This window comes from Rutidosis leptorrhynchoides, chromosome 2 (assembly GCF_046630445.1).
Source record: "Rutidosis leptorrhynchoides isolate AG116_Rl617_1_P2 chromosome 2, CSIRO_AGI_Rlap_v1, whole genome shotgun sequence".
Classification (NCBI taxonomy): domain Eukaryota; kingdom Viridiplantae; phylum Streptophyta; class Magnoliopsida; order Asterales; family Asteraceae; genus Rutidosis; species Rutidosis leptorrhynchoides.
Genome location: NC_092334.1, coordinates 155805362 through 155949540, shown reverse-complemented (window position 1 = coordinate 155949540; position 144179 = coordinate 155805362). Strand labels below are relative to the sequence as shown.

The 144179-nt window shown below is 33.5% G+C and overlaps 1 protein-coding gene across 1 annotated transcript; it reads left to right on the top strand.

Moving 5' to 3' along the window:
- Nucleotides 1–52132: 52132 nt before the first annotated feature.
- On the top strand, nucleotides 52133–136715 carry LOC139891522 (farnesyl diphosphate synthase 2-like). The gene is made up of 12 exons (XM_071874495.1): nucleotides 52133–52203; nucleotides 53412–53436; nucleotides 133840–133952; nucleotides 134057–134143; nucleotides 134518–134634; nucleotides 134739–134824; nucleotides 134925–134976; nucleotides 135076–135171; nucleotides 135291–135335; nucleotides 135409–135498; nucleotides 136306–136377; nucleotides 136495–136715. Exons 2-12 carry the CDS (start codon nucleotides 53412–53414, stop codon nucleotides 136621–136623), a joined length of 912 nt encoding a protein of 303 aa, XP_071730596.1. The 5' UTR covers nucleotides 52133–52203; the 3' UTR covers nucleotides 136624–136715.
- Nucleotides 136716–144179: the final 7464 nt, after the last annotated feature.

The following is a 144179-nucleotide window of genomic DNA, read 5'->3' as shown; positions in this document are numbered from 1 at the left end:
CTTCAAAATTTTTAGAAATCTAGGGTTTGTGTTCTTGAGCAATTTGGGGCTTTTTGATATAAACGGTTTATGGCCGATTTTTGTCATGGATTATTGCTAAATTGAGTAGTGTAACATGTTTAGGTAGTTAAATGATCCAAACTTTGATCCTAAACATGATTTTTGGAGATTAAAGTGGACTTTTTAGGTGTAAAATTCATGAACTTGATTAATTTGATATAATTGCCATTTGAGACTTGTTTAATTGTTAGTAATGACTATTTTGACATGTTATTTGAGTTAAATGCTTATGAACATTGTATACATTTTCATATGTGCTTATTTGAAAAAGTGTAGAATTGTAAAAAAATGTGAAAATGTGTATAAGTTTAATTTTGATTTAACATGTTATTATGATTGTTTTAAGTTGTTATTTTTCTAACACTAATGCATATTTGGATGCACAAATTTTGTGTTTAATGTGTTTTGCAGAGAGCCGATACTGGAGGTTCATCATCATCATCATCATCTAGATGACCTGCTCCAGCTCCAGAACCAGAACCAGAAATGCAATATGAACCCGAACAAGAACCACAACAGGAACAACAACATCAGCCTGATCAACACGTACCTTATTATGACCCGCTACAGTTACCTAATGAATTCATAGTATTTCAGATGCATCCGCCTGTAGAATACCCAACGATTCCTGAACACACGTTGCATCCTAATCTGAGATTCGATAGACGATGGAGAGATTACCCGGCATATCAAAGTAATAAATTCAAATTAATAACAAAAGATGTAGAGGTGCCTAGGGTAACTGATTGGGATCCTTTGGAAAGGGTCCAACTTGCTGATCGTGTTAGGGAGCATTTGATCCAAAGGTATGGCAGTTCTTCTTTTACTGATTGGGAACGCTTATTCACCATTCGTAGACCTGTATATAAGGAATGGTGTGTTGAGCTGATGAGTACTATAGCATTAAATGTAGATGTAGATAGATTAGTTGATAAAAGTTTTCTTAGGTTTATACTAGGCGGTAGGATGTACAGGATGTCCATGCTGGACATGGCCAGGGCATTACATGAAATGTCCCGTTCTTATTGATTAAAAACGTTCCATATTAATTGATTTCGTTGCGAGGTTTTGACCTCTATATGAGACATTTTTCAAAGACTGCATTCATTTTTAAAACAAACCATAACCTTTATTTCATAGATAAAGGTTTTAAAAAGCTTTACGTAGATTATCAAATAATGATAATCTAAAATATCCTGTTTACACACAACCATTACATAATGGTTTACAATACAAATATGTTACAACAAAATAAGTTTCTTGAATGCAGTTTTTACACAATATCATACAAGCATGGACTCCAAATCTCGTCCTTATTTAAGTATGCGACAGCAGAAGCTCTTAATAATCACCTGAGAATAAACATGCTTAAAACATCAACAAAAATGTTGGTGAGTTATAGGTTTAACCTATATATATCAAATCATAATAATAGACCACAAGATTTCATATTTCAATACACATCCCATACATAGAGATAAAAATCATTCATATGGTGAACACCTGGTAACCGACATTAACAAGATGCATATATAAGAATATCCCCATCATTCCGGGACACCCTTCGGATATGATATAAATTTCGAAGTACTAAAACATCCGGTACTTTGGATGGGGTTTGTTAGGCCCAATAGATCTATCTTTAGGATTCGCGTCAATTAGGGTGTCTGTTCCCTAATTCTTAGATTACCAGACTTAATAAAAAGGGGCATATTCGATTTCGATAATTCAACCATAGAATGTAGTTTCACGTACTTGTGTCTATTTTGTAAATCATTAATAAAACCTGCATGTATTCTCATCCCAAAAATATTAGATTTTAAAAGTGGGACTATAACTCACTTTCACAGATTTTTTTACTTCGTCGGGAAGTAAGACTTGGCCACTGGTTGATTCACGAACCTATAACAATATATACATATATATCAAAGTATGTTCAAAATATATTTACAACACTTTTAATATATTTTGATGTTTTACGTTTATTAAGTCAGCTGTCCTCGTTAGTAACCTACAACTAGTTGTCCACAGTTAGATGTACAGAAATAAATCGATAAATATTATCTTGAATCAATCCACGACCCAGTGTATACGTATCTCAGTATTGATCACAACTCAAACTATATATATTTTGGAATCAACCTCAACCCTGTATAGCTAACTCCAACATTCACATATAGAGTGTCTATGGTTGTTCCGAAATATATATAGATGTGTCGACATGATAGGTCGAAACATTGTATACGTGTCTATGGTATCTCAAGATTACATAATATACAATACAAGTTGATTAAGTTATGGTTGGAATATATTTGTTACCAATTTTCACGTAGCTAAAATGAGAAAAATTATCCAATCTTGTTTTACCCATAACTTCTTCATTTTAAATCCGTTTTGAGTGAATCAAATTGCTATGGATTCATATTGAACTCTATTTTATGAATCTAAACAGAAAAAGTATAGTTTTATAGTCGGAAAAATAAGTTACAAGTCGTTTTTGTAAAGGTAGTCATTTCAGTCGAAAGAACGACGTCTAGATGACCATTTTAGAAAACATACTTCCACTTTGAGTTTAACCATAATTTTTGGATATAGTTTCATGTTCATAATAAAAATCATTTTCTCAGAATAACAACTTTTAAATCAAAGTTTATCATAGTTTTTAATTAACTAACCCAAAACAGCCCGCGGTGTTACTACGGCGGCGTAAATCCGGTTTTACGGTGTTTTTCGTGTTTCCAGGTTTTAAATCATTAAGTTAGCATATCATATAGATATAGAAAATATGTTTAGTTGATTTTAAAAGTCAAGTTAGAAGGATTAACTTTTGTTTGCGAACAAGTTTAGAATTAACTAAACTATGTTCTAGTGATTACAAGTTTAAACCTTCGAATAAGATAGCTTTATATGTATGAATCGAATGATGTTATGAACATAATTACTACCTTAATTTCCTTGGATAAACCTACTGGAAAAGAGAAAAATGGATCTAGCTTCAATGGATCCTTGGATGGCTCGAAGTTCTTGAAGCAGAATCATGACACGAAAACAAGTTCAAGTAAGATCATCACTTGAAATAAGATTGTTATAGTTATAGAAATTGAACCAAAGTTTGAATATGATTATTACCTTGTATTAGAATGATAACCTACTGTAAGAAACAAAGATTTCTTGAGGTTGGATGATCACCTTACAAGATTGGAAGTGAGCTAGCAAACTTGAAAGTATTCTTGATTTTATGAAACTAGAACTTTTGGAATTTATGAAGAACACTTAGAACTTGAAGATAGAACTTGAGAGAGATCAATTAGATGAAGAAAATTGAAGAATGAAAGTGTTTGTAGGTGTTTTTGGTCGTTGGTGTATGGATTAGATATAAAGGATATGTAATTTTGTTTTCATGTAAATAAGTCATGAATGATTACTCATATTTTTGTAATTTTATGAGATATTTCATGCTAGTTGCCAAATGATGGTTCCCACATGTGTTAGGTGACTCACATGGGCTGCTAAGAGCTGATCATTGGAGTGTATATACCAATAGTACATACATCTAAAAGCTGTGTATTGTACGAGTACGAATACGGGTGCATACGAGTAGAATTGTTGATGAAACTGAACGAGGATGTAATTGTAAGCATTTTTGTTAAGTAGAAGTATTTTGATAAGTGTATTGAAGTCTTTCAAAAGTGTATAAATACATATTAAAACAACATGTATATACATTTTAACTGAGTCGTTAAGTCATTGTTAGTCGTTACATGTAAGTGTTGTTTTGAAACCTTTAGGTTAACGATCTTGTTAAATGTTGTTAACCCAATGTTTATAATATCAAATGAGATTTTAAATTATTATATTATCATGATATTATCATGTATGAATATCTCTTAATATGATATATATACATTAAATGTCTTTACAACGATAATCGTTACATATATGTCTCGTTTAAAAATCATTATGTTAGTACTCTTGTTTTTACATATGTAGTTCATTGTTAATATACTTTATGATATGTTTTCTTATCATAGTATCATGTTAACTATATATATATCCATTTATATGTCATCATATAGTTTTTACAAGTTTTAACGTTCGTGAATCACCGATCAACTTGGGTGGTCAATTGTCTATATGAAACATATTTCAATTAATCAAGTCTTAACAAGTTTGATCGCTTAACATGTTGGAAACATTTAATCATGTAAATATCAATCTCAATTAATATATATAAACATGTAAAAGTTCGGGTCACTACAGTACCTACCCGTTAAATAAATTTCGTCCCGAAATTTTAAGCTGTTGAAGGTGTTGACGAATCTTCTGGAAATAGATGCGGGTATTTCTTCTTCATCTGATCTTCACGCTCCCAGGTGAACTCGGGTCCTCTACGAGCATTCCATCGAACCTTAACAATTGGTATCTTGTTTTTCTTAAGTCTTTTAACCTCACGATCCATTATTTCGACGGGTTCTTCGATGAATTGAAGTTTTTCGTTGATTTGAATTTCATCTAACGGAATAGTGAGATCTTCTTTAGCAAAACATTTCTTTAAATTCGAGACGTGGAAAGTGTTATGTACAGCCGCGAGTTGTTGAGGTAACTCTAGTCGGTAAGCTACTGGTCCGACACGATCAATAATCTTGAATGGTCCAATATACCTTGGATTTAATTTTCCTCGTTTACCAAATCGAACAAGCCTTTCCAAGGTGCAACTTTAAGCATGACCATCTCTCCAATTTCAAATTCTATATCTTTTCTTTTAATGTCAGCGTAGCTCTTTTGTCGACTTTGGGCGGTTTTCAACCGTTGTTGAATTTGGATGATCTTCTCGGTAGTTTCTTGTATAATCTCCGGACCCGTAATCTGTCTATCCCCCACTTCACTCCAACAAATCGGAGACCTGCACTTTCTACCATAAAGTGCTTCAAACGGCGCCATCTCAATGCTTGAATGGTAGCTGTTGTTGTAGGAAAATTCTGCTAACGGTAGATGTCGATCCCAACTGTTTCCGAAATCAATAACACATGCTCGTAGCATGTCTTCAAGCATTTGTATCGTCCTTTCGCTCTGCCCATCAGTTTGTGGATGATAGGCAGTACTCATGTCTAGACGAGTTCCTAATGCTTGCTGTAATGTCTGCCAGAATCTTGAAATAAATCTGCCATCCCTATCAGAGATAATAGAGATTGGTATTCCATGTCTGGAGATGACTTCCTTCAAATACAGTCGTGCTAACTTCTCCATCTTGTCATCTTCTCTTATTGGCAAGAAGTGTGCTGATTTGGTGAGACGGTCAACTATTACCCAAATAGTATCAAAACCACTTGCAGTCCTTGGCAATTTAGTGATGAAATCCATGGTAATGTTTTCCCATTTCCATTCCGGGATTTCGGGTTGTTGAACTAGACCTGATGGTTTCTGATGCTCAGCTTTGACCTTAGAACACGTCAAACATTCTCCTACGTATTTAGCAACATCGGCTTTCATACCCAGCCACCAAAAATGTTTCTTGAGATCCTTGTACATCTTCCCCGTTCCAGGATGTATTGAGTATCTGGTTTTATGAGCTTCTCTAAGTACCATTTCTCTCATATCTCCAAATTTTGGTACCCAAATCCTTTCAGCCCTATACCGGGTTCCGTCTTCCCGAATATTAAGATGCTTCTCCGATCCTTTGGGTATTTCATCCTTTAAATTTCTCTCTTTTAAAACTCCTTGTTGCGCCTCCTTTATTTGAGTAGTAATGTTATTATGAATCATTATATTCATAGATTTTACTCGAATGGGTTCTCTGTCCTTCCTGCTCAAGGCATCAGCTACCACATTTGCCTTCCCCGGGTGGTAACGAATCTCAAAGTCGTAATCATTCAATAATTCAATCCACCTACGCTGCCTCATATTCAGTTGTTTCTGATTGAATATGTGTTGAAGACTTTTGTGGTCGGTATATATAATACTTTTGACCCCATATAAGTAGTGCCTCCAAGTCTTTAATGCAAAAACAACCGCGCCTAATTCCAAATCATGCGTCGTATAATTTTGTTCGTGAATCTTCAATTGTCTAGACGCATAAGCAATCACCTTCGTTCGTTGCATTAATACACAACCGAGACCTTGCTTTGATGCATCACAATAAATCACAAAATCATCATTCCCTTTAGGCAATGACAATATAGGTGCCGTAGTTAGCTTTTTCTTCAATAATTGAAACGCTTTCTCTTGTTCATCATTCCATTCAAATTTCTTCCCTTTATGCGCTAATGCAGTCAAGGGTTTTGCTATTCTGGAAAAGTCTTGGATGAACCTTCTGTAGTAACCAGCTAGTCCTAAAAACTGGCGTATGTGTTTCGGAGTTTTCGGGGTTTCCCACTTTTCAACAGTTTCTATCTTTGCCGGATCCACCTTAATACCTTCTTTGTTCACTATGTGACCGAGGAATTGAACTTCTTCCAACCAAAATGCACACTTTGAAAACTTAGCGTACAATTCTTCCTTCCTCAATACTTCTAACACCTTTCTCAAATGTTCACCGTGTTCTTGGTCATTCTTTGAGTAAATAAGTATGTCATCAATGAAAACAATGACAAACTTGTCAAGGTATGGTCCACACACTCGGTTCATAAGGTCCATGAACACAGCTGGTGCATTAGTTAAACCAAACGGCATGACCATAAACTCGTAATGACCGTAACGTGTTCTGAAAGCAGTCTTTGGAATATCATCTTCTTTCACCCGCATTTGATGATACCCGGAACGTAAGTCAATCTTTGAATAAACAGACGAGCCTTGTAGTTGATCAAATAAGTCGTCGATTCTCGGTAGTGGGTAGCGGTTCTTGATGGTAAGTTTGTTCAACTCTCGGTAGTCGATACACAACCTGAATGTACCATCTTTCTTCTTGACAAACAAAACAGGAGCTCCCCACGGTGATGTGCTTGGTCGAATGAAACCACGCTCTAAAAGTTCTTGTAATTGGCTTTGCAGTTCTTTCATCTCGCTGGGTGCGAGTCTGTAAGGAGCACGAGCTATTGGTGCAGCTCCTGGTACAAGATCTATTTGAAATTCAACGGATCGATGTGGGGGTAATCCCGGTAATTCTTTCGGAAATACATCGGGAAATTCTTTTGCAATGGGAACATCATTGATGCTCTTTTCTCGACGTGTGCTAGAACAGCATAGCAACCTTTTCTTATTAGTTTTTGTGCCTTCAAATTACTAATAAGATGTAGCTTCGTGTTGCCCTTTTCTCCGTACACCATTAAGGGTTTTCCTTTTTCTCGTATAATGCGAATTGCATTTTTGTAACAAACGATCTCCGCTTTCACTTCTTTCAACCAGTCCATACCGATTATCACATCAAAACTCCCTAACTCTACTGGTATCAAATCAATCTTAAATGTTTCGCTAACCAGTTTAATTTCTCGATTCTGACATATATTATCTGCTGAAATTAATTTACCATTTGCTAATTCGAGTAAAAATTTACTATCCAAAGGCGTCAATGGACAACTTAATTTAGCACAAAAATCTCTACTCATATAGCTTCTATCCGCACCCGAATCAAATAAAACGTAAGCAGATTTATTGTCAATAAGAAACGTACCCGTAACAAGCTCCGGGTCTTCCTGTGCCTCTACCGCATTAATATTGAAAACTCTTCCACGGCCTTGTCCATTCGTGTTCTCCTGGTTCGGGCAATTTCTAATAATGTGGCCTGGTTTTCCACATTTATAACAAACTACATTGGCATAACTTGCTCCGACACTACTTGCTCCGCCATTACTCGTTCCGACACCATTTGTTCCTTTCGTTCTATTAACCCCTGGTCCGTAGACCTCACACTTCGCCGCGCTATGACCATTTCTTTTACACTTGTTGCAAAATTTGGTGCAGAACCCCGAGTGATTCTTTTCACACCTTTGGCATAGCTGCTTCTGATTGTTGTTGTTGCGGTTATTATTGTTGTTGGGATGATTGTTGTAGTTGCTGTTGTTGTTGTTGTTGTTGTTGGGCCGTTTGTTGTAGTTGCGATTGATGTTGCGATTGTTGGGATAATTGTTGCGATTATTGTTGTAATTGCTGTTGTTGTTGTATTGGTGATTCTTATCACCGTTTTCCTCCCACTTTCTTTTGACTTGCTTCACATTGGCCTCTTCAGCAGTCTGTTCTTTAATTCTTTCTTCAATCTGGTTCACTAGTTTGTGAGCCATTCTACATGCCTGTTGTATGGAGGCGGGCTCGTGTGAACTTATATCTTCTTGGATTCTTTCCGGTAATCCTTTCACAAACGCGTCGATCTTCTCTTCCTCATCTTCGAATGCTCCCGGACACAATAGGCACAATTCTGTGAATCGTCTTTCGTACGTGGTAATATCAAATCCTTGGGTTCGTAACCCTCTAAGTTCTGTCTTGAGCTTATTGACCTCGGTTCTGGGACGGTACTTCTCGTTCATCAAGTGCTTGAATGCTGACCACGGTAGTGCGTACGCATCGTCTTGTCCCACTTGCTCTAGATAGGTATTCCACCATGTTAACGCAGAACCTGTAAAGGTATGCGTAGCGTACTTTACTTTGTCCTCTTCAGTACACTTACTTATGGCAAACACCGATTCGACCTTCTCGGTCCACCGTTTCAATCCGATCGGTCCTTCGGTTCCATCAAATTCCAAAGGTTTGCAGGCAGTGAATTCTTTGTAGGTGCATCCTACACGATTTCCTGTACTGCTAGATCCAAGGTTATTGTTGGTATGTAGCGCAGCCTGTACTGCGGCTATGTTTGAAGCTAGAAAAGTACGAAATTCCTCTTCATTCATATTCACGGTGTGTCGAGTAGTCGGTGCCATTTCCTTCAAAATAGTTAAATGGAACAAGTTAATCATACAGAATATTAAGAGTAGTTAATAGTATTTCGTAGCATAATATGAACTCATTTATAAAAGCTTTTTCTTCATATTAGCGTTTTATAAGTTTAAATTCGGGTAGTACCTACCCGTTAAGTTCATACTTAGTAGCTAATATACAATTCAACTACTACAATTCTATATGAAAAACTGATTATAATAATATTTCGCGTTCAAACTTTTATACAATATTTTACAAACTTACAATACCGCTTATTTTACATAAAGCATGAAATATAGCACACAATAACTTTGATACAAGATAGTTGTGAAGATAATTCTAGCTAGTACACAAGTCGTTCAGCAAAGGCAATAAAGACACGTAATTCATACGTCCAGAAACAAGTCATGCATTCTGGTTTTACTAGGACTACTTCCCATCCTTGGTCTTGTGGAACATAACCGTTATGGCCGTTGATAAGACAGCGTGTTGTAACGTCGTCAAAGGGACGAGGGTTACGTAATGTCCAACAGTCCCGTAATAATCTAAAAACCTCATTTCTTACCCCAATTACCGACTCCGTCACTTGTGGAAACGTTTTGTTTAGTAGTTGTAGCCCGATGTTCTTGTTCTCACTTTGGTGAGAAGCGAACATTACTAATCCGTAAGCATAACATGCTTCTTTATGTTGCATGCTAGCCGCTTTTTCTAAATCACGAAGTCCAATATTCGGATATATTGAGTCAAAATAGTTTCTTAACCCGTTGCGTAAAATAGCATTTGGGTTCCCCGCAATATATGCGTCAAAGTAAACACATCGTAACTTATGGGTTTCCCAATGTGATATCCCCCATCTTTCAAACGAAAGTCTCTTATAAATCAAGACATTCTTGGAACGTTCTTCGAATGTCTTACAAACTGATCTCGCCTTAAATAGTTGTGCCGAGGAATTCTGACCGACTCTAGACAAGATTTCATCAATCATGTCTCCGGGTAGGTCTCTTAAAATATTGGGTTGTCTATCCATTTTGTGTTTTTAAACTGTAAAATAGACAAGAGTTAGATTCATAAAAAAATACTTATTAATACAAGCAATTTTTACATATATCATAGAGCATAAGCACACTATATTACATATATTACACCACACGAATACAACTATCTTATTCCGACTCGCTATTTTCTTCTTCTTCAGTTTTGGTTCGTTTTGCCAAGTTTCTAGGGATATATGATGTTCCCCTAATACTAACTGTCGTTTTCCACAACGGTTTAGAAAAACCTGGTGGTTTAGAGGTTCCCGGGTCATTGTTACAACTTAAGGACTTCGGGGGTTGACGATACATATAAAGTTCATCGGGGTTGGAATTAGATTTCTCTATTTTTATGCCCTTTCCCTTATTATTTTCTTTTGCCTTTTTAAATTCAGTTGGGGTAATTTCTATAACATCATCGGAATTCTCGTCGGAATCCGATTCATCGGAGAATTGGTAATCCTCCCAATATTTTGCTTCCTTGGCGGAAACACCATTGACCATAATTAACTTTGGTCGGTTGGTTGAGGATTTTCTTTTACTTAACCGTTTTATTATTTCCCCCACCGGTTCTATTTCTTCATCCGGTTCCGGTTCTTCTTCCGGTTCCGATTCTTCTTCCGATTCCGACTCTTCTTCCGGTTCCTCTTCGGGAACTTGTGAATCAGTCCACGAATCATTCCAATTTACATTTGACTCTTCATTATTATTAGGTGAGTCAATGGGACTTGTTCTAGAGGTAGACATCTATCACATAATATCAAACGCGTTAAGAGATTAATATATCACATAATATTCACATGTTAAAAATATATAGTTTCCAACAAAATTTGTTAAGCAATCATTTTTCAAGTAAACACGGTCGAAGTCCAGACTCACTAATGCATCCTAACAAACTCGATAAGACACACTAATGCAAAATTCTGGTTCTCTAAGACCAACGCTCGGATACCAACTGAAATGTCCCGTTCTTATTGATTAAAAACGTTCCATATTAATTGATTTCGTTGCGAGGTTTTGACCTCTATATGAGACATTTTTCAAAGACTGCATTCATTTTTAAAACAAACCATAACCTTTATTTCATAGATAAAGGTTTTAAAAAGCTTTACGTAGATTATCAAATAATGATAATCTAAAATATCCTGTTTACACACAACCATTACATAATGGTTTACAATACAAATATGTTACAACAAAATAAGTTTCTTGAATGCAGTTTTTACACAATATCATACAAGCATGGACTCCAAATCTCGTCCTTATTTAAGTATGCGACAGCGGAAGCTCTTAATAATCACCTGAGAATAAACATGCTTAAAACGTCAACAAAAATGTTGGTGAGTTATAGGTTTAACCTATATATATCAAATCATAATAATAGACCACAAGATTTCATATTTCAATACACATCCCATACATAGAGATAAAAATCATTCATATGGTGAACACCTGGTAACCGACATTAACAAGATGCATATATAAGAATATCCCCATCATTCCGGGACACCCTTCGGATATGATATAAATTTCGAAGTACTAAAACATCCGGTACTTTGGATGGGGTTTGTTAGGCCCAATAGATCTATCTTTAGGATTCGCGTCAATTAGGGTGTCTGTTCCCTAATTCTTAGATTACCAGACTTAATAAAAAGGGGCATATTCGATTTCGATAATTCAACCATAGAATGTAGTTTCACGTACTTGTGTCTATTTTGTAAATCATTAATAAAACCTGCATGTATTCTCATCCCAAAAATATTAGATTTTAAAAGTGGGACTATAACTCACTTTCACAGATTTTTTTACTTCGTCGGGAAGTAAGACTTGGCCACTGGTTGATTCACGAACCTATAACAATATATACATATATATCAAAGTATGTTCAAAATATATTTACAACACTTTTAATATATTTTGATGTTTTACGTTTATTAAGTCAGCTGTCCTCGTTAGTAACCTACAACTAGTTGTCCACAGTTAGATGTACAGAAATAAATCGATAAATATTATCTTGAATCAATCCACGACCCAGTGTATACGTATCTCAGTATTGATCACAACTCAAACTATATATATTTTGGAATCAACCTCAACCCTGTATAGCTAACTCCAACATTCACATATAGAGTGTCTATGGTTGTTCCGAAATATATATAGATGTGTCGACATGATAGGTCGAAACATTGTATACGTGTCTATGGTATCTCAAGATTACATAATATACAATACAAGTTGATTAAGTTATGGTTGGAATATATTTGTTACCAATTTTCACGTAGCTAAAATGAGAAAAATTATCCAATCTTGTTTTACCCATAACTTCTTCATTTTAAATCCGTTTTGAGTGAATCAAATTGCTATGGTTTCATATTGAACTCTATTTTATGAATCTAAACAGAAAAAGTATAGTTTTATAGTCGGAAAAATAAGTTACAAGTCGTTTTTGTAAAGGTAGTCATTTCAGTCGAAAGAACGACGTCTAGATGACCATTTTAGAAAACATACTTCCACTTTGAGTTTAACCATAATTTTTGGATATAGTTTCATGTTCATAATAAAAATCATTTTCTCAGAATAACAACTTTTAAATCAAAGTTTATCATAGTTTTTAATTAACTAACCCAAAACAGCCCGCGGTGTTACTACGGCGGCGTAAATCCGATTTTACGGTGTTTTTCGTGTTTCCAGGTTTTAAATCATTAAGTTAGCATATCATATAGATATAGAACATATGTTTAGTTGATTTTAAAAGTCAAGTTAGAAGGATTAACTTTTGTTTGCGAACAAGTTTAGAATTAACTAAACTATGTTCTAGTGATTACAAGTTTAAACCTTCGAATAAGATAGCTTTATATGTATGAATCGAATGATGTTATGAACATCATTACTACCTTAATTTCCTTGGATAAACCTACTGGAAAAGAGAAAAATGGATCTAGCTTCAATGGATCCTTGGATGGCTCGAAGTTCTTGAAGCAGAATCATGACACGAAAACAAGTTCAAGTAAGATCATCACTTGAAATAAGATTGTTATAGTTATAGAAATTGAACCAAAGTTTGAATATGATTATTACCTTGTATTAGAATGATAACCTACTGTAAGAAACAAAGATTTCTTGAGGTTGGATGATCACCTTACAAGATTGGAAGTGAGCTAGCAAACTTGAAAGTATTCTTGATTTTATGAAACTAGAACTTTTGGAATTTATGAAGAACACTTAGAACTTGAAGATAGAACTTGAGAGAGATCAATTAGATGAAGAAAATTGAAGAATGAAAGTGTTTGTAGGTGTTTTTGGTCGTTGGTGTATGGATTAGATATAAAGGATATGTAATTTTGTTTTCATGTAAATAAGTCATGAATGATTACTCATATTTTTGTAATTTTATGAGATATTTCATGCTAGTTGCCAAATGATGGTTCCCACATGTGTTAGGTGACTCACATGGGCTGCTAAGAGCTGATCATTGGAGTGTATATACCAATAGTACATACATCTAAAAGCTGTGTATTGTACGAGTACGAATACGGGTGCATACGAGTAGAATTGTTGATGAAACTGAACGAGGATGTAATTGTAAGCATTTTTGTTAAGTAGAAGTATTTTGATAAGTGTATTGAAGTCTTTCAAAAGTGTATAAATACATATTAAAACAACATGTATATACATTTTAACTGAGTCGTTAAGTCATCGTTAGTCGTTACATGTAAGTGTTGTTTTGAAACCTTTAGGTTAACGATCTTGTTAAATGTTGTTAACCCAATGTTTATAATATCAAATGAGATTTTAAATTACTATATTATCATGATATTATCATGTATGAATATCTCTTAATATGATATATATACATTAAATGTCTTTACAACGATAATCGTTACATATATGTCTCGTTTAAAAATCATTATGTTAGTAGTCTTGTTTTTACATATGTAGTTCATTGTTAATATACTTTATGATATGTTTTCTTATCATAGTATCATGTTAACTATATATATATCCATTTATATGTCATCATATAGTTTTTACAAGTTTTAACGTTCGTGAATCACCGATCAACTTGGGTGGTCAATTGTCTATATGAAACATATTTCAATTAATCAAGTCTTAACAAGTTTGATCGCTTAACATGTTGGAAACATTTAATCATGTAAATATCAATCTCAATTAATATATATAAACATGTAAAAGTTCGGGTCACTACATTACAGATATATACGCCCGCTGAATTACTACTACCCGATTGTATGAATTTGATTTATCGTGGTGAAAGGGTAGATAGGAATTTTGACGCGGACGCCGTTTGGAGGCGTATGTTTGATTATAATGTTTTTGGGCGGGGAGGAACACATACCTACTTACATATTAACAGAGCCGAGCTTCATATAATTCATAGATTTTTGGCTAACTCGATTACACAGAGAGGTCACAACAAGGAAAAATTGACCTTACATGATTTATTTTACCTAAAGTGTATTCGAGACCCAAGAGGCTTTGTTAATATCCCTTACTGTGTTGGTTTTTATTTATCTAAGATCGTTGAAGGAATACATGAAGGGGGGATAATTGGAGGAGGTATTTTTGTTACTCTCATTGGAGAGTATTTAGGTGTAGATAAGAACCAAGGGGGTCCACTTTTGGAATGTAGGGAACAGGTTGAGCTTTTAGGATTGAGGGTTTATGCGGGTGCTAATGTATTGAAGAGTAGACGCAACCAGGCAATACCCTATGTAGGTAGTCATCCGCAGGTAGAAAGAGGATCAGACGAGGAGATGGAGGAAGCGGATGACATTAGGGATGTCATTCGGGAGGCCATGACTGATGTCTACCAGCGTGTAGATGAGGTAGACATGACAAACGCGGAGAGATTTCGTCGGATGGAGCAGTGGCAAGCTCGAAATGATTACGATCATTCCATGAAACGACAGCATGATAGATGGGACTATCATCAGCGTCAGATTATGAGCCGGCTGTCACCTCAGGATCACTACGTTCCGACCCGACCCGCTTACTATCCTCCAGACCAGCCCGAGATGAGACCGCCTTATACTCTCTACGACCCTAACCAGGCATACCAGTACACCTATCACCAACCATGGAACCCGGACGATGACATGAACTGGAACCCTATCCAGATTGATTTAGTTCCGGTTGGTAATTTATATAATTTTTAATTTTTATTATTTCTGTTTATTTATGTTTAAACACATTATATTATGATACTTTTATTGTAATGTTTAATATTTTTATTATACTAATGTTTCATATTTGATTTGAAAGTGGGATTTTAAGTCTCATTTCAAATTACCATGTATGTTTATATTTGTATTGTATGTATATTGTCGATTGTACAAAACAGGGTAAAACAGCGCATTTTCAAAGACTGGCATTAAGTTCAGCAAAAGCTAGTACTTTTGACGACAAAATGAAAAACAAATGTGATGTAACAACAAGACGGAATGAACAAATGATGTGCACCATTTATCATTCAACAAACAAACGCCAATATGTTTGAAAACTTTGGTAAAATTTAATCATTTTTCTACGCTAATCACCCTCAATAATTTAAATTGTTACTGATTTCTTGCAAATGAGGGCATTGCAAGATCTTAAGTGTGGGAAGGGGTTAAATTCTTTCGGATTTTTAAAAATTTTAAACTTATACACTTGGTTACCATTAGTAATACTAGTAACGCAGTAGTTGTATTAGAATCTAGTGCTCTCTGATAATAAAGAACAGCCCTAGTCTTATATACTGACTACCCAATTCTAGTAAAAATTTTCAAAATTTTCAAATAAATGAACTCAAAATCATGTTTATACATATTTATGAACGATAAAACTAGGTGTTAACACCAAAATTATTGTTACCTCGGAAAGGACATAAATTGAGAAACAAACCAAAATGTTAGAATTCATTTAAAATGGAATAGAGGACAATAAAAAGGAAAATAAAATCCAAGTGTGAGAAAATTTACCAAGTTATTTAAAACATATATCACATATTTTTGTACAAATAACTGAAGATACTTTTGCTTTGGACTAATCTAAACAGTTTTACCCAATTTACTGTAATATATTTGAAAGAAAAGATGGATCTACACGATGAATCAATTCCATCATTAAAAGGAAGTAAAGTCTTCCGAAAAAGAAACGCGCTTCTTGATTTAGGTCATGAAGTTGTCGTCCAGACCAGCTGTAGGTTGACGAAAAATCTAGAAAAGTCATCACTAAAATCAGCAGGAAATCCACGGACCTCAGCATCAAACAGGGTCGCCAAGTGGTCAGACTTATCCTAACCATGAGAGGATTTGTCTTGTAAAATGGGGAGGACACCGTGCAAATTAGCTAGATAAGACTAATGAATCAGACCCCCAGAAAGGATAATCTCCTTAAAAGATCAAAAATCAGCTTTTAAGACTGATATTACTCAATCCTAGAGATTGACTTTTAAAGATTGAGAATTACAAATTCATGGAATTCGATGATATCTAAACTCGAGCTTGAACGAAAAAATATTTTGATCAAAATTACAAACCGATTTGTTTTCTGAAAACCCATTTTCAATGCGTTCATTACCATTGAACGTAAAATCCTAGAAATTCACCTGGAATTCATTAAGGTCACCTGAACCAAATCGGGTGTCAACCGGAAGAACGGTGGTTGCATAGCATGGTCAGAGACAGGACCTTGTGCTAGACCGAAAAATTATAAGGGTGAGCTTTACTATTGCTCCTACCAAGGATAGTAATTGCATCCGACACGTTATAGACCATAATTAAAAGCATGTCAGGGGACACAAAACCACAATACAAGGTTAGCAAGTGGGTGACACAAAACCACAAGTTTTGAGCTAAAATTTTCAAATCTGAAACCCACCAAACCCACAAAAACAATTTGCAAACACCGGCGAAGGGTTATTCCGGAAAACTTATCTAGGGTAAAAGCTAGATTTAATTTTTAAAAGATCAAATGTTTTCATAAAGATCCAATTTCCTTAAGGATCTAAATTTTTATAGTCATGTGGGACTGTAAACCACATCGTTACTACCATTGTTCATACCGCCGTATAGAAATCACTGATGTACAAAGTGTGAAGAATAAAGAAGTGATTCTAGTATTTTTATTTCAAGACTATATTGCTTGAGGACAAGCAACGCTCAAGTGTGGGAATATTTGATAAGGCTAAAAACGAACATATATTTCATAGCATTATCCCTCAAGAAAGACAAGCTTTTAGTTGCAATTGTTCTATTTACAAGTGATATTCGTTTAAATAATAAAAGGTGAAGACAAAAGACAGATTCGACAAATTGAAGACGCAAACGACCAAAAAGCTCAAAATTACAAAATACAATCAAAGTGGTTCCAATTATTGATAAGAAACGTCTTAAAATTACAAGAGTACAAGACGCGAAACGCAAAATACAAGATATAAAATTGTACGCAAGGACGTTCGAAAATCCGGAACCGGGACCAAAGTCAACTCTCAACGCTCGATGCAACGGACTAAAAATTACAAGTTAATTATGCACATGAATATAATATAATATATAATTAATTCTTAAAATTAATATATATATATTATATTATATATTAAACGTCGACAAACAAAGAAACAAAAATATGTGAGCTGGTACCTACCCCCATGCGATCGCATGGCCTGGAGGCACAAAAGCCATGCGATCACATGGCTTACTTTTTCAGCTCTGGTCCTATAAAGTTCGCGAGTTTTGGATGAAATTAAACATCATATATCCATCTCTCTATCTATACGTAAATATATTTATATTTATATTATAATTTTAATTTTAATTTTAAATTCTAATAATAAGGGTATGTTAGCGAATGTTGTAAGAGTGTAAGTCGAAATTCTGTCCGTGTAACGCTACGCTATTTTTAATCATTGTAAGTTATGTTCAACCTTTTTAATTTAATGTCTCGTAGCTAAGTTATTATTATGCTTATTTAATACCGAAGTAATCATGATGTTGGGCTAAAAATATTAAAATTGGGTAATTGGGCTTTGTACCATAATTGGGGTTTGGACAAAAGAATGACACTTGTGGAAATTAGACTATGGGCTATTAATGGGCTTTATATTTGTTTAACTAAATGATAGTTTGTTAATTTTAATATAAAGATTTATAATTGGACGCACCTAGAAATAACTATATACACTCAATCGGACACGATGGGCGGGATATTTATATGTACGAATAATCGTTCATTTAACCGGACACGGGAATGGATTAATAGTTAATAGACTTATTAAAACAGGGGTGGAATTATGTACAAGGACACTTGGCATAATTGATAACAAAGTATTAAAACCTTGGGTTACACGCAGTCAATAACCTGGTGTAATTATTAAACAAAGTATTAAAACCTTGTTACAGTTTAAGTCCCCAATTAGTTGGAATATTTGACTTCGGATATAAGGATAATTTGACGAGGACACTCGCACTTTATATTTATGATTGATGGACTGTTATGGACAAAAACCAGACGGACATATTAAATAATCCAGGACAAAGGACAATTAACCCATGGGAATAAACTAAAAACAACACGTCAAACATCATGATTACGGAAGTTTAAATAAGCATAATTCCTTTATTTTCATATTTAATTGCACTTCTAATTATCGCACTTTTATTTATTGTCTTTGTATTTAATTGCACTTTTAATTATCGTACTCTTTAATTATCGCAATTTAATTTTATCGCACTTTTATTTATCGCAATTTCATTATCGTTATTTACTTTATGCTTTAAATTAAGTTATATTTATTTTTAATATTTTACATTAGGTTTTAACTGTGACTAAAGTTTTAAAATCGACAGACCGGTCATTAAACGGTAAAAACCCCATTTTTATAATAATAATATTACTTATATATATATATATTTGTATTTTTATAAGTTAAACTAATATAGCGTTAAGCTTTGTTTAAAAGATTCCCTGTGGAACGAACCGGACTTACTAAAAACTACACTACTGTACGATTAGGTACACTGCCTATAAGTGTTGTAGCAAGGTTTAGGCATATCCATTCTATAAATAAATAAATATCTTGTGTAAAATTGTATCGTATTTAATAGTATTTCGTTGCAAAAATAATACTATTTTATATACACCTCGCATAACATCAAGAGTAATCTTCATGCGATCGGATGGAGGCCTTTTTCAGCCCACAGGCCTATAAATTCGCGTGTTTGGCTCAGTTTAAATATCATATATCCATCTCTCTATCTATACGTAAATATATTTATATTTATATTATAATTTTAAGACTGGCATTACTCAATCCTTGAGATTGACCTTAAAGATTGAGAATTACAAACTCATGGAATTCAATGATATCTAAACTCGAGCTTGAACGAGAAAATATTTTGAACAAAATTACAAACCGATTTGTTTTCTGAAAACCCATTTTCAATGCGTTCATTACCATTGAACGTAAAATTCTAGGAATTCACCTGGAATTCATTAGGTCACCTGAACCAAATCGGGTGTCAACTGTAAGAACGGTGGTTGCATAGCATGGTCAAAGACACGACCTTGTGCCAGACCAGAAAATTATAAGGGTGAGCTTTACTATTGCTCCTACCAAGGATAGTAATTGCATCCGACACGTTATAGACCATAATTAAAAGCATGTCAGGGGACATTGCCTTAACAGTCGCTTGTTCAACGCTTTCCTTTACAACCGAATGGTAGTTTACCGAAAGGTAATATACGGAGCAAGTATACTGGACATGTTGCTTTCCTAATAAAAGGTTAGTAAGTGGGTGACACAAAACCACAAGTTTTGAGCTAAAATTTACAAATATGAAACCCACCAAACCCACAAAAACAATTTGCAAACACCGGTGAAGGGTTATTCCTAAAAACTTATCTAGGGTAAAAGCTAGATTAAATTTTCAAAAGATCAAATGTTTTCATAAAGATCCAATTTCCTTAAGGGATCTAAATTTTATAGTCAAGACTATATTGCTTGAGGACAAGCAACGCTTAAGTGTGGGAATATTTGATAATGCTAAAAATGAACATATATTTCATAGCATTATCCCTCAAGAAAGACAATCTTTTAGTTGCAATTGTTCTATTTACAAGTGATATTCGTTTAAATAATAAAAGGTGAAGACAAAAGACAGATTCGACGAATTGAAGACGCAAACGACCAAAAAGCTCAAAAGTACAAAATACAATCAAAGTGGTTCCAATTATTGATAAGAAACGTCTCAAAATTACAAGAGTACAAGATGCAAAACGCAAATTACAAGATATTAAATTATACGCAAGGACGTTCGAAAATCTGGAACCGGGACCAAAGTCAACTCTCAACCCGCGACGCAACGGAGCTAAAATTACAAGTCAACGGAGTACAAGAATATAATATAATATATATATATATATATATAATTATATTTAATTATATATATTATATTATATAATAAAAAAATAAGTAGCCCACGTTTTAAAGACTTTTGAGCTCTCCCAGCTGGCCATGTGATCGCATGGCCTTGAAGAGTAATCTTCATGCGATCGCATGGAGGCCTTTTTCAGCCTACAGGCCTATAAATTCGCGTGTTTGGCTCAGTTTAAATATCATATATCTATCTCTCTATCTATACGTAAATATATTTATATTTATATTATAATTTTAATTTTAATTTTAAATTCTAATAATAAGGGTATGTTAGCGAATGTTGTTTGGGTGTAAGTCGAAATTCTGTCCGTGTAACGCTACGCTATTTTTAATCACTGTAAGTTATGGTTAATGTTATTTTTAAATTAATGTCTCGTAGCTAAGTTATTATTATGCTTATTTAAGACGAAGTAATCATGATGTTAGGCTAAAAATATTAAAATTGGGTAATTAGGATTTGTACCATAATTGGGGTTTGGATAAAAGAACGACACTTGTGGAAATTAGACTATGGGCTATTAATGGGCTTTATATTAACTAAACGATACCTCGTTAATTTAATATATACACTTATAATTTGACGTATTTATATATAACTACATACGCTTGACTGGGCACGGTGGGCGGGAGATCTATAAATACCAATAATTGTTCATTTTACCGGACACGGAACTGGATTAATAGTTAGTAGACTTGTTAAAATGGGGATGGATTACATTCAAGGGTAATTGGTATAATTGTTAACAAAGTAGTAAAACCTTGGTTTACACGCAGTCGATAACCTGGTGTATTCATTAAATAAAGTATTAAAACCTTGTTACAATTCGAATCCCCAATTAGTTGGAATATTTGACTTCAGGAATAAGAATAATTTGGCGAAGACTTCCGCATTTTATGATTATGACTGATGGACTATTATGGACAAATCCGTATGGACATATCAAATAATTCAAGACAAAGAACAATTAACCCATGGGAATAAACTAAAAATCAACACGTCAAACATCATGATTATGGAAGTTTAAATAAGCATAATTCTTTTATTTTCATATTTAATTGCACTTTTAATTATCGCACTTTTATTTATTGTCATTGTATTTAATTGCACTTTTAATTATCGTACTTTTTAATTATCGCACTTTTATTTATCGCAATTTCATTAATTATCGTACTTTTTAATTATCGCACTTTTATTTATCGCAATTTCATTATCGTTATTTACTTTACGTTTTAAATTAAGTTGTATTTATTTTTAATATTTTACATTAGATTTTTACTGCGACTAAAGTTTTAAAATCGACAAACCGGTCATTAAACGGTAAAAACCCCCCTTTTATAATAACAATATTACTTATATATATATATTTGTATTTTTATAAATTTAAAACTAATATAGCGTTAAGCTTGTTTAAAAGATTCCCTGTGGAACGAACCGGACTTACTAAAAACTACACTACTGTACGATTAGGTACACTGCCTATAAGTGTTGTAGCAAGGTTTAGGTATATCCATTCTATAAATAATTAAATATCTTGTGTAAAATTGTATCATATTTAATAGTATTTCGTTATAAAAATAATACTATTTCCTAGTACACCTCGCACACATCAAGTATTTTTGGCGCCGCTGCCGGGGAACGAATCCGGGTCACCCGCGTGACAGGCGGGAATACTTACCACTATACTTACCATTGACCCCATTTTTCTTCTCTTCATTCATACGTAAATATATATATATATATATATATATATATATATATATATATATATATATATATATATATATATATATATATATATATATATATATATATATATATATATATATATTATTTTAATTTTAATTTTAATTTCTAATAATAAGGGTATGTTAGCGAATGTTGTAAGGGTGTAAGTCAAAATTCTGTCCGTGTAACGCTACGCTATTTTTAATCACTGTAAGTTATGGTTAATGTTATTTTTAATTTAATGTCTCTATTATTATGCTTATTTAATACCGAAGTAATCATGATGTTGGGCTAAAAATATTAAGATTGGGTAATTGGGCTTTGTACCATAATTGGGGTTTGGACAAAAGAACGACACTTGTGGAAATTAGACAATGGGCTATTAATGGGCTTTATATTTGTTTAATTAAATAATAGTTTGTTAATTTAATATGAAGATTTACAATTGGACGTACCTATAAATAACCACATACACTCGATCGGATACGATGGGCGGGATATTTATATGTACGAATAATCGTTCATTTAACCGGACACGGGAATGGATTAATAGTCTATGGAATTATTAAAACAGAGGTGAAATTATGTACAAGGACACTATTTGATAATGCTAAAAACAAACATATATTTCATAGCATTATCTCTCAAGAAAGACAAGCTTTTAGATGCAATTGTTCTATTTACAAGTGATATTCGTTTAAATAATAAAAGGTGAAGACAAAAGACAGATTCAACGAATTGAAGACGCAAACGACCAAAAAACTCAAAAGTATAAAATACAATCAAAGTGGTTCCAATTATTGATAAGAAACGTCTCAAAATTACAAGAGTATAAGAAGCGAAACGCAAAATACAAGATATTAAATTGTACGCAAGGACGTTCGAAAATCCGGAACCGGGACCAAAGTCAACTCTCAACGATCGACGCAACGGACTGAAAATTACAAGTCAACTATGCACATGAATATAATATAATATATAATTAATTCTTAAAATTAATATATATATATATATATATATATATATATATATATATATATATATATATATATATATATATATATTATATTATATTATATAATAAAACCTTCGGCAGAAGAAACAAAGACATGTGAGCTGAATTCCAGGGCCATGCGATCACATGGCCTGGAAGGCAAAAAGCCATGCGATCGTATGGCAGTAGGTAGCAGCTGACATGCCTATAAAATTTGAGTTTTAGCTCATTATATAACACATCTTTTTCTTTCTCTCTATCATACGATATATATATATATATATATATATATATATATATATATATATATATATATATATATATATATTTAATTTTAATTTTAATTTTAATTTTAATTTCTAATAATAAGGGTATGTTAGCGAATGTTGTAAGAGTGTAAGTCGAAATTATGTCCGTGTAACGCTACGCTATTTTTAATCATTGTAAGTTATGTTCAACCTTTTTAATTTAATGTCTCGTAGCTAAGTTATTATTATGCTTATTTAATATCGAAGTAATCATGATGTTGGGCTAAAAATATTAAAATTGGGTAATTGGGCTTTGTACCATAATTGGGGTTTGGACAAAAGAATGACACTTGTGGAAATTAGACTATGGGCTATTAATGGGCTTTATATTTGTTTAACTAAATGATAGTTTGTTAATTTTAATATAAAGATTTATAATTGGACGTACCTAGAAATAACTATATACACTCAATCGGACACGATAGGCAGGATATCTATAAATACCAATAATTGTTCATTTTACCGGACACGGAACTGGATTAATAGTTAGTAGACTTGTTAAAATGGGAGTGGATTACATTCAAGGGTAATTAGTGTAATTGTTAACAAAGTAGTAAAACCTTGGTTTACACGCAGTCGATAACCTGGTGTATTCATTAAACAAAGTATTAAAACTTTGTTACAATTCGAATCCCCAATTAGTTAGAATATTTGACTTCGAGAATAAGAATAATTTGGCGAAGACTTTTCATTTTATGATTATGACTGATGGACTATTATGGACAAATCCGTATGGACATATCAAATAATCCGGGACAAAGAACAATTAACCCATGGGAATAAACTAAAAATCAACACGTCAAACATCATGATTATGGAAGTTTAAATAAGCATAATTCTTTTATTTTCATATTTAATTGCACTTTTAATTATCGCACTTTTATTTATTGTCATTGTATTTAATTGCACTTTTAATTATCGTACTTTTTAATTATCGCACTTTTATTTATCGCAATTTCATTATCGTTATTTACTTTACGTTTTAAATTAAGTTGTATTTATTTTTAATATTTTACATTAGATTTTAACTGCGACTAGAGTTTTAAAATCGACAAACCGGTCATTAAACGGTAAACCCCCCCCCCCTTTTATAATAATAATATTACTCATATATATATTTGTATTTTTATAAATTTAAAACTAATATAGCGTTAAGCTTGTTTAAAAGATTCCCTGTGGAACGAACCGGACTAACTAAAAACTACACTACTGTACGATTAGGTACACTGCCTATAAGTGTTGTAGCAAGGTTTAGGTATATCCATTCTATAAATAAATAAATATCTTGTGTAAAATTGTATCATATTTAATAGTATTTCGTTATAAAAATAATACTATTTCCTAGTACACCTCGCACACATCAAGTATTTTTGGCGCCGCTGCCGGGGAACACTAAAACGCCGGAAGCGCAACGCTATAAAAAAAAGATTTTTATTAATTTTTAGTTTCCTTTTGTAAAAATACGTTTTAGTAAAAATACGTTTTAAATTTTAAAAACCGAAAATATAAAAAGAAAAACTAAAATATAAATATTTTTAAGAGTTTGTTAAATATTTATAAAATTATAAAGTTTCTTTATTTTTATTTTATTTTTTTTTAAATACAAGTTTTTATTTATTTATATATTTATTTATTAAAACATAAAACAGAAAAAAAAATATTAAAAACCAAATGGCCCAGTACTGTAGCAGCCCGTAACCTGGCCCGTAACCTTAGCTCATGCGATCGCATGAGCGCGAAGGCAAATTCTCATGTGATCGCATTAGAGTGTCTGACACGCTACAGTTAACCCTAAAACTGCAATCATTACGGAGTATTATTATTAATTATAATTAATTTAAAACCCTAATTAGGTTTTACTTATTTTATTATTTAAGTTTTAGTTTTATTATTTAATTTGTATTATTTTAAGTTTAATTAGTTTAATTAAATTATAAAATTAATACTTTTATAAAATAAATAATATAAAAATAATATTTTTATAAAAATTGTACTTTTTACAACTTTAAGTATATTTTTATATTTTGTTCCTTTTTATTCGTTTTAGCGTAATATTTGTATTTTTCGCTCGTTTTTAGTTTCAAGTCATAGTTTTTGCCATAGTTATTTTTACTTCTGGATTTTTAGGCTTTGCCGTAAAATCCCTTAAGTGCTTTTTCTTTAGACTAGGATTTAGGTGCTTTAGAATTTTGCGACGCCTTTTTAAGATTTTAGTACCCTTTTTAAGTCATTGCCATTTGGGATATAATATTTCTTTTAAGCTTTAATATTTTTAGACGCAACTTTTAATTCTTAGTTTTTAGTGCCTTTTAAGTTATGACGCGCTACTTTCTTATTTTTATTTTTCGACGCCTATTATTTTTCGACGTTTTTCGACGCACTCTTTTTCTTTCTTATTTCTCAACGCTCTAGTTTTAGGACATATAATTTTCTATTTCTTCTCTAAAATTTCCTAAAATTTAAACGAAAAATTATTTTTCTGTTTATTTATGTTTAAACTTATGATATCGTGATACTTTTATTGTAATATTTAATATTTTTAATTGTTGTACTAATGTTTAATATTTGATTTGAAAGTGGGATTTTAAGTCCCATTTCAAATTACCATGCATGTTGATATTTGTATGTATGTATATTATCAATTGTACAAAACAGGGTAAAACAGCGCATTTTAAAAGACTGGCATTAAGTTCAGCAAAAGCTAGAACTTTTGACGACAAAACGAAAAACAAATGTGATGTAACAACAAGATGGAATGAACAAATGATATGCACCATTTATCATTCAGCAAACAAACGCCAATATGTTTGGAAACTTTGGTAAAATTTAATCATTTTTCTACGCTAATCACCCTCAATAATTTAAATTGTTACTAATTTCTTGCAAATGAGGGCATTGCAAGATCTTAAGTGTGGGAAGAGGTTAAATTCTTTCGGATTTTTAAAATTTTTTTAATTTAAACACTTGGTTACCATTAAAAATACTAGTAAAGCAGTAGTTGTATTAGAATCTAGTGCTCTCTGATAATAAAGAACAGCCCTAGTCTTATATATTGACTACCCAATTCTAGTAAAATTTTTCAAAATTTTCAATTAAATGAACTCAAAATAATGTTTATACATATTTTTGAACGATAAAACTAGGTGTTAACACCGAAATTATTGTTACCTTGGAAAGGACATAAATTGAGAAATAAACTAAAATGTTAAGAATTCATTTAAAATGGAATAGAGGACAATAAAAAGGCAAATAAAAGAAAATAAAAGCCAAGTGGGGGAAAATTTACCAAGTTATTTAAAACATATATCACATATTTTTGTACAAATAATTGAAGATACTTTTGCTTTAGACTAATCTAAACAGTTTTACCCAATTTACTGTAATATATTTGAAAGAAAGATGGATCTACACGATGAATCAATTCCATCATTAAAAGGAAGTAAAGTCCTCCGAAAAAGAAACGCGCTTCTTGATTTAGGACATGAAGTTGTCGTCCAGACCAGCTGTAGGTTGACGAAAAATCTAGAAAAGTCATCTCTAAAATCAGCAGAAAATCCACAGACCTCAGCATCAAACAGGGTCGCCAAGTGGTCAGACTTATCCTAACCATGAGAGGATCTGTCTTGTAAAATGGGGAGGACGCCGTGCAAATTAGCTGGATAAGACTAATGAATCAGATCCCTAGAAAGGATAATCTCCTTAAAGATCAAAAATCAGCTTTTAAGACTGATATTACTCAATCCTTAAGATTGACCTTAAAGATTGAGAATTACAAACTCATGGAATTCAATGATATCAAAACTCGAGCTTGAACGAGAAAATATTTTGATCAAAATTACAAACCGATTTGTTTTCTGAAAATCCATTTTCAATGCGTTCATTACCATTGAACGTAAAATCCTAGGAATTCACCTGGAATTCATTAGGTCACCTGAACCAAATCGGGTGTCAACTGTAAGAACGGTGGTTGCATAGCATGGTCAAAGACAGGACCTTGTGCCAGACCAGAAAATTATAAGGGTGAGCTTTACTATTGCTCCTACCAAGGATAGTAATTGCATCCGACACGTTATAGACCATAATTAAAAGCATGTCAGGGGACATTGCCTTAACAGTCGCTTGTTCAACGCTTTCCTTTACAACCGGACGGTAGTTTACCGAAAGGTAATATATGGAGCAAGTATACTGGACGTGTTGCTTTCCTAATACAAGGTTAGCAAGTGGGTGACACAAAACCACAAGTTTTGAGCTAAAATTTTCAAATATGAAACCCACCAAACCCACAAAAATAATTTGCAAACACCGGTGAAGGGTTATTCTGGAAAACTTATCTAGGGTAAAAGCTAGATTTAATTTTCAAAAGATCAAATGTTTTCATAAAGATCCAATTTCCTTAAGGATCTAAATTTTTATAGTCATGTGGGACTGTAAACCACATCGTTATTACCATTGTTTATACCGCCGTATAGAAATCACTGATGTACAAAGTGTGAAGAATAAAGAAGTGATTCTAGTATTTTTATTTCAAGACTATATTGCTTGAGGACAAGCAACGCTCAAGTGTGGGAATATTTGATAATGCTAAAAATGAACATATATTTCATAGCATTATCCCTCAAGAAAGACAATCTTTTAGTTGCAATTGTTCTATTTACAAGTGATATTCGTTTAAATAATAAAAGGTGAAGACAAAAGACAGATTCGACGAATTGAAGACGCAAATGACCAAAAATCTCAAAAGTACAAAATACAATCAAAGTGGTTCCAATTATTGATAAGAAACGTCTCAAAATTACAAGAGTACAAGAAGCGAAACGCAAAATACAAGATATTAAATTGTACGCAAGGACGTTCTAAAATCCGGAACTGGGACCAAAGTTAACTCTCAACGCTCGACGCAACGGACTAAAAATTACAAATCAACTATGCACATGAATATAATATAATATATAATTAATTCTTAAAATTAATATATATATTATATTATATAATAAAAACCGTCGGCAGAAGAAACAAAGACATGTGAGCTGAATTCCAGGGCCATGCGATCGCATGGCCTGGAAGGCAAAAAGCCATGCGATCGCATGGCAGTAGGTAGCAGCTGACATGCCTATAAAATTCGAGTTTTTGCTCATCATATAACACATCTTTTTCTTTCTCTCTATCATACGATATATATATATATATATATATATATATATATATATATATATATATATATATATATATATATATATATATATATATATATATATATATATATATATATTTATATATATATATATTATATTTTAATTTTAATTTTAATTTCTAATAATAAGGGTATGTTAGCGAATGTTGTAAGAGTGTAAGTCGAAATTCTGTCCGTGTAACGCTACGCTATTTTTAATCATTGTAAGTTATGTTCAACCTTTTTAATTTAATGTCTTGTAGCTAAGTTATTATTATGCTTATTTAATACCGAAGTAATCATGATGTTGGGCTAAAAATATTAAAATTGGGTAATTGGGCTTTGTACCATAATTGGGGTTTGGACAAAAGAACGACACTTGTGGAAATTAGACTATGGGCTATTAATGGGCTTTATATTTGTTTAACTAAATGATAGTTTGTTAATTTTAATATAAAGATTTACAATTGGACGTACCTATAAATAACTATATACACTCAATCGGACACGATGGGCGGGATATCTATAAATACCAATAATTGTTCATTTTACTGGACACGGAACTGGATTAATAGTTAGTAGACTTGTTAAAACGGGGGTGGATTACATTCAAGGGTAATTGGTGTAATTGTTAACAAAGTAGTAAAACCTTGGTTTACACGCAGTCGATAACCTGGTGTATTCATTAAACAAAGTATTAAAACCTTGTTACAATTCGAATCCCCAATTAGTTGGAATATTTGACTTCGGGAATAAGAATAATTTGGCGAAGACTTCCGCATTTTATGATTATGACTGATGGACTATTATGGACAAATCCGTATGGACATATCAAATAATCCAGGACAAAGAACAATTAACCCATGGGAATAAACTAAAAATCAACACGTCAAACTGAAACAACCCAACCCGTATTAAAACCGGCCCATAAAAATTTTTCCTTTTAATACGCGTTAAATAATACTTTAGGTCCCGTTACACATATTCCAAAACGTATTTGTTATCAAAGTAAGTTCATCGAACTTAAAACATACATTAATGATTTAAACTCCTTAATACAATGGTTCATTAATTAAATCGTAAACCGGTTATAGTCATTATGACCCGACTAGTTACGTTTACACAAAACCGAGCATGGTGATTTGGGACTACGCTACCCAAATCCTAATCGAGTCCAAAAGCAAGATCTTCTAAAGCAACCTAGCCGAGATCTCTAATTCCCAAGCTTACCCGAGCCGCCAAGCATGCGAACCTATAAAAAAATCAACAACGAGAGGGTAAGCTAACGCTTAGTGAGTGAGAATATACTACATACATATATATGCATAAAATGGACACGCCACAAAATAGCAAATACCGCATACCGGAGCATCCAAACATAAAGGCAAGCTAGTCTAAGCATACCGTAAGATCACTAAGCAATGAGCTAAAGATACATCAACAAAATATAAGTTCGCCAACAACGATGTGAACAATGCCAATAAGCTACACCCGGAGGGTTAGCTACAACACGACAATACAACATTATATGTATACAATATATATGTATATATATGTATATATCTCTCGAATAACATAATTTGCTTACGCTTACAACACAATAACCATGGTTAACCAATCGTACAAGGGAACGATACATGTAAGTCCGTTGGAGTTCATAACATCCACTAGTGTTACTTATACACCGCGTAATCACTAGTCCCCCGGGTGATGTCTTAAACACCGCGACTAACTCACCCTTACAACAATGTAGCGTCTTAAACACCGCGACGAATCCACACTTCATTCAATACAATGAGTGGTGTCTTGAACACCACGACACTTCCACTCTCACGACATTGTGGTGTCTTAAACACCGCGACAATCCCACAAGTCAATTACACAAGGAGTAGTGTCTTAAGCACCGCGACAATACTACTCGTTACCTAGAATGTGGTGTCTTGAACACCGCGACACTTCCACATTCATACCACACAAATAAATACATTATATACGTTCACGCATAATTATTCCACTCACAATATTAACCCTTCGCCATTGGGGTTATATAATCCACATCACACGCCCATGTGATAGAGTACACGCAAGGTGTGCACCTCGTCAAAGATGGTCAACCAAAACGCACAACCGTGCCAATCGAACCTACACACAAGTCCATCAATCCACCTATATGTGAAGTGAGCTCTATAACCGAGAACCACTTCACCCGACCCGCACCCATCCTACACATACATATGCATATAGGATATTAACACTCACCTTAAGCCTTGATGAATGCAACCAAGTAATCCGCAACTCGTCAATGGAAAGTACCTATTCCATTATCACAAATTCAACAACACACTTAGATTGGATTTACAAACCAACCCAATTTGACACTTAGTGCAAATTCGACCCAAATGTAATTCCAAGTACAAACCGCGTCCAAACTAACCAATAATGACTAACACAAGTGATAATGGTCCTAATATGCCAATTAAACCCGAATACAAGTGTTAAACACTTATCGTTCTCAAAATCGCCCACAAACCCTAATTTTGACCCATAAGGTCAAAATCTCACCATTTACAAGTTTTGACACCAAAACATGTTTAACTCGGTTTTATACTTCAACTTAATCCATTTTAAGTTTATAAACCTTAATAAATCAACAATCGGGTCATAATCCTCAACAAACCCTAATTTTGACTCTAGTCAAAATTAGTCAACCATGAAAACCCTAAAAGTCTTCAAAACACCAATAATCACTAATGCTAATGATTATACACCATTCTCAAGTCTTAAACATGGTTAAATCATTAACCAACCCAAAACCCGCCTTTAACACTTATATACCCGAATCTTGGTGTTAATCTCCAATTAGCAACTAAATGGGTTTCACCTATGAATCATACAATCAAAAGCCCCAAATTTGAATGATGAACACGAAAATGAATTTCGGAGTTAGAGCTTACCACTAGTATCACCGTGTAGCTAAGAACGAGGATAACACACTTGTCAACTACGCCAAAGATCAATTCCCGATTCCTCCTTTCCAAAGATCCGTTTGAATCCAATTGGGTGTTTGAGTTTTTGAGAGGAAAATGAAATGAAAAGGGAAAAGAAATTAGGAAATGAAAGGAGTGGATGAGATTTAAGATCTCAATCTGGTTCAAACGCGAAAAGACCAAAATGCCCTTATTATTCTCTTAAAATTACAAAATCCGGAATCAGTTTGCCAGCATGGTCGCGCCGCGACCCTATTCGTCGCGCCGCGACGATTGCCTCGAACTGGTGGCTTTATTTACAAGCTTTCTGATCCTGATTCTAGTGTAATGCCGCGCCGCGACCTTCTGTGTCGCGCCGCGACCCAAGGCGTGATCTGACATAACCTTTCGCACTCAAAGCTTTAATACTAGAAAATGTCCCGAACCCTTCATACGCCTATCGTACATACCCAATTCACCTATAAATCATGTACGGGGAAAAACGGGGTGTTACAACTCTCCCCCACTTAAATTCGATCACGTCCTCGTGATCCTAGTCACGAACCCAAACGGACCCACACTTCACGGTCCTCAAACTTAAGTCCAAACCGACTTTCCTAAGCAATTTTTCCCACCGAATTGCCTTTAACAACTAAATCGTCACCCGCGATTTATCAAATCCACAATCCGAGCACTAAAACCATGCTCATTCCCTGACATCGGGAAAACTCAATCAATCTCGTACAAAGATATCAATCCCTTAGCGTACCCTTACCGAGTACAATGCTAAAAGCAACCAAGTCTCAACCTAAGGTCAACAACCTGAAACAATGAAGACCGAACCAAACGAATCCTTATGGATAACACTTACCACTTAACATCCCTTGTAGTGCGCAATACGACCAATACTCAACTACCGCACCATCATAAACAAACGGCTAGAACCGATAGCGCCCAAAACGACTATGGCAACGCTAATCCAAAGGTGTACAAAATCGACTATCGTCACACCCGTAACAACACGTGAGCGAAACACGGCTATCGCATCACTAATCATACCACATGGTCCTCGCGACCCCACCATCGGCGTATAAAAACACCCGATCGATCACACAACACGGTCCTTACGACCCCACCATTGGTGTATAAAACAACCAACAGATCAACATCACGGTCCTTACGACCCCACCATCGGTGTATAAAACAACCGACAGATCACACAACACGAAGGCTGGCCGAAAACACACGCGCCTTAGTGAATCCGAACTACACGCGATTCACTACCATGATGAAGTCAGCGAACCCGAATATCATGCTTCACCAATCAATAATCCCATGATGAAGTCAGCGGACCCCGAAGGTCATGCTTCACCAATCTCAACACCGGATGAAGTCAGCGGACTCCGAAAGTCATGCTTCACCGATATAACACCTCGCTCATGATGAAATCAGCAGACCCCGAAGGTCATGCTCCACCAATCGCATACTCCCATGATGAAGTCAGCGGACCCTAAAGGTCATGCTTCATCAATCACCAATACCATGATGAAGTCAGCGGACCCGAAAGTCATGCTTCATCAATCAACGCCCTTTTGGCCTCGAACGACGAGTAGCGTAACATCGCGCTCTGCTACCCCATAGTGAATCCTAACGGATACCACTAACCATTCACATACACGAGCAAGAACCACCTATATCAAACATAGGCACAAAACAATTATTCTCTAGAAGAGAATCCGACACACACCTCCCTTAACCGAAGGATTTCACCTTGCTCGCCAAACACGTCCATTATCTCTCAATCGAGATTTACCCCATTACCACCTCGGTGATAATTCAAATCCAACCCATAAGTACAATTTATCCGAAATTGTAATCTACCACAAATCGACCAAAATCAGGTCTCGACAACATTTTCCGGATCTACCAAAAGCATCATCCGAAATCTCACACTAAAACTTCCTCGTGCGGGAGTGTAACTCCCCCATTTGGAACTACGTCCCATATCCACAACTCGTACAACCGTACAATGCTACCTAAGGTAGACTTTACAAAGATTGGGCTCACACGACCCGTCACCATATCTTGCTCCAGCCTTGAGCACACAAAGGATTTCAATCAATCCTTAAACACTTCGAGCAAAAAGTGTACCACGATTACACAAACCATACCTTCGCAATCATCCAATTGCTTTAGTTTGTCAAATTACACCTAGTCACTCATGTACCTAAGGATTTCACTTCGGTACCCTAAGTACAATGTAACCGCAACATAATCGGAGTCGAATACCACGCTAGTAGGTATAAAAGAGGCACCTAATGTCGCGTCATAAAGACTCCATTACCAACATACATCGAGATTCAAAACACTCGATCTCAAGGGTTTCAGCCCACCCGTCGAACCTCACGGTTCATCGACCTCAACACAAAAGCGAACACGCGCTTAACAACCGAACACCAACCCATTTCCATGGCTTGGTAGCAACATTTTACAAATATCAAGGAATGCTTGGTTACACCAAGTCTTACGCCCTTCGCCCGTCAATCAAAACGTCGTCATAGGGTACTTCCATTAGGAACGTCACCCATATCAATAACATGCACAACACAATGCATTTAATAAACTCAACTTCAAACGGCACTTAATAAATAATCAAAAGACATATTTATTAAAACGAAACGTACCTTAACGTCTCCTTGCCGGCCCCGTCCCCGCTAACTTGGGACATTCCGACTTACGATGTCCTTCTTCTTGGCAATTGAAGCACACCATGCCATCGCCTTTTGGTACCGAACATTCCCACGACTTGTGACCCCTTATGCCACAATTGTAACATCTAGACGCACTAGAATCCAATATACCCGTCTGTGTACCACCCGTGCTCACACTCGGACCCTAAGTCCTCTTACTCGGAGCACCATGCGAAACAACCCTTCTCTCGCTCGAAGGTTCACCCTTCTTTGATCGTGAATACGACTCGAAACCTCTAGCCACGGCGAATAATTCCGCAAACGATTTCGCGTGACCCCGGCTAATCTTATTCTTCAAGTCATCATTCAAGGTTCGATAGAAATCTTGCATCAACAACTTATCATTCCCCAAATACTCCGGGCAAAAACGAGCCTTCGCCATAAAGGTCGTCTTGAGAGTATTCAAATCCATAGAACCCTGTTGCAAATTTCGCAACTCATTACGCATTTTCGATAAATCGGCCGAAGTCCGGAACTCCTCGAAGAATTCCTCCTTAAATTCGTCCCATGGTAACGCCATAAACGTCTCACCACCGACAAGATCAATCTTGCCATCCAACCAATCCTTCGCCCTACCCCGCAACAAACTAGTAGCGAGTCTCGTATTTTTCTCGGGAGGGCATTCCATAGTACGAAAACACCCTTCGACATCCGAGATCCAAGTTGTGCTTACCAAAGGATCCGGTTTCCCATCATACATCGGGGTCTAGTCCTCATGAAGCTCTTAAGACAACGCTCCATTTCACCCCTATTTTGGAATTCGGAATACTTCCTATCCATTTCTTCTCGTAACGCACCCACTTGCTCCGCAACGGAGGCCAAAATTCTAGCGTTAAACTCCGCGTCGTTCGTCTCGATCTCGTTTCGCGTCGTCATTCTAAGGAATGCAAAACGATTAGTCCACGCACGTATAAAATGACACGCACAACACCACCCCATCTTGCTAAACACTCGTCGTACATCACTTGTTAGACACGATTTGCACCCGTAATAAGGTTTGCAAGTTCTTATTACGCACACACGCCGTATCGACTCGTTAGTACAACGACCGCCTCGCTCGATGATAATAACCAACACAACAAAATTCCTTCACGATATAAACACACGCGAGAATTATTATCACATCACAATAGCATATTAATAATATTCGCATTACTAATATAAACGTTAGTCAACCTATAACCAAGGCACTAGCTAGAACCCATTCCGACCCGTACTCCTACAAGTCCCGCAACAAATTAAGCACACACAAAAGTCTAAGTCTAGGCACCTATCTCAAGTCACCTAAATCCCTTAGACCATGCTCTGATACCACTTGAAACAACCCAACCCGTATTAAAACCGGCCCATAAAAATTTTTCCTTTTAATACGCGTTAAATAATACTTTAGGTCCCGTTACACATATTCCAAAACGTATTTGTTATCAAAGTAAGTTCATCGAACTTAAAACATACATTAATGATTTAAACTCCTTAATACAATGGTTCATTAATTAAATCGTAAACCGGTTATAATCATTATGACCCGACTAGTTACGTTTACACAAAACCGAGCATGGTGATTTGGGACTACGCTACCCAAATCCTAATCGAGTCCAAAAGCAAGATCTTCTAAAGCAACCTAGCCGAGATCTCTAATTCCCAAGCTTACCCGAGCCGCCAAGCATGCGAACCTATAAAAATATCAACAACGAGAGGGTAAGCTAACGCTTAGTGAGTGAGAATATACTACATACATATATATGCATAAAATGGACACGCCACAAAATAGCAAATACCGCATACCGGAGCATCCAAACATAAAGGCAAGCTAGTCTAAGCATACCGTAAGATCACTAAGCAATGAGCTAAAGATACATCAACAAAATATAAGTTCGCCAACAACGATGTGAACAATGCCAATAAGCTACACCCGGAGGGTTAGCTACAACACGACAATACAACATTATATGTATACAATATATATGTATATATATGTATATATCTCTCGAATAACATAATTTGCTTACGCTTACAACACAATAACCATGGTTAACCAATCGTACAAGGGAACGATACATGTAAGTCCGTTGGAGTTCATAACATCCACTAGTGTTACTTATACACCGCGTAATCACTAGTCCCCCGGGTGATGTCTTAAACACCGCGACTAACTCACCCTTACAACAATGTAGCGTCTTAAACACCGCGACGAATCCACACTTCATTCAATACAATGAGTGGTGTCTTGAACACCACGACACTTCCACTCTCACGACATTGTGGTGTCTTAAACACCGCGACAATCCCACAAGTCAATTACACAAGGAGTAGTGTCTTAAGCACCGCGATAATACTACTCGTTACCTAGAATGTGGTGTCTTGAACACCGCGACACTTCCACATTCATACCACATAAATAAATACATTATATACGTTCACGCATAATTATTCCACTCACAATATTAACCCTTCGCCATTGGGGTTATATAATCCACATCACACGCCCATGTGATAGAGTACACGCAAGGTGTGCACCTCGTCAAAGATGGTCAACCAAAACGCACAACCGTGCCAATCGGACCTACACACAAGTCCATCAATCCACCTATATGTGAAGTGAGCTCTATAACCGAGAACCACTTCACCCGACCCGCACCCATCCTACACATACATATGCATATAGGATATTAACACTCACCTTAAGCCTTGATGAATGCAACCAAGTAATCCGCAACTCGTCAATGGAAAGTACCTATTCCATTATCATAAATTCAACAACACACTTAGATTGGATTTACAAACCAACCCAATTTGACACTTAGTGCAAATTCGACCCAAATGTAATTCCAAGTACAAACCGCGTCCAAACTAACCAATAATGACTAACACAAGTGATAATGGTCCTAATATGCCAATTAAACCCGAATACAAGTGTTAAACACTTATCGTTCTCAAAATCGCCCACAAACCCTAATTTTGACCCATAAGGTCAAAATCTCACCATTTACAAGTTTTGACACCAAAACATGTTTAACTCGGTTTTATACTTTAACTTAATCCATTTTAAGTTTATAAACCTTAATAAATCAACAATCGGGTCATAATCCTCAACAAACCCTAATTTTGACTCTAGTCAAAATTAGTCAACCATGAAAACCCTAAAAGTCTTCAAAACACCAATAATCACTAATGCTAATGATTATACACCATTCTCAAGTCTTAAACATGGTTAAATCATTAACCAACCCAAAACCCGCCTTTAACACTTATATACCCGAATCTTGGTGTTAATCTCCAATTAGCAACTAAATGGGTTTCACCTATGAATCATACAATCAAAAGCCCCAAATTTGAATGATGAACACGAAAATGAATTTCGGAGTTAGAGCTTACCACTAGTATCACCGTGTAGCTAAGAACGAGGAGAACACACTTGTCAACTACGCCAAAGATCAATTCCCGATTCTTCCTTTCCAAAGATCCGTTTGAATCCAATTGGGTGTTTGAGTTTTTGAGAGGAAAATGAAATGAAAAGGGAAAAGAAATTAGGAAATGAAAGGAGTGGATGAGATTTAAGATCTCAATCTGGTTCAAACGCGAAAAGACCAAAATGCCCTTATTATTCTCTTAAAATTACAAAATCCGGAATCAGTTTGCCAGCATGGTCGCGCCGCGACCCTATTCGTCGCGCCGCGACGATTGCCTCGAACTGGTGGCTTTGTTTACAAGCTTTCTGATCCTGATTCTAGTGTAATGCCGCGCCGCGACCTTCTGTGTCGCGCCGCGACCCAAGGCGTGATCTGACATAACCTTTCGCACTCAAAGCTTTAATACTAGAAAATGTCCCGAACCCTTCATGCGCCTATCGTACATACCCAATTCACCTATAAATCATGTACGGGGAAAAACGGTGTGTTACACAAACATCATGATTATGAAAGTTTAAATAAGCATAATTCTTTTATTTTCATATTTAATTGCACTTTTAATTATCGCACTTTTATTAATTGTCATTGTATTTAATTGCACTTTAAATTATCGTACTTTTTCATTATCGCACTTTTATTTATCGCAATTTCATTATCGTTATTTACTTTACGTTTTAAATTAAGTTGTATTTATTTTTAATATTTTACATTAGATTTTAACTGCGACTAAAGTTTTAAAATCGACAAACTGGTCATTAAACGGTAAAAAATCCCCTTTTATAATAATAATATTACTTATATATATATTTGTATTTTTATAAATTTAAAACTTATATAGCGTTAAGCTTGTTTAAAAGATTCCCTGTGGAACGAACCGGACTTACTAAAAACTACACTACTGTACGATTAGGTACACTGCCTATAAGTGTTGTAGCAAGGTTTAGGTATATCCATTCTATAAATAAATAAATATCTTGTGTAAAATTGTATCATATTTAATAGTATTTCGTTATAAAAATAATACTATTTCCTAGTACACCTCGCACACATCAAGTATTTTTGATGTTATGCGAGGTGTATATGAAATAGATTATATTTTACTAGGAAAAACTATTAAAAATGATACAATTTTACACAAGATATTTATTTATTTATAGAATGGATATACCTAAACCTTGCTACAACACTTATAGGCAGTGTACCTAATCGTACAGTAGTGTAGTTTTTAGTAAGTTCGGTTCGTTCCACAGGGAAAATTTTAAACAAGCTTAACGCTATATTAGTTTTAATTTATAAAAATACAAATATATATATATATATATATATATATATATATATATATATATATATATATATATATATAAGTAATATTATTATTATAAAATGGGGGTTTTTACCATTTAATGACCGGTTTGTCGATTTTAAAACTTTAGTCGCAGTTAAAACCTAATGTAAAATATTAAATAAATAAAAGACTTAATTTAAAGCGTAAAATAAATAACGATAATGAAATTGCAATAAATAAAAGTGCGATGAAATAAAATTACGATAATTAAAAAGTGCGATTAAATACAATGACAATAAATAAAAGTGCGATAATTAAAAGTGCAATTAAATATAAAATAAAGGAAATTAAATATGAAATAAAGGAATTATGCTTATTTAAACTTCCATAATCATGATGTTTGACGTGTTGATTTTTAGTTTATTCCCATGGGTTAATTATCCTTTGTCCTGGATTATTCGATATGTCCATACGGATTTGTCCATAATAGTCCATCAGTCATAAATATAAAGTGCGAAAGTATTCATCAAATTATTCTTATTTCTGAAGTCAAATATTCCAACTAATTGGGGATTCGAATTGTAACAAGGTCTTAATACTTTGTTTAATGAATACACCAGGTTATCGACTGCGTGTAAACCAAGGTTTTATTACTTTGTTAACAATTAGACCAATTACCCTTGAATGTAAGCCACCCCTGTTTCAACAAGTCTATTAACTATTAATCCAGTTTCGTGTCCAGTAAAATGAACAATTATTGGTATTTATAGATATCCCGCCCACCGTACCCAGTCAAGCGTATGTGGTTATATATAAATACGTCAAATTATAAGTCTATATATTAAATTAATGAGGTATAGTTTAGTTAATATAAAAACCCATTAATAGCCCATAGTCTAATTTCCACAAGTGTCGTTCTTTTGTCCAAACTCCAATTATGGTACAAAGCCCAATTACCCAATTTTAATATTTAGTCTAACATCATGATTACTTCGGCATTAAATAAGCATAATAATAACTTAGCTATGAGACATTAAATTAAAAGTAACATTAACCATAACTTACAGTGATTAAAAATAGCGTAGCGTTACACGGACAGAATTTCTACTTTCACCCTTACAACATTCGCTAACATACCCTTATTATTAGAATTTAAAATTAAAATTAAAATTATAATAAAAATATAAATATATTTACGTATAGATAGAGAGATGGATATATATTGAACCAAAACACGCGAATTTATAGCAATGTGGTCTGTCACCTACCACCATGCGATCGCATGGAATTAAAGCTTCCAGGCCATGCGATCGCATGGCCCCTTTTTCCAGCTCACATGAGTTTGTTTCTTTGTATGCCGACGGTTTTTATATAATATAATATATATATTAATTTTAAGAATTAATTATATATTATATTATATTCATGTGCATAGTTGACTTGTAATTTTTAGTCCGTTACGTTGAGCGTTGAGAGTTGACTTTGGTCCCGGTTCCGGATTTTCGAACGTCCTTACGTACAATTTAATATCTTGTATTTTGCGTTTCGCTTCTTGTACTCTTGTAATTTTGAGACGTTTCTCACCAATAATTTGAACCACTTTGATTGTATTTTGTACTTTTGAGCTTTTCGGTCGTTTGCGTCTTCAATTCATCGAATCTGTCTTTTGTCTTCACCTTTTATTATTTAAACGAATATCACTTGTAAATAGAACAATTGCAACTAAAAGCTTGTCTTTCTTGAGGGATAATGCTATGAAATATATGTTCGTTTTTAGCATTATCAAATATTCCCACACTTGAGCGTTGCTTGTCCTCAAGCAATATAGTCTTGAAATAAAAATACTAGAATCACTTCTTTATTCTTCACACTTTGTACATCAGTGATTTCTATACGGCGGTATAAACAATAGTAGTAACGTTGTGGTTTACAGTCATACATGACTATGAAAATTTAGATCCATTAAGAAAATTGGATCTTTATTAAAACATTTGATCTTTTGAAAATTAAATCTAGCTTTTACCCTAGATAAGTTTTTCGGAATAACCCTTCACCGGTGTTTGCAAATTGTTTTTGTGGGTTTGGTGGGTTTCAGATTTGAAAACTTTAGCTTAAAACTTGCGATTTTGTGTCACCCACTTGCTAACCTTGTATTGGGAAAGCAACACGTCCAGTATACTTGCTCCGTATATTACCTTTCGATAAACTACCGTCCGGTTGTAAAGGAAAGTGTTGAACAAGCAACTGTTAAGGCAATGTCCGCTGACATGCTTTTAATTATGGTCTATAACGTGTCGGATGCAATTACTATCCTTGGTAGGAGCAATAGTAAAGCTCACCCTTATAATTTTCTGGTCTGGCACAAGGTCCTGTCTTTGACCATGCTATGCAACCACCGTTCTTACGGTTGAAACCCGATTTGGTTCAGGTGACCTAATGAATTCCAGGTGAATTCCTAGGATTGTACGTTCAATGGTAATGAACGCATTAAAAATAGGTTTTCAGAAAATAAATCGGTTTGTAATTTTGATCAAAATATTTTCTCGTTCAAGCTCGAGTTTAGATATCATTGAATTCCATGGGTTTGTAATTCTCAATCTTTAAGGTCAATCTCTAGGATTGAGTAATGTCAGGCTTAAAAGCTGATTTTTGATCTTTAAGGAGATTATCCTTTCTGGGGATCTGATTCATTAGTCTTATCCAGCTAATTTGCACGGCATCCTCCCCATTTTACGAGACAGATCCTCTCATGGTTAGGATAAGTCTGACCACTTGGCGACCCTGTTTGATGCTGAGGTCCGTGGATTTCCTGCTGATTTTAGAGATGACTTTTCTAGATTTTTCGTCAACCTACAGCTGGTCTGGACGACAACTTCATGACCTAAATCAAGAAGCGCGTGTCTTTTTCGGAAGACTTTACTTCCTTTTAATGATGGAATTCATTCATCGTGTAGATCCATCTTTCTTACAGTAAATCGGGTAAAACTGTTTAGTTTAGTCCAAAGCAAAAGTATCTTCAATTATTTGTTACAGAATTATGTGATATATGTTTAAAATATCTTGGTAAATTTTCCCACACTTGGTTTTTATTTTCCTTTTTATTGTCCTCTATTCCATTTTAAATGAATTCTAACATTTTGGGTTGTTTCTAAATTTATGTCCTTTCCGAGGTAACAATAATTTCGGTGTTAACACCTAGTTTTATCGTTCATAAATATGCATAAACATGATTTTGAGTTCATTTAATTGAAAATTTTGAAAAATTTTACTAAAATTGGGTAGTCAGTATATAAGACTAGGGCTGTTTTTTTTTTATCAGAGAGCACTAGATTCTAATACAACTACTGCGTTACTAGTATTTTTAATGGTAACCAAGTGTTTAAATTAAAAAATTTTAAAATCCGAAAGAATTTAACCCCTTCCCACACTTAAGATCTTGCAATGCCCTCATTTGCAAGAAATCAGTAACAATTTAAATTATTGAGGGTGATTAGCGTAGAAAAATGATTAAATTTTACCAAAGTTTCCAAACATATTGGCGTTTGTTTGCTGAATGATAAATGGTGCATATCATTTGTTCATTCCGTCTTGTTGTTACATCACATTTGTTTTTCGTTTTGTCGTCAAAAGTACTAGCTTTTGCTGAACTTAATGCCAGTCTTTGAAAATGCGCTGTTTTACCCTGTTTTGTACAATTGACAGTATACATACATACAAATATAAACATGCATGGTAATTTGAAATGGGACTTAAAATCCCACTTTCAAATTAAATATGAAATATTAGTACAACATAATAAAAATATTAAACATTACAATAAAAGTATCATAATATAATGTGTTTAAACATAAATAAACAGAAATAATAAAAATTAAAAATCATATAAATTACCAACATGAACTATATCAATCATGGATAGGGGTTCCAGTTCATGTCATCGTCCGGGTTCCATGGTTGGTGATAGGTGTACTGGTATGCCTGGTTAGGGTCGTAGAGAGTATAAGGCGGTCTCATCTCGGGCTGGTGTGGAGGATAGTAAGCTGGTCGGGTCGGAACGTAGTGATCCTGAGGTGATAGCCGGCTCATAATCTGACGCTGATGATAGTCCCATCTATCATGCTGTCGTTGTCTGGAATGCTCGTAATCATTCCGGGCTTGCCACTGCTCCATCCGACGAAATCTCTCCGCGTTTGTCATGTCTACCTCATCTACACGCTGGTAGACATCAGTCATAGCCTCCCGAATGACATCCCTAATGTCATCCGCTTCCTCCATCTCCTCGTCTGATCCTCTTTCTACCTGCGGATGACTACCTACATAGGGTATTGCCTGGTTGCGTCTGCTCTTTAATACCTTAGCACCCGCATAAACCCTCAATCCTAAAAGCTCAACCTGTTCCCTACATTCCAAAAGTAGACCCCCTTGGTCCTTATCTACACCTAAATACTCTCCAATGAGAGTAACAAAAATACCTCCTCCAATTATCCCCCCTTCCTGTATTCCTTCAACCATCTTAGATAAATAAAAACCAACACAGTAGGGGATATTAACAAAGCCTCTTGGGTCTCGAATACACTTTAAGTAAAATAAATCATGTAAGGTCAATTTTTCCTTGTTGTGACCTCTCTGTGTAATCGAGTTAGCCAAAAATCTATGAATTATACGAAGCTCGGCTTTGTTAATATGTAAGTAAGTATGTGTTCCTCCCCGCCCAAAAACATTATAATCTGACATACGCCTCCAAACGGCGTTCGCGTCAAAATTCCTATCTACCCTTTCACCACGATAAATCAAATTCATACAATCGGGTAGTAGTAATTCAGCGGGTGTATATATCTGTAATGCCCTAGCCATGTCCAGCATGGACATCCTGTACATTCTACCGGCAAGTATAAACCTAAGAAAACGTCTATCATCTAATCTATCTACATCTACATTTAACGCTATAGTACTCATCAGATCAACACACCATTCCTTATATACAGGTCTACAAATGGTGAATAAGCGTTCCCAATCAGTAAAAGAAGAACTGCCATACCTTTGGATCAAATGCTCCCTAACACGGTCAGCAAGTTGGACCCTTTCCAAAGGATCCCAATCAATTACCCTAGGCACCTCTACATCTTTCGTTATTAATTTGAATTTATTACTTTGATATGCCGGGTAATCTCTCCATCGTCTATCGAATCTCAGATTAGGATGCAACGTGTGTTCATGAATCGTTGGGTATTCTACAGGTGGATGCATCGGAAATACTATGAATTCATTAACAAACTGTAGCGGATCATAATAAGGAACATGTTGATCAGGCTGATGTTATTGTTCCTGTTGTTGTTCTGGTTCATGTTCATATTGCATTTCTGGTTCTGGTTCTGAAGCTGGAGCAGGTCGTCTAGATGATGATGATGATGAACCTCCAGTATCGGTTCTCTGCAAAACACATTAAATACAAAATTTGTGCATCCAAATATGCATTAGTGTTAGCAAAATAACAACTTAAAACAATCACAATAACATGTTAAATCAAAATTAAACTTATACACATTTTCACAATTTTTTACAATTCTACACTTTTTCAAATAAACACATATGAAAATATATACAAAGTTCATAAGCATTTAACTCAAATAACATGTCAAAATAGTCATTACTAACAATTAAACAAGTCTCAAATGGCAATTATATCAAATTAATCAAGTTCATGAATTTTGCACCTAAAAAGTCCACTTTAATCTCCAAAAATCATGTTTAGGATCAAAGTTTGGATCATTTAACTACCTAAACATGTTACACTACTCAATTTAGCAATAATCCATGACAAAAATCGGCCATAACCTGTTTATATCAAAAAGCCCCAAATTGCTCAAGAACACGAACCCTAGATTTCTAAAAATTTTGAAGTTTTTGGCTTTAAATCATGTTAAATAGCATCAATCTAGGTTATACATGCATAAAATACTAACAATTTAACTCTAATTACACCAGAAATTGACAAAATTTCATTAGGTAAAATATTGGTAATTATCACAAAAACTAGAATTAAAATATAATATATATATATATATATATATATATATATATATATATATATATATATATATATATATATATATATATATATATATATATATATATATATATATATATCGTATGATAGAGAGAAAGAAAAAGATGTGTTATATGATGAGAAAAAACTCGAATTTTATAGGCATGTCAGCTGCTACCTACTGCCATGCGATCGTATGGCTTTTTGCCTTCCAGGCCATGCGATCGCATGGCCCTGGAATTCAGCTCACATGTCTTTGTTTCTTCTGCCGACGGTTTTTATTATATAATATAATATATATATATATTAATTTTAAGAATTAATTATATATTATATTATATTCATGTGCATAGTTGACTTGTAATTTTTAGTCCGTTGCGTCGAGCGTTGAGAGTTGACTTTGGTCCCGGTTCCGGATTTTCGAACGTCCTTGCGTACAATTTAATATCTTGTATTTTGCGTTTAGCTTCTTGTACTCTTGTAATTTTGAGACGTTTCTTATCAATAATTGGAACCACTTTGATTGTATTTTGTACTTTTGAGCTTTTTGGTCGTTTGCGTCTTCAATTCGTCGAATCTGTCTTTTGTCTTCACCTTTTATTATTTAAACGAATATCACTTTTAAATAGAACAATTGCAACTAAAATCTTGTCTTTCTTGAGGGATAATGCTATGAAATATATGTTCGTTTTTAGCATTATCAAGTATTCCCACACTTGAGCGTTGCTTGTCCTCAAGCAATATAGTCTTGAAATAAAAATACTAGAATCACTTCTTTATTCTTCACACTTTATACATCAGTGATTTCTATACGGCGGTATAAACAATGGTAATAACGATGTGGTTTACAGTCCCACATGACTATAAAAATTTAGATCCTTAAGGAAATTGGATCTTTATGAAAACATTTGATCTTTTGAAAATTAAATCTAGCTTTTACCCTAGATAAGTTTTCCGGAATAACCCTTCACCGGAGTACATAATAGTGGTTTTAGGGACGATCATAAGGATGCGAAGTGCTTCCCCACATGTGAATTTTACTAAGAACTTTCTTAGTAGTTTGTGGGTTCGTCGATTCTGACGATGAAGCATGGCCCTCTGGATGGGTGATCGTAGGGAGATGAATTGATCTTCTTCCATGCTTTCTTCAGACCCGGTTGTGCTCCATGCCAGTGTGTTTTCGTCCTCCGTTGCTTCATTAAATACTCTAACTGAATCATAATTGATTGGAGAGGTGGTTAGATCATCAAAGTGTAGTGCTTGAACTTTCAAGTACCTGAAGAGCTTGGTGAGATGAGCTCCGTACAGAAGAGGAAGAGAATCATCATGCACGAGTCCATTCATCCTACTTGCCATGAAGAATGCCATGTTGACTGAAATATGGTACTTGAGACACCATAGGAGAGCAGCTTCACTGGCATGTATTTGAGGGAAGAGACTTTCAGCTTTAAAGTACACATTCTTGCTTATGACTTGTAACCAGAAGTCATATTTGGGGGCAAGATGGTAAGCTTGAAGAACCTCATTGTGAACAGAGATGTGGTTGATGGGAGGTTGGCAAAAGGTTCTTATGATGTCACCTTTTGACACATGGTGGCGTAATTTACGCAAGATCAGGCGTAAATTACGCCAGTGCAATTTTACTACACCCGGATTTTGAGATATTTTTGCTTTGGGAACAAGTTTCTCATCCCCTATATAAAGGGAACCCTAGAATACGAATTGAACACCTTTTCCATCAGTATTAGAGCCCTAAAACACACACCCTAACATAAAAGTTCATCACTCTTCAAATATTTAAGTCAAGATCAAAGGCGCGTTCATCATGATTCATCCTTCTATCATCGTGTTCATCATCATCAATATGCAAGGCTAATCCCCTTACTTTATTCCTTCCAATGAACTTTTAATGTATTGTTGATTCATTCAATTATGTGTGTGGTTTGTGATATTACAATGAAAAACTCTTTTGATTTATGATTTTGTAAACCGTTTAAGAGATTGTTTAATGCAAGTTGGTTGATTTTGATTATTGCAAGACTTATTATTGTGATTTAACAATTGTGCTTGATCCACTTAGTGTTAATTTAGATTAGGGATAAAGAGAAGTGTTTAGGTTACATAATCGTGCCCAAGATAATTACTTTGACTAATTTAAGAGTTCATGTCTATGTGATTTAGATACTAACTTGTGAATGAATGATACTTAGTTGAGATTTAGAAGGAATAAGGGTTTTTAAACCATTGATAACCACTTTGTGTTTTTAATCTTTTGTTTATGTTCTTTGCTTGAAACCATTAAAGCTTAAGTATTGTTTCATTTTAATTAGTAAAAGTACTTAGTTTAATCAACACAAATTCCTGAAAATTGTTTGCTTTTGACCACAATCTCCCGTGAAACGAATCTTACTTACCCTAGCTAGTCTAGAGTATTTAGTTCATTTTTTACGGGTAATTCGACGCCCATCATTTGGCTTAATCGAAGATCCTTTGTTTGGATGTGTTTAGTTAATGATTGCATAATAACTTGGTGAAGATTAGCTTTCAGCTAGTAACTTGAGTTGATCCAGTTGAGTTTAATAGTATATCTATTTGTTAATCTATTTGCATGTTAATTAATCATCATCATAAGATTAAATTGATATGTGCCATGTGATTAAATTGAACACTAAGAATTAAGATATTAGTTTTAAACATCACTTAGTTAATATATATTTTAAGTCCTACCTTATGAAAGATATGTGACACTTAGCTTAGCTTTCTGAGGATAATAGTTGGTGTATGATTATTATCTTGTTTTGTGTTAATATGAGTTATGAAACTTACCTAATATGTTTACCGTATAAGTTAGTTTTTCATGTAATCGCTTCTATTTTATATTGTTTATCTCATTTAAATCTTTATTCTATCTTTCCTTAATAGTTTATTAAAAGTTACTAATAACGCACCTTTTATTATCTCTTTCCTAAGAGATAGTATTTCAAAACTTAAACAACAACCAAAAACACAAAAATATATTTCTAGTTCTTTATTAAGAATTAGACTACATAATAAACCAACTTAAACCGTCTTCACGCTCTCTTGGGACGATAACCTAAAATACTACATCGGATCGGGTCTTGTTGCTCGTTAGGGTGATAAAAGTGAATTAAAAGGTATATAAATTTAAAAGTTTGAAAAGGTAAATTAAGCACTGCACGCTTTTGCACATCAGACCTTCTTCATGTATGACGATTGTCATTAAGAAGAGTGTTATACTTATATGATCTTAGATTTACTAACTATGCATTCAATCTAATGTGCGAATTTCACTAGAACAAGTTGTTGATGGAATAAACCTGACTTTTAGATTCGTATGAATGAAAACCTACTCAAAGATGAATGGATTAGAATGATTTCTAGAGTTGTTATTTGTATTGAGATGATTAGAAACGAAAACCTTAGAGAAACCGACTGCTAGGGTTAAAAGGAATCATGTAAATGAAACCCATAGCCCCTATTTATGTACTGTCACCTCTTCTTCGTGCGAAACGAAGGTCTCACACCTACATGCGAATGACAGTTTACTAATAATATTCCACCGACTTAACTCACTCGGGCGAGGGAGTCTTTCATTCGTGTGAAAGTCTATGACTTTCGTGCGAATGACCAGTCAGTTTAACTTTGAATTTAACTTTAACGAACTCGTTACTTAAACAATCAATATTAATATTAACATGCAAACATACATAATCATTCAAGTAACATACACAAAATGTATGCAAAAGTTCAGTCAGTGGTAGAGCTTGAACCCGACAACAGATGAGACGGGTGTAAAAACTTATTAAATTTTTCATTGACAGTCGGGGCAAACACAAAAAAAAAAAAAAAAAAAAAAAAAACTTATTTTTTTAGTAAATTTATCTTTAGTGTAATTTTTTTTTTTTTTAAATTCAGCTGAGACGGGTGCCCCTCCCTACCCTAGCTATCATCCTCCCCCGAGTCCAGTATCCATTTACGTTAATTGTTCAAAATCAAATGACTAAAATAAACGGTAAAAACGCAATATGAACTATGGAACTTATAAATATACCCTAATAATATGCTTTAAATTGGTTATACTTTGTCCTTTGATACTTTCACGTTGTTTGTTTAACTATGATAGGTGATATTTAGTTTTGAGTTAGTTATAATTGTTTAGGTTAGTATAATTTTTTAGCAATGATAGAATGATTTTCTAAGTTACTCGGGACACGTTTATTAACAATTTATATATATTTAATTACCAAGCATTATCATATGCTTATTTTATAATATTCATCACCATCATCATTACCACCACCATCACCACTATCATCGTCATCATCATCATATGTGGCTATAAATAAGTACACTCTTCACACCTACACACACTTTGACGATCCCTGTCGACGTAGTGTACCTGGCGGCAAATGGCATTGTCTACTAGGTACGAAGTTTCATGTTTTTTTATTGCATTTATTATAAAACTAAAAATTCTCTCTGTTTAGCTAAGACCATCTTTATCTCTAAAGGGGCGTGTTGGCGTGTTGGCGTGTTGCTGGGTAAGGTGAAGTGCTTGATGAGCGTGCTAGTAAACTGATAAATAATGGGATGGAGTGTTAAGTGGCGTATTGGGTGTTGTGTTAAAATCTGATTGAAAGTTGGGTGGTTAAAATCTGATTGAAAGTTGGGTAGAAAAGAGGATAAAAACTAAATAAAAAATGGGGAAAAATGCAGCACGCTTTCATGCTTCTATGTGCTAGTTGCACGCACGCCACAAGAAAAGCCCTCCAACACGCCTTGTTATGGCGTGTTGGGCAAGTGTTGGCCAACATATACCCCCTAACACGCTGCGAAAATGCTTAATTTCATTAACGATTTGACAGTAATTAAAGTTGTTTTTTATCCTACGTTGTTTTATTTGTACACCATAAAACTATGAATAATGGACATCTTATGTTGATTCGTGTAATCTATATGCTCGAACTATATCTTCCTCGACATACTCATTAGATAGTGCTGTATCGTCGAGATATTTCATTAGTATTTCTCTCCTGTAGTATCCATCATCTCTTAGAAAATACTACGTAGTACTTTAAATTCACCTGTATCCATCTTCATCTTTTAGTTACCACCCACTTATTAGTTGACGTCCCCATATCTTTACAAGAGATTAGAGATCTTATATTCAAGAGAAAATTGCGCAGATAGTCCATGTGGTTTGTAGCACCCAACGTGGATAGACAAAGTTGGTGATTTGAGTGTGGATACTCCTTGTGACTTAAAAGTGGAGGAAGGATAGCCCAGTTCATTAACACTGTTAACTTTTTCCGTTAAAATTAGTCATGTGACAAGCATGTGAGGGCATTTCTGTCATTTTCTCTCACATGGAGTGCACATGAGGGCACTAATTAAATTCCCTTCAAGATCAATCACTTCTAATTTCTGCATCCCCCAAATTTCAACAGGTATTTCACCACTTAAATCATTAAATGGAAGTGACAAGATTCTAAGCTCTGAAAGCTTCGATATCGATTTCGATAACTTACCAACTAACTTAACACTAGATTCCAAACAAATTTTCCTAATTCCGAATCCATATAAAGGAAACTGATTATACTTTAAGCAAGTAAAGTCACCTGATGTTAACAGCAACAACCTGAGAATCTAACCTACATGTGACTCCGATCCATGAGCAGTGATCCGAACTACTCATACTCCAGCCCGTTAGTAACCCGGTAGGATCCGAAATGGAAGATTTGAACTCCAAAAGTGTCGATTTATCGGAATCATCGCCGGAAATGGTTAAAATGAAAGATATGATTAAAAATAAAATTAAGGGGAATTGAGGACAACCCATTACTGGAACCCTAATTAGGGTTCGTAAAAATTGAAACTTAGTGCAAAAAGAGTGGTATTTTGCAGATTTGAAGTTGGGTTTAGTTTAAAACCCTAACCCTAGAAATTGAGTTTTGGGGAAAGAGAAGAACATGGAGAGAGATGGTTGTTGAACAGTGAAGATGAGAGTTCATTGAGAAAACGCATTTGTAAATTTGCTTTTTGTTTTTAGCATTTAATTCAACTTTTTCTTTTTTCACTTTTAATGGTAAAACGCGTTTGAAAATCATGCCACGAACACTCGACAACAGTTTTAATCATCTAACAATCACTAAATCATTTCAATTAATTCGTTGACTTTTGTTGACCGGACGAAAAGCTCCAGATATGGGACTATTTTGTTGATGTTTTGATTATGATACACGAATCTGATGTAGAATTTGATTGATCAACATGAATCATGAAGTAAAGTTATTAAAATGATGATGAACTTGAAGGTCACGAACATGGGTGTTTATGAGATTGATCAACATGATATGATTTATGTAAGATGAAGGTATAAATAAAGGGTGGGTGAGTTAATTGACCAGAGGTGGTTGTATAAATTGGGATGATAAAGATTAAAGGGGAGGAGGAAGATGAAAATTTGTAGATTTATTAATTTAAATTATATTCTATATCTATATTTATATTTATTTATTTATTAAATATAAACATAATAAATTGAGTTGATGAAATCCCTGTAAATGACATAAATACCCTCACATGCTATCCTTGCTCCACTTTTAAGTCACAGGGACTATCCACACTCAAATCACCAACTTTGTCTATCCACGTTCGGAGCTACAAACCACATGGACTATCCGCGCAATTTTCTCTATATTCAAACTTTATTAGCAATATATTGAGAATGTACGTGCAGTGACGGATCTAGGATTTTTTTCACCGGAGGCAAAACAAATTTAAAACCGTAGCAATTTTTTGGACAAAAAATTGAAGTTTTTAGGCAAATTATGAATGTTTTTGGGCAAAAGTTGAAGGTTTTTGGGCAAAATACATGTACAAATGATTGTTGTTTCAGGATGATAGTCGGTGCTATTTCATTCAAATGGGATGTTTCTTATCAGTTGTGTTCATCAGTTGGATCGCAATGTGGAAAGTATGGGGCACGTAATCTAGTTCCCAGTGAATCACATTCTAACAATTGTACACTCTCTACGTCAACAAGCAACATTCCAAAATCCAAATTCAAACAAGTTTATGATTCTCTTAAATCAGATATTTTCCATGATCCATCATTTGAGTTTGATGACGTTTCTCGGCAGTGGGTTGACCGGGTAAAGCTATTTTCATTTTTGCTTTGTGTTGGTATATATGCGTCTAATGTTGTGCTTATGCAAGTTCGGTTGTTTGTGTCTTCAAATTTATATTCGGAAGGAGTTTGTTTTTTAAAATAACTTTAATTTTTACATTTCAAAAAAGTTATGAAAAAGAATGTCTCACCTCGGTTTTTCATAACTATGTTTTCTACCTGTTAGACCATTCCTAGTGCAGAGTAATTGCCTCAAAAACATCAACATCACGCCACCATCACCCCACAATGGGGCGTGATGGTCCCCAAAAACCTTTGGCGTGATCATAGCATCACATAGAAGAATTGTGGCGTGAAGGATTTTTAACCAATCGAAAATTAGATTAATACTTTTATAATTTAAAATAAATTAAACTAATAAAATAACCCATCACACAACCATCACTCCATACCACTACAAACTCCATCACATTTGCCAAATCAGCACTATACCTTACAAAAACACCTATCACACCCCCATCATCCCCTCACCATTAAAAATGGTCTTAGGCCGTTACATATATAATTTTTTTTTCTACCAAAACATCATATTATGAATGCATTTTACCAATTTTTTTTACTCAACATTATTTTCTGATTGCATGCATTAGATCACTCTCAACCATAACGTCCGTCCTTTCCAGCACACACCGCAACATCAGCACCACATCAGCTTTCTCTCTCCATTTTCTCCCCATCACATACCTATCACACACCACTACCAACCATAACATACTTCTTTCTCATCACATAACCCACCAAATTAATTAAATAAATTTGTTTACAAGCGTGTTAGCTATGTGTACAAACATATATAGCACAAATAAATTAAGAAAAAGAAAGTGTCCTGTGATGCAAAATGCTTTGTGAGGGAAAAAACCACATCGAAGTTGGAGCACAAGCCAAGAGCAAGGCTGAGCACAAGGCACTGCCGATGGTGCCCTCAAGGACAAAGCGAGGGCAAGCTGAGCACGAGGCGTTACAGTTCCCTCAAGGACAAAGCATTGGGAATGGTCTTATACCAATACATTTATCGTTTAATATCTCAAAGCGCCCCCTTAAAACTAATTGCTTGTCCGAGTTTGATCCAAGTAGTCGCGTTTGTGATTTACTTATATGTATGCTATATTTTAATCATCTTAATTGTCTTCAAGAATCAACTCTAATTTTGAATCTTTTACTTGTTTTATCCAGATGATTGACTACAATGTTCCAGGAGGTATGGTCTAGTCATTTTCAAGAATTTACTTTGCATTCTTTGTTGGTGCATGAATCCCCAGCCGTTATTCATTTTTATGTTTAACACGTTTCGGTTATGTAATATTGTTTACTCGAGACTATTGATTATATTTGTGTTTGTGCGTACTTAATTTATTAAGTGATCAATATGTTAAACTGCACACAGTCGACCGAGTGTGTATAGACACTCGACCGACTGAGTCAGTCAGTCGACCGAGTGTACACAGACACTCGACCGAATGTGTCTGTGTTCACTATATATACGGGTTTAGACTTCTTTGATGAGGTTACTCGTCCCATTTACCCTAAGTCGTAGGTTTTCGTCTCCAGAGAACCCTAACACCATATACCATCGAAATATATCGTCTAGGAGTCGATCTAATCTAGATTTTGCTCTAGGTTTGACCAATTCGATCCCAAAACGACCCATATCTCGGTTTAACCCTTTTCTAGTGTATTCCGCCTCTAGTTTAGAGTCCAAGCGACCTAGATCCTTAGAACAATCGTCTACAAAGTGGTATCAGAGCTGGAGTCTCTGGTTTTGCTTGATCAAATCGTTTGTGGGTCAAAATTGGTGTTTTTGGTATTTTTGGGTTTTTAGTCAATTAATTGGTTTTTCTACGTTATTGTTGGTAGTTTTATTGTCAAAAGGTGTTTCTGGAGTCATCACTATTGTTTTCTACGTGTTGGTTTTGTGTTTTTCATCCATAATCGATTGCAAAATCGATTTTTGTCTAGAAAACCCTAATTGTCGTCCTGCTACTGTCAAGAACACACTCGGCCGTTTGTGTACTGACAACCGACCGAGTGAGTCATTAGATCGACCGGGTGAGTATTTCAACCAACCGTGTGAGTTTTACCAGAGCCGTGTTAGTTTCAAAAGGTCAGTCGGTCGTGTTAGTTTGTCACTCGACCGTGTGAGATAGTGAACCAACCGTGTGAGATAGACAATCGTCCGTGTGAGTTTGTAATACCCAAGGCTCATTTTGTAACGAAGTGCTGAAAAAATTTGGTCAGACAATCGACCGTGTAAGTCATACACTCGACCGTGTGTCTCAATCAATCGACCGTGTGTCAAGGACAATCGACCGTGTGACTTTAAAACAGCTCATAATTAACTTTAAATTTAACACTTAATCAATTGAAATGTCTGACACAAACGAACAAGTGATGAATGAATACAGTGCATTAGTTATCGCACCTGGACTACAAAAACTATTACTGAATGAAAGTGAATCTGGTTCTTCGAATAAAGTACCTAGACTTGACAATCTTAAGAACTTCTTGGACTGGAAAGTTAGGTTTGTTATTTACTTAAATGGTGTCGATTCTAGACTTTGGGAATGTATTGAGAATCCGTATGTATGGCCATGTGGAGCAGATGGTGAACCCAAAGAAACTTCACAGTTCAGTCCTACAGAGCGTGAAGAGTACAATCTTGAGTGTAGATGTTATGCTCAACTAACTCAAGCTTTGTCAAAGGAAATCTTTCAGCAATTTAAGAACCGAAACAAAACCTTGTATACTATCTGGTTAGCTCTTCAATCTGCAACAGAAGGTACTGCTACCTATCGTGCGACTAAGGGTAAGGTTTTGAAAGATGAATGGAGGGTGTTTGCAGCTCTTCCTTCAGAATCTCTAGGACAGACTTTGGAGAGATATCGATTATTGGTTGCAGAGATGGCAGATTATGGGATTGAGGTGCCTGATGAAAAGGCAGTAAGAGTGTTGAAAGATGGTCTTCCAGAAAAGTGGGATCATGAGATTGAAAAGATTCAGAACAGGTACAGCTCATCAATGTAGTGACCCGAACTTTTCCATGTTTATATATATTAATTGAGATTGATATTTACATGACTAAATGTTTCCAACGTGTTAAGCAATCAAACTTGTTAAGACTTGATTAAATGAAATAAGTTTCATATAGACAATTGATCACCCATGTTGACCGGCGATTCACGAATGTTACAAAATTGTAAAAATTACATGTTGTGGTATATATATATATATATATATATATATATATATATATATATATATATATATATATATATATATATATTTGACATAAGATTATGATGAGTAAGTATCGCACTAAGTATATTAAACATGTGTGATATACATAAGAAATGAGATTACTAAGTTAAGAAACTAGAAATGATATATATAACGATTATCGTTATTATAACGTCTACTAAATACATATGTATCATATTAAGATATTGATACACTATATTTAACATGATAAAATGATATTTAAATATATCATTAAGTGTGTTAACAATGAACTACATATGTAAAAACAAGACTACTAACCCAAGAATTACGAAACGAGACTTATATGTAACGATTATCGTTGTAACGATATTTTAATGTATATATCATATTAAGAGATATTCATACATCATAATATCATGATAATATAATAATTTAACATCTCATTTGATATAATAAACATTGGGTTAACAACATTAATTGAGATCGTTAACTTAAAGGTTTCAAAACAACACTTACATGTAACGACTAACGAAGACTTAACGACTCCATTAGAATGTATATACATGTTGTGCTTTGATATGTATTCTTACACTTTTGAAAGACTTCAAGACACATATCAAAATACTTCTACTTAACAAAAATGCTTACAATTACATCCTCGTTCAGTTTCATCAACAATTTTACTCGTATGCACCCGTATTCGTACTCGTACAATACACAGCTTTTAGATGTATGTACTATTGGTATATACACTCCAATGATCAGCTCTTAGCAGCCCATGTGAGTCACCTAACACATGTGGGAACCATCATTTGGTAACTAGCATGAAATATCTCATAAAATTACAAAAATATGAGTAATCATTCATGACTTATTTACATGAAAACAAAATTACACATCCTTTATATCTAATCCATATACCAACGACCAAAAACACCTACAAACACTTTCATTCTTCAATTTTCTTCATCTAAGTGATCTCTCTCAAGTTCTATCTTCAAGTTCTAAGTGTTCTTCATAAATTCCATAAGTATAGTTTCATAAAAATCAAGAATACTTCCAAGTTTGCAAGTCTACTTCCAAGCTTTCTAATCCATTCCAAGTAATCATCTAAGATCAAGGAACCTTTGTCATTTACAGTAGGTTATCTTTCTAATTCAAGGTAATATTCATATTCAAACTTTGATTCAATTTCTACAACTATAACAATCTTATTTCGAGTGAAAATCTTACTTGAACTGTTTTCGTGTCATGATTCTATTTCAAGAACTTTCAAGCCATCCAAGGATCCTTTGAAGCTAGATCCATTTTTCTCATTTCCAGTGGTTTTATCCAGAAAACTTGAGGTAGTAATGATGTTCATAACATCATTCGATTCATACATATAAAGCTATCTTATTCGAAGGTTTAAACTTGTAATCACTAGAACATAGTTTAGTTAATTCTAAACTTGTTCGCAAACAAAAGTTAATCCTTCTAACTTGACTTTTATAATCAACTAAACACATGTTCTATATCTATATGATATGCTAACTTAATGATTTAAAACCTAGAAACACGATGAACACCATAAAATCGGATATACGCCGTCATAGTGAAACCGGGGGCTGTTTTGGTTTGGATAATTAAAAACTATGATAAACTTTGATTTAAAAGTTGGTCTTCTTGGAAATTGATTTTTCTTATGAACATGAAACTATATCCAAAAATCATGGTTAAACTCAAAGTGGAAGTATGTTTTCCAAAATGGTCATCTAGACGTTGTTCTTTCGACTGAAATGACTACCTTTGCAAAAACAACTTGTAACCTATAATTCCGACTATAAACTTATACTTTTTCTGTATAGATTCATAAAGTTAAGTTCAATATGAAACCATAGCAATTTGATTCACTCAAAACGGATTTAAAATGAAGAAGTTATGGGTAAAACAAGATTGGTTATTTTTGCTTGTTGTAGCTACGTGAAAATTGGTAACAAATCTATATTAATCATATCCTAGCTAACTTATATTGTATTATACATGTATTCTAATATATAATGTAATCTTGGGGTTCCATAGACACGTATGCAAATGTTTTGACATATCATATCGACACATCTATATATATTATTTGGAACAACCATAGACACTCTATATGCAGTAATGTTGGAGTTAGCTATACAGGGTTGAGGTTGATTCCAAAAATATATATAGTTTGAGTTGTGATCTAGCCTGAGACGTGTATACACTGGGTCGTGGATTGATTCAAGATAATATATATTTATTTATTTCTGTACATCTAATTATGGACAACTAGTTGTAGGTTACTAACAAGGACAGCTGACTTAATAAACTTAAAACAGTAAAACGTATTAAAAATGTTGTAAATATATTTTGAACATACTTTGATATATATGTACATATTTGTTATAGGTTCGTGAATCGACCAGTGGCCAAGTCTTACTTCCCGACGAAGTAAAAATCTGTGAAAGTGAGTTATAGTCCCACTTTTAAAATCTAATATTTTTGGGATGAGAATACATGCAGGTTTTATAAATGATTTACAAAATAGACACAAGTACGTGAAACTACATTCTATGGTTGAATTATTGAAATCGAATATGCCCCTTTTTATTAAGTATGGTAATCTAAGAATTAGGGAACAAACATCCTAATTGACGCGAATCCTAAAGATAGATCTATTGGGCCTAACAAACCCCATCCAAAGTACCGGATGCTTTAGTACTTCGAAATTTATATCATATCCGAAGGGTGTCCCGGAATGATGGGGATATTCTTATATATGCATCTTGTTAATGTCGGTTACCAGGTGTTCACCATATGAATGATTTTTATCTCTATGTATGGGATGTATATTGAAATATGAAATCTTGTGGTCTATTATTATGATTTGATAATATATAGGTTAAACCTATAACTCACCAACATTTTTGTTGACGTTTTAAGCATGTTTATTCTCAGGTGATTATTAAGAGCTTCCGCTGTTGCATACTAAAATAAAGACAAGATTTGGAGTCCATGCTTGTACGATATTTTGTAAAAACTGCATTCAAGAAACTTATTTTTGATGTAATATATTCTTATTGTAAACCATTATGTAATGGTCGTGTGTAAACGGTATATTTTAGATTATCATTATTTGATAATCTACGTAATGCTTTTAAACCTTTATCGATAAAATAAAGGTTATGGTTGTTTTAAAAATTAATGCAGTCTTTGAAAAACGTCTCATATAGAGGTCAAAACCTCGCGACGAAATCAATTAATATGGAACGTTTATAATCAATATGAACGGGACAATTCAGTTGGTATCCGAGCGTTGGTCTTAGAGAACCAGAAAATTGCATTAGTATGTCTTACCGAGTTTGTTAGGATGCATTAGTGAGTCTGGACTTCGACCGTGTTTTTCTTCAAAAACGATTGCTTAACATTTTTTTTGTTGGAAACTATATATTATTAACATGTAAATATTATGTGATATATTAATCTCTTAACGTGTTTGATATTGTGTGATAGATGTCTACCTCTAGTACAAATCCCATTGATTCACCTAATAATAATGAAGAGTCGAATATATTTTGGGAAGATTCACGAATTCCCGAAGAGGAACCGGAAGAGGAGGAACCGGAAGAGGAGGAACCGGAAGAGGATGAATCGGAAGAGGAGGAACCAGAAGAAGAAGAGGTTCCGGAGGAAGAAATATCGATACCTATAGTAAATCGATTAAATAAAAGAAAATCCTCAACCAACGGACCAAAGTTAATAATGGTCAATGGTGTTTCCGCCGAGGAAGCAAAATATTGGGAAGATTACCAATTTTCCGATGAATCGGATCCCGATGAGGATTCCGATGATGTTATAGAAATTACCTCGACCCAATTTAATAAAGCGAAAGAAAATAATAAGGGAAAATGTATAAAAATAGAGAAACCCGATTCCAACCCCGATGAACTTTATATGTATCGACAACATCCGTATTTCCTAAAATGTAACAATGACCCGAAAACCTCTAAACCACTAGATTTTTCTAAACTATTATGGAAAACGACAGCTCGTATTAGAGGAACACCATATATTACTAGAAAATTAGGAAAACGAACCAAGTCCGAAGAAGAAGAAACCAATGATTCAGATTTGAAGGTTGTAATCATGTTGTGTATTATATGTATTGTAGTGTGCTTGTACTTTTATGTTCTATGTAAAAATTGCTTGTATTATTTGTTAATTATCTTTTACGAATCTAATCGTTGTCTATTTTACAGTATAAAAACAAAATGGACGTTAAGGGTAGACAACCGAATATTTTAGAAGACCTACCAGAGGATATGATTGAGAAAATCTTGTCTAGAGTCGGTCAGAATTCATCAGCACATTTAGTTATGGCGAAATTAACTTGTCAAACATTTGAAAGACTTTTCAGAAATGTCTTAGTTTATAAAAGGTTTTCCTTTGATATGTGGGGTATATCACATTGGGGAGACCGTAAGTTACGCCGTGCTTTCTTTAAAGCGTTAAATGCGGGGAACCCAAATGCAATTTTACGCTACGGGTTAAGAACCTATTTTGACTCAACATATTCCAACATAGGATTTCGTGAATTAGAAAGAGCTTCTAACATGCAACATAAAGAAGCATGTTATGCTTACGGGTTAGTGATGTTCACTTCTTACCAAAGTGAGAAAAAGAACATCGGATTGCAACTTTTAAATAAAACCTTCCCACAAGTGACGGATTCAATAGTTGGGGTGAGAAACAAGGTTTTTAGATTATTACGGGACTGTTGGACATTACGAAACCCTCGTCCTTTTGACGACATTACAACATGCTGCCTAGCTAATGGTCATAATGGTTATTTTCCACAAGACCAAGGATGGGAAGTCGTCTTAGTAAAACCAGAATGCATGACTTGTTTCTGGACTTATGAATTACATGTCTTTATTTCCTTTGCTGAACAACTTGCGTATTAACTAGATTTATCTTCAAAACTGTCCTGCATCATAGTGTACTATATTTCATGTTATATGTGTGACAACCCGGAAATTTCCAACCAAATTTAAACTTTAATCTTTATATGTTTCCGACACGATAAGCAATATTTGTTAAGTTAAATTTCAAGAATTTTAAACTATGTTCATACATTCATTCAACCTCGACCAAGTTCCAACGATTCACGAACCATTAAACGAATATGATTATATATGTATATGTGTATATATATTATAACTTGAAACGTAAACAAAATATTAGATTAAATACTTTATATGATTGTATCTGTTTCAAAATATTTATCAATGGAATTAGAAGATAAGATCAAATGATTGAATTATCGGATATATTGAATTATGATTACAAGTCTCTGTTGAAAGGCCCGCGTTGATTTGAGAAATCTTTCCATTTTAACAATATTCAGAAAATGGTAAAGTGATTTATAAATAAGAACAAATTGTCAATCATTGAGAACTAGACAAAGGATAGTGGAAGATTGAATCTCATAAAGACTCGATTGATCTATTTAGTTTCAAACGTACAAAAACGTTTTCAGTTTAAAAAGAACTTTATTATTAAAACGTATATAACTTTTATAAATATCTAGAATCACTTTTGACAACTCATTACTTAACTAGTATGATAAAGATAACGATATTTATATTTTATTTTATTAAATATATATAACGATTTAAATTAATATTATATATATTTATACGCGTATTATACGTACATAGTTTTATACTTTTAATATACTTAAACTTTACCTTTACTTTATTTTTAATTTACTTTAACTTTAATAATTCATACTTTAATAATTCACTTTAATAATTCATACTTTAATAATTCACTTTAATAATTCATACTTTAATAATTCATACTTTAATAATTCACTTTAATAATTCAAAAATCTATTATAAATAGAATTCAATAGGTTTCATTATTTCATAGAAACTTGAAAATATTTTTCTATAAACTCTCTCAATCGATTTACATATATATATTTACTCCGTATTATTTCAAGATATTATTAGTATACATAAAATATTACGACGGAGTGCTGTCCGAGTGATTTCAAAATTGTTTTTCGAGTAGGATAGGATTAAGGAAATTATGGGTTATAGCTATAGAGGTGATTGAGTATGGTTCATGGGTATGCTCGTGAGGTCAATATAGTGTTTATCATTTCCGTTGCGTCTACGTACCTTTCCTGCAATATTGAATCTCAATATTGATACGTGAGTACTCATAATTTAACTTTTACATACTAATAGTGTATCCCTGACTAGTGCTCGAGTATTTAGGATTATGTATGCTTGTACTTTTGATATTGCCCTTAGACAGGTTAGGTTGAATCTTGAATTAGTTACACTTGCGGTTGAGATAAGGTATAAGATATGCATGTACTTGGAAAGCTAGCGAAAAATTAAGAACTTTTCCTTTAGATATCGAATGGTTTCGATGAACGGATTAGAAGTTATAATCAATTGAATTAAAATATTTTTATTAAAAATGATTATTATTATCGTCGTTTTTTATCGTCGTTCTAGTTTTATCTTATTATTATCATTATTATTATCTTTATCAATAAAATGGATTTATCATTAAAAATTGTTATTTTTTTTTATTATTACTATCGTTATTATCGTTAAAGTTATAATTAGTATTATTATTATTATCCAATTATTATTATTATTATTATTATTATTATTATTATTATTATTGTTATTATTATTATTATTAGTATTATTATTATTATTATTATTATTATCATTATTAATATATATATATATATATATATCATTATTTAAAAATGGTTATTGTTATTGTTATTATTATTATTACTATATTATCATTAAGATAATTATTAGTATTATCGTTAATAATGTTATAGTAACTATCATTATTAATATTAGTGTAATTAAAACAAATATTTGTAACACCTAATTATTTTGATTACTATTATTATCATTATTATGAACACGATATAAAAGACGATTAAAAGCTATTAAACGAAATGATTAGGAAATAATGAGTAAGAGTATCATGATGAAATTAAAATATTATAAGATATTGATTTAGATAAAATTATCGTTCTTATTATTTTTATCATTACTATTATTATTAAAAGTATCGTTAGTATTAAAACTATCATTTTAACAAAAATTATCATTTTAATAGAAATGTCATTGTTACTATAAAATATCATTATTATTATTATTTTAAATAGAATTATTATTTTAAAGATAATATTAAAAATTATCGTAAATATTAAAGTTATCATAATTAGAATTTTCGTTTATCATAATGTCATCTTAGTAATTATAAATATTGATATTTTTATAATAATAATTATTATTACAAAATAATACAACTTTTACTTACTATCATTATAGGTATTATTTTATCAAATAAATATGTGATACAAACATATTTTACTACGTGTAATAACTTACTTTAATAATACCTATCATATTATCTTTATGATATTAAATGAACCCTATAAATTTTATTACTTAATATATATAAAAGTATATTTTATTATATAAATTTAATATAAAATTTTATTTATTAATAAATAAATTATATTATTTACTCTAATAAATCTTTTAAAAATATTTAAAAATATAAAACGATGATATTTAAACTATATATTAATCATGTATAGATTTTTGGAAATTATTTTGAGTCAAATTTACTTTTGTTGACTTTTGCATATTAGTCTCGAGCATTAGGATTGTGGTACACTATGACTTGACCTAATTTGTTAGACAAATATTGACCAACACATAAATATATATATTTAATTTAGGTTCATGAATCCGAGGCCAACCTTGCACTTGTTCAATGATGTTATATGTATTTTTACTATGAAATACAGTATGGTGAGTTTCATTTGCTCCCTTTTACTCATTACATTTTTGGGCTGAGAATACATGCAATGCTTTAATAACTGTTTTACAATATTTATATGCGTGCGTTTCATTTTCCTTTTTACCCTTTATATTTTTTAGGACTGAGAATACATGCGCTTTTATAAATGTTTGACGAAATAGACACAAGTAATTGAAACTACATTCTATGGTTGAATTATCGAAATCGAATATGCCCCTTTTTATTAAAGTCTGGTAATCTAAGAATTAGGGAACAGACACCCTAATTGACGCGAATCCTAAAGATAGATCTATTGGGCCTAACAAACCCCATCCAAAGTACCGGATGCTTTAGTACTTCGAAATTTATATCATGTCTGAAGGAGGATCCCGGAATGATAGGGGATATTCTTATATGTATCTAGTTAATGTCGGTTACCAGGTGTTCACCATATGAATGATTATTTTTGTCTCTATGCATGGGACGTATATTTATGAGAACTGGAAATGAAATTCTTGTGGTCTATTAAAATGATGGAAATAAATGATTATGATAAACTAATGAACTCACCAACCTTTTGGTTGACACTTTAAAGCATGTTTATTCTCAGGTGTTAAAGAAATCTTCCGCTGTGCATTTGCTCATTTTAAAGATATTACTTGGAGTCTTTCATAGCATATTTCGAAGAACGTTGCATTCGAGTCATTGAGTTCATCAAAGATTATTATTAAATCAATTTATAGTTGGATAGTGGATATTATGAAATGGTATGCATGCCTGTCAATTTTCGATGTAAAGAAAGTTTGTCTTTTAAAAACGAATGCAATGTTTGTAAAATGTATCATATAGAGGTCAAATACCTCGCAATGTAATCAACCATTGTGAATCGTTTATAATGTATATGAACGGGTCCTTTCAGTTGGTATCAGAGCGGTGGTCTTAGCGAACCAGGTCTGCATTAGTGTGTCTAACTGATAAGTCGATAGGATGCATTAGTGAGTCTGGACTTCGACCGTGTCTGCATGTCAAAAGTTTTGCTTATCATTTTGTGTCGAAAATTAACTACTTATCATCCTCAGGAAATTACCTGCTTATCATTTTTAGTCTAAGACACGTCTTGCTGCACTGATTGCATGAATAGTGTATAGACAAAAATTCATATCTTAGCATATCTGCTAAATCATATCTTATCGTATCTGTTACTTTAAACTTTGCCTGACATATCCCGCAAAGTCCTCCGTAATCTACGAAATCTTTTGATATATATATATATATATATATATATATATATATATATATATATATATATATATATATATATATATATATATATATATATATATATATATATATATATATTTTCTATGTAATTAGAATACCATCCGTTAGCCAAAATCATTTCATATCGAAAAAAAAAATCCTTTATCCAATCATACGAAATGGAATTCGTCATCAGTTCAAGTCACTCAGATTCCGAAATGGAATCCTATTCAAGCTCCGAAAGCAGTGTGACCGGAATAGATCAACCAATCAGTCATCACCTATTCTAGATGAATTGGGGATGGGTTCGTAGCCTCCTCAATCATTGGAGACAAGAAGAAGGTGATCCCTTCCATCCACCACATTGCCCTCTTGACGAAGAACCTGAAGCACTTACCGACGAACCTGTCCGAAACACCATTTTTTCACTCATTTCCATAGTATCTCGTCACGATTATATATTACATCAAATTTTAGATTTTATTTATCCGCTCGTCCGAACCGACAATCACCCCGGTGTAATAGAAGAAGTCAACGAGCTTCGCGCTCGGGTAGTGGCTTTGGAGAATATGGTGCAGAGATTACAAACACCAGCAGCAGCATCAGCAGCATAACCATTACCACCATCACAATGCCAAGAGTACCATTACCACCTCCAACCACAACCACGTCGTAAACCTCAACTTCACAATTTGTCCCACGAGCATCAACGTCATACGCACCATAGATACCAAGGAGTACCAACAACAATAACTAACGAAGTATTAATTCATAACTTCATTGGAGAAACATTCCGCGGCGATTATGTAATCTCTAAAGTCTTAGAGATTATCTAATCTAGCCCTAACCATAAATCAGTTAAGCGAACCAAAATGATAGAAGGAAGAGTAGAAACCCTGACAAAAATGGTGTGTGATTAACAAGCTAAACTTGCTTTACCAACAGCATCAACAGTACCGTCAGCGTTACCAGCATCGTCAGTACAGTTAACATCCGAATCAATAACACCGATAACATCACAAACTCCGTCAGTTCAAGAATCACTGTGGACATCATTACGAATCAATAACGTGTATATTGTATCAACGAGTTATGAAGAATTAACTCATTCCCTCTGAAGAAATTATATGTATATTATATATATATATATATATATATATATATATATATATATATATATATATATATATATATATATATATATATATATATATATTTTGAAATAAATCTTTCTGTGCTAAGCTATTGTGTGTGAATCTTAACTACTCGGTTAATTCATATTACAAATATGCAATAATGTACGTCCTTCGGCCGCAACTTAACCAGTGTTAACTACAATCTCTGTCGCAATTCAACAAATTCCAATTCATAATAAATCAAGTATATATTTCATTTTACACTTTCATCATCGATGTACCCGAAACTTTTCAGATAACATCATTCGTACTTTGCGAAATTCACAAGAATTCCACGAACCGAACATCATACATCAACAAATAACGAAGTATTGATTCATAATTTCAATGTTATTAAAGAAATACTGCGTAAAAGTTATGTACTTTTTAAAGCCTTTAGGGATTATTCAATTCTAGTTTCAACCGTAAATCAAATGAGTTTAATTTAACATTAACTCATTAAATCTATGTTACATATGAAGAAAATATACATATATATATTTTCATAAAGACTGTAATAAAATTCTTTTGTACAAAATATTAATTGTGAAATTTTTTTTAACGGGTAGGTAATACCCGAGAGATATATAAATTCACAAGTAATATGTTACATTCTTCGAATCTGATTCAGCAAATCATCCATTATACTCCCTACTTTCACAACAATATATATTCTTATATAGAAATCAAAACAACCATACTCATTCAAAATTTAATTACATATTCTGATTTTGAAATCTCAAAATTCAACTTGAGATATGACCAAAATCATCACTCTTAGATCCTTACATCTTTCACAAGCTATATTTTGACTTCAAAACTGTGTTAGAACATCAAATGTATGTTAACGATTACAATCTGTGTTCGAACCCTTCAAAAATTTCTGAAGACACTTCGAATGATGAGCAATCGAGATGATCCAACCACATGTTACCCACAGTTATGTACCCGAAAAACTCTTGAAACCAAAGTAAAAGTTTAAACAACGTATCCGCGTCAGATTCTTTGGCATTTATTAGCAAAAATAACTTTGCGACTCCTATTCAAAGTTGCCAGTTTTGTCACAGCTCCAGCAAGTCAACTTTGACTTTTCAGTCAGACTAACCTTATTATAACCTTGAGATATACACCATCATTACCAGGGAACCTTTTACATTCTACCACATTATTAGCAGATGTACCAACAACTTCATTACCCTTTGACTTTAGCCTCTCCAAAAAGTCATTATAATTATTCATTGAAACCCCATCATTTACTCATTCGCATCTTGTAATGAGAATTGCCATACGAATCATTGAGAATTAGCAATCAATATTTTGAAATCTCACAGCATGTCTACGCCAACAGTTATATGTGTATATATAACGTCTATCTCTGGACTTAATTTGAATATGAAGTTTCTGAAAAACACTCCGAACTACGAATTGGTTCTCCGTAAATGGAAAAAAAAAATGCTGATAAAGTAGCAAAAACTATAAACGACTTTAAACGATAAAAGCTGGATGATAATGATGAAGTGTGCTGGCAAAGCGCAGAAAAAGAGAAGTTTTGGAACTGGAAAACGGATTGAGCAAAGTAGGAAGGAGGCTGTGGACAAATTACAAAGATTGAACCTGACTTCAAAGGATCCAAATGATTCAGTACCTGCTGAAGTCATTAACGAATACCTTGCTCCTGACTCTAAACCCCTGCGGACAATATTCTTCATCATCCTCTGATATTAGAAATTCTAAAATATCATCATATCTTTCATTATAAATATCCTCCATATTTCTGAAGATATTTTTTTAATTTTTCTTATTTGAAATCAGTTACCTCTTCGTGCTATCTGTATTACATCATAAAAGAAACTATTTTAGTTTCTAAATTCTGAAACATTCAAGTTTAAAATAGGAATATTTTGAAGTAGTGTTGGGAACTGAAGCATGAATTAGTATAATATAATGACACTTGATCAATGTGATTATATTACAGTAAGTCATGCTGAGTTTCTAAATGGAACGTGATGATTCACAGATCATAACATCATCATGTGCCATGTTATACGACTCTTGTATTCTATTTAACCTCTAAAATATCAAGAAAATATTTCTTGATGATTCGGCCTTTTCCAAGGTATTCTAGTAATTTGACAAGTTAAGATCGTGTTATCACAATTTCCTTCCTAGAACATTAACAATGTTCATTCCGAAATTCATATCTGTGAATTCTGGACCATTACAAGCGGTGCTTAATCGCAAGAAGAAGAAACGTAAGGACAAAACTCCGAAATAGAAAGTGGGGTATAAATTGCAGTAAATAAAAGAGAGCATTAACTGTGAATGATAATGATTATAGAAGACAGAAGCAGAGACTTTGAAATATAAGGGAACATATAAAGCCCAACGACAAACCAGAAATTATAAACCATATATATCGATGCATATAAAAACACGGGAGAACTAGAAACACTATAAACCCAAGAGTATAGTAGAAGTAAATAGATTCTCCCGGCGGTAGATGAAAAAGAAGAATGAACGATATGAAAGTTAGAAGTATATCGAGAATCAGAACTGGATGGAGCATATTGATGAATACTTTAAAATATGAGTTGAGGGGGAAAGAATAGAAGGTGATGAAACATGACTAGGAACTTAGAAATCAACAGAGTTAACTCACACAATGGCGGAACAATGAATCAAACCCTCTAGTGAGTAGGTTAAGTTTTTTTTTTTTGATTAATTTAGTCAAACCACAACTAAATCAAGTGTGATTAGATCAACACCTAGAGCTATTATTCACCACCTGGGTGATTTGGACTGAGAGAGAATCGGAGGAGCTCACTAGATCTGAGTGTGTGTAACAAATGAGAGGCTTAACCTAAAATGAAGAACATAAGACTTTATATACCGCTGCTGTTGACTCACCCATACGATTCATTCATCACACGTACGAATTGGCTTCATCAGCCGTACGGGTGATCACTCACTCGTGTCTTCTCATTTAGGTTGTAATTGTGACTTAGCTCAGCATCAACCGTGCGTATGAGCCTGTCATCCGTACTAGTGAGGCTTCACTCATACGTCTGACTAAGTCTAACATAGTCAAACATCTAAATCTCGTTCCTGCAGTTCCTGTAACCACATACAAACACGGATAGGATAATAACGAGCAATCATGGTGGCCTGTAAACTGATGTACCTGCAATGGACGTGGGTAGATGTCTAAGGACTTGCATAAAATGCATCAACAGAAGGTGTGAGTTGTAAGGAAATGAATGAGGTGAATTTATAAGAAAATCTCTGACAGAACAATTAAAATGGACGATCGCATTTAAAGCGGATCCTAATTCCCTTGTTTACCGGAGAGTCAAATCTTATTAAGAAGATTTTCTTCAAATCCCTTGAAATCTGGGAATCAATCATATCTACGTCAAATGATAAGATGAATCTACACTTACTCATTTCACTCTTCTATGTTAGCTTCATTCGTACTCTTCATATAAATAGATTGTTTATCCAAATTATTCGCTGATGATAAAACTCTAATTTTCAGCCCGTATGCATCATGAAAACATACTTATTATCATTCACGACCTTTCCACTCAAATTTCGGGACGAAATTTCTTTAACGGGTAGGTACTGTGACAACCCGGAAATTTCCAACCAAATTTAAACTTTAATCTTTATATGTTTCCGACACGATAAGCAATATTTGTTAAGTTAAATTTCAAGAATTTTAAACTATGTTCATACATTCATTCAACCTCGACCAAGTTCCAACGATTCACGAACCATTAAACGAATATGATTATATATGTATATGTGTATATATATTATAACTTGAAACGTAAACAAAATATTAGATTAAATACTTTATATGATTGTATCTGTTTCAAAATATTTATCAATGGAATTAGAAGATAAGATCAAATGATTGAATTATCGGATATATTGAATTATGATTACAAGTCTCTGTTGAAAGGCCCGCGTTGATTTGAGAAATCTTTCCATTTTAACAATATTCAGAAAATGGTAAAGTGATTTATAAATAAGAACAAATTGTCAATCATTGAGAACTAGACAAAGGATAGTGGAAGATTGAATCTCATAAAGACTCGATTGATCTATTTAGTTTCAAACGTACAAAAACGTTTTCAGTTTAAAAAGAACTTTATTATTAAAACGTATATAACTTTTATAAATATCTAGAATCACTTTTGACAACTCATTACTTAACTAGTATGATAAAGATAACGATATTTATATTTTATTTTATTAAATATATATAACGATTTAAATTAATATTATATATATTTATACGCGTATTATACGTACATAGTTTTATACTTTTAATATACTTAAACTTTACCTTTACTTTATTTTTAATTTACTTTAACTTTAATAATTCATACTTTAATAATTCACTTTAATAATTCATACTTTAATAATTCACTTTAATAATTCATACTTTAATAATTCATACTTTAATAATTCACTTTAATAATTCAAAAATCTATTATAAATAGAATTCAATAGGTTTCATTATTTCATAGAAACTTGAAAATATTTTTCTATAAACTCTCTCAATCGATTTACATATATATATTTACTCCGTATTATTTCAAGATATTATTAGTATACATAAAATATTACGACGGAGTGCTGTCCGAGTGATTTCAAAATTGTTTTTCGAGTAGGATAGGATTAAGGAAATTATGGGTTATAGCTATAGAGGTGATTGAGTATGGTTCATGGGTATGCTCGTGAGGTCAATATAGTGTTTATCATTTCCGTTGCGTCTACGTACCTTTCCTGCAATATTGAATCTCAATATTGATACGTGAGTACTCATAATTTAACTTTTACATACTAATAGTGTATCCCTGACTAGTGCTCGAGTATTTAGGATTATGTATGCTTGTACTTTTGATATTGCCCTTAGACAGGTTAGGTTGAATCTTGAATTAGTTACACTTGCGGTTGAGATAAGGTATAAGATATGCATGTACTTGGAAAGCTAGCGAAAAATTAAGAACTTTTCCTTTAGATATCGAATGGTTTCGATGAACGGATTAGAAGTTATAATCAATTGAATTAAAATATTTTTATTAAAAATGATTATTATTATCGTCGTTTTTTATCGTCGTTCTAGTTTTATCTTATTATTATCATTATTATTATCTTTATCAATAAAATGGATTTATCATTAAAAATTGTTATTTTTTTTTATTATTACTATCGTTATTATCGTTAAAGTTATAATTAGTATTATTATTATTATCCAATTATTATTATTATTATTATTATTATTATTATTATTATTATTATTATTATTGTTATTATTATTATTATTAGTATTATTATTATTATTATTATTATTATCATTATTAATATATATATATATATATATCATTATTTAAAAATGGTTATTGTTATTGTTATTATTATTATTACTATATTATCATTAAGATAATTATTAGTATTATCGTTAATAATGTTATAGTAACTATCATTATTAATATTAGTGTAATTAAAACAAATATTTGTAACACCTAATTATTTTGATTACTATTATTATCATTATTATGAACACGATATAAAAGACGATTAAAAGCTATTAAACGAAATGATTAGGAAATAATGAGTAAGAGTATCATGATGAAATTAAAATATTATAAGATATTGATTTAGATAAAATTATCGTTCTTATTATTTTTATCATTACTATTATTATTAAAAGTATCGTTAGTATTAAAACTATCATTTTAACAAAAATTATCATTTTAATAGAAATGTCATTGTTACTATAAAATATCATTATTATTATTATTTTAAATAGAATTATTATTTTAAAGATAATATTAAAAATTATCGTAAATATTAAAGTTATCATAATTAGAATTTTCGTTTATCATAATGTCATCTTAGTAATTATAAATATTGATATTTTTATAATAATAATTATTATTACAAAATAATACAACTTTTACTTACTATCATTATAGGTATTATTTTATCAAATAAATATGTGATACAAACATATTTTACTACGTGTAATAACTTACTTTAATAATACCTATCATATTATCTTTATGATATTAAATGAACCCTATAAATTTTATTACTTAATATATATAAAAGTATATTTTATTATATAAATTTAATATAAAATTTTATTTATTAATAAATAAATTATATTATTTACTCTAATAAATCTTTTAAAAATATTTAAAAATATAAAACGATGATATTTAAACTATATATTAATCATGTATAGATTTTTGGAAATTATTTTGAGTCAAATTTACTTTTGTTGACTTTTGCATATTAGTCTCGAGCATTAGGATTGTGGTACACTATGACTTGACCTAATTTGTTAGACAAATATTGACCAACACATAAATATATATATTTAATTTAGGTTCATGAATCCGAGGCCAACCTTGCACTTGTTCAATGATGTTATATGTATTTTTACTATGAAATACAGTATGGTGAGTTTCATTTGCTCCCTTTTACTCATTACATTTTTGGGCTGAGAATACATGCAATGCTTTAATAACTGTTTTACAATATTTATATGCGTGCGTTTCATTTTCCTTTTTACCCTTTATATTTTTTAGGACTGAGAATACATGCGCTTTTATAAATGTTTGACGAAATAGACACAAGTAATTGAAACTACATTCTATGGTTGAATTATCGAAATCGAATATGTCCCTTTTTATTAAAGTCTGGTAATCTAAGAATTAGGGAACAGACACCCTAATTGACGCGAATCCTAAAGATAGATCTATTGGGCCTAACAAACCCCATCCAAAGTACCGGATGCTTTAGTACTTCGAAATTTATATCATGTCTGAAGGAGGATCCCGGAATGATAGGGGATATTCTTATATGTATCTAGTTAATGTCGGTTACCAGGTGTTCACCATATGAATGATTATTTTTGTCTCTATGCATGGGACGTATATTTATGAGAACTGGAAATGAAATTCTTGTGGTCTATTAAAATGATGGAAATAAATGATTATGATAAACTAATGAACTCACCAACCTTTTGGTTGACACTTTAAAGCATGTTTATTCTCAGGTGTTAAAGAAATCTTCCGCTGTGCATTTGCTCATTTTAAAGATATTACTTGGAGTCTTTCATAGCATATTTCGAAGAACGTTGCATTCGAGTCATTGAGTTCATCAAAGATTATTATTAAATCAATTTATAGTTGGATAGTGGATATTATGAAATGGTATGCATGCCTGTCAATTTTCGATGTAAAGAAAGTTTGTCTTTTAAAAACGAATGCAATGTTTGTAAAATGTATCATATAGAGGTCAAATACCTCGCAATGTAATCAACCATTGTGAATCGTTTATAATGTATATGAACGGGTCCTTTCAATATGTAATATAGCGAAGTTGTAAGTTTGAAGAATATTTGTATGTGATATATTATTATAATCAGTTTTTCATATGGAATTGTAGTAGTTGAATTGTATATTAGCTACTAAGTATGAACTTAACGGGAAATGGAACCGACTACTCGATACACCTTGAATATGAGCGAAGAGGAATTTCGTGCCTTTCTTGCTTCAAACATAGCTGCAGTACAGGCCGCGCTACATACCAACAATAACTCTGAATCTAGCAATGCAGTTAACGGCGCAAGAAATCGTGTAGGATGCTCCTACAAAGAATTCACTGCCTGCAAACCTTTAGAATTTGATGGAACCGAATGACCAATTGGATTGAAACGGTGGACCGAGAAATTCGAATCGGTGTTTGCCATAAGTAAATGTACTGAAGGAGACAAAGTGAAGTATGCTACGCATACCTTCACAGGTATTGCGTTAACATGGTGGAATACCTATCTAGAGCAAGTGGGACAAGATGCTGCTTACGCGCTACCGTGGTCAGCATTCAAGCACTTGATGAACGAGAAGTACCGTCCCAGAACCGAGGTCAATAAGCTCAAGTCAGAACTTAGAGGGTTACGAACACAGGGATTCGATATTACTTAGTACGAAAGACGATTCACAGAATTGTGCCTATTGTGTCCGAGAGCGTTCGAAGATGAGGAAGAGAAGATCGACGCGTTTGTGAAAGGGTTACCTGAGAGAATCCAAGAAGATATAAGTTCACACGAGCCTGCCTCCATACAAAAGGCATGTAGAATGGCTCACAAACTAGTGAACCAGATTGAGGGAAGAATTAAAGAACAGGCGGCTGAAGAGGCCAACGTGAAGTTAGTCAAAAGAAAGTGGGAGGAAAATGGTGATAAGAGTCACCAAAACAACAACAACTATCCCAACAATCGCAACATCAATCGCAACTACAACAAACGGCACAACAACAACAACAACAACAACAACAACAACAACAACAACTACAACAATCATCCCAACAACAATAACAACCGCAACAATAACCGCAACAACAACAACAACAACGATCAGAAGCAGCTATGCCAAAGGTGTGAAAAGTATCACTCGGGGTTTTGCACCAAATTTTGCAACAAGTGTAAAAGAAATGGTCATAGCGCGACGAAGTGTGAGGTCTACGGACCAGGGGTTAACAGAACGACAGGAACAAATGGTGTCAGAACGAGTAATGGCGGAGCAAGTAGTGTCGGAGCAAGTTATGCCAATGTAGTTTGTTATAAATGTGGAAGACCGGGCCACATTATTAGAAATTTCCCGAACCAGGAGAACACGAAAGGTTGTGGAAGAGTTTTCAATATTAATGCGGCAGAGGCACAGGAAGACCCGGAGCTTGTTACGGGTACGTTTCTTATTGACAATAAATCTGCTTACGTTTTATTTGATTCGGGTGCGGATAGAAGCTATATGAGTAGAGATTTTTGTGCTAAATTAAATTATCCATTGACGCCGTTGGATAGTAAATTTTTACTCGAATTAGCAAACGGTAAATTAATTTCAGCAGATTATATATGCCGAAATCGAGAAATTAAACTGGGTAGCGAAATATTTAAGATTGATTTGATACCAGTAGAGTTAGGGAGTTTTGATGTAATTATTGGCATGGGCTGGCTGAAGGAGATGAAAGCAGAGATCGTATGTTACAAAAATGCAATTCGCATTGTACGAGAAGAATGAGAACCCTTAATGGTGTACGGAGAAAAGGGCAACATGAAGCTACATCTTATTAGTAATTTGAAGGCACAAAAACTAATAAGAAAAGGTTGCTATGCTGTTCTAGCACACGTCGAGAAAGTACAAACTGAAGAAAAGAGCATCAGTGATGTTCCCGTCGCAAAAGAATTTCCCGATGTATTTCCGAAAGAATTACCGGGATTACCCCCACATCGATCCGTTGAATTTCAAATAGACCTTGTACCAGAATGAAAGGACCCGTTCATATACATTATAAACGATTCACAATAGTTGATTACATCGCGAGGTATTTGACCTCTATATGATACATTTTACAAACATTGCATTCGTTTTTAAAAGACAAACTTTCTTTACAACGAAAGTTGACGGCATGCACACCATTTCATAATACATCCAACTATAATTGACATAATAATAATCTTGATGAACTCAATGACTCGAATGCAACGTCTTTCAAAATATGCCATGAATGACTCCAAGTAATATCCTTAAAATGAGCTAATGCACAGCGGAAGATTTCTTTAATACCTGAGAATAAACATGCTTTAAAGTGTCAACCAAAAGGTTGGTGAGTTCATAGGTTTATCATAACAATCATTTCAATATATTAATAGACCACAAGATTTCCGTTTATAAATATATGTACACTCGCAAGTGTATAAAAGTATTCTATAAGTTGTAGGCACCCGGTAACAAGCCTTAACGTTCATGTTTTACCCTCTGAAGTACACCAGATCAGGTGTGTTTAAAATAACCTCGAAGTACTAAAGCATCCCATAGTCATGATGGGGTTTGTCAGGCCCAATAGATCTATCTTTAGGATTCGCGCCTACCGTACATAGACAAGTAGTTTAATGTTACCAAGCTAAGGGTATATTTTTGGTTTAAACTCACGTAGAATTAGTTTTAGTACTTGTGCCTATTTCGTAAAACATTAATAAAAACAGCACATGTATTCTCAGTCCCAAAAATATATATAAAAGGGAGCAAATGAAACTCACCATACTGTATTTCGTAGTAAAAATACATATAACGTCATTTAACAAGTGCAAGGTTGGCCTCAGATTCACGAACCTATATTAATTATATATATTTATATGTTGGTCAATATTTGTCTAACAATTTTTGGTCAAGTCATAGTGTACCACAATCCTAATGCTCGAGACTAATATGCAAAAGTCAACAAAAGTCAACTTGACCCAAAATGACTTCTAAAATTTATACGTGTTTATTATATAACTTAACTATAGTCGTTTTATATATTTAAATATATTTATTAGATTTTATAATAATAAAAGTCATTTATTTATAAAAATTTATATTAACGTTTATATATGATAAAATATACTTTTATATATCTTAAGTAGTAAAATTTATAAAGTTCACTTAATATTGTAAAACTATAGTGGTAAGTATTATTAATGTAATTATATTACGCGTGGTGAAAAATATCTTTGTATCCCCTATTTATTTGATAAAATAATATTGATCATAATAATAAGTAAAAGTTGTATTATTTTGTAATAATAATTATTATTATTCTATAAAAAATAACAATATCTATATTTACTAAAAATGGTATTATGATAAAATGATAATACTAACATAATAGTAATAATGATATTTTATAATAACAATGATATTTCTATTAAAATAATAACGACGATAGTAATAATAATCATTTTAACAATAATACTAAAATTCAGTTGACTATAACTTCTAATCCGTTCATCGAAACCATTCGATATCTAAATAAAAAGTTCTTAATTTTTCGCTAGCTTTCCAATGACATGCATATCATATACCCTATCTCAGTAGCATATGTATCTAATTCAGGATTCAACAAACCTATCTAATGACAATATCGAATGTACAAGCATGCATAATCCTATATACTCGAGCACTAGTCAGGGATACACTATTGATATATAAAAGTTAAGTTATGAGTGCTCACGTATCAATATTGAGATTCAATATTGCAGAAAAGTACGTAGACGCAACGGAGATGATAAACACTAGATTGACCTCACGAGCATACCCATGAACCATACCCATCACCTCCATAGCTATAATCCATAATTTCCTTAGCTTCGACTCATTCAAAAAAAACTATTTTGAAATCACTCGGACATCATTCCGTCGTAATATTTTATGTATACTAATAATATCTTGAAATAATACAGAGCAAATATATATATATGTAAATCGATTGAGAGAGTTTAGAGAAATATATTTTTAAGTTTATATGAAATAATGAAACCTATTGAATTCTATTTATAATAGATTTTTGAATTATTAAAGTGAATTATTAAAGTATGAATTATTAAAGTGAATTATTAAAGTATGAATTATTAAAGTGAAATATTAAAGTATGAATTATTAAAGTGAATTATTAAAGTATGAATTATTAAAGTGAATTATTAAAGTATGAATTATTAAAGTGAATTATTAAAGTATGAATTATTAAAGTGAATTATTAAAGTTAAAGTAAAGTAAAAGTAAAGTAAAGGTAAAGTTAAAGTATAGTAAAAGTATAAAAACTATGTATGTATAATACGTGTATAAATATATATAATATTAATTTAAATCGTTATATATATTTAATGAAATAAAATATAAATATCGTTATATTTATTATACTGGTTAAGTAATGAGTTGTCAAAAGTGATTCTAGATATTTATAAAAGTTATATACGTTTTAATAATAAAGTTCTTTTTAAACTGAAAACGTTTTTTGTACGTTTGAAAATAGATTAATAGAATATTATGGAAACCAATTCTCCACTAGCTTTTGTCTAACTTTCGTAAATGACACTTTTTATTTTTATTTATAAATAGCTTTACAAATTATTCCGAATATCGTTAAGAGGAATAGATTTTCTCAAATCATAGTGGACCTCTCAACAGAGACTTGTAATCATAATTCAATGTTTCTGATAATTCAATCATTTAATATATATTTTTTTAATTTCGTCGATAATCATATTGAAACAAATACGTTCATATAAAGCATTATACGTTTAAATACTTTGTTGACATTTTCAATTTATAACATATACACATATACATACATATTCATATATGTTCATTTAATGGTTCGTGAATCATTGGAATTTGGTCGAGGTTTAAATGAATGTATAAACATAGTTTAAAATCCTTAAGATTTAACTTAACAAACATTACTTATCGTGTCAGAATAATATAAAGATAAAGTTTAAATTTAGTCGGAAATTTCCGGGTCGTCACAGTACCTACCCGTTAAAGAAATTTCGTCCCCGAAATTTGATAGAGGTCGTTATGGCTAACAATGAGAATGTTATTATGACGTAACGATTATGAAGTTTTATCATGTCTAAGAAGTATGGATAAAATAATTCGATTACTCGAAGCGTATGAGGGAAGTTATTGTAAATGAAGGAAATAAGATTATAGTGATTCGTCATATCTTTTGACGTCATCACAATTGATCTCCGAATTTAAAGAAAATCTTTGTAATCTATGTTGAATTTGATGCTTCGGTGATTAAGGAGATTATGATTCTCTTCGAATTAATACGATAATTCATCTTGATTTCTCTGTCGGGTATTTCACTATAAATCCACCTCCTTCGTTTCCTTACAACTCACACCTTCTATTCTTTCTCCCTCAACTCATATTTTAAAGTATTTGTCAATATGCTTCATCCAGTACTGATTCTCGATATACTCCTCACTTTCATATCTGTCATTCTTCTTTTTCGTCTGCCTCCGGAAGAATCTATTTACTTCTACTATACCCTCGGTTTTATAGTGTTTTTAGTTCTTCCGTGTCTTTATATTGCTATATGCATCGATATATACGGTTTATAATTTTTGGGTGGTTGTTGGGTTTTATATCTTCCCTTATATTTCAAAGCCCCTGCTTTTGTCTTCTATAATCATTGACATCCATAGTTAATGCTCCCTTCTATTTGTTGCGATTTATACTCCAATTTCTATTTTGGAGTTTTGTCCTTTCGTTTCTTCTTCTTGCGATTAAGCAACGTTTGTAATGGTCCAGTATTCGCAGATATGAATTTCAGAATGAACATAGTTAATGTTCTAAGAAGGAAATGGTAATGGCACGATCTTGATTTGTTAATTTACCAGAATACCCTAAAAAGACCGAATCATCAAGAAAATATATTCTTGATATTTTTAGAGATTAAATAGAATACAAGAGTCGTGTAACATTGAACATGATGACGACATGGTCTGTGAATCGTCATGTCCCATTAGAAACTCAGCATGACTTACTGTAATATAATCACGTTGATCAAGTGTCATTATATTATACTAACTCATGCTTCAGTTCCCAACACTACTTCAAAACATTCATAATTTAACTCGAAAGTTTATAGAATATAGAAACTAATAGTTTCTTATATGATGTAACACTGATAGCGCAAAGAGATAAATGACTTTAGATAAGATTAGTTGTGAAAATATCTTCAGAAATATCGCGGATATTTATAATGAAAGATATGATAATATCTTAGAATTTCTAATATTGATGGATGATGATGAAGATTTGTCTGTAAAGGTTTAGAATAAAGAGTAAGGTATTCGTTAATGACTTTAGCAGGCACTGAATCATTTGGATTCTTTGAAGGCAGATTTAGTCTTTGTGATTTGTCCACAGCCTCCTTCATAGTCTGTTCAATCCGTTTTCCAGTTCCAAACCTTCTCTTTTTCTCAGCTTTACCACCTTACTATTCTTTGTCATCAAACTTTTTACTGTTAAGATCGTTTACAGTTTTTGATGCTTTGTCAGCATTTCAAGAACTAGTTTGCAGTTCAAAATATTTTTTAGAACTTCACATTCAAAGTATGTAAGTCCAGGAGATAGACATTTTACGTACACATATAACTGTTGGCGTAGACATGCTGCGAGATTTCAAATTATTGGTTACTGTTTTCCGACGATTCGTATGACAATTCTCGTTACAAGATGCGAATGAGTAAATGATGTGATTTCAATAAATATAATGATTTTTCGAAAAGTCAAAGATAATTGAAGTTGTTGGTAAGTTTATTGCTAAGGTGGCGAGATATGAAAGGTCCCCAGTAACGATGACGAAAGGGCAACGTATCTATCGAGGTTATAATAAGACTAGTCCGACTGAAAAGTCGAAGTTGACTTGCTGGAGCTGTGACAAAACTGTCTACTTTGAAAAGGAATTGAAAAGTCATTTTAGCTAATAAATACCAAAGGGTCTGACACGGATATGCGTCAAACTATGACTTGGGTTTTTAGAGTTTTTCAGGTGTATAACTGTGGGTAACATGTGGTTGGATCATCATCTCGATTGTTCCTTAGTTGAAGTGTCTTCAGGAATTTCGAAGGGTTTGAGCACATATTATAATCGTTAATACATATAATGTTCTAACACAGTTTTGAAGTCAAAGTATAGCTTTGAAAGATATAGGAATCTAAGAGTGATGATACTGGTTATATTTCGAATTGAATTATGCGATTTCAAAATCAGAATATGTAATTGAATTTAAATGAGTATGATTGTTTTGATTTATATGAAAGAATGGATATTGTTGTGAAAGTAGGGAGTATAGTTGATGATTGCTAAATCAGTTTCGAAAAATGTAATATATTAATTGTGAATTTATATATCTCTCGGGTATTACCTACCCGTTAAAAAAATTTTCACAATTAATATTTTGTACAAAAGAAGTTTATTACAGTCTTTATGAAAATATATGTGTATATTTTCTTTAGATGTAATATAGATTTAATGAGTTAATATTAAATTAAACTCATTTGTTTTATGGTTGGAACTAGAATTGAGTAATCCCTAAAACTTTATAAATTGCATAAGTATTTCTTCAATAATATTGAAATTATGAATCATTACTTTGTTATTTGTTGGTTTTTGTGAAATTCTTGTGAACTTCGCAAGGTACGAATGATGTTATTTGAAAAGTTTCGAGTACATCGATGATGAAAGTGTAAAATCAAACATATATTCGAATAATACACTTGATTTATTATGAATTGGATTTTTATTGAATTGAGACAGAGATTGTAATTAACGATGGTTAAGTTGCGGACGAAGGACGTACATCATTGCATATTTGTAATATGAATTAACTGAGTAGTTAAGATTCACACATAATAGCTTAGTACGGGAAGATTTATTATGGTTTAAAAATTTATACATATAAATCTTTCGATTGGAAATGAGTTAATACTTCATAACTCGTTGATACAATATATTTATTGTTGATTCGTAATGATGTCCACAATGATTCTTGAACTGACAGAGTTTGTGATGTTACAGGTGCTGTTGATTTTGACGATACTGACGGCACTGACTGTGTTGATGATGCTACGGTCCTGTTGATGCTGTTGGTAAAACAATTCTAGCTTGTAAATCGTACACCATTTTCGATCAAAGTTTCTACTCTACCATCTCCGTTCACTCATCCGATTTCCAGTCAGAATTAAATAATCTCTAAGATTTTGGAGATTACATAACACTACCGCAGAGATATCTCTTCAATGAAGTTTATGAATTAATACTTCATCGTTTGTTGTTGTTGATATTCCTGGATATTTACAGGGTGTAAGACGTTGATGTTTGAGATACAGATTGTGATGTTGCGGTGTGGGATGTGGATGTTGTTGTTGGTGGTGGTGATGGTACTGTTGGTGTTGCTGATGGTGGTACTGTTTATGCTGTTGGTGCTGCTGCTGGTGTTTGTAACCTTTGCACCATATTCTCCAAAGCCACTACCCGAGCGCGAAGCTCGTTGACTTCTTCTATTACACCGGGGTGATTGTCGGTTCGGACGAGCGGATAAATAAAATCTAGAATTTGGTGTAGTATGTAATCGTGACGAGATACTCTAGAAATAAGAGAGAAAATGGTGTTTCGAATAGGTTCGCCGGTAAGTGCTTCAGGTTCTTCGCCAAGAGGGCAATGTGGTGGATGGAAATGATCGCCTTCTTCTTGTCTCCAATGATTGAGGAGGCTACGAACCCATCTCCAATTCATCCAAAATAGATGATGACTAATTGGTTGATCCATTCCGGTCACACTGCTTTCGAAACTTGAATGGGATTCCATTTCGGAATCCGAGGGACTTGAACTAATGATGAATTCCATTTCGTACGATTGAATAAAGAATTTTTCGATATGAAATGATTTTCCAGCTATCGGGTGGTATTCTAATTATATAGAGCAAAAGGTTTCGTAGATTACGGAGGAATTTACGTAATATGTCAGACAAAGTTTACAGTAACAGATACGCTAAGATATGAATTAGCAGATACGCTAAGATATGAATTTTGTCTATACACTATTCATGCAATCAATGCAATAAGATGTGTCTAGACTAAAAATGATAAGCAGGTAATTTCTGACAAGAATGATGAGCAAAACTTTTGAAATGCAGACACGGTCGAAGTCCAGACTCACTAATGCATCCTAAGCACTATCAGTTAGACACACTAATGCAAACCTGGTTCGCTAAGACCACCGCTCTGATACCAACTGAAAGGACCCGTTCATATACATTATAAACGATTCACAATAGTTGATTACATCGCGAGGTATTTGACTTCTATATGATACATTTTACAAACATTGCATTCGTTTTTAAAAGACAAACTTTATTTACAATGAAAGTTGACGGCATGCACACCATTTCATAATACATCCAACTATAATTGACATAATAATAATCTTGATGAACTCAATGACTCGAATGCAACGTCTTTCAAAATATGCCATGAATGACTCCAAGTAATATCCTTAAAATGAGCTAATGCACAGCGGAAGATTTCTTTAATACCTGAGAATAAACATGCTTTAAAGTGTCAACCAAAAGGTTGGTGAGTTCATAGGTTTATCATAACAATCATTTCAATATATTAATAGACCACAAGATTTCCGTTTATAAATATATGTACACTCGCAAGTGTATAAAAGTATTCTATAAGTTGTAGGCACCCGGTAACAAGCCTTAACGTTCATGTTTTACCCTCTGAAGTACACCAGATCAGGTGTGTTTAAAATAACCTCGAAGTACTAAAGCATCCCATAGTCAGGATGGGGTTTGTCAGGCCCAATAGATCTATCTTTAGGATTCGCGCCTACCGTACATAGACAAGTAGTTTAATGTTACCAAGCTAAGGGTATATTTCTGGTTTAAACTCACGTAGAATTAGTTTTAGTACTTGTGCCTATTTCGTAAAACATTAATAAAAACAGCACATGTATTCTCAGTCCCAAAAATATATATAAAAGGGAGCAAATGAAACTCACCATACTATATTTCGTAGTAAAAATACATATAACGTCATTTAACAAGTGCAAGGTTGGCCTCGGATTCACGAACCTATATTAATTATATATATTTATATGTTGGTCAATATTTGTCTAACAATTTTTGGTCAAGTCATAGTGTACCACAATCCTAATGCTCGAGACTAATATGCAAAAGTCAACAAAAGTCAACTTGACCCAAAATGACTTCTAAAATTTATACGTGTTTATTATATAACTTAACTATAGTCGTTTTATATATTTAAATATATTTATTAGATTTTATAATAATAAAAGTCATTTATTAATAAAAATTTATATTAACGTTTATATATGATAAAATATACTTTTATATATCTTAAGTAGTAAAATTTATAAAGTTCACTTAATATCGTAAAACTATAGTGGTAAGTATTATTAATGTAATTATATTACGCGTGGTGAAAAATATCTTTGTATCCCCTATTTATTTGATAAAATAATATTGATCATAATAATAAGTAAAAGTTGTATTATTTTGTAATAATAATTATTATTATTCTATAAAAAATAACAATATCTATATTTACTAAAAATGGTATTATGATAAAATGATAATACTAACATAATAGTAATAATGATATTTTATAATAACAATGATATTTCTATTAAAATAATAACGACGATAGTAATAATAATCATTTTAACAATAATACTAAAATTCAGTTGACTATAACTTCTAATCCGTTCATCGAAACCATTCGATATCTAAATAAAAAGTTCTTAATTTTTCGCTAGCTTTCCAATGACATGCATATCATATACCCTATCTCAGTAGTATATGTATCTAATTCAGGATTCAACAAACCTATCTAATGACAATATCGAATGTACAAGCATGCATAATCCTATATACTCGAGCACTAGTCAGGGATACACTATTGATATATAAAAGTTAAGTTATGAGTGCTCACGTATCAATATTGAGATTCAATATTGCAGAAAAGTACGTAGACGCAACGGAGATGATAAACACTAGATTGACCTCACGAGCATACCCATGAACCATACCCATCACCTCCATAGCTATAACTCATAATTTCCTTAGCTTCGACTCATTCAAAAAAAACTATTTTGAAATCACTCGGACATCATTCCGTCGTAATATTTTATGTATACTAATAATATCTTGAAATAATACAGAGCAAATATATATATATATGTAAATCGATTAGAGAGTTTAGAGAAATATATTTTTAAGTTTATATGAAATAATGAAATCTACTGAATTCTATTTATAATAGATTTTTGAATTATTAAAGTAAATTATTAAAGTATGAATTATTAAAGTGAATTATTAAAGTATGAATTATTAAAGTGAATTATTAAAGTATGAATTATTAAAGTGAATTATTAAAGTATGAATTATTAAAGTGAATTATTAAAGTATGAATTATTAAAGTGAATTATTAAAGTATGAATTATTAAAGTGAATTATTAAAGTTAAAGTAAAGTAAAAGTAAAGTAAAGGTAAAGTTAAAGTATAGTAAAAGTATAAAAACTATGTATGTATAATACGTGTATAAATATATATAATATTAATTTAAATCGTTATATATATTTAATGAAATAAAATATAAATATCGTTATATTTATTATACTGGTTAAGTAATGAGTTGTCAAAAGTGATTCTAGATATTTATAAAAGTTATATACGTTTTAATAATAAAGTTCTTTTTAAACTGAAAACGTTTTTTGTACGTTTGAAAATAGATTAATAGAATATTATGGAAACCAATTCTCCACTAGCTTTTGTCTAACTTTCGTAAATGACACTTTTTATTTTTATTTATAAATAGCTTTACAAATTATTCCGAATATCATTAAGAGGAATAGATTTTCTCAAATCATAGTGGACCTCTCAACAGAGACTTGTAATCATAATTCAATGTTTCTGATAATTCAATCATTTAATATATTTTTTTTTAATTTCGTCGATAATCATATTGAAACAAATACGTTCATATAAAGCATTATACGTTTAAATACTTTGTTGACATTTTCAATTTATAACATATACACATATACATACATATTCATATATGTTCATTTAATGGTTCGTGAATCATTGAAATTTGGTCGAGGTTTAAATGAATGTATAAACATAGTTTAAAATCCTTAAGATTTAACTTAACAAACATTTCTTATCGTGTCAGAATAATATAAAGATAAAGTTTAAATTTAGTCGGAAATTTCCGGGTCGTCACACAGAAGCTGCACCAATAGCTCGTGCTCCATACAGACTCGCACCCAGCGAAATGAAAGAATTACAAAGTCAGTTACAGGAACTTTTAGAGCGTGGTTTCATTCGACCAAGTACATCACCATGGGGAGCTCCTGTTCTGTTTGTGAAGAAGAAAGATGGTACATTCAGGTTGTGTATCGACTACCGAGAGTTGAACAAACTTACCATCAAGAACCGCTACCCACTACCAAGAATCGATGACTTATTTGATCAACTACAAGGCTTGTCTGTTTATTCGAAGATCGATTTACGTTCTGGATATCATCAAATGCGAGTAAAGGAGGATGATATTCCAAAAACTGCTTTTAGGACGCGTTATGGTCATTACGAGTTTATGGTTATGCCATTTGGATTGACTAACGCACCAGCTGTGTTCATGGACCTTATGAACTGAGTGTGTGGGCCATATCTTGACAAGTTTGTCATTGTTTTCATCGATGACATACTTATTTACTCAAAGAATGATCAAGAGCACGAAGAACATTTGAGAAAAGTGCTAGAAGTATTGAGGAAATAAAAACTGTACGCTAAGTTTTCAAAGTGTTCATTTTGGTTAGAAGAAGTTCAATTTCTCGGTCACATAGTGAACAAAGAAGGTATCTAGGTGGACCCGGCAAAGATCGAAACCGTTGAAAAGTGGGAAACCCCAAAAACTCCGAAACACATACGCCAGTTTTTAGGACTAGCTGGTTACTACAGAAGGTTCATCCAAGACTTTTCCAGAATAGCAAAACCCTTAACTGCATTAACGCATAAAGGGAAGAAATTTGAATGGAAAGATGAGCAGGAGAAAGCGTTTCAATTGTTAAAGAAAAAGTTAACTACGGCACCTATATTGTCATTACCTGAAGGGAATGATGATTTTGTGATATATTGCGACGCCTCAAAGCAAGGTCTCGGTTGTGTATTAATGCAACGAACGAAAGTAATTGCTTATGCGTCTAGACAATTAAAGATTCACGAACAGAATTATACGATGCATGATTTGGAATTAGGCGCGGTTGTTTTTGCATTAAAGACTTGGAGGCACTACTTATATGGGGTCAAAAGTATTATATATACCGACCACAAAAGTCTTCAACACATATTTAATCAGAAACAACTGAATATGAGGCAGCGTAGGTGGATTGAATTGTTGAATGATTATGACTTTGAGATCCATTACCACCCGGGAAAGGCAAATGTGGTAGCCGACGCCTTGAGCAGAAAGGACAGAGAACCCATTCGAGTAAAAGCTATGAATATAATGATTCACACTAACCTTACTACTCAAATAAAGGAGGCGCAACAAGGAGTTTTAAAAGAGGGAAATTTAAAGGATGAAATACCCAAATGATCGGAGAAGCATCTTAATATTCGGGAAGATGGAACCCGGTATAGGGCTGAAAGAATTTGGGTACCAAAATTTGGAGATATGAGAGAAATGGTACTTAGAGAAGCTCATAAAACCAGATACTCAATACATCCTGGAACGGGGAAGATGTACAAGGATCTCAAGAAACATTTTTGGTGGCCAGGTATGAAAGTCGATGTTGCTAAATACGTAGGAGAATGTTTGATGTGTTCTAAGGTCAAAGCGGAGCATCAGAAACCATCAGGTCTACTTGAACAACTCAAAATCCCGGAATGGAAATGGGAAAACATTACCATAGATTTCATCACTAAATTGCCAAGGACTGCAAGTGGTTTTGATACTATTTGGGTAATAGTTGATCGTCTCACCAAATCAGCACACTTCCTGCCAATAAGAGAAGATGACAAGATGGAGAAGTTAGCATGACTGTATTTGAAGGAAGTCGTCTCCAGACATGGAATACCAATCTCTATTATCTCTGATAGGGATGGCAGATTTATTTCAAGATTCTGGCAGACATTACAGCAAGCATTAGGAACTCGTCTAGACATGAGTACTGCCTATCATCCACAAACTGATGGGCAGAGCGAAAGGACGTTACAAACACTTGAAGACATGCTACGAGCATGTGTTATTGATTTCGGAAATAGTTGGGATCGACACCTACCGTTAGCAGAATTTTCCTACAACAACAGTTATCATTTTAGTATTGAGATGGCGCCGTTTGAGGCACTTTATGGTAGAAAGTGCAGGTCTCCGATTTGTTGGAATGAAGTCTGGGATAGACAGATTACGGGTCCGGAGATAATACAAGAAACTATCGAGAAAATCATCCAAATTCAACAACGATTGAAAACCGCCCAGAGTCGACGAAAGAGCTACGCGAACAGTAAAAGAAAAGATATAGAGTTTGAAATTGGAGAAATGGTCATGCTTAAGGTTTCACCTTGGAAAGGCTTTGTTCGATTTGGTAAACAGGGGAAACTAAATCCAAGGTACATTGGACCATTCAAGATTATAGATCGTGTCGGACCAATAGCTTACCAACTGGAGCTACCTCAACAACTCGCGGCTGTACATAACACTTTCCACGTCTCGAATTTGAAGAAATGTTTTGCTAAAGAAGATCTCACTATTCCGTTGGACGAAATCCAAATCAATGAAAAACTTTAATTCATTGAAGAACCCGTCGAAATAATGGATCGTGAGGTTAAGAGACTTAAGCAAAACAAGATACCGATTGTTAAGATTCGATGGAATGCTCGTAGAGGACCTGAGTTCACATGGGAGCGTGAAGATCAGATGAAGAAGAAATACCCGCATCTATTTCCAGAAGATTCGTCAACACCTTGAACAACTTAAAATTTCGGGACAAAATTTATTTAACGGGTAGATACTGTAGTGACCCGAACTTTTCCATGTTTATATATATTAATTGAGATTGATATTTACATGACTAAATGTTTCCAACGTGTTAAGCAATCAAACTTGTTAAGACTTGATTAAATGAAATAAGTTTCATATAGACAATTGATCACCCATGTTGACCGGCGATTCACGAACGTTACAAAATTGTAAAAATTACATGTTATGGTATATATATAGACATATATATATGGTTGACATAAGATTATGATGAGTAAGTATCGCACTAAGTATATTAAACATGTGTGATATACATAAGAAATGAGATTACTAAGTTAAGAAACTAGAAATGATATATATAACGATTATCGTTATGATAACGTCTACTAAATACATATGTATTATATTAAGATATTGATACACTATATTTAACATGATAAAATGATATTTAAATATATCATTAAGTGTGTTAACAATGAACTACATATGTAAAAACAAGACTACTAACCCAAGAATTACGAAACGAGACTTATATGTAACGATTATCGTTGTAACGATATTTTAATGTATATATCATATTAAGAGATATTCATACATCATAATATCATGATAATATAATAATTTAACATCTCATTTGATATAATAAACATTGGGTTAACAACATTAATTGAGATCGTTAGCTTAAAGGTTTCAAAACAACACTTACATGTAACGACTAACGAAGACTTAACGACTCCATTAGAATGTATATACATGTTGTGTTTTGATGTGTATTCTTACACTTTTGAAATACTTTAAGACACTTATCTAAATACTTCTACTTAACAAAAATGCTTACAATTACATCCTCGTTCAGTTTCATCAACAATTCTACTCGTATGCACCCGTATTCGTACTCGTACAATACACAGCTTTTAGATGTATGTACTATTAGTATATACACTCCAATGATCAGCTCTTAGCAGCCCATGTGAGTCACCTAACATATGTGGGAACCATTATTTGGCAACAAGCATGAAATATCTCATAAAATTTCAAAAATATGAGTAATCATTCATGACTTATTTACATGAAAACAAAATTACACATCCTTTATATCTAATCCATATACCAACGACCAAAAACACCTACAAACACTTTCATTCTTCAATTTTCTTCATCTAAGTGATCTCTCTCAAGTTCTATCTTCAAGTTCTAAGTGTTCTTCATAAATTCCATAAGTATAGTTTCATAAAAATCAAGAATACTTCCAAGTTTGCAAGTCTACTTCCAAGCTTTCTAATCCATTCCAAGTAATCATCTAAGATCAAGGAACCTTTATTATTTACAATAGGTTATCTTTCTAATTCAAGGTTATATTCATATTCAAACTTTGATTCAATTTCTACAACTATAACAATCTTATTTCGAGTGAAAATCTTACTTGAACTGTTTTCGTGTCATGATTCTGTTTCAAGAACTTTCAAGCCATCCAAGGATCCTTTGAAGCTAGATCCATTTTTCTCATTTTCAGTGGTTTTATCCAAAAAACTTGAGGTAGTAATGATGTTCATAACATCATTCGATTCATACATATAAAGCTATCTTATTCGAAGGTTTAAACTTGTAATCACTAGAACAAAGTTTAGTTAATTCTAAACTTGTTCGCAAACAAAAGTTAAACTTGTTCGCAAACAAAAGTTAATCCTTATAACTTGACTTTTAAAATCAACTAAACACATGTTCTATATCTATATGATATGCTAACTTAATGATTTAAAACCTAGAAACACGATGAACACCATAAAATCGGATATACGCCGTCATAGTGAAACCGGGGGCTGTTTTGGTTTGGATAATTAAAAACTATGATAAACTTTGATTTAAAAGTTGTTCTTCTAGGAAAATGATTTTTCTTATGAACATGAAACTATATCCAAAAATCATGGTTAAACTCAAAGTGGAAGTATGTTTTCCAAAATGGTCATCTAGACGTTGTTCTTTCGACTGAAATGACTACCTTTGCAAAAACAACTTGTAACCTATAATTCCAACTATAAACTTATACTTTTTCTGTATAGATTCATAAAGTTAAGTTCAATATGAAACCATAGCAATTTGATTCACTCAAAACGGATTTAAAATGAAGAAGTTATGGGTAAAACAAGATTGGTTATTTTTGCTTGTTGTAGCTACGTGAAAATTGGTAACAAATCTATATTAATCATATCCTAGCTAACTTATATTGTATTATACATGTATTCTAATATATAATGTAATCTTGGGGTACCATAGACACGTATGCAAATATTTTGACATATCATATCGACCCATCTATATATATTATTTGGAACAACCATAGACACTCTATATGCAGTAATGTTGGAGTTAGCTATACAGGGTTGAGGTTGATTCCAAAAATATATATATAGTTTGAGTTGTGATCTAGCCTGAGACGTGTATACACTGGGTTATGGATTGATTCAAGATAATATATATCGATTTATTTCTGTACATCTAATTATGGACAACTAGTTGTAGGTTACTAACAAGGACAGCTGACTTAATAAACTTAAAATAGTAAAACGTATTAAAAATGTTGTAAATATATTTTGAACATACTTTGATATATATGTACATATTTGTTATAGGTTCGTGAATCGACCAGTGGCCAAGTCTTACTTCCCGACGAAGTAAAAATCTGTGAAAGTGAGTTATAGTCCCACTTTTAAAATCTAATATTTTTGGGATGAGAATACATGCAGGTTTTATAAATGATTTACAAAATAGACACAAGTACGTGAAACTACATTCTATGGTTGAATTATCGAAATCGAATATGCCCCTTTTTATTAAGTCTGGTAATCTAAGAATTAGGGAACAGACACCCTAATTGACGCGAATCCTAAAGATAGATCTATTGGGCCTAACAAACCCCATCCAAAGTACCGGATGCTTTAGTACTTCGAAATTTATATCATATCCGAAGGGTGTCCCGGAATGATGGGGATATTCTTATATATGCATCTGGTTAATGTCGGTTACCAGGTGTTCACCATATGAATGATTTTTGTCTCTATGTATGGGATGTATATTGAAATATGAAATCTTGTGGTCTATTATTATGATTTGATAATATATAGGTTAAACCTATAACTCACCAATATTTTTGTTGACGTTTTAAGCATGTTTATTCTCAGGTGATTATTAAGAGCTTCCGCTGTTGCATACTAAAATAAGGACAAGATTTGGAGTCCATGCTTGTATGATATTATGTAAAAACTGCATTCAAGAAACTTATTTTTGATGTAATATATTCTTATTGTAAACCATTATGTAATGGTCGTGTGTAAACGGTATATTTTAGATTATCATTATTTGATAATCTACGTAATGCTTTTAAACCTTTATTGATAAAATAAAGGTTATGGTTGTTTTAAAAATGAATACAGTCTTTGAAAAACGTCTCATATAGAGGTCAAAACCTCGCGACGAAATCAATTAATATGGAATGTTTATAATCAATATGAACGGGACATTTCAATCAGGTCGTCCGTTGACACTAACAGGTTTTACTTCGAAGTTGATGGAGAAGGACATTCAAGATGAAGCAAAGAGAAAGAGACTTGGTTCTGTAGCTGCTGCTGCATCACCTTTAGCTTCATCATCTAGTACTCATGCTCCACTACAGACAGCATACATATCAGCCAATGCTTCACAAATGTCTGCACCATCATCTCAGTCAGGATACTTTAATGCTAAATTACAAGCTCAAAATTCTACAATTAAGATGATTGAAGATTCTCCGATTCAACAGACCCAGACTCAGACTCACACTCCTGTGTTTCAAACTGAGAATATCAAGAAGAGATCTCGCGAATCTATTCAGGAAGATATGGCATTGGCAGCTATTGTTGTTAACTCATACAACGATATGATTGGTGGATAAGTGCTTAATAGTCATCTTGAAAATGAAGACTATGATCAGATTGATGAGGACGAGCTTGAGAGAATGGATATACTCTACTGTATGGGTAGCATTGTGAGACGTGCTAGAAAGTACATGAAGAGAACAGGACAAAGATCATTGAGTTTGAATCGAGATTCGAAATTCGGTTTTGATATGTCAAAGGTTAGGTGCTACAATTGTGATGAATATGGTCATTTTAAAAAGACTTGCACGAGACCACCCAAGCCTGGTTTTCATGATCCTTTTCACCAGACAACCATCTCAGTTACACCACAACATGTAATTGTCAAAAAAGAATCTTCGGGTTCTGTTCAATCTAAGGTTTTGACTACAACGTATGCGGATGAAGTATGTGACTGGTCTATCTCGGTAGATATACAGAAAGCTAACGTTGTGTTTATAGGTAAAAGCGAAGCAGAAATTGAAGAGGAAAGAATTGTTCGGAAAAATACAGGTTGTACTGGTAAGGATAATCCGAGTTGCACATGCTATGTGTGCAAATGTGATGCTAGGTTGAAGAGAGCAGAAGAGCTGTTGAAATTTTGCTTCAGGAAGAGGATTAAAGATAGGTTGTATGATAAGTTTCGCAAAGCTAAGGACTTATTAGATCTTGAGTTTACTACTGACTCGTCTGATGAAGAAGAAGGGATAAGTTGTCATGTTGGTACTTGGTTCAGAAAAGAGCTGGAACATTTGCTCAACTGTGATCTTAAGAGTGGTGATGAGAAGATTGTTACTGTTCAGAGTCCAGTTTGTGCAGATCAAGGTGAGGGTAAAAGAGGTTATGAGGCTGATTACTCAGATACTACTAGCTCAGAGTCAGAATCAGAATCAGATGCAGATTCTCAAGTTGGAAGAAATGACTATGCATTCATGGCCAACACGTCCGGTAATGATAAGGTATGTATTGACTCAGTTTCTAATTGTTCTAAATGCATTGGTTATGAACAGGAAATTGATAGGCTTGAATGTGTTATCACTAAGCTTAATGAGATATCTGTTACATGTAAGACTTGTCCTAAGCTTAGAATTGACCTTAAGAATCTAAGTTTGGAGAATCAGACTAATAAAAAGAACTATGATGATGCACTTTTCTACCTTAATAAATAGAAAGACTATGTTGATGTGATTAAGTCTTTAGAAAATCAGGTAGGTCACTTAAAATCAACTGTTATAGATGATGGAAAAGTGATTACTATGTATTTGGGACAAACAGAGACTCTTATGGCAGAAAGGGATTCATTTAAGTTGAAATACGAGTCTGAGAAAGCTAGGAATGACAATTGGCAGAGGATGTCTTATGTGAAACAGACTTTGAATCCTCCTAAACAGCAGGGTTTAGGTTATAACCAGGTTGCCCCGACACTTTTAGGTGAGTATATTAACAAACCGGTTGAGAAATGTAAGGGCCCAGTTGTAGAACAAGAATATGGTAAGCCTAGAGAAACACCTGTTGAGAGTTCTGTTAAGATTGTTGAGTCAAAGAAACCTTTAGATGTTGTCTATGAAACAGAGTCAGATACTGATATCGACACTGAGAAAGACAGCAAACCTTTTAAGCTTGTCACTAAACCTGTTACCATTCTGAAAAATCCTGCTAATGCTAGTAAGATGACTGAAAGTCAAAAGGCTCAGTGTAAGAGCACTGTGACTCCCAAACATAATAAGAAGAAGAACACTCAAGGAGTGTCACCTAAGTTTTTCAGTAAAGGAAGGATAGACGTTACAGGTCCTAAGGTAGAACAACCACCAACAGGTGCAAGTTCTAAATCTGGTAGTGTGTCCAAGTATGTTTCGCCTGATCGTCGACAGACTGTTAAGCAACAAGTCTCGTCAACCCCTACGACTAGACAACATACTGAATCACCTAGGAGACAGTTTTCACCAATTAGACACAAATTGTTTAATTCTCATGATTTTGATAATGTTAACTGCTTCAATTGTGGGAGGTTGGGACACAGGGCTATGAATTGTAAACCCATTCGACAGACACCAAGAAGGAAGGTTGATCTTAGTCCAAATCGTTCCTTTAATAGGAGATCGCCTTCACCAGTGTTTAATTCTTTTTCTGTGAAAACAGATGATAAAAGGGTTTTTCATACTAATGATTACTATAGAAAACCATTACTGATTAACACAGTTTGGAAACCTAAATCAGAAGTTAAGGGTGTTCAAAATCCTGAAGGTCCCTCTGGATCTAAAGGACAATGGGTGGAGTTGCCAGTTGTTGGTGTTGATGGGAAACCCACTGCCATTAGGGCATGGGTGGCCCTTTCTAACTAATCCTCTTACTTTAATGTGCAGGTCGCCTACAATTCACGCTGCAGTACTTGGATTGTTGATAGTGGGGCGTCCAGGCACATGACAGGGAACTTGTCTTTGCTGTCTAATGTGAAAACAGTGAATGGAGGACCAGTTTCTTTTGCAGGTAGTGAAGGAGGATTTATTACTGCTCAGGGTGTTATTGCTAATGAGAATGTCAGATTTGATAAAGTTAATTATGTAGAGCAGATGTCGAACAATCTGCTTTCAGTTTCACAAGTTGCTGACAAAGAGTATACCATTGCATTTGATGATAAGTTGTGTTATATTTTGAGAAAAGAGTTTGTAATTCTAGAAGACATGATTCTGATGACGGCTCCAAGGTGCAAGGATCTCTATATCCTTGATATGCGTAAGGCTCATGTTAAAGCAGCTACAGGCCATCAGGCATTTGTTTCTAAGGCTACTGAACAGGAGTCGATTATCTGGCATAAGCGTATGGGTCATATAAGTCTAAGGAAGATGAATAATCTAGTCCACAATGAATTAGTTGAAGGTGTGAATGTTAAGAGTTTTCATATTCCCGAAGGTTGTCTTCCGTGTAAGCAAGGGAAACAGACTAAGAAGTCACATACTACCAAGAAGAATCATTCAGTTAATATTCCTTTGGAATTACTGCACATGGATCTCTTTGGTCCAGTTAACTGTAAAACTCTCACCGGAGAGTCTTATTGCTTGGTAGTTACAGATGAATATTCCCGTTTCTCGTGGGTTGTGATGTTGAAACACAAGTCAGATACTTTCAATCATATTAAAGTTTTGATACTGAAACTCGAAAGTTTGTATAAGCTGAAGGTTAGAAAGATTCGTACTGATAATGGTACGGAATTTAAGAACAATCAGATGCTGCTGTTCTGTAATGAGAAGGGGATACAACAACAGTTCAGTCCTGCTTATACACCACAATCAAACAGTGTTGCTGAAAGAAAGAATAGGACTCTAATTGAAACCGCAAGAACAATGCTAGCAGATTCATGTCTTCCAATTGTTTTCTAGGGTGAAGCTGTGAGTACTGCATGCTACGTGATGAACAGAGTTCTGGTGGTGAAGAGACATGGTAAAACATGTTATGAACTGTTACACAAGAGAAAGCCGAACATTAAACATTTTGAACCCTTTGGTGTACCTTGTACTATTCTGGTACGAGACGCTGGAGGAAAATTTAATTCAAAGGTGATCTCTGGTATCTTCTTGGGATATGGGAATCCGAATAAACGGGTGTATAATACTGAGTCCAAGTGTGTGGAAGAACGTTATGAGGTTGATATTCAACGCAATGCTCTACCTCGTGTCAGTAAAGGATTCGCATGGCAGTTTGAATATGATAAGTTATTTGATTCCTTCAATCTTCCACCAGATGCTTGATAATGCTAAAAACGAACATATATTTCATAGCATTATTCCTCAAGAAAGATAAGCTTTTAGTTGCAATTGTTCTATTTACAAGTGATATTCGTTTAAATAATAAAAGGTGAAGACAAAAGACAGATTCGACGAATTGAAGACGCAAACGACCAAAAAGCTCAAAAGTACAAAAGACAATCAAAAAGGTTCCAATTATTGATAAGAAACGTCTCGAAATTACAAGAGTACAAGATTCAAAACGCAAAGTACAAGATATTAAATTGTACGCAAGGACGTTCGAAAATCCGGAACCGGGACCAGAGTCAACTCTTAACGCTCGACGCAACGGACTAAAAATTACAAGTTAACTATGTATATAAATATAATATAATATATAATTAATTATATTAATTATATATATATTATATTTATAAATAAAAACCGTCGGCAGAGAAAGACTCCAAGGGACTGAGCTGTAATTTCATTCTCCGCGACTCGCGGAGTTTGAAGGCCAAAATGGCCGCGAGTCGCGGAGCCCCCAGTTTTGAAACTCCCTATAAAGCAAACCGAATTCTGATCATTTTCATCCATCTTTTTCTTCTTCTCTCATATATACGTAATATATATATTTATAATTTATATTTTAATTTTAATTATAATTCTAATAATAAGGGTATGTTAGCGAATGTTGTAAGGGTGTAAGTCGAAATTCTGTCCGTGTAACGCTACGCTATTTTTAATCATTGTAAGTTATGTTCAACCTTTTTACATTAATGTCTCGTAGCTAAGTTATTATTATGCTTATTTAAAACGAAGTAATCATGATGTTGAGCTAATTACTAAAATTGGGTAATTGGACTTTGTACCATAATTGGGGTTTGGACAAAAGAACGACACTTGTGGAAATTAGACTATGGGCTAATTAATGGGCTTTATATTTGTTTAACTAAATGATAGTTTGTTAATGTTAATATAAAGATTTACAATTGGGTGTCCCTATAAATTACCATATACACTCAATCGGACACGATGGGCGGGGTATTTATATGTACGAATAATCGTTCATTTAACCGGACACGGGAATGGATTAATAGCCACTAGAATAATTAAAACAGGGGTGAAATTATGTACAAGGACATTTGGTATAATTGATAACAAAATATTAAAACCTTGGGTTACACTCAGTCGACATCCTGGTGTAATTATTAAACAAAGTATTAAAATCTTGTTACAGTTTAAATCCCCAATTAGTTGGAATATTTAACTTCGGGTATAAGGATAATTTGACGAGGACACTCGCACTTTATATTTATGACTGATGGACTGTTATGGACAAAAACCAGACGGACATATTAAATAATCCAGGACAAAGGACAATTAACCCATGGGCATAAAACTAAAATCAACACGTCAAACATCATGATTACGGAAGTTTAAATAAGCATAATTCTTTTATTTCATATTTAATTTCCTTTATTTTATATTTAATTGCACTTCTAATTATCGCATTTTTATTGTTATTGTATTTAATTGCACTTTTAATTATCGTACTTTTTAATTATCGCAAGTTTATTTTATCGCACTTTTATTATTCGCAATTTCATTATCGTTATTTACTTTAAGCTTAAAATTAAGTCTTGTATTTATTTATTATTTTACATTTGGTTTTAACTGCGACTAAAGTTTTAAAATCGACAAACCGGTCATTAAACGGTAAAAACCCCCCTTTATAATAATAATATTACTTATATATATGTATTTGTATTTTTATAAAAGTAAACTAATATAGCGTTAAGCTTTGTTTAAAGATTTCCCTGTGGAACGAACCGGACTTACTAAAAACTACACTACTGTACGATTAGGTACACTGCCTATAAGTGTTGTAGCAAGGTTTAAGTATATCCATTCTCTAAATAAATAAATATCTTGTGTAATTTGTAACGTATTTTGTATTAAAAATAATAGTATATTTCGTACCCTCACGCTACATCATCAAGTATTTTTGGCGCCGCTGCCGGGGAACTTTCTAAACGCCGGAAGCGCAACGCTAATAAATAAAAAAAAAAGAGATTTTTTCTATTAAAAGTCGCTTTTGTAAAAATACGTTTTAAATATTCGAAAATATAAAAAGAAAAACAAAAATATAAGTATTTTTAAGATTTTGTTAAATATTTAAGTTGATTAAGTTTCTTTATTTTTATTTTAGTTTATAAAAAATATAAGTTTTATTTAAATATCTTTTATTTATATAAAAACAGAAAAAAAAAATATAAATAAAGAAAAACGCGTTGAAATTAAACCTGTCAGTTGAAATTCTGAACCCCGCGACTCGCGGGGTTTGATGTTTTAAATACCGCAACTCGCGGAGTGACTCTGACACGAGACAGAACCCTAATTCAGCATTAATTATGGGGTATTTAATAATTATTATTATTATTAACCCTAATTATTATTATTATTATAATTAATTTTATTTTAACTTTTACTTTTTATTTAATTTATGTATTTAGTATTAATTAGTTTTATTAAATTGTAAAATTAATAGTTTTAATAAATAAATAATATAAAAATAATATTTTTATAAAAATTGTAATTTTTACAACTTTTTGTATATTTTTATATTTTGTCCCTTTTTAATCGTTGTAGCGTAATATTTGTATTTTTCGCTCATATTTAATTTTAAACTTAGTTTTTGCCATAGTCATTTTTACTCCTAGATTTTTAGGCTTTGCCGTAGAATTCCTTAAGTGCTTTTTCTTTAGACTAAGATTTAGGTACTCTAGAATTTTGCGACGCCTTTTTAAGTTTTAGTTTCTTTTTAAGTTATTTCCATTTGGGATTTAGTTTTTCCTGTAAGCTTTAATATTTTTAGACACTTTTTACTATGTATCAATTATCATTCCAATTAGTAATATCAATTTGCGATTATAATTTTAAGTTAGTTGTAGTAATAAGGTTAGGTTAGTCAAGTATTTTTAATTTTTTATAAGTTTCTTTTATTTTTCCGTCACCTTTTATTTTTTTTCAACCATTTTTCTTTTTCAATTTTTTTTTTCCGACGAACTCTTTTTCTTTCTTATTTCTCGCTATTCTAGTTTTAGGACATAGATTTTTATTCTACTTCTTATCTAAATTTCTTAAAATTACGAAAATTTATTTTGAGTGGTTAAATTGATAGACATCAAAATTTTCTGGTTCGTAGTAATAGTTGTATTTGTACGTGGACCGGGTTATTGGAGCCAAACAGTCCTCAATTATATTGAGACCAAACGAATCCTGCCCCTCTGCTGCATCTTTTGGCTATTCAAAACGTGGGCAAAATCAGAAAAGTCTATTGGTTGGATAACTTATTATAATTTTTCTTTCCTTTTTAAAACTAATAGGATATTCAGTGAATGCACCGAGCAAGACGTTCATCACCTTTTGTACGTTCACCACCTGTAACTAGATGAAGACATTTAGCAAATATAACCGCCGTTGATTTTTCTTTAGAATCGTCATCCAGTCGACCAAGTACTTCAGTTCAAATTTTCGATAATCCATTTTTTGAACCCGACCTCACAATTGAGAATCCGAAAAATATTCAGGAACGGTTCGTAGATCCTGAACCACTAAACTTTCCTCCGGAACCACCAATCATTCAAACAGAGATTGTTGAGGAACGAACCATTAAATCAGAATCATCTAGTGATACCGATTCAACAAATTCAATTATGGAGAATCTGGAACCTTTAAGTATGGAAGACCGAATGAGAGCTAAACGCACTGGCCAAGGTCACGCAATTACTCATCCAGACATTAATGCGCCAGATTATGAAATCAAAGGACAAATTCTACACATGGTGACTAATCAATGCCAATTTAGTGGTGCGCCGAAGGAAGATCCAAATGAACATCTACGTACCTTTAATAGGATCTGCACACTATTTAAAATCCGAGAAGTGGAGGATGAACAGATATATCTCATGTTATTTCCCTGGACTTTAAAGGGAGAAGCCAAAGATTGGTTAGAATCGTTACCTGAAGGGGCGATTGATACATGGGACGTTTTAGTTGAAAAATTTCTTAAACAATTCTTTCCTGCATCTAAAGCCGTAAGACTTCAAGCAGAAATTGTTACGTTTACACAGAAACCAAATGAAACTCTATATGAGGCGTGGACTAGATATGGAAAGTTGTTAAGAGGATGTCCGCAACATGGTTTAGACACCTGTCAAATAGTACAAATATTCTACCAAGGATGCGACATCACTACAAGAAAAGACATAGATATAGCAGCTGGTGGTTCTATTATGAAGAAAACCGAAACTGATGCTTACAAAATTATTGATAATACTGCTTCCCACTCACATGAGTGGCACCAAGAAAAAGATATCGTTAGATCATCTAAAGCAGCTAGAGCCGATTCTAGCCATGACTTAGATTCCATTTCTACAAAGATAGATGCTGTGGAGAGACGAATGGAAAAGATGACTAAAGATATTCACTCAATACGAATTAGTTGTGAGCAGTGTGGAGGACCACATTTGACAAAAGATTGTCTCAGTATTGAATTAACAATGGAACAAAGAGAGAATATTTCATACATAAACCAAAGGCCTGGAAATAATTATCAGAATAATTATCAACCGCCAAGACCGATTTACAATCAAAACCAGAATTATAACCGAAATATTCCATACAACAACCAACAAGGTCCTAGCAATCAACAAATATCCAATAATACTTACAACCAGCAAAGACCTAATTTTCAAAACAAACCACCACAACAAACCGATGATAAAAAGCCGAATTTAGAAGATATGATGACGAAGCTAGTTGAAACTCAAACGCAGTTTTTCACATCTCAAAAACAAACCAATGAACAAAATGCTCAAGCATTTAGAAATCAACAAGCTTCTATTCAAAATCTGGAACAAGAATTGAGTAACCTAGCAAGGTTAATAGGTGAAAGAAAACCGGGAAGTCTACCTAGTGATACAAATGCTAACCCCCGGAGTGAAACAGCTAAAGCCATTACCACAAGAAGTGGCACAACACTTAAACCACCTGAAATACCTGTAACTTCTGATGAAACCATTCCTACTCCACAAAAACCACAACCTGATCAAGATAAGGAAAAAGAACCGGTAGTTGAAAAGGTTAATGAAGATAACACAGTTAAGGATAAACCTTATGTTAAACCATACCAACCACCACTTCCTTACCCGAGTAAAATGAAGAAAGAGAAACTTGAAGCCGAGCAATCCAAATTTTTGGATATGTTTAAACAGATAAATGTAAATCTTCCTTTCATTGATGTGATTTCAGGAATGCCTAGATATGCTAAATTCTTGAAAGATCTAATCTCAAATAGAAAGAAAATGGAAGAACTCTCGGCTGTTACTATGAATGCTAATTGTTCAGCAGTGCTGTTGAATAAGATACCAGAAAAACTATCTGATCCAGGAAGTTTCACAATTCCATGTTTTCTGGGTAGTCTTAGTTCAATAGAAGCATTGGCAGACTTAGGTGCTAGTATAAATCTAATGCCGTATTCACTATACGCTAAACTAGACCTTGGAGAATTAAAACCAACCAGAATAAGCATACAACTAGCCGATAGATCAATAAAATATCCTAGAGGGATAATGGAGAACATGCTAGTTAAAGTTGGTACTTTAGTATTTCCAGTAGATTTTGTTGTTCTGGACATGGAAGAAGATTCTCAAGTTCCTCTCATATTAGGAAGACCATTCTTAAACACGGCTAAAGCAATGATAGACGTGTTCGGTAAGAAACTGACCCTAAGTATAGAGGATGAGAGTGTTACCTTTTCAGTTGATAGAGCAATGCAACAACCACAATCTGCAGATGATACATGTTATTATATTCAAACTATAGATGCACATGCAGAATTATTAGAAGAATTTCCAGAATTACAAGGAACAGGAGAATGTTCTTTAGGAGAAGGTAATGAACCAATTGATGAAGCTGAAATGTTAGCTACACTTATAGCTAATGGATATGAACCAACAACAGAAGAAATTCAAATGCTAAAAGAAGAAGACAGATATCGATACAAATCATCGATAGAAGAACCTCCGAAATTAGAGTTAAAGCCACTTCCAAACCATTTGGAATACGCTTATTTACATGGTGAATCTGAATTACCTGTAATAATATCGTCTTCTCTTACTGAAAATGAGAAATCACAACTCATTTCTGTGTTGAAAGCTCATAAACCAGCCATTGCATGGAAGATTCATGATATTAAAGGAATAAGTCCTTCGTATTGCACACATAAAATCTTTATGGAAGAAGGTCATAAAACGTATGTGCAACGCCAACGAAGACTAAATCCTAATATGCAAGATGTAGTTAAGAAAGAGATTATTAAACTGCTAGATGCAGGTTTAATTTATCCAATTTCCGATAGTCCATGGGTAAGCCCAGTTCAATGTGTACCTAAGAAGGGTGGCATGACTGTCATTACAAATGAGAAAAATGAGCTTATTCCTACTAGGACTGTAACAGGATGGCGTGTATGTATTGATTATAGAAAATTAAATGACGCCACCAGAAAAGATCACTTTCCCTTACCTTTCATAGATCAAATGTTGGAAAGATTAGCCGGAAATAGTTACTATTGTTTTCTAGATGAATTTTCCGGATATTTTCAAATTCCAATAGCACCCGAGGACCAAGAGAAAACCACATTCACGTGCCCTTATGGTACTTTTGCTTACAAACGCATGCCATTTGGACTTTGCAACGCCCCTGCAACCTTTCAAAGGTGTATGATGGCGATTTTTCACGACATGATAGAAGAATGCATGGAAGTATTCATGGATGACTTTTCAGTCTTCGGTGATACATTTAAATCATGTCTAGTTAATCTGGAACGAATGCTAATTAGATGCGAAAAATCAAATCTAGTACTTAATTGGGAGAAATGCCATTTCATGGTTAAAGAAGGCATCGTTCTTGGACATAAAATTTCAAAAGAAGGAATTGAAGTGGATAGAGCTAAAGTAGATGTAATTGCTAAACTTCCACATCCCACCAATGTTAGAGGAGTTAGGAGTTTTCTAGGGCATGCCGGTTTTTACCGACGTTTCATAAAAGATTTTTCTAAAATTGCCACTCCTATGAATAAACTCATAGAAAAGGATGCTCCATTCATCTTTTCAGATGAGTGTATCAAATCTTTTAATATTCTTAAAGAGAAACTCACTAATGCGCCGATCATGATAACACCAAATTGGAATCTACCATTTGAACTAATGTGCGATGCAAGTGATTTTGCAATGGGAGCCGTTTTAGGACAAAGGATTGAAAAACGATTTCAACCTATATATTATGCTAGTAAGACGTTACAAGGAGCACAAACGAACTATACAACTACTGAAAAAGAACTCCTTGCTATTGTCTTTGCTTTTGACAAATTTCGATCATATCTCGTTCTAGCAAAAACGGTGGTCTATACCGACCATTCTGCTCTTAGATACCTATTTTCAAAACAAGATGCTAAACCAAGATTAATCCGTTGGATCTTACTCTTACAAGAGTTTGATATTGAAATCCGAGATAAAAGAGGAGGAGAAAATCTCGCCGCTGATCATCTTTCTCGTCTTGAAAATCCTGAGTTAGAAGTTCTAAATGAATCGGCCATACAAGACAACTTTCCTGATGAATATCTATTGAAGATAGATTATAAAGAAATACCATGGTTTGCAGACTATGCAAACTACTTAGTTTGTGGATTCCTTGAAAAAGGATTATCGTACCAAAGACGAAAGAAATTCTTCAGTGATATAAAACACTATTTTTGAGAAGATCCACATCTGTTTAAAAGTTGTCCCGATGGAATAATACGCCGATGTGTATTTGGAGATGAAGCTAGTAAAATATTAAACCATTGTCACACAGGACCAACAGGAGGGCATTATGGGCCTCAACTAACAGCAAGAAAAGTTTATGAAGCTGGATTCTATTGGCCTACAATTTACAAAGACGCACACCTTCTTTGCAAATCCTGTGATGCATGTCAAAGGGCCGGAAAAATAAGTCAACGTGATGAAATGCCACAAAATGTCATCCAAGTATGTGAAGTATTTGACATTTGGGGTATTGACTTTATGGGTCCATTTCCAAAATCTCATAATAATCTATATATACTCGTAGCCATTGATTATGTATCTAAATGGGCGGAAGCACAAGCTCTCCCAACTAACGAGGCACGAGTTGTAGTCAACTTTTTAAAACGTCTTTTTGCAAGGTTTGGAACACCGAAAGCTTTAATAAGTGATCGGGGTACTCATTTCTGTAATAATCAACTTGAGAAAGTTCTTAAAAGATATGGAGTAACTCATAAAATCTCCACCGCATATCATCCACAAACAAGTGGACAAGTTGAAAATACCAACCGAGCTTTAAAACGTATTTTAGAGAAAACCGTAGGATCAAATCCGAAGGAATGGTCCATTAAATTGGAGGATGCACTCTGGGCTTTTAGAACAGCCTACAAAACTCCAATTGGAACCACACCTTTTAGACTTGTTTATGGAAAAGCATGTCATCTTCCAGTAGAAATTGAACACAAAGCATTTTGGGCTTTGAAGACATGTAATCTTGATTTACATGAAGCCGGACGTCTACGATTAAGTCAACTAAACGAATTAGAAGAATTAAGACATGAAGCATACGAAAATTCGTTAATCTATAAAGAAAGAACGAAGAAATGGCATGATAAAAGAATCAGAAGTTCAAAAGAATTTAAAGAAGGAGACAGAGTTCTTCTTTTCAATTCACGATTCAAGCTATTTCCTGGAAAATTGAAATCAAGATGGTCTGGACCATTCATAGTCAAAAGAGTTTTCCCATACGGAACGATAGAATTGATAAATTCAAATGGGATTGAATTTAAAGTTAATGGTCACAGAGTTAAACATTACATACATGGTCCGATGGAAGTCGACAACGAAGTTAATCATAATTTCGACACCACAGCTAACTAAGTGTGGGGAGAATCATGTCTTTAAAGGATAATATGTATTTCTGTTAGAGTTAGATTGTCTGTTTTCGTGTAAATCTCGAAAATGGAACCCGAATGGTCTTTCCCTAGCAGACCCTAAAGAACTAGTCTTCTCCCCCCATTCTGAATTTTTATTTTTTTTTGGTTTTTACAAAATGAAGACTGCCTGTGAGCTAAACCATGGTCTAATGCTACACGCTTTGATCACTAAACGTAATAATGACATACTACCGAGTGAAATAGTATCAGTAATCAGAGAAAGAATGGACGGAGTTAGAAAAGAATCCAGATGCGAAGATAATAAGTTACAATTTGGTAAAGGAAAATCAAAATCCGCAGCGAAAAGAAGAGCACGACACCTAGAAAGATGTCACAAATGCGGAAAATGGTCACATGGAGGTAAATGTTCAAATAATCAAACCTATTCAAATACCGAATTTGTTACTTTATGCAGAGACGGACCGCTCATATGTTTAGAAGAAAAGACACTGAATGCGCGAGGTTACGCCTATGTAGCCATGGAAAACCAATTAAACCGACTATCTTATGAATGGGATAGATCATATAACTAAGAAATCTATTTCACAGGTATGTCTGTACAGTTTTTATTTTTATTTTTATTTTTAACCTTTTGATAATAAACGCTAATTTGTTCGCTAAAAAGTATTAAATTGGTATTGAATAAAATTAGGTTTGGCGACCGAAATTATTGATATCATTCAAAAATTTATTACATCACTGCGAAATTTAACGTTTATTCTTAAGGTATAAATATCTTTAATCAATCAACACAAAATATTTCAAAAATTCGTCATGAGTTAAATTAGGTCTTGGAACCGAAATTACTTTACCGAAAAGAGGGGCGCATATTTTTGATAATATTTGATTGATTAAAGTGGGATAAAAAGACAAAAAGATTTTTAATTTTATTCTTACCATGTTTTTAATATTAATATTTAAATCTTAAATTAATATTTTAAACTTTGTAAAAACAATATATTTAAAATTGTAAATATTTGAAAAATTAATATAAGTTTGGTATGAATTTATAAATTTTTAAATTAAGTTTGGTGTGAATTTTTAATTTTTAAAATATAAATTTTTAATTTTATGCATTTCAATTTTAAGTTTGGTGTGAATTTTTTTTATATTTAAGTTGTGTGAATTTAAAAACAAAAATTTACTTTATCTCATTAAGTTAAAAATATGATTTTTAAAATTCGTCGTAAGTTGAAGACTAGGTCTTTAAACCGAAATTACTTTACCCGAGGGAGGGACGAGAACTTTTATTATCATTATTTTTAATCTTATTGAATTAAAGTATGCCAAAAACATTGAAAAAACCCAAAAATCTTAGCTTTTAAAACAATCGCTACAAAAAGACAAATTTTAAAATTTTGTCGAGGGACGGACTAGGACATCGATCCGAAACGACCTCGTCCTAAATAACAAAGGAAACAAAATTTTAAAATTAAGTACTTAATTGTTTCATAAGTTAATGATTATAAAAAAAAAAAAAATTAGCAAACTCCGCGACTCGTGGAGTTTGAAGTGCAATTCACCGCGACTCGCGGAGGAGTCGGATTACAGAAAAAAAATAAGGAGCTGCAACAGCTCAGTTTCACTCCCCACAACAGAAAATAAACTCCGAAAACCCACGAAAATACCCGAGAAAAAACCCCCAAAATCACAATTTTTAACCGTTAATCACCAAATCTTTTGCTAAAATCATGTTGAGAAGGATGCTATCTAAGAATTACTCAAGAAAAACGGTAAATTTCTACACATAAACATCATTTAATCCGAAATTTGTTGTTCTTGAGTCATTTTTTTCCCAATTTGATTTTGATGCTTTTTAGTGTAATTAGGCTTAAATTGTTTATGTATTATGCTTGTATAACCTAGATTGATGCTGTTTAACATGATTAGAAGCCTTAAACTTCAAATTTTGAATAATCTAGGGTTTGTGTTCTTGAGCAAATTTGGGGCTTTTTGATATAAACAGGTTATGGCCGATTTTTGTCATGAATTGTTGCTAAAATAAGTAATGTAACATGTTTAGGTAGTTAAATGATCTAAACTTTGAGCCTAAATATGATTTTTGAGAATTAAAGTGGACTTTTTCAAGTCTAAAATTCATGAACTTGATTTTTGAAAGATAATGCCATTTGAGACTTGTTTAATTGCTAGTAATGATTATTTTGACATGTTATTTGAGTTGAATGCTTATGAACTTGGCGAACATTTTCGTATATGCTTATATGCAAAAGTGTAGATTTGATAAAAATGTGAAAATGAGCTTAAGTTTGATATAAATTGATCATGTCATTGTAATTATTTTGATTGATGATTTTGCTGACACTAATGCATATTTGGATGCACAAAAATTGTGTTTGATGTGTTTTGCAGACTGAAAGGGGTGAATCTTCATCCCAAGCCCGCAATGCTCCTGCTGAGAATATGGAACAACAGGAGGTGGATAACTACTACAAGCAGGATATACCTCATTCAGTCATGACCTTTTCTGATATGCACTTGGAAGAGTTACACCCGAACCTGAGATTTGACAGACTTTGGATAGATTATCCAAAATACCAAAGGGGTTTGCATACTCTTCATTCTAAGGTTGTTGAGGTACCGAGGGTCATAGAATGGTGACCCTTAGAAGCTGTAGAATTGGCCGGGCCAATTAGGGAATTACTTGTACAGAGGTATGGTAATTCTTCTTTTAATGACTGGGTACGTTTATTCACCATGCGTAGACCTGTATATAAAGTATGGTGTGAAGAATTGTTATGTAGTATAGAGTTGAATGATCGGGTAGCTAGTTTAACCGATCGTTCTTTTATTAGATTTTTGTTAGGCGGTTCGATGCGCCACATGTCTTTAATGGACATGGCTCAGGCTTTACGTATATATACGCCTGAGGAGTTAGCGTCTGCCGATTGTAGAGGATTGATACTAAACGGTAGAAAGATAGATGAAAATTTTGATACACACGGTGTGTGGAGTCAAATGACAAACCATCACCGTTTCAAAGGGGGAAATTACTCTTATTTGGATATAGATAGAGCAGAATTAAGAGTGATACATAGGTTTTTAGCTAATTCGATTACACAAAGGGGTAAGAACAAGGAAAAAGTAAATGAACAGGATTTGTTTTACCATATGTGTATTCGAGACCCACAAAGCGCTGTAAGTATACCATATTGTGTGGGTTATTATTTATCAGCTATGGTTCGGGGGATGCGACCGCATAGCATAATAGGAGGTGGTATTTTTATTACTTTGATTGGTGAATATCTCGGTGTGGATATAAGTCGGGGGGGATTATTAGTAGAAGAACCAGAACCCCGTGATACTATAGGTTTAAATGTATACCATGGTGCGAAAGTTTTGAAGAGGCGAAATAACGCCGCAGTACGATACCATGGTAGACATCCACAGGTGGAGAGAAACCAACAGCAAGGTAATGTAGGAGGGGGGAATGAGATGCAAGAAATGCAAAGGTTTATAGCTTCTCAGGAATACGAAAATGCTAGACAGAGAGCATTTGAAGATTGGCAAGTTCATCAGAACCAAATCATAGCTCATTGCCAACATATAGGTAGAAACTATATTCCTACACCGAAACCCATCTTCCCTCCCTGGTCTATAGAGATGCAGCCACCGTATCCTACGTATGACCCTGCCGAAGCATTCTATAGCACCTATGGTTATGCCTGGAACCCCTATTGGTACCAGTATCATCCCTAGTATACTTATTATTTTTTTTTATTTTGTAATTTGTAATGATTGATACGTTTAATACTTTTGTTAATATTGTAATCATTTTTATAATTGTCTAACTTTTATTCTTAGATTTTAATAATTTTTGAATGTGGGGTAATATACCAAACTTCAAAAATATGTATATATATTTGCAGTTTATCTTATGTACACAACAGGGTAAAACAACGCATTTTCAAAGACTGGCATTAAGTTCAGCAAAAGCAACTAATTTTGACGACAAGATGCAAAATATATGTGAAATAACAACAAGACGGAATGAACAAATGATGTGCACCATTTATCATTCAGCAAATAAACGCCAATATATTTGGAAACTTTGGTAAAATTTAATCATTTTCACACAAATCACCCTCAATAATTTAAATTGTTACTGATTTCTTGCAAATGAGGGCATTGCAAGATCTTAAGTGTGGGAAGGGGTTAAATTCTTTCGGATTTTAAAAATTTTTACTTTATACACTTGGTTACCATTAAAAATACTAGTAAAGCAGTAGTTGTATTAGAATCTAGTGCTCTCTGATAATAAAGAACAGCCCTGGTCTTATATACTGACTACCCAATTCTAGTAAAATTTTTCAAAATTTTCAATTAAATGAACTAAAAATCATGTTTATACATATTTATGAACGATAAAACTAGGTTTTAACACCGAAATTATTGTTACCTCAAAAAGGACATAAATTGAGAAACAAACCAAAATGTTAAAATTCATTTAAAATGGAATAGAGGACGATAAAAAGGAAAATAAAAGCCAAGTGTGGGAAAATTTACCAAGTTATCTTAAACATATGTCACATATATCTGTAACAAATAACTGAAAATACTTTTGCTTTGGACTAAACTAAACTGTTTTTACCCGATGAAAGAAAAGAAGAGATGGATCTACACGATGAATCAATTCCATCATTAAAAGGAAGTAAAGTCTTCCGAAAAAGAAACGCGCTTCTTGATTTAGGTCATGAAGTTGTCGTCCAGACCAGCTGTAGGTTGACGAAAAATCTAGAAAAGTCATCACTAAAATTAGCAGGAAATCCACGGACCTCAGCATTAAACAGGGTCGCCAAGTGGTCAGATTTATCCTAACCATGAGAAGGATTTATCTCGTACAATGGGGGGGCACCATGCAAATTAGCTGGATAAGACTAATGAATCAGATCCCCAGAAAGGATAATCTCCTTAAAGATTAAAAATCAGCTTTTAAGACTGATATTACTCAATCCTAGAGATTGACCTTAAAGATTGAGAATTCAAACTCATGGAATTCAATGATATCTAAACTCGAGCTTGAACGAGAAAATATTTTGATCAAAATTATAAACCGATTTGTTTTCTGAAAACCCATTTTCAATGCGTTCATTACCATTGAACGTAAAAACCTAGGAATTCACCTGGAATTCATTAGGTCACCTGAACTAAATCGGGTGTCAACCGTAAGAACGGTGGTTGCATAGCATGGTCAAAGACAGGACCTTGTGCCATACCGAAAAATTATAAGGGTGAGCTTTACTATTGCTCCTACCAAGGATAGTAATTGCGTCCGACACGTTACAGACCATAATTAAAAGCATGTCAGGGGACATTGCCTTAACAGTTGCTTGTTCAACGCTTTCCTTTACAACCGAACGGTAGTTTACCGAAAGGTAATATACGGAACAAGTAAACTGGACGTGTTGCTTTCCAAATACAAGGTTAGCAAGTGGGTGACACAAAACCGCAAGTTTTGAGCTAAAATTTTCAAATCTAAAACCCACCAAACCCACAAAAATATTTTGCAAACACCGGTAAAGGGTTATTCCGGAAAACTTATCTAGGGTAAAAACTAGATTTTCAAAAGATCAAATGTTTTCATAAAGATCCAATTTCCTTAATGGATCTAAATTTTTATAGTCATATGGGACTGTAAACCATATCGTTACTACCATTGTTCATACCACCGTATAGAAATCACTGATGTACAAAGTGTGAAGAATAAAGAAGTGATTCTAGTATTTCAAGACGATATTGCTTGAGGACAAGCAACGCTCAAGTGTGGGAATATTTGATAATGCTAAAAACGAACATATATTTCATAGCATTATTCCTCAAGAAAGACAAGCTTTTAGTTGCAATTGTTCTATTTACAAGTGATATTCATTTAAATAATAAAAGGTGAAGACAAAAGACAGATTCGACGAATTGAAGCCGCAAACGACCAAAAAGCTCAAAAGTACAAAAGACAATCAAAAAGGTTCCAATTATTGATAAGAAATGTCTCGAAATTACAAGAGTACAAGATTCAAAACGCAAAGTACAAGATATTAAATTGTACGCAAGGACGTTCGAAAATCCGGAACCGGGACCAGAGTCAACTCTTAACGCTCGACGCAACGGACTAAAAATTACAAGTTAACTATGTATATAAATATAATATAATATATAATTAATTATATTAATTATATATATATTATATTTATAAATAAAAACCGTCGGCAGAGAAAGACTCCAAGGGACTGAGCTGTAATTTCATTCTCCGCGACTCGCGGAGTTTGAAGGCCAAAATGGCCGCGAGTCGCGGAGCCCCCAGTTTTGAAACTCCCTATAAAGCAAACCGAATTCTGATCATTTTCATCCATCTTTTTCTTCTTCTCTCATATATACGTAAAATATATATTTATAATTTATATTTTAATTTTAATTATAATTCTAATAATAAGGGTATGTTAGCGAATGTTGTAAGGGTGTAAGTCGAAATTCTGTCCGTGTAACGCTACGCTATTTTTAATCATTGTAAGTTATGTTCAACCTTTTTACATTAATGTCTCGTAGCTAAGTTATTATTATGCTTATTTAAAACGAAGTAATCATGATGTTGGGCTAATTACTAAAATTTGGTAATTGGACTTTGTACCATAATTGGGGTTTGGACAAAAGAACGACACTTGTGGAAATTAGACTATGGGCTAATTAATGGGCTTTATATTTGTTTAACTAAATGATAGTTTGTTAATGTTAATATAAAGATTTACAATTGGGCGTCCCTATAAATTACCATATACACTCAATCGGACACGATGGGCGGGGTATTTATATATACGAATAATCGTTCATTTAACCGGACACGGGAATGGATTAATAGCCACTAGAATAATTAAAACAGGGGTGAAATTATGTACAAGGACATTTGGTATAATTGATAACAAAATATTAAAACCTTGGGTTACACTCAGTCGACATCCTGGTGTAATTATTAAACAAAGTATTAAAATCTTGTTACAGTTTAAATCCCCAATTAGTTGAAATATTTAACTTCGGGTATAAGGATAATTTGACGAGGACACTCGCACTTTATATTTATGACTGATGGACTGTTATGGACAAAAACCAGACGGACATATTAAATAATCCAGGACAAAGGACAATTAACCCATGGGCATAAAACTAAAATCAACACGTCAAACATCATGATTACGGAAGTTTAAATAAGCATAATTCTTTTATTTCATATTTAATTTCCTTTATTTTATATTTAATTGCACTTCTAATTATCGCATTTTTATTGTTATTGTATTTAATTGCACTTTTAATTATCGTACTTTTTAATTATCGCAAGTTTATTTTATCGCACTTTTATTATTCGCAATTTCATTATCGTTATTTACTTTACGCTTAAAATTAAGTCTTGTATTTATTTATTATTTTACATTTGGTTTTAACTGCGACTAAAGTTTTAAAATCGACAAACCGGTCATTAAACGGTAAAAACCCCCCTTTATAATAATAATATTACTTATATATATGTATTTGTATTTTTATAAAAGTAAACTAATATAGCGTTAAGCTTTGTTTAAAGATTTCCCTGTGGAACGAACCGGACTTACTAAAAACTACACTACTGTACGATTAGGTACACTGCCTATAAGTGTTGTAGCAAGGTTTAAGTATATCCATTCTCTAAATAAATAAATATCTTGTGTAATTTGTAACGTATTTTGTATTAAAAATAATAGTATATTTCCTACCCTCACGCTACATCATCAATGCTACAGATGAAGAAGTTCTGACTCAGATATTGTTTGATTCTCAAAACTCTTCTGAGAATGTTTTCACTATTCCAGCGCAGGTTCAGAATCCAGTTTCTAGCTTGCAACCAAGTCCGCAGAGTGTTAGAAGTGATTTTGATTCTAATGAAGACGGGGCAGTGTATACAGATGAAGATAGTGAACTTGAAGATGACGAGGAAGTTAGTCGAACGCAACTGACTGAGGAACATCTTAATCCTCTATATAATCAACCACCAACTGTGACAGTGACTGAACCGCCAACTGAAGCAGGAGGTGTACGTAGATCCAATCGTGTGATTTTGCCACCTAAACGCCTTGATGATTATTATGTAGATTCAAGAGGCATTCCTCACATTAGTATTCCACAAGCAAAGTCTAATGAAACCTCTACATCTGAAGTTCCGACTACATCAGAGGTTCCTGTGACTAGTGTAAGTTCAACAGTAGCAGAAGATGTTCAAACAGAGAGTGCGAATGTGGTAACAGCTTTTTATTCAACGTTGAATAAGACAGGAAGAATATTTGTGCATGCTCACTCATGTTATGTGTGTCAAATTGAACCTAAAGATGCTTATGAGGAATTGAAGTTTGATGAGTGGGTTAGTGCAATGCAAGAGGAGCTGTTACAATTCAAACATTTAAAGGTTTGGAAGCTAGTCAATCCACCGCATGGTTGTGTGCCCTATGGTCTTCGATGGGTTTTGAAAAATAAGAAGGATGAACAGGGTATTGTTATCAGAAACAAAGCTAGACTGGTGGTAAAGGGATATCAACAGATCCCTGAAATTGACTATGATGAGGTTTTTGCTCCGGTTGCACGACTGGAAGCAATTAGGATTTTCTTGGCTTTTGCATCCTTCATGGGTTTTAAAGTTTTTCAGATGGATGTTAAAAGTGCATTCTTGTACGACGAGATCAATGAAAGAGTATTTGTTGAACAACCACCTGGTTTCGAAGACCCGCATTTCCCAGAAAAGGTTTATCGACTTGAAAAGGCACTTTATGGTCTTCATTAAGCTCCTAGAGCATGGTATGCAACATTGTCCAACTACATGATTGAAAATGGTTTCAGGAGAGGTGTCATTGATCAGACACTTTTCATCAAGAAAAAGGGACAACATCTTATGTTAGTGCAGGTTTATGTGGATGATATTATCTTCGGTTCAACAGATCAGGGAATGGTTGACGAGTTTGAGAAAGTCATGCAGCATAAGTTCAAGATGAGTTCAATGGGAACGGTAAAGTTTTTCTTAGGTCTACAGGTAGCTCAGACGGATAAAGGCATATTTTTACATCAAACCAAGTATGTAGCTGATATTCTGAAGAGGTTTCAAATGGAAGCAGAAAGACCCGCTAAGACTCCGTTGTCTGTAAATCATGGGATATCTCCTGATTCTGAGGGTGCTTAAGTGGACCAAACGTTATACAGGGCAATCATAGGTTCTCTAATGTATCTTACAGCTTCTCAACCAGATATCATGTTTGTGGTTTGTCTGTGTACTCGTTATCAGGCAAATCCTAATGTTCATCATATGTTAGTGGTTAAGAAGATTCTGAGGTATTTGAAAGATACACCGAGCTTAGGGTTATGGTATCCGTGTGAGGATGGTTTTGATCTCACATCGTATAGTGATTCGGACTATGGAGGTTGTAAGAAAGATTTTAAGTCAACATCGGGGGGTTGTCAGTTTCTGGGAAGCAAGCTTGTTACCTGGCAGTGTAAGAAGCAGACATCGGTGGCTCAGTCCACTTGTGAAGCAGAATACATTACCTCGGCCAGCTGTACATCACAGGTCATCTGGATACAACAGCAACTACGTGACTACGGTTTGCAAATTTCTAACACTCCTATTTATGTTGATAATACCGCTGCCATAGCTGTCACTAAAAATCCCGTAAATCATTCTAAAACGAAACATATAGGGATTAAGTACCATTTCATTAGAGATTGCTATGAGAAAAAGCTGATAGATGTAGTGCAGATAGACACTACAGCCCAAAGGGCTGATCTCTTCACAAAAGCTTTTGATAAACCACGCTTTGATTTTCTATTAAAGGAAATAGGTATTAAATTGCTTACTGATGTAGTTCCTGAAACTGAGGTTCCTGACACAGGGGAACCTAACCAAGAGACTGAGTTGTGAAGGTTTTGCAACTGCTTGTATAATATGTGTAGTTTTGCATGGTAGTTTGTAGATCATCTGCATGTTTACTTTCCATTTGCATGATAGATTAGTTTTTGATGATTTTTCTGCATGTTTGCTTATGTTTTTAGATAGTTTTATGCTTTTGTATAGAGAAAATCAAAAAGCCATAAAAATCAGAAAAACCAGAAAAACAAATAAAAATTGAAAAATGGAAAATCCATAAATAAATAAAAAAACCTGAAAATGAGTTGCTTATTCTATGTTATGGGGAAGTGATTGCAATGCTGAACTGACATGTAAGTTGTGAAAAACAAGTAATACAGGATGACTGATAATGTGTTAGTGGACTTTATTGGCATCATTCTAGATAGAGATGATAACATTAACAAAGTGTAAATGTCATGATGAGAAAATCATGGAAAGATTTACAGCGGTTGAGGGTAGTCACCTACTTATCACTGAATATGTACTGAGAAATGGTTGTTCAGAAACTCAACAGACGGTTGAGGTCTCCCCTACTACGATTTATACTTGGTAGCAACAGGATAATTTTGTGAGCCCCCAAGGTGAGCATACTTTGTTTAGGATGCATACTTGTTTCTATTTACCTTTATTACTTGGACCGAAATTCAACAACATACATATCGGGTACCCGAAGGGAGGTGCTTTCTCTAAAAGGGTTTAGAAGTGCAGTCTTGTATCACAGACACAGAATGATTTGTATTTTGCAATGTCATCGGTTTCTAGATTTCAACATCAGAAGATTGGTTTTCCGTGCAGTTTCTACTAAAGTCAAAGACAGTAGTGCATCATCATCATGTATAGTTGTATTTACTTATTTATTTTGTTTATTTTATGGAGAAAAAGTAACATAAAAAAGTGTTATGTTTATGTTTATTTATTCAGCGTTGTAAAGAAAATGATGCATCACATTACTGTAAGAGAATCATGGATCAAGGATTGAACACAGCTTCAGAGATTCCTATGTTATCTAAGTCTAAGACAATTGGTAATATCATCGGAGATTTATTTGGAAGATTTAGTTATCTACATCCGAGGGGGAGAAATTTATCAGATCATCAGATATAGAGAACTTAAATCATTCAGTTCACATCTCATTTGGTGGACTTTACATCTTTTGTCTGTGGTATAGGATTGTACCTATTGACCTGGATAGAGGGAATATATTATGGAGGATATCTTAGCGTTCCATCACTCAAATATATATATCACTTCCATCCATCCAACATCATACATCATACTATTTCCGTTTAAGTATGGGGTTTATAGCGGCCGGTATGCGTCTTAACAAAGTATGCAATAAATTTGAGAGTCACAAGATTATCTGAAACGAAAGGTGTAAGTTTAAGGTAGAAGCTCATGGCTGACAGGGTTGCTAGAAACATCGTGAGATGGTTCTGTCCAATCAGATTGAAAGTACATTGATGTGATAAGAGGACAGCGTCAACATGTTGTGCTCAATTGTTCTACCTGAAACATCGTGCGATCTCAAATGAGGACTGACTTCATGATCTAATTCAAACATTGAAAAATGTTAATGTAATTAATATAACGTGGTCATCGAAATCGAGGGTGAAAGTTGGTAAACGTTCACCGATATATTTGAAAGTTGTTCTGTATATGCTTTATCAAATAAGTTAATGAATGAACTGTGGAAAAACATGTCAATATAGTTCAGTTCTGATCCCCGAATCAAAAGATTTAATCAATTTAATATGTCAACTCACAAAAGATGTGTTATTCTCCTTGTGGTGTGATTCATGATATGCAGTTTTATCTGTTCCTAGGCTGATAACATCATATATTCTTCTTATGCTATTGTTTAATGAAACTAATGTTAGAAGTTGATTTATTGCAGATCTAAAAGATTAACTATTGCTGTTATAATGTTGATAATCATGACACACTGGATCTAGTACAGTAATTTGTTTTGTGTATTTGCATGTGCATGCATATCTGAGATTGTTTGCATTCATAAGATTAGTTGCATGTGCATTTCTGTTTATGTATTAAGCCAAACAACTCAGTTCTCGGAAAGGTTTACTGTGAAAGGATTCTATGTGTTTTGTTAAATTAGAGAATAAATGTTTAGAGATTAAAGGAACAAAGTGGGTTTTGTTTTTATACTGTGGAGATCAGTCCCAGGGGGAGTGGACAAGGAAGGTGTTGTGATTTTGAAATCGAAATTTTCTATGTTTTCAACCCTAACGACAGTCGACCGAGTGAGTAAACACACTCGACCGTGTAAGCGACTCGCACGACCGACTGACTAGGTGAAAATTATGTGATGTGTTTAAAACACACTCGACCGAGTGAGTATTCAGTCACGGCCGTGTGGACGACACATTCGACCGAGTGTGTCTGGGGGTATAAAAAGGGTCTGAGTCTCAAACGGCTCAGAATACTTGTGTGATTTAGGGATCGAATTTTACCAAGTTTTTCAAATTTAAAGAACGAGTTTTTGATCGCTAGTTTTAGATACATCTTTCTCTTGTGATCACAGTGCCACTAACAAGGTATCATAGTTCGTTTTCATTTGCCTATAATCTTTGATTTTGTATTTGAAATGCAAAACACGAATTGAATGCTTTTTAGATTTAATCTGTTAAAATTAGTTGTTTGATTATGTTAATCGGCATGTTTAGAGATTATTGTGGTCAGATCTTGAAGCAAAAACAACAGATTTGATTGATTTGCAAAGTTAGGGTTTTCAGATCTGATGAACACGCTCGACCGAGTGTGTGACGCACTCGACCGAGTGAGTTCACACACTCGACCGTTCTAAGATACACACGACCGTGTGTGTATACACACTCGACCGAGTGTATAGAAACCCTAATTTTTGAATTTTGCTGTTTTTGATTGTTTTGTTGAGTTCGTATCATGTTATACTGAATGTTTTGTGTAGTTTTGCTCTAAGAATGTCGGGACCAAGTAGTAGGATAAGTGGAACTTGGGAATATGATCTGGAAGAGAGCTTTGGCCAAACACAGGCATATCCGTGTAGAGACCAAAGTTGCTGCAACCCAGTTCACTCAAGATCAGTGGAAAGGTTTAGATTGTATAACATTTCTTCAAATAGGGAATCATTTCTGTCCTAAGCTCATCTGAGAGTTCTATTCTAGTCTGGCCATAGAGAAGAAACATGTTCATGCTAATTTCTTTGGTAATGCCTATAAGTGGACCATAGATGACTTCGCAGATCACTTACTATTGAATTACTAGGGAGACAAGGTATATTGCCCTAGTAAAGATATTAGAAAGATTTCTAGCAAATTTGATGCGGGTGGGGTGGCTGCTCACATCACCAAGCCAGGGTATGTAATTGGTTCCAATAGAATTGAGATCAGAGATAGTGATGTTAGGGATGATTTGGTGTCTAACTTGAGGATTATCAAAAGAAATGTGGTGTTTAGAGATCCATCTGACGAATTGTTATCTGGTACTGAGGCTGTTCTGTTGTACTGTCTTATGGAACGTATCAAGGTGAATTTTAGTCAGATTGTCATTAATATCATGAAGGATGCTTTGGATAATGAGGAAAAACCATTTCCCTATGCCGTCCTTTTAAATCATTTGTTTGATGAGCTTGATCTATTTGAGGACACGAGTTACAAATTGAAGCCAGTACCAGAGGATGTTATTGAAGCATAATCCTTATGTTTGTGATTTAGTGTGATTATGTTTAACTACGGTTATTTTGTAATTTGATAGGGCTAGCATGTTAGCCTTTGTACTATGGTGTGTAATAAACATAACCTCTGAACGATATAAATGTGAGGGTATTAGTTAATGTGCTTGTTATGTTTATTTATCTGTTGATTCGTATGATTAACTAGATACCCCATGATACATGGAGGTAAATGTTTATTAGTTATATTGTTTTGAGTGTTTTTCAGATATTCACGATGTCTCAAGAACAACAGCAGATGTCTGATGAAGAACGTGAACCACGAATCCCTTTATCTTCTGAGTTACTAGGTCTGATTGGTCGAGAAGATACAAACGTACTTGCATGTGTTGACGAAAAGGGTCCTGAGGCCCAAAGAGGAGGATTTGGTCCTATTATTGCATTTTTGAAGCGTTCCAGGATCTTTAAAGCTATTACTGCCGAGTGTACTCCATATTATTCTCATCAGAGAACATTCTGGGAGGTTGCTCAAGTTGTTACTTGTAGTGACCCGAACTTTTCCATGTTTATATATATATTAAATGAAATTGTTATTTACATGATTAAGTGTTTCCAACATGTTAAGCAATCAAACTTGTTAATACTTGATTAATTGAAATAGGTTTCATATAGACAATTGACCACCCAAGTTGACCGGTGATTCACGAACGTTAAAACTTGTAAAAACTATACGATGACATATATATGGTTATATATATAATTAACATGATTTTATTATAAGTATGTATCTCATTAGGTATTTTAACAATGAGTTATATACATAAAAATGAGACTATTAATTTAAGAAACTCGAAAACGATATATATAACGATTATCGTTATAACAACGTCTTACTAGGTACATATGAATCATATTAAGATATTGATACACTTGGTTAATTATGTTAAATGATAAGTAAATATATTATTAAGTGTATTAACAATGAAATACATATGTAAAAATAAGACTACTAACTTAATGATTTCGAAACGAGACATATATGTAACGATTATCGTTGTAACGACATTTACCTGTATATATATCATACTAAGATATATTATATATCATAATATCATGATAATATAAAAATTTAACATCTCATTTTTTATAATAAACAATGGGTTAACAACATTCAACAAGATCGTTAACCTAAAGGTTTCAAAACAACATTTACATGTAACGACTAACGATGACTTAACGACTCAGTTAAAATGTATATACATGTAGTGTTTTAATATGTATTCATACACTTTTGAAAGACTTCAAGACACTTATCAAAATACTTCTACTTAACAAAAATGCTTACAATTACATCCTCGTTCAGTTTCATCAACAATTCTACTCGTATGTACCCGTATTCGTACTCGTACAATACACAGCTTTTAGATGTATGTACTATTGGTATATACACTCCAATGATCAGCTCTTAGCAGCCCATGTGAGTCACCTAACACATGTGGGAACCATCATTTGGCAACTAGCATGAAATATCTCATAAAATTACAAAAATATGAGTAATCATTCATGACTTATTTAAATGAAAACAAAATTACATATCCTTTATATCTAATCCATACACCAACGACCAAAAACACCTACAAACACTTTCATTCTTCAATTTTCTTCATCTAATTGATCTCTCTCAAGTTCTATCTTCAAGTTCTAAGTGTTCTTCATAAATTCTACAAGTTCTAGTTTCATAAAATCAAGAATACTTCTAAGATTGCAAGTTTACTTCCAAGTTTTCTAAATCCATTCCAAGTAATCATCCAAGATCAAGAAACCTTTGTTACTTACAGTAGGTTATATTTCTAATACAAGGTAATAATCATATTCAAACTTTAATTCAATTCTATAACTATAACAATCTTATTTCGAGTGAAAATCTTACTTGAACTATTTTCGTGTCATGATTCTGCTTCAAGAACTTTCAAGCCATCCAAGGATCCTTTGAAGCTAGATCCATTTTTCTCATTTTCAGTGGTTTTATCCAGAAAACTTGAGGTAGTAATGATGTTCATAACATCATTCGATTCATACATATAAAGCTATCTTATTCGAAGGTTTAAACTTGTAATCACTAGAACATAGTTTACTTAATTCTAAACTTGTTCGCAAACAAAATTTAATCCTTCTAACTTGACTTTTAAAATCAACTAAACACATGTTCTATATCTATATGATATGCTAACTTAATGATTTAAAACCTAGAAACACGATGAACACCATAAAATCGGATATACGCCGTCATAGTGAAACCGGGGGCTGTTTTGGTTTGGATAATTAAATACTATGATAAACTTTGATTTAAAATTTGTTCTTCTAGGAAAATGATTTTTCTTATGAACATAAAACTATATCCAAAAATCATGGTTAAACTCAAAGTGGAAGTATGTTTTCTAAAATGGTCATCTAGACGTCGTTCTTTCGACTGAAATGACTACCTTTACAAAAATGACTTGTAACTTATATTTCTGACTATAAACCTATACTTTTTCTGTTTAGATTCATAAAATAGAGTTCAATATGAAACCATAGCAATTTGATTCACTCAAAACGGATTTAAAATGAAGAAGTTATAGGTAAAACAAGATTGGATAATTTTTCTTGTTGTAGCAACGTGAAAATTGGTAACAAATCTATATTAATCATATCCTAGCTAACTTATATTGTATTATACATGTATTCTAATATATTATGTAATCTTGGGATACCATAGACACGTATGTAAATGTTTTGACATATCATATCGACCTATGTGTATATATTATTTGAAACAACCATAGACACTCTATATGCAGTAATGTGGGAGTTAGCTATACAGGGTTGAGGTTGATTCCAAAAATATATATACTTTGAGTTGTGATCTAGCCTGAGACGTGTATACACTGGGTCGTGGATTGATTCAAGATAATATATATCAATTTTTTTCTGTACATCTAACGTTAGACAACTAGTTGTAGGTTACTAACGAGGACAGCTGACTTAATGAACTTAAGACATCAAAATGTATTAAAAGTGTTGTAAATATATTTTGAACATACTTTGATATATATGTACATATTTGTTATAGGTTCGTGAATCGACCAGTGGCCAAGTCTTACTTCCCGACGAAGTAAAAATCTGTGAAAGTGAGTTATAGTCCCACTTTTAAAATCTAATATTTTTGGGATGAGAATACATGCAGGTTTTATAAATAATTTACAAAATAGACACAAGTACGTGAAACTACATTCTATGGTTGAATTATCGAAATCGAATATGCCCCTTTTTATTAAGTCTGGTAATCTAAGAATTAGGGAACAGACACCCTAATTGACGCGAATCCTAAAGATAGATCTATTGGGCCTAACAAACCCCATCCAAAGTACCGGATGCTTTAGTACTTCGAAATTTATATCATATCCGAAGGGTGTCCCGGAATGATGGGGATATTCTTATATATGCATCTTGTTAATGTCTGTTACCAGGTGTTCACCATATGAATGATTTTTATCTCTATGTATGGGATGTATATTGAAATATGAAATCTTGTAGTCTATTGTTACGATTTGATATATATAGGTTAAACCTATAACTCACCAACATTTTTGTTGACGTTTTAAGCATGTTTATTCTCAGGTGATTATTAAGAGCTTCCGCTGTCGCATACTTAAATAAGGACAAGATTTGGAGTCCATGCTTGTATGATATTGTGTAAAAACTGCATTCAAGAAACTTATTTTGTTGTAACATATTTGTATTGTAAACCATTATGTAATAGTCGTGTGTAAACAGGATATTTTAGATTATCATTATTTGATAATCTACGTAAAGCTTTTTAAACCTTTATTGATGAAATAAAGGTTATGATTTGTTTTAAAATGAATGCAGTCTTTGAAAAACGTCTCATATAGAGGTCAAAACCTCGCAACGAAATCAATTAATATGGAACGTTTTTAATCAATAAGAATGGGACATTTCAGTTGGTATCCGAACATTGGTCTTAGAGAACCAGAAAAATTTGCATTAGCGTGTCTTATCGAGTTTGTTAGGATGCATTAGTGAGTCTGGACTTCGACCGTGTTTTCTTTAAACATGATTGCTTAACATTTTTGTTGGAAACTATATATTATTAACATGTATATATTATGTGATATATTAATCTCTTAACATGTTTGATATTGTGTGATAGATGTCTACCTCTAGCACAAATTCCATTGACTCACATAATAATAACGAAGAGTCGAATATATATTGGACTGATTCACAAGTTCCCGAAGAAGAACCGGAAGAAGAATCAGAACCGGAAGAAGAATCAGAACCGGAAGAGGAGGAACCGGAGGAGGAAATAGAACCGGTGGGGGAAATAATAAAACGGTTAAGTAAAAGAAAATCCTCAACCAACCGACCAAGGTTAATTATGGTCAATGGTGTTTCCGCCAAGGAAGCAAAATATTGGGAGGATTACCAATTCTCCGATGAATCGGATTCCGACGAGAATTCCGATGATGTTATAGAAATTACCCCAACTGAATTTAAAAAGGCAAAAGAAAATAATAAGGGAAAGGGCATAAAAATAGAGAAATCTAATTCCAACCCCGATGAACTTTATATGTATCGTCAACCCCCGAAGCCCTTAAGTTGTAACAATGACCCAGGAACCTCTAAACCACCAGGTTTTTCTAAACTGTTGTGGAAAACGACAGCTCGTATTAGGGGAACATCATATATCCCTAGAAACTTGGCAAAACGAACCAAAACCGAAGAAGAAGAAGAAACGAGCGAGTCGGAATAAGATAGTTGTATTCGTGTGGTGTAATATATGTAATATAGTGTGCTTATGCTTTATGATATATGTAAAAATTGCTTGTATTAATAAGTATTTTTTCATGAATCTAACTCTTGTATATTTTACAGTATAAAAACACAAAATGGATAGACAACCCAAAATTTTAAGAGACCTACCCGGAGACATGATTGATGAAATCTTGTCTAGAGTCAGTCAGAATTCTTCGGCACAACTATTTATGGCGAAATCAGTTTGTAAGACATTCGAAGAATGTTCCAAGAATGTCTTGGTTTATAAGAGACTTTCGTTTGAAAGATGGGGGATATCACATTGGGAAACCCATAAGTTACGATGTGTTTACTTTGACGCATATATTGCGGGGAACCCAAATGCTATTTTACGCAACGGGTTAAGAAATTATTTTGACTCAATGTATCCGAATATAGGACTTCATGATTTAGAAAAAGCGGCTAACATGCAACATAAAGAAGCATGCTATGCTTATGGGTTAGTAATGTTCGCTTCTCACCAAAGTGAGAAAAAGAACATCGGGCTACAACTATTAAACAAAACGTTCCCACAAGTGACGGAGTCGGTAATTGGGGTAAGAAATGAGGTTTTTAGGTTATTACGAGACTGTTGGTCATTACGTAACCCTCGTCCCTTTGACGACGTTACAACACGCTGTCTTATCAATGGCCATAACGGTTATGTTCCACAAGACCAAGGATGGGAAGTAGTCCTAGTAAAACCAGAATGCATGACTTGTTTCTGACGTATGAATTACGTGTCTTTATTGCCTTTGCTGAACGACTTGTGTACTAGCTAGAATTATCTTCACAACTATCTTGTATCAAAGTTATTGTGTGCTATATTTCATGCTTTATGTAAAATAAGCGGTATTGTAAGTTTGTAAAATATTGTATAAAAGTTTGAACGCGAAATATTATTATAATCAGTTTTTCATATAGAATTGTAGTAGTTGAATTGTATATTAGCTACTAAGTATGAACTTAACGGGTAGGTACTACCCGAATTTAAACTTATAAAACGCTAATATGAAGAAAAAGCTTTTATAAATGAGTTCATATTATGCTACAAAATACTATTAACTACTCTTAATATTCTGTATGATTAACTTGTTCCATTTGACTATTTTGAAGGAAATGGCACCGACTACTCGACACACCGTGAATATGAATGAAGAGGAATTCCGTACTTTTCTAGCTTCAAACATAGCCCTAGTACAGGCTGCACTACATACCAACAATAACCTTGGATCTAGCAGTACAGGAAATCGTGTAGGATGCACCTACAAAGAATTCACTGCCTGCAAACCTTTGGAATTTGATGGAACCGAAGGACCGATCGGATTGAAACGGTGGACCGAGAAGGTCGAATCGGTGTTTGCCATAAGTAAGTGTACTGAAGAGGACAAAGTGAAGTACGCTACGCATACCTTCACAGGTTCTGCGTTAACATGGTGGAATAGCTATCTAGAGCAAGTGGGACAAGATGATGCGTACGCACTACCGTGGTCAGCATTCAAGCACTTGATGAACGAGAAGTACCGTCCCAGAACCGAGGTCAATAAGCTCAAGACAGAACTTAGAGGGTTACGAACCCAAGGATTTGATATTACCACGTAAGAAAGACGATTCACAGAATTGTGCCTATTGTGTCCGGGAGCGTTCGAAGATGAGGAAGAGAAGATCGACGCGTTTGTGAAAGGATTACCGGAAATAATCCAAGAAGATATAAGTTCACAAGAGCCTGCCTCCATACAACAGGCATGTAGAATGGCTCACAAACTAGTGAACCAGATTGAGGAAAGAATTAAAGAATAGACGGCTGAAGAGGCCAATGTGAAGCAAGTCAAAAGAAAGTGGGAAACCCCAAAAACTCCGAAGCATATACGTCAATTTTTAGGATTGGCTGGTTACTACAGAAGATTCATCCAAGATTTCTCCAAAATAGCAAAACCCTTGGCTGCATTAACGCATAAAGGGAAGAAATTTGAATGGAAGGATGAACAAGAGAAGGCGTTTCAATTATTGAAGAAAAAGCTAACTACGGCACCTATATTGTCATTGCCTGAAGGGAATGATGATTTTGTGATTTATTGTGACGCATCGAAGCAAGGTCTCGGTTGTGTATTAATGCAACGGACGAAGGTGATTGCTTATGCGTCTAGACAATTGAAGATTCACGAGCAAAATTATACGACGCATGATTTGGAATTAGGCGCGGTTGTTTTTGCATTAAAGACTTGGAGGCACTACTTATATGGGGTCAAAAGTATTATATATACCGACCACAAAAGTCTTCAACACATATTTAATCAGAAACAACTGAATATGAGGCAGCGTAGGTGGAGTGAATTGTTGAATGATTACGACTTTGAGATTCGTTACCACCTGGGGAAGGCAAATGTGGTAGCCGACGCATTGAGCAGAAAGGACAGAGAACCCATTCGAGTAAAATCTATGAATATAATGATTCACACTAACCTTACTACTCAAATAAAGGAGGCGCAACAAGGAGTTTTAAAAGAGGGAAATTTAAAGAATGAAATACCCAAAGGATCGGAGAAGCATCTTAATATTCGGAAAGACGGAACCCGGTATAGGGCTGAAAGAATTTGGGTACCAAAATTTGGAGATATGAGAGAAATGGTACTTAGAGAAGCTCATAAAACCAGATACTCAATACATCCTGGAACGGGGAAGATGTACAAGGATCTTAAGAAACATTTTTGGTGGCCAGGTATGAAAGCCAATATTGCTAAATATGTAGGAGAATGTTTGACGTGTTCTAAGGTCAAAGCTGAACATCAGAAACCATCAGGTCTACTACAACAACCTGAAATCCCAGAATGGAAATGGGAAAACATTACCATGGATTTCATTACTAAATTGCCAAGGACTGCAAGTGGTTATGATACTATTTGGGTAATAGTTGATCGTCTCACCAAGTCAGCACACTTCCTGCCAATAAGAGAAGATGACAAGATGGAGAAGTTAGCACGACTGTATTTGAAGGACGTCGTCTCCATACATGGAATACCAATCTCTATTATCTCTGATAGGGATGGCAGATTTATTTCAAGATTCTGGCAGACATTACAGCAAGCATTGGGAACTCGTCTAGACATGAGTACTGCCTATCATCCACAAACTGATGGGCAGAGCGAAAGGACGATACAAACGCTTGAATACATGCTACGAGCATGTGTTATTGATTTCGGAAACAGTTGGGATCGACATCTACCGTTAGCAGAATTTTCCTACAACAATAGCTACCATTCAAGCATTGAGATGGCACCGTTTGAAGCACTTTATGGTAGAAAGTGCAGGTCTCCGATTTGTTGGAGTGAAGTGGGGGATAGACAGATTACGAGTCCGGAGATAATACAATAAACTACCGAGAAAATCATCCAAATTCAACAAAGATTGAAAACCGCCCAGAGTTGACAAAAGAGCTACGCGGACAGTAAAAGAAAAGATATAGAGTTTGAAATTGGAGAAATGGTCATGCTTAAGGTTTCACCTTGGAAAGGCGTTGTTCGATTTGGTAAACGGGGGAAACTAAATCCAAGGTACATTGGACCATTCAAGATTATAGATCGTGTCGGACCAGTAGCTTACCGACTTGAGTTACCTCAACAACTCGCGGCTGTACATAACACTTTCCACGTCTTGAATTTGAAGAAATGTTTTGCTAAAGAAGATCTCACTATTTCGTTGGACGAAATCCAAATCAATGAAAAACTTCAATTCATTGAAGAACCCGTCGAAATAATGGATCGTGAGGTTAAGAGACTTAAACAAAACAAGATACTGATTGTTAAGGTTCGATGGAATGCTCGTAGAGGACCCGAGTTCACCTGGGAGCGTGAAGATCAGATGAAGAAGAAATACCCGCATTTATTTCCAGAAGATACGTCAACACCTCCAACTGCTTAAAATTTCGGGACGAAATTTATTTAACGGGTAGGTACTGTAGTGACCCGAACTTTTCCATGTTTATATATATATTAAATGAAATTGTTATTTACATGATTAAGTGTTTCCAACATGTTAAGCAATCAAACTTGTTAAGACTTGATTAATTGAAATAGGTTTCATATAGACAATTGACCACCCAAGTTGACCGGTGATTCACGAACGTTAAAACTTGTAAAAACTATACGATGACATGTATATGGTTATATATATAATTAACATGATTTTATTATAAGTATGTATCTCATTAGGTATTTTAACAATGAGTTATATACATAAAAATGAGACTATTAATTTAAGAAACTCGAAAACGATATATATAACTATTATCGTTATAACAACGTCTTACTAGGTACATATGAATCATATTAAGATATTGATACACTTGGTTAATTATGTTAAATGATAAGTAAATATATTATTAAGTATATTAACAATGAAATACATATGTAAAAATAAGACTACTAACTTAATGATTTCGAAACGAGACATATATGTAACGATTATCGTTGTAACGACATTTAACTGTATATATATCATACTAATATATATTATATATCATAATATCATGATAATATAACAATTTAACATCTCATTTGTTATAATAAACAATGGGTTAACAACATTCAACAAGATCGTTAACCTAAAGGTTTCAAAACAACATTTACATGTAACGACTAACGATGACTTAACGACTCAGTTAAAATGTATATACATGTAGTGTTTTAATATGTATTCATACACTTTTGAAAGACTTAAAGACACTTATCAAAATACTTCTACTTAACAAAAATGCTTACAATTACATCCTCGTTCAGTTTCATCAACAATTCTACTCGTATGTACCCGTATTCGTACTCGTACAATACACAGCTTTTAGATGTATGTACTATTGGTATATACACTCTAATGATCAGCTCTTAGCAGCCCATGTGAGTCACCTAACACATGTGGGAACCATCATTTGGCAACTAGCATGAAATATCTCATAAAATTACAAAAATATGAGTAATCATTCATGACTTATTTACATGAAAACAAAATTACATATCCTTTATATCTAATCCATACACCAATGACCAAAAACACCTACAAACACTTTCATTCTTCAATTTTCTTCATCTAATTGATCTCTCTCAAGTTCTATCTTCAAGTTCTAAGTGTTCTTCATAAATTCTACAAGTTCTAGTTTCATAAAATCAAGAATACTTCTAAGATTGCAAGTTTACTTCCAAGTTTTCTAAATCCATTCCAAGTAATCATCCAAGATCAAGAAACCTTTGTTACTTACAGTAGGTTATATTTCTAATACAAGGTAATAATCATATTCAAACTTTAATTCAATTTCTATAACTATAACAATCTTATTTCGAGTGAAAATCTTACTTGAACTATTTTCGTGTCATGATTCTGCTTCAAGAACTTTCAAGCCATCCAAGGATCCTTTGAAGCTAGATCCATTTTTCTCATTTTCAGTGGTTTTATCCAGAAAACTTGAGGTAGTAATGATGTTCATAACATCATTCGATTCATACATATAAAGCTATCTTATTCGAAGGTTTAAACTTGTAATCACTAGAACATAGTTTACTTAATTCTAAACTTGTTCGCAAACAAAATTTAATCCTTCTAACTTGACTTTTAAAATCAACTAAACACATGTTCTATATCTATATGATATGCTAACTTAATGATTTAAAACCTAGAAACACGATGAACACCATAAAATCAGATATACGCCGTCATAGTGAAACCGGGGGCTGTTTTAGTTTGGATAATTAAAAACTATGATAAACTTTGATTTAAAAGTTGTTCTTCTAGGAAAATTATTTTTCTTATGAACATGAAACTATATCCAAAAATCATGGTTAAACTCAAAGTGGAAGTATGTTTTCCAAAATGGTCATCTAGACGTTGTTCTTTCGACTGAAATGACTACCTTTACAAAAATTACTTGTAACTTATATTTCCGACTATAAACCTATACTTTTTCTGTTTAGATTCATAAAATAGAGTTCAATATGAAACCATAGCAATTTTATTCACTCAAAACGGATTTAAAATGAAGAAGTTATGGGTAAAACAAGATTGGATAATTTTTCTTGTTGTAGCAACGTGAAAATTGGTAACAAATCTATATTAATCATATCCTAGCTAACTTATATTGTATTATACATGTATTCTAATATATTATGTAATCTTGGGATACCATAGACACGTATGCAAATGTTTTGACATATCATATCGACCCATGTGTATATATTATTTGAAACAACCATAGACACTCTATATGCAGTAATGTTGGAGTTAGCTATACAGGGTTGAGGTTGATTCCAAAAATATATATACTTTGAGTTGTGATCTAGCCTGAGACGTGTATACACTGGGTCGTGGATTGATTCAAGATAATATATATCAATTTTTTTCTGTACATCTAACGTTAGACAACTAGTTGTAGGTTACTAACGAGGACAGCTGACTTAATGAACTTAAGAAATCAAAATGTATTAAAAGTGTTGTAAATATATTTTGAACATACTTTGATATATATGTACATATTTGTTATAGGTTCGTGAATCGACCAGTGGCCAAGTCTTACTTCCCGACGAAGTAAAAATCTGTGAAAGTGAGTTATAGTCCCACTTTTAAAATCTAATATTTTTGGGATGAGAATACATGCAGGTTTTATAAATAATTTACAAAATAGACACAAGTACGTGAAACTACATTCTATGGTTGAATTATCGAAATCGAATATGCCCCTTTTTATTAAGTCTGGTAATCTAAGAATTAGGGAACAGACACCCTAATTGACGCGAATCCTAAAGATAGATCTATTGGGCCTAACAAACCCCATCCAAAGTACCGGATGCTTTAGTACTTCGAAATTTATATCATATCCGAAGGGTGTCCCGGAATGATGGGGATATTCTTATATATGCATCTTGTTAATGTCAGTTACCAGGTGTTCACCATATGAAATATGAAATCTTGTGGTCTATTGTTACGATTTGATATATATAGGTTAAACCTATAACTCACCAACATTTTTGTTGACGTTTTAAGCATGTTTATTCTCAGGTGATTATTAAGAGCTTCCGCTGTCGCATACTTAAATAAGGACAAGATTTGGAGTCCATGCTTGTATGATATTGTGTAAAAACTGCATTCAAGAAACTTATTTTGTTGTAACATATTTGTATTGTAAACCATTATGTAATAGTCGTGTGTAAACAGGATATTTTAGATTATCATTATTTGATAATCTACGTAAAGCTTTTTAAACCTTTATTGATGAAATAAAGGTTATGATTTGTTTTAAAATGAATGCAGTCTTTGAAAAACGTCTCATATAGAGGTCAAAACCTCGCAACGAAATCAATTAATATGGAACGTTTTTAATCAATAAGAACGGGACATTTCATTACTGAAGATAACAGAAAGGTGATATTGAGTTCTGTCAATAACACGATTGTTCGTATTTCGGCACAGACTATCAGGGAAGATCTGGGGTTCCCGGATAATGATGATATGCCAACTGATTTTCCGATTTTGAAAGTTAGAAGGTGCTTAAAGAGATGTGGTTATACTGGTGATATAACCAAAGCTGTTAAATGTACGAAGCTTCCAAGGCAATACCGATACTTTACGTACGTTCTTCTTAGATGTTTGAGCCCGATGCAGGGCGGTTTTGACGAGATGACAGCTAAGTACAGCTCTATGTTTGTTGCGTTGGTTTTGAACGCTGATTTTAACTTTTCTCAAGTGATTTTTGATGGAATGGTTCTGAATGTTAAGAGGAAGATTCATCTGGTGTTCCCAAGGTTTCTTCAAATTATGCTGGAGAAGCAAGTTCAGGGGTTAGTGAAAATTCCCGAGGATGAGCTAAAACAGAACCACTTAAATGATCAATCATTCAACAGGTTTTTGCAGAGCCGGGTTGAGGTTTCGGAGAAAGGATTAATTGGTCATCTGATTAATGAAAATTACGTGTGTCCGAAAAGTTTGAGCTGTCGTCATGAGAACAGTACTTCTGGGGATGAGACCGATATTACTATTGAAGGAGGAGAAAAGGTGAATCAGCCACCGCCAAGACATACTGGTCCTCGATTAGTTGATGAGGAGAATGTAACAGCGCTTGATGAGAGTCAGGTGGATTTGGTTAAAAGGAAGCTAGCTGAAACTCCCAAGGTATCGACAAGAGGGAGACAAAAACGTTTGAAGATTTTGGTTAAAGACGGAAGTTCATCTTCCACAACTAAATCTCATCCAAAGGTTGCTCCGACTATTCAAGCTACTGGTGCTTCTACTCAAACTCCACCCACTCAACTACAACAAACTACATCTTCTCAGCAAGTTCAAGCTTCTCAACGTCCTGAGGTTGCATCAGGTGATTTGTCAGGAATAGTTAAACGGAGATTGATTCAGTTGTCTGCTGATTTTGCTAAATTTCAAAAGGCTGCTGACGAAGACAAAAGGAAGACAGAAATTGAAATGTCTGAGTTGAGGAAGTTAGTTGATCGACAATAGTTGAAGATTGATGAACTAGAGAAAAATGTGGGAAGTTAAGCTGGTGAAATTTTAACTCTTCAGACTCAAAATCAAGAATTGACTAAGAGGTTAAATGAATGGGAGAAAAAGGTTGTGGTTGAAGAGGAAGATGGAGAACCTGATCCTTTTGGTACTTTTGGTGAAGCTGAGGAAGACAGGGCTGTTGAAGTTGCAAAAGGCTACACGGATGATAACCCGCTGTATGTAACTCCTCTTCAAGTTATAACAGTTTCTGAATTTTTAGCTATGCAGGATCGTCTTAATCACACTACTGTTTACACTGATTTAGAAGAAGGGGAGATCCCTCCGGATCTCACCGAAACTGAGCAGGAATTGATGGAGCTTCTAGAGCGAGAAGCTAAGGAATATGCTGACGCTGCATCAAAAGCTTCAACTGAAGCTTCGACTTCAGGGGCTCGTAATTTTGATGATGATATGAGTGATACTGATGTTTTTGATGAAAGTGATAACAGTTTTGATGAAGTTGCTATTGAGGATGAGCCAACTGAGCCTTATCCTCGTTATGAAGGTGTTGGTGATAAGTATCCAACTTTTGCTGATTATTTTCAGATGAATGATGAGCTTTTGAACAGACAGTGTAAAGAAAAGGAACAGAAAGAACAAGAAAGTGTGTTACCAGAAGGTTTCTTGCCAGTGAAGATCAACAAAGAAAAAGTTGAAGTATTGGAAGAAGAATGGAAGATTATGATGCGGATTAGGCAGTATGTGATGAAGCCTAAGGTGGAGCCGCAATTTTTGAAGTTTATCAAGCACTGTGAGAGTTTACGTGCTAAGGGAAAGATAATTGTCTGGGCTTATATTAAAGAATTTGATATATATGCGATCAAGAGAGAACATGGAGTGGATTATATCAAATCTCCATATGAATTCAAAACGTTACCTTATTTTGAGTTTATGCAGGTGGCCAGGCTTAAGATGTTGTATCAGGATTATTGTGGAGTTCCTGATATTTTGCTTCGTAAGATAAGAAGATCATATCAGTCACCTAATTTCATAGGTTTTCGTCCTCAGTTTCTGAAGATCTCTTATCGAACGAACAAGAAAACGGGGGTTAGAAGGAAGATAGTAAAATATCAACCTGTGAGGTATATGCGGAAGGTTCCTCTGAGGAAGATGCCGCAGCACTTCAGTCCTCATTTTCGTTGGTGGTATTATGATGAACGCTCGGAGGAAGCGGTAATTGTGTTAGACAAAGATGGAGGAGATGAAAATGATAGTATAAGGGTTCTAGATCCAGTTTGGTTGAGAAACTGTTGTGAAGAAGATATGTTTACCCTTTACTACAACAGGATGATGTATCGCCCAGAGAATCGTGTGCAAGCTGAACAGTATTGCAGAGTTGTTAAACTTTGCTATCTGAAGAACTGGGTGACAGATCCTTATACGGATTGATAACCGAATGCTTTATTGTAACGGCTAGGTCTTAGGGGGAGTTTGTTGGTGCATGAATCCCCAGCCGTTATTCATTTTTATGTTTAACACGTTTCGGTTATGTAATAATGTTTACTCGAGACTATTGATTATATTTGTGTTTGTGCGTACTTAATTTATTAAGTGATCAATATGTTAAACTGCACACAGTCGACCGAGTGTGTATAGACACTCGACCGACCGACTGAGTCAGTCAGTCGACCGAGTGTACACAGACACTCGACCGAATGTGTCTGTGTTCACTATATATACGGGTTTAGACTTCTTTGATGAGGTTACTCGTCCCATTTACCCTAAGTCGTAGGTTTTCGTCTCCAGATAACTCTAACACCATATACCACCGAAATATATCGTCTAGGAGTCGATCTAATCTAGGTTTTGCTCTAGGTTTGACCAATTCGATCCTAAAACGACCCATATCTCGGTTTAACCCTTTTCTAGTGTATTCCGCCTCTAGTTTAGAGTCCAAGTGACCTAAGATCCTTAGAACAATCGTCTACATTCTTAATATCATAACTCAATAAATACCCTTTGCCAATTATTTGATTGTTTTCTTTTACTAATAAATAAAATGGTGAGGTATGCAGGTAAGGGTAACAGAATCCTATCTTTAGTAGACACCTACAAGTTGCTAAAAGGAGAGGAACTAACAGATGATGAAATGTTTCTTGCCTGTGCTCTTGGTTGGTGTGCTGAATGGGTAATATACATACAAAACATAATGACTCAAACTAATTTACAAGTTTAGCTTTTAATTAATAGCTATTATATATCCTAGCGATGATCATGTATGTATGCTTGCAGCTTCATGCCTCTGTACTTGTAACTGATGACATAGTGGACAACTCCGATTTACGCAGAGATCAACCTTGTTGGTACAGACTACCTGAGGTATATGTCTTAATTGTTTATATCTATTATAATCTTTCATCAATCTGGATCTTCTCTTGATTTGTGAATATTATCACAATAGCTAATCTCATATATGAAGCAATTTGATGCACTAGTTAAACTTCCTAGTTGTACTTGTAATGCATCTAAACAGTTTTTTGAAACAAATACAATTTTTAATGGGTTTGAAAGATGTTTATTCGTTTATGAATATATTTAGATAAAGTAAATTTTTGTTGACGAGCAATTGGTATAATTTGAGGGGTTTCTCTTGTTCCCTTTTGACGAAGATACTTATATATATACTTCATCATTATGTATTATTCGTAGTCGATATATAAATTGAATTTTCTGACTTGACAATTTGGATGAAGGTTGGTCTGGTTGCTGTAAATGATGCTATTATTCTTCGCAACCATGTCGCCATAATTCTAAAGAAATATTTCAAAGGCAAGGCTTATTATGTAGATTTGCTGGAACTTTTCAGTGAGGTATTTCTTTTGTTCGTCATTTCAATCAATGTTTCAAGGGTTCAATCTAAATAATCATAAGTTTTGAAAAGGGATTATTCATCACTTTGTATCGATTTGAACAGATAGAATATCAATGTTATTCTGGACAGATGATTGATATGATCACTACAATTGGAGAGAAAAATCTCTCTAAATTTTCTTTGTCAACGTAAGTACGCGAACAACTAAATCGTCAACCTTTTATAGACAAGATTCAATTTATAATCTACTCTACTTTCTGAACTACATAATTTTATGTTGTCATGTAGTAATCTCCGAATTTTGCAATACAAAACCTCTTATTTGTCATTTTACCTTCCGGTGAGTAGCTTTTATATATGTGCTTCATTACCTTGAAAGTTTGCTATTTTATTTATTGACCTTAATTTGAGACTTACACGAGTTATTCTACGCTTTAAGGTTGCATGTGCTCTCCTTATGGCCGGAGAGAATTTGACCGACCATATTCATGTAAAAGATGTCCTTGTTAAAATGGGTATCTATTTTTCAGTGCAGGCATAGTAATATATAGATCTTTCGTATTGGTCACGCCCTATACGTACTACTGCTAGATTTGCATAATGCTTTACAATATTTTTCCATGAAAATTGAAACATATGACTTCATCAATTCAGGATGATTATCTTGACGCTTATGGTGATCCTAAGGTGACTGGCAAGGTTAGTCCAAATATACTACTTAACTATCGATCCCAGCATATGTTCAAGGAACCATTATTTATGCATATAACAGACTGGAGTAGATATTGAAAACTTCAAGTATTCGTGGTTGATTGCAAAAGCGCTGGAACTTGCTAACGAGGAACAGGAGAAAATTCTAAACGTACATACGAAACATTACAACTTAATTCTGTGTTTTTGGATATTATCTATCATGGTTGCAAAACTCGGTTAAATCGGCCGATTTATCGGCGATTACTCGTCAAAACTGTCTCAGCGAGTAATCGGCAACTAACTCGCTCATTACTCGGTCAACCGTCGGTCAACGGCGGTCAACGGCGTCGGAAAACTCAAAACTTGTCGGAAATGAGCGTTGTTGATCACGTCGATCTGAACGATTCCAGTAGCTCTCGTCGATCTGAATAATTTGAAACAAAACGCTTGTCGATCTGAATTGAGACTCGTGTTTTTTTTACTTTATTTTAAATTGAAGAGAGAGAAGAGGTAGATTCAGAAAAAGAGAAATGGAAAGTTGTACTTCTCTCTCTTCAAATGTAGAAACTACTCGATTTATTATTTTTAATTTACATTTAAACCCCTAAAGTTTAATTGTTATAGATTTTAAAACCTGAGGTTCAGTTTTTCTTTCAACTTCATTATCAAATAGATACAATTTAATCCCTCCAATTAAAACAAATATTTAGATGTAAATAAATTTTATATATTTAACATATTTATTTATAAAATGTTTGTTTATAGCCAATATATATATCATATATCTATAATATATTAAAGATATTTATTTATATTAGAAAAGTCAACGTTAGTCAACATCCGAGTTCTCCCCCGAGTACTCCCCGAGTCGCCGAGTACTCCTCAAAAACCTCCTGCCGAGTACTCCCCGAGTCGCGAGTTTTACAACCTTGTTATCTATATATATTTTGCTTACACATAACTGAACCAACTATAGGAAAACTATGGGATAAAGAATCCAGTAAAGATAGCAAAAGTGAAGGAACTATATGATATTCTCAACATTCAGGTTTCTTACTATTACTTTCATAAGTACTCCGTACCTAAGTATTTGTGGACTATAAATTTTAATGTTGTTAGCGCTGTTAATTTGTTTATGAAATATATATATACACTTGATTGATAGGGTGTGTACGAAGACTATGAGAACAAGACATATGAGGAGTTGATCAGATTAATAGAGGCTAATCCAAGCTTAGCCATACAAAAAGCATTGAAATCATTCTTGGGAAAGATATATAAGAGGCAAAAGTAGGTCAAGTAATTACTCAGATTTTAATGTACTTAATTATGTTAGATTCTTAATCCGGTCTATGCATGTGTGGTGTTTGTGTATTGACTATCTAATCTGGATGTTCACGTGTGTTAATGAAGTAGTGTGAATTGTGATCGATGATCGATTGAGTGGGTGATGATTTACTCAATTTTATTTTTACCTAATACGGAGTAAAAGCTATGGATGGATTTTTAAACTTCAAGCAATTTCACTTTAAGATTCCCTTGTTTTATTGTCTTGAACATACACGAACCCGACTAAGAATAATATATTGTCTCTCTTGATCTTAAGCAATGTATATATTAGTTATGAGATGTGTTACTTGTTGATGCCTCTTTGCAAGCACCTCTTATCCCCATTTTATACTAGTCATTTCGTAACTACTAAGACTAGTGAAAAGCCTACATTAATCTCCATTAACCACTATGTTATGGATGGATAATACATTAACCACTAATGAAACATCTCCATTAACATCATATTAATGGATGGTTAATTCTAATTAATCAATAGTATAAATGGATTTAGTAATAAACAATTACCAACATATGATAAACTGTTCTATAACAAATAACAAGGAAGCTAGTGGGCGGGTTGGATACGAGTCGAACCGGATCAAAGTTCAAACATCTCCCACTCGCGCACAAACTGACTTGACATACTCATTATGTCTCGAGAGAATAATCGTGTAACTGGCAAACAGTTCATACTGAAAAAATAGGTCGTGCGATCGGCATACGTCGAGAGCACACGTGCTATACATTTGTTAAGAATATATAGTGTCTCATTACAAATAATAAGAATAGATTTAGTATGCAATATCTTAGATCATTAATCGCATTTCTAACTCACATGATCTAAGTTTTGCTTATAAAACCATATTGTATTCCCAACTACCATTTATCACTAAGACTTGTCACTTAGACAAGATAATTGGCCGGTGAGTGAATACAAATTAATGTGAACTTCAATGAACTTTCTTTCTTTTAGAATCCTTTGGCCTTAACCTGACTTGCTTTCTAAGAATGTCCCGCCAAGTCGGATCACTCATAACCCTTAAGCAACGCCTTATGATAGAAAACATCAAACTTAGACTCAAGAGACAATAAAAAGTCATAAAGATATTAATTGAGGTTACTAGGTTACTAATACCTCAAGGGACTCACAAAGTATAAGCCTAAAAGTCTCCGATATACCGCAAGCTAGCATAACCAATAGCATATAACCAATATGTTGGTTAAGATTCCAATCATAATATTCAAAGGTTAATCACTTTGTTTTGATGATGACACACAAGAGATAAGTGATTAGATAAGTGATTAGTCATATGTAAGACGACATGGGTTCATAAGCCTAAACTATCTCTAGCAAAAGACCAAAACATAAGTAATTATCTTGGTAAAAATGTTACGCGGCTGCACTACGGTCGATCATGAAACTGACCGTGTATGTCCTGTACCAACGAATTCAAGGTTTTCTAAAACTGTCAATCTACAGCTAACCTCACGGACTACCGCAGCTCGACCGCAGTTTTCTCTGTTACCAAAATCATTCACTTTAAGTTAGACCACTTTGAGGCATCTATAATTTGCAAAACCTTTTTAACATACTTATAATAGTTCTCCTTTTTTATCTCAAAAGAGTTTTGAACCAAAAGAGGTTAAGTTTTACTAATGACATCTTAATGACATTTTAAGCCAAATTTAGATTAAACACACAAGTGTTATATCTTTTCATTCTAGTACACAATGTCATTTAAACATACTAATAATGGTCATTAAAGTCCCAATTAAAGAGTTGATCTCCCATTAGTTTTATGTACCATTGTATGATTGTAAATGTAATTAGTCCAAGCTAGTCAAGGTTGTAACAAAGATCATTAAGTTTCAACTAGACTCAAACTAGTTCATTTGAGATGCAACAATATTCCAAAGGTCAAGATACTCCCATAAGCAAAATGACAAGTAATTAAGAAAGTGTGATGACCCGGAAAATTTTGACTTATTTTAAACCAAATCTCTATACGATTTAATATTTTCGACATGATAAGCAATGTATTTTGACAAGTTTTAAAACTTTTGAAAATGAATTTTTATATAACGGTTGACCACCCTGTTTGTCCAACGATTCACGAACGTCATAACATGTATAAGAATTTAATATCTTATTAATCATTTTAACAAAGTATTATACATATTTTAATAAACATAAGAGTTTCCAATATATACGGTAACATGCGAATAATATTTATATACGATATGATAAAAATTTACTATTGAATGATGCAATTTCAAATTAAAAATTTTACATATTAAATCGTTTTATTTTTATGATGTATTTCTTTTAATTTTTAAGAAGCCACGAAGTTAAATCAAAGATGTACAAGTTGTAAAGCACAACATACAACAGCGTAACTTAAATAGTTGAACTGAAATTAATTCATTTACTATTCATGTGAATAATAAATGAAACGAAATTAATTAATTTAGTATTCACATGAAAGCGACATGATAGAAATTATTAATTATAAGTTACATAAAATACCCCTGAAGTATTTAATATATATGACTTTTTAAAATATTAAAATTCATTCATTCGATTGAATTAAATGAATTCCGTGATTTACGGTGGCACGGAATGATCAGCAGACTAGTACGTACACTCTACATCGAACGTATATAGTAATTTTATAAATAAATAGACCTTTTTACAACTAGTTTTATAAAGCTTAAGACCAAAATAAATATATGTATTCAATTATAAAAAGTGGAATTATTTTTATTTATATTTTTACTCGTCAATTATTAGCAACATAGCACAAAATACTGGTCTGTGAAAAACTGTCGGCATAAACTAACAAAAATGAGGCGGCTAAGATTACACACGTTTTTTTTAATTGAATTATTATATTATATTATATTATTATTATTATTATTATTATTATTATTATTATTATTATTATTATTATTATTATTATTATTATTATTATTATTATTATTATATTATTATATTATTATATTATAATATTATAGTTAATATCTATATATATATGTGTGATATGTTCGATCAGTTTCTGCGAAAGGAATTGATATTACTCAGTATCATATTTATCATCATCCTTATTATTATTATTATTATTATTATTATTATTATTATTATTATTATTGTTATTATTATTATTATTATTATTATTATTATTATTATTATTATTATTATTATTATTATTATTATTATTATTATTATTAAGATTATTATTATTATTAATCTTATATGATATTAGTTATGTATACATAAAATACTACGACGGGGTTATGTTCGAGTGATTTCAAAACGGGTTTCAAACGGGTTAAAGCTAATGAAATTAAGGGTTATAGCTAAGGAGGTTATGGGAATTGCTCGGGGGTTTTGATCGTGAATCAAAGGCTAACCTTTCATTTGTCATCTCTGTTGCGTCTGCATACTTTTCCTACAATATTGATACGTGAGTTTCATATGCTCCCTTTTTAATTGCTTTGCAATTTTCATTTTTGGGCTGAGAATACATGCACTTTATTTTAAACGCAATGGATACAAGTACATACTAAATTCTACACCGAGTTTGAACCGAAAATCCCTTAGCTTTGGTAACTAGTAACTGCCGGTTATAAGAACTGGTGGGCGCGAGTAGTTATATATGGATCCATAGGGCTTGACATCCCCGTCCGTTCCAGGTATAGAGACCTGGCGCCGCTGCTGGGGAGCGGGGAGCAGAGTTTAGGATTAAAAAGACTAATAATTATTCTAGAGATTTTAGTTGTAAAATGGGGGTTTTGATTAAAAAGTAATTAAAACAAAGAAATTAAAAACGAGTTCAAATAGATAAGGGGTATTCACTTAGATTCAATTCCCTAGGTTCCGGATTTCTTTTATTAAGAACAATGTAATTAAATCCCTAAGTATAACTCTCGTTAACCAAGTTCATTAATCAATTAGTAAGATAAGCTGGTGTCCCTAACTTAGATACTAATTCTATCATGAAAGTGTCGGTTTTTCACGTTGGTCTCCCATACGCTTCTGAAGAACACAATCAATCATTTGTAATTACTCAAGATTATGATTCAGTTGAAGGGTAAATCGGTGTCCCTCTTTAGGCTTCACAATTACCTACTCAATTGATGGGATTAATTACTAATCTAATTACACCGGTGTCTATGTGATTCAACTTATGTATTTATTTCTCAATAACCTAGATAAATTAATTGATCTAGTAACTCTCGTTACATCAACCAACAAACTAGTAATCAATGGGATCAATTAATGGGGGTAATTAAGAATCACAATCAAAAGTAATTATCAATACATATAAAAGATTAATCAATTCTTCATCTAGGTTCAATCATCTAAGTGAATACTAAAAATTTAGCTACACATAATTAGACTTGAATCAACAAACAAACAACTATGATATAAATTATTAATCATTGTAATCAACAATAAAAATTAAAAAGAGAATACCAACTCGTTTGAATGTCGAAACATAGATCCAATTGAGTAAAACCAAACTTGAAGAATAATTGTTCCAATTGTTTGTGGCCTCTTTTTCTTCGTACAGCAACAATACCAAAGATAAATAATACTCAGCCTCCTCATGAGTTGATAAAGGATAGAATAATAATAAAAAAGAAACCTAATCTAAAAATTGTAAGTTTCATACTCAGTCCAAAAAATATGAGACGGGATATAAATAAATAAATACAATTGCTTGGTCCCTACTTCTTGTGATATGTCTCGGCTAGCAAATTAAGGTGTGGCATCACTCAACTTTGTACAGGCCCAAGAGAAAAGAAACGGCCCAACTCAAATAAACTTGTCTTTCGTAAAAAAAAATTATTTCATTCGCAAACTTTATCACCGAACATCCATGAAACCAATGTTTGCATATCTTGACTCTATCTCACGTTACGGGATTTCTTCAAATACATGACAAAAATATTGAGCATTTAAACTTCGCTTCATATATTAAATTGATAGCTCGTAACAGGACGACAACTCATTTTATTTTTAAATGCGATCACTTTTCTTGACATCTTCTCATCAAAAATCTTATAAATCATCAACAATATCTCTAAAACACCTCTCGACATAAAGGCGTTAAACTCCATGAATATAAGCAATATATCTTCAAAAACAACTCGAAAATAACCGAAGCCAAACCGATATTGCGATATAAAGTATGTATGAATTGAGCAATATCAAATTCTCCCACACTTGAACCTTGCTTGTCCTCAAGTAAGTCTATCTTCAAATAATATTAACTTGAACAAAGATAAACAAACTTGAACAAATCTTCAATAGTAATAGAATCAAGAACATACTGATATCGTCTTCAAAAATCGTTAACTCAATATCGTGTAGTCTTCAACAAAATTAGTACAAGGCTCAAGTCTTCAATCAAATACCATCAACATTCAACATTAATTCAAGCCTAAGTCTACCCAAAACAATCATTCCCCGGTCAAAGTCAACTCCATCTTCTAAAAAGATCGTCAAAACATCAATCATCAAGCACAAACTTTCCACCACTCAAAAGTTGACCCCCTTGACTTTGACCAATTACGTAAGATTCACGGGATAGCCATTGACTTAACAAAATATCAATCAAAATCATCCTCAATATCGTTAACAATTTACTCACTTTCGCCAAAATAAGCTCAAGGTGTCAATCAATATGTATCATGAATTATAGTCACCTTGAAAATCATAAAGTATAACCAAAATGATCAAAACTTCAAACATTATAAAAATTACCATTCACCAAGGAGTCAGTTATGCAATAAGTGTATGCTTCCAAAAATATGCTCCTCTAATCAACCCATGTTAGCTATACCTCTTTCACCTCCATGCACCCGAAACACCAATGATTCGTCAATTCCAAATATAATCGTCAATTCCAAAAATTGGGTTAAGGTGGGTGCGCCAAAGCGTAGGGGACTGGTTACCCCTATCTTTATGGTCAATCCGGGCATAGGATGACCAGCACTCATCAAGCTTTCTATCACAACTCTATGGTTTCTCTCATAGTAGGGCGAAAGCATTGACGGAGGTTCGTGGAATTAGTGCCCCACGTGGCTAATTAAGAGGTCCATCAATTCCATGATTTGGCTCAAAAGCCAGTGTGCATACAAGCCTTTCTGATTATGGTACAGCCGCACGGGTAGTTGCACTTAAGCGACCTACCTTGGGTGTAAATTTTTTGGGGGGTCTATTACACGAAACCTGAAAGACTTTACTTTCAAGCAATGGTCTTTTGAAATAAACATTACTTGTAAGACTTTACTTACAAGTTTGGAAGACTTTACTTCCTAAGAACAACATGGGAGGACTCGATTCTCCCGGAAGTGTTTAAACACTTGTTTAAGGTTTTATTTAAGGTCCTTAGACCCCATTTCCCACGCATCTTAGCTTTTATGCTAATTTTAAGAAAATGTAGGAAGCAGATACTACATTCCTGTATTTTAAAGGTTACCATGGCTTTTGGCCATGGCGTGCGTTGTCTAAGTAAACGATAGCACGAAGCCATTGCTCTTACATAAAAAGACGGCACGGTTTAAGCTCAAGGCTCCTCTTCCCACAGTATGATACATCGGTGTAATACATCGTAAAATGAAGTATTAACTAATGTCAGTATGAAATGATGTAGGTTAGGAAGTCTCCTACACCAAGTAAGACGGGCTTTCGGAAGACTTAACTTCATTCATGGATGCACTTGAATCATCCTACAATTTTGGTTTTTAAAACCCTGGAAGACTTTGCTTCCTTATTACACATAACTCACGCAAAAGACAATACAAAACACCAAATTCACCAAAATCATAGAGGTACCTGTACAATTTAACTTACAAAAGTGATAACATTTGCTTCATAAAATAACTACACTTGGCTTTTTGAATGAGTCAAAAAATTTAAAATTTCCCAAATTTTTCAACAATTCAATCAAAAATAAGACTCAAGCCAAGTGTATTACATCCGCGAGAATTTATATCTCTCCCCCCACACTTAAGATCATGTAGTGCCCCCATTTACATGAAATCGGAAATATAAAGTATAAATTCGAGAGGACAATAGAGTGAATGAGAAAATATAACCGGATGTAGAGCAATATAATCGCGAAACGGAGTGACAGACGGCTCTGCACTGACGGCCATTCCTCGATTGTCATCACATTATAGTACCTGCAATGATTACACAAGAACAAAACACAAAAAGAAAAATAATTTTTTTTTGAACTTTTTTTTTTGAACTTTTTTTTTTGGCTTTTTTCAATTTTTTAGGGTTTTTAAGTTTTAAAACTCACACAATATACAAATTTTACATGTGCAAGTTTATTAACGAGTCTTGCACTAGACTCCACCTTCCTCTCAACTGATGCCCGGATGGTGGGTTCCCTCCTTCTTCAAACCATGGGAACCACCACTTTCAATACCATTACCGATCACACTTATCAACCAATCATCCGCGACCCTTGACACCCTAGTCAGTTCTCTCAACTTTTCTTT

Bases quoted from the DNA above. Each gene is read 5' to 3' on its own strand.
- LOC139891522 (XM_071874495.1), top strand. From the start codon at position 53,412: ATGATTGACTACAATGTTCCAGGAG. The intron at 135,499-136,305 runs GTACATACGAAA...AACCAACTATAG, and splicing joins AACAGGAGAAAATTCTAAAC to GAAAACTATGGGATAAAGAA. The intron at 136,378-136,494 runs GTTTCTTACTAT...CTTGATTGATAG, and splicing joins ATGATATTCTCAACATTCAG to GGTGTGTACGAAGACTATGA.